This window comes from Anabrus simplex, chromosome 8 (assembly GCF_040414725.1).
Source record: "Anabrus simplex isolate iqAnaSimp1 chromosome 8, ASM4041472v1, whole genome shotgun sequence".
Lineage (NCBI taxonomy): Eukaryota > Metazoa > Arthropoda > Insecta > Orthoptera > Tettigoniidae > Anabrus > Anabrus simplex.
The window spans coordinates 154,644,068-154,788,246 of NC_090272.1; the positions used below are offsets into that span (position 1 = coordinate 154,644,068).

Here is a 144,179-nt window from a genome sequence, read left to right on the forward strand (position 1 = left end):
GTTTGCATTCCTCAAAGACCGCAGCACGACAGATGCTTTGAATATCTTATTAGTCGATATATTGTTAGCAAAATCCAGAAAACAACACGTTATGGCTGCCTTTTTAGATATTAAAGGTGCTTATGACAATGTTCATATTCCCATCCTACTCCAGAAACTAAGTACTATGGATTTTCCTTCCACGTTGCTTAATATCTTAGGACAATTATATACGTATCGACGTGTAAGTCTCCCTCAAATCGCTCATCAAAGCAATTGCCGCTCTGTATCCGTTGGGCTTCCACAAGGGGACATTTTAAGTCCGATTATGTATATGTTGTATACTGCGGATCTTGAAAAGGAAATTGTAAAAACGGCTCGGATACTGCAATATGCCGATGATATAGTAATCTACTGCACTCAAAATACCATAGAAGAATGTCGTCTTACTCTAGAGAAGACTTTAGAATTCCTGCAGACGTGGTTGATACAAAATGGTTTAGAGATAGCACCGGCAAAAAGTTCAATTCTCATATTTACCCACAAACGTGTATATGATAAGTCTCCCATTAGATGTGGTGAACAGGAAATCTCCGTCAAAGAAACCGTTAAGTATCTAGGGGTAACGATTGATAATAAACTATCGTGGAAAAATCATATTGCAGAGATCTGTCGCAAAACGGAACAAAAGCTCCATGTATTAAGATCCTTAACGAACAGAACCTGGGGAGCTGACCCAGCTACCCTTTTAACTGTATATAAAAACATTATCAGGTCTGTTTTTGACTATGGTAGTCAGTTTATAGATATGGCTTCGTTGGATCAAAAGCAGCGATTAGACAAAGTACAGTACAAAGCTGCTCGACTGATTACAGGTTCAATGAATTCGACTCCTACAAATGCTTTACTAGCTGAAATTACCGAACCACCGTTACATTTACGACGCAAACATGTAGCTACTAAATATATTCTCAAGAAAATGGCCCGATATCATCATCCGATTCTTCCCAAGCTGCAGTTATTATCTGAATATTTTGGAAATGGACCTGTAGTACAACACAAATATCCGGCACTCCTGTGGGCTTATGTTCAGTTTATATATTTACGACCTCACGTTGTTCAAACAAGAACGCACCCTAAGTACTCTATCATGTTTCCTGCGACTATACAGTCACCTAATATCATCCGTACAAAATTCGATGATTCCAGTATCTCCGAGAATTTGAACAGACTGATAGCAACTAAGTCATTCAAAATTATTATAGATCAATATAATCAATACATTCCATTTTATACTGATGGATCAAAACATCAAGACACATCCGACGTAGGAGCTGCTTTTTATTCCCCTCTGCTGCAATTATCTAAACAATTCATCTTACCCCAATACGCATCCATCTACACAGCTGAAATATTTGCAGTTCGTCAAGTGTTAATATATATTAAACATTCTACGATCCAAAAGGCCCTCATCTGTACAGATTCTCTCAGTGTTCTTCAAGCATTAGACAATCCTACAAAGGCGGACAATTGGTATATAGAAAATCTACGACAACTATTGTATGATCTAACTATACTAAATCGTTCCGTATTATTTACATGGGTGCCAGGACATTCTGGCATAACAGGCAATGTCATGGCCGATAAACTGGCCAATGAGGCAGCTGATGGACGAGGACTACGCTACCACATTGCACTCCCACACAATGATGTATGGACAATTTGTCAGAAATTTCTCCGAGAAAAGTGGAACGAACATTGGCGTCAATCTGCACAATTTAAAGGTACACATTTCTACAATATTCAAAATAACATTGCTATTAAACCATGGTTCGCGAAAGGCAAGTACACTCGACGTCATATCACTACTCTAGTCAGACTTCGCTTGAATCATGCCTGTACACCGGAACATCTGTATCGTTTAAAGATTAAGGAAAACAACTTGTGTAATTGTGGTCACTATGTCGGCACTATAAATCATATTTTGTTTCAATGTGAGAAATATCCCCGACAGCAACAACATCTCATTTCCACTTTACTATCACTCGGATTTCAACTTTCTCTCACTATTTCTTGTTTAGTATACCATCCGACGGTTCGCTTAGCTGAGTTACTGACTAACTTTTTTCACGCATGTAATATCCTGATTTAATCTGTACGATCCTGCCTCCCTTATTTGTGATCTGGTCATGTATGTCTATAGTAGTATATCGCCGTGATAGATCACACTGGCGTGAAGATGTAGAACCCTGTGTCCCCGTGCTAAATCCCTGCAACCTAACACATGTCAACTTGTTCTGTTGTACATATCTGTAGTATTAGACGCCTCGACTATTCCTCATGTCTCTTTCCTACACAACCTCTCCCAATACACTAGTGTGTACTTCCGTTTCCCACTACCCTCAAATCTATCCCTTTTTGTAACAGACACTTTGATTGGTGAAGTTTAAAACAACCCAGTGACTGGACGTAGTGCGCTGCGCAGAGTCCAAAAACAAACAAAGAAGAAGAAGAAGAAGAAGAAATCCTCAAGAAGAAGAAGAAGAAGAAGAAGAAGAATGGAAATCCTCTAACCATTGCCGCCATTCACGAAGTCCGCAGTCCTGTATTAGCATAAAGCCACATTCTTTGCATAAAACAAAACTATACAATTTAGAACAATGGAGTAATTAGAGCGACCAATACTCCATGTACTGTATAAGCAATGTTTGAGTTTCAATGTTTCAAAGGAGTACAACGCAAATACACGAAATGCCGGGTCTTTTACATTTCATTCGCAGCTGGTACCATTGAAAAAGTTTTTTTTTTTTTCAAAGTGATTAGCGCCAAGGACAACTTTCCTTGTCGCTTTCACGCTTGAATTGGGCCGACGCTTGGACTTGAAAAGTCGCTCGACATGAGTCCGTCAAAGACAAAGAAACCTAACGAAAGCAGAAAGGTAAACGTGAAATCACCCTCTAAGACGAAAACACCTGACAGGAAATCATCTAGTCGAAAACCTAAAATATACAGACTACCTGTGTACAAAGTGAAAAAAATCATGAAGAAGGCACTCGCTGCAACCCGATATAGTGATACTGATAGTTGTGTAGAAGCTATTGCTCAAGATGCTCTTCATTTAGCTATTAAAGCGACCGTAAGTGTTGAATAATATATTCTTTATTCTAAAGACTGTTAACAGCTGGACATTTGCAGTTTTGTGTTATCAATATAGGCCTAGATATTTTCTCAAGCCACATATACTGTCACTCGTACTTATACTGTATAAAAATATTATCAGTATAGGCCTAGATATTTTCTCAAGCCATATATACTGTCACTCGTACTTATACTGTATAAAAATACATCTATACTAATAACTACTGGATCTGCTTCACAAAACTTGCTTTGGACACCTGTGGTTTTATGAAGAGTGCAGACTGTTTTACTGTTCAACGTAAATACATTTTCATTTTCTTCAAGCCTCTGTGAATGATTTGTGTATGTCACAATCATTTGTTTGAACCTAGCGTGATCACCTCATATGTTTCACCATCTGCCCGCTTAAAAAATTGATCCAGTAATCGTAATAACCTATTTTTTATCCCATAATATTGCAATTTTTCCCTTGGTACTTACTGCATGATAAACACTTGCTACAAAAAGTATTCGCACACCCTATATTTCCTCAAAATATGTGTATACAGGAAACGTGAAAGAAAATAACATGTGTAGCCCTTAATATAATGTACAAACAAGCTACAATGCACTGCCATCACAACAGTAACTCAAAGGAAATATGTATTGATTGATTGTTACACAAGGACATCCACTTTAATACTGCAAAACAAGTATTGGCACAGTATACTACTAAACACTGTAGGTGTTTTGAGTACATTTCAGTATCGTGTATGCAAGCCATTAGCATGAATGACAACCTCCAGACGTTTCGGCATTGAATGCACCAACTTCCTCGTCGTTTCAGGTGCAATTGCCAACCATCCATCTTGTAGAACCCTCTTCAGTTCCTCTTTACCAGGCGGGCAGCGCTTGTCCTTTTCTTTCCAAGATGATCCCACAAATGTTCAGTGGGATTATACAGTAACCACTCTTGAGTTTTTAAAGCAGTGTGTTTGGGGTCATCCTGTTGGAAATGGAAGACAGCCGAGCATGTGTACACTGTTCGATAAATTATCCTGCAATACACCATTGTATTTGTGCTGATCCATATGTCCTTCAATAAAGGCCAGCTTTTCAACTCCCGAGGATGCCATGCACCCCCAAACCAAAACGTCCACCACCATGCTTTACTCTTGGCACTGTGTGTAGTTGGTGTAATTCGATGTTAGGTTTTCGCCGCACTTTCTTTCATCTGTCAGAACCAAACAGGTTGAACTTTGACTTGTCTGAAAACATGACAGTGTCCCAGAATTCCAGCGGTTTTCCACAATATTCCTTGGCAAATGCAAGGCGTTTCTTCCTATTTACCCCCGAGATATATGGTTTCTTTCGTGGGGATCTGCCATGTATATCGGTGCTATGCCAGACATTCCGTACTGTCTGTGCACTTACCGTCTTGTTAGATGTGGCGGTCCGCAGCTAACGAGGCAGCACTTCTTGTTGAATCTTTTGGACTCAACGTACGATGCACCTTCTCTCTTGTTGTGTGAGTATTCGTGGGCGACCTGATCTCTGTTTTCTGTAGATCCATGCTCCTAATAGTTGTGTATAATAGATCGCACAGTGGAGAAGCTGATAGTAAGCATTCTACTGATCTCTGTATAACTTCTGCCTTGTGAGTGCAGTAACACAATGTTCTTTCGAACAGCGGATGAATGTTCTCCTTTCTTTGGTCCCATGTTGACAGTACTGAGCACTTCCACATCTACTGTCAAACTGACTGGTAAACAAGCCTTGGTGACGATACAGACACATGATCTTATGTTCCATGCTGTTTACACCATCGAGGCCTACGAGGGCTCCACTGTGCCAATAATTATTTGGCGGTTCTAATACTGTATTTTCCTTTCAAAATTGCTTGTTGCTCATGTCCCTGCATAATATCGTACTTAATATTGTGTATCTACTGTATCTCTGTCTACGTATACAAGTATATCTTGCATGTTACATTGTCATTCATTGCTCCCAATAGTACAACAACATGGGGTGTGCCAATACTTTTTGTAGCAAGTGTATTTTCTCTAGATCCACAAATTTCACAGTTCATTCCTTTCATACCATTACTGAAGATCAGGGTCATAATCTATTGGGATCTCCACCAATTGCAAATCCTTCTCCAAAATTATAATCATACTTTTATCTCTCAGCCGTGATAGTCTCCTGGCTGGCTTGGGTGTATTTTCTAGCTCCAGATCATAGGTACTATTTTGTAGCTGTTCCTTCTGCACCTGTTCTCTTCCATGTGTGTTACCTGTACCAGGGGTTCTGTGGGTGTTTTATCCTGCAGTGTGTCAACTTTGGTTTGTAAAGATTCTACTGTGGAGATGTGAAAGGTAGGTTAGTTATCCGAGATGGTGTATTTTGAATGGCGTCACAATTCAGTATACCGGTCAGCCACTGTTGGTGTATTAATTTACAAAGCACAAACTTTGCACTGCAGTGAATTCTATGTTCAAGAGTGGACAGTAGTTGAATTACAATAGGGATGTAGGGAGAGAAAGTTCGCGCCAGATAGCGCTCGTGTACTACTGGGTAAGCGCAAGGCGATCGTCGTATGTTTCTCCCAGTCAGCTGCGAGAAATATACAGATTGTGACCGAGTTTCCTAAGCTAAAGCCTACTGTATATTCTCTAATTTTACTCCAAGACTATATTAATTATTTGTACAGGTATATCCCCTAGTATATTATGGACGATTTTCAGCGTTTAAGCTTTAAACAGCTGCAAAATGAGCTACGGACCAGAGGCGCTAAAACTAGCGGGAGGAAGGAAGAATTAGTACAGCGGTAATTACAAAATTCTAACACGCTTTATTATCTAAATAATAAATAGGAGTCATCATGCCTTTTCCTAAAGAATACAGTTACTTGATTATTGTACATTGAGAAATATATAAATATACCTCCACAGGACTTAAATCATAAGTAGAGATTTAAATACGCATTTACTCTACTTGCTTATAGTCTTCAATTCACGTATTTTTTTAGGTTGATGGCTTACATGAAACTGCAGATACAGCCTTGTCCACCACCAAAGGCATGTGAATTTCTTCAGTTTCCTAGTACCGGTTCCTTTGAAGAATTGACTATCAGCCATAAGGTGAAGATCACCATCACAAATGTGCATTTGATGGATTATTTTGTATTTTTTTTTTTTGCTATGGGCTTTACGTCGCACCAACACAGATAGGTCTTATGGCGACGATGGGATAGGAAAGGCCTGGGAGTTGGAAGGAAGCGGCCGTGGCCTTAATTAAGGTACAGCCCCAGCATTTGCCTGGTGTGAAAATGGTAAACCACGGAAAACCATTTTCAGGGCTGCCGATAGTGGGATTCGAACCTACTATCTCCCGGATGCAAGCTCACAGCCGCGCGCCTCTACGCGCACGGCCAACTCGCCCGGTTATTTTGTATTTAGAAAATCGGAAATAGATGGAGCACCTGTTTCCAACTACGAATCATTGTGTGATGCTGGATACAGACTTTTCAGTGAAAAGTTTGGTTTGTTTATAAAATGTTTTTTTCAATCGGATGAAATTCTAATATGCAGTGCTGTGAAATCCGAGTACACAAAACATAAGAGCTATAATGTGAAGCTTATTTTAGGAGTACCTGGTGACATAGGAGCGGAATGTGAATGTGTTGCTGGAGCAGGCCCCAAGGCATGTTGTAAGCATATTGCTGCTGTAAGCTATGCATTAGAGCATTTCTCCAAGACTGGTATTGTTCAGTGTTCAGAAACATGCACCCAAAATTTACAAACTTTTCACCATCCCCCTTCCAAACGGTTGAGGCCAGTTAGCCCTATGAAAGTGGAATGTTTGCCCTTGGAACAAGTTTTCCAGGAACCCTGCCATGATGTTAGGTCATTGTCAGGAGTTAATCAGCCTGGATATCAGAAATATGTTGAAGGTATTGTGAAAAGTTCCCAACATAAGCTTGCTTTTTCTTTTGCTCTAAAAAAAGAACAGGCCAGCTGCTTTGATGTCATTCATGACCACCATTATGGTGTGGATCCATGTGCGACACAAGCTGAAAATCTTGTAAGAGTCAATGATGAGGAAAGGAAGAAAATTGAGGAAAATACTAGACAACAATCCCAGCAAAGTCTATGGTTCAAAGAGAGGAAATATCGTTTGACAGCAAGTAATTTTGGGAAAATCTGTCACTCAAAAACACCTAAAGCCCTAGCAAAATCCTTATTCAAGGGAAGTTTGTTTTGCTCCAGTGATATGAAATGGGGACTTCAAATGGAAGACTCAGCAAGGGACAGATATTCTCAGCTAACAGGCCATGTAGTCCAAAAGTGTGGCCTCATTATTCATCCTATCAGACATTATCTGGCAGTATCTTGTGATGGATTAATTGGACAGGATAGAGTCTTGGAACTTAAAGGGTTGCCAAGTAATAAAAATGAAGTTATTTCAATCAAATGTGTTCCATACTTGGGTGAGAGCAGTGGTGCAGTGATACTCAAGAAAAATCACAAACATTACTTCCAAGTGCAAGGCCAGCTGTTTGTTACAGGCAGACATTATTGTAGCTTTGTTGTGTACACTGTTATTGACATGCTAGTGTTGGAAATAGAGAGAGATGACATTTTCATTCATGAAATGGTGGCAAAATTAGACAAGTTTTACCATGAATATTTTGTTCCAGTCATCCTAACCTGACATAATGGTTTTCCTGAAATTGCATAACATAAAACATACAAATATTATCCTCCCTGAAAGACAAATTTTACTGACATGCAATTTTGACTGCAGTATTTTGTATGTTTTAGCAAGTCCTATAGCCCGTTCTATGTGTATTCTTTTAGAGGCTATCCTCCTTGTTTCAATGTTTTCTGATGGAGTAAACTGCCTTTTGCCTTTCAGAAATGGTGGGATATTTAATGTTACACCTTTAGTGCATAACAGATCCTGAATGTTGAACCCCCTATCTGCCATAACTGAATCTCCTTCTTCCAAGAGATCCAACATTCCTGATCTGATAAATAACTGCCTATCTGATATTGCCCCACCATATGCATCAGATATGAAACTTATGAAACCAGATGGATTTATACCTATTAATACCTTTGTTCTGTTTGCATTTTTGTATGTAGAAAATGTAGCTTGCCGTGCTGTAGGGTTCTTAGGTTTTGCTATTGTAATCTCAGTTGCATCAATTATTACTCTAGTCGAGGGGTATTTCTGTCTAAAAGTAAGGGGGCTGTTTTCAAGGACAGTTTCTCTATCAGGCCGTATGTTCAACTCTTTAAATTGGCAGTACATGAAATTAATCCAAACATTAAATATTCTTCCAACAGTAGTTTTATGGATTCCAAAGTTAAGGCCTAGTTCCTGGTCAGATTTGTTGGTCCTTAGCTTCATAACTGTCAATAAGAAACACAGCCTGGGTTCAAGAGGGAATATTTGTAAATTGTATCTGTTTTCTCCCAAAACAGCAAACACCAAATTAAAATGTTGGAAGTCTGCAAACCCTGTATAAAGCAATACGGCATCAAGATTATTCATTATTTGCTCAACAACCAAATTACCTGTAGTATTTGTCTGAGTACTGACGTCTATGAAAAAGGGAGTCACAGATGTTACATTCACTTCTTCGGGTATATTCACGATTTCTTCCCGTACTTCAATGGGGATGATTTCTGCAGATTCCAATATTGTAAGCTTATCGTGGTAATCCGGCGATTTTCTGGTGTATGGCCTCTTTCTTCTTTTTGATGTATTCGTTATCCATGGAAAAAGCGATGGAACAGCGCCCGGTTTTAATCTTGCTTTCTCACCTTTAAATACAAACACATAAATTCTGTGGTTGTTATCGAAATGCCTAATCACTTTATAGGTAGAAAATACGAATTATTTCCGTTCGTAAGTCGCACTTACACAACAAAGTTTTCGTGAAGTCTCCGGGTTGAAAATGATGGGAACACACTTTAATATTTTCGGTCAGATTCTTCTCACTGAAATGTTTCCTTCTAATAGTATGTAACCATTTCTTCCTCATTTCTTTATTTTGTGGAAACTGATGAAACGAAAACGAGCTTCCCTGATTTTTACAAAGAGGAACACTGCAATAGCTCGGCATAGTCACGAAAATAACAATTTAAACAACTTAAATTCGTGGATATTAGCGGCATGAGTACACAGGAGACAAATGAAGAGCGCCTTGCACTTACCCAGTACAACAGCACTGCGCTCTATCGGTGCTAGTTCTATACATCCCTATTGCCTTGCATGGCAAGCAAAGGGCCAGGTTGGCTGCCATCACAAAGTGGCCTACAGGTCTCTAGTATGCCCAGTATCAGATCATTGATTTGCTTTGGTTAGGTCTGGGAAGTGACATGACCATTTGTGTGCATTGTTGCTAAAAAGTGACAGCAGATTGTGAGCAAAGCTTGCATTAATGAAGAGTTTGCCTTCATTCTTGCAAGGGATGGTAGGTGTTTGCTGCGAGTAGAAATTGGTGGATCCGTTCTTCGCAGGAGTGAAAGTATGCAAATAAATGTTCTGCCCAAGTAGCTAATGAAGAAAGTCTATGAATTTCACTTGAACACTATACTTCCGCTTCTATGAGTTTTGACTTGACAGTTAACTGGAAGTCAGACGTTGGTGCCAAATTGTTACGAGTACAAACAGCTGACTTTTGACACACAACATGAACGGAAATGTATATCGGCCTACTCAAATGTATAAGTCCAGAATCAATTATTCTTTTTAGCAACATGCATAACTCGCATAAGATTAACAATAACACATAACATAAGGCTATAAGGTAAAAATAGATCAATGCTCAAATTAACAATAACACATAACATAAGACTATAAGGTAAAAATAGATCAATGCTCAAACAGATAAAACTCAAGAAAATGAAATAAAATTTCTACTCGCCATCTAGAAGAGCTCGCGTTGCTAATCGATTCAGTTTCTCCTAATGAAGGAAAAAATCCTATGAAGGGAATACACCACTCATTTCTGAGTCGCTATCGGCATTGTCATCTGTTGAGGTAAAACTCAAGAAAATGAAATAAAATTTCAACTCACCAATTAGAAGAGCTCACATTGCTAATCGATTCAGTTTCTCCTAATGAAGCAAAAAAATCCTATGAAGAGAATATCACTCATTTCTGAGTCACTATCGGCATTGTTATCTGTTGAGGTTTCACTCTCGCTTGACCGTAACGAGATAATGTCTTCAACATAATCGTGTGTGATACTTTCCCCTCTCCCAAACTTCACTTATCTCGGATTGTGTCTCACAATCTTGCTCCAGTCTTCCGCACTTACACGGCCTACGACTTCCCAAAGAAGCCTTTCAACATTCTGTTATTCACAGTTACACATTTCTTCACTTGGGCTCAAATCAGTTCTATCGCATGAGAATGGTAATGATATGGTGGAATGCGAACAACTTTGTGCCCATGCCTCCTGGCTATTTCGTCCACCACGTAAACCGGGTACTAGGGCATGTTTTGTTTCACAAGATCCTCCCTTCCTCATGTCATCGCAAACTGAAATATTGTGCTCCCTCACCCACTTAATCAACTCATTATTTCTAGCTGCCCTTGTTGGTGCTTTGTCAAGAATGACCGAGTGAGCTGACAAAGACCATGAAAAGAACTGAGCACAGTACAACATACAGCTGTTAGCACATGGTTATAGTAAACAACAGATTGACAACACTGGTAACCGGAACTAGAGACTAACATGCTCTGTCAGAGCGATCAACTGCCTACGATTGGCTGTTTATTAATTCACTTACCCTCCGCCAAAAGGTAGCGCTCAAATGTAAGTCAAAACTCATAAGAACTGAACTGTAGTTACTGTAAGCACAAAACGTGTCAAGGATTGATTGGTCCCATCCTGCAAACGTCGTGACAGTTTCAAACTGGACACTTCCCTTTTTTGGTTGAGTGGGGGCAGCCATGTGACCAGTCACAATGCGAGATCTATTGGAGACATCACAGTCGGCTGATAGCAACACAGACAGTCATCGCTTTTCATACATTTACACGGTCTCTGTTTTAATTCTTCTAAGTTATATAATAAGTAAGAATACTTCTATAGTGGATGTCAAACCTCGATTTTTTTTCCATATGTCAACAGTATCCAAGTGCGACATTGTCAGAAGTTACGCAGCTAGTCACCTCACCACTTTTAAATTTCACATTCAAATATCATGCACGCTCAGACAAGATTTTCGTATTCGAAATTCTGCATCTGATTAGGATGAAATGCAATACTTTTACGTTTATGTAGAAAAAAAATCACATTTCTATTTAATGGCTTGTTAATAATAATTTTCTTCATGACCTTCCAGCTATTTCTTGTGGGGTGGGAATTTTTACGAACAAACAGACGGAGTAGCTATGGCTATGCCATGTGACTCCCTCTCAGATAGATTCTGATGGTTCCGTCAGCTTCCGCTTCGAACGCTAGCGCTGTACCGTGTCCGGTGAACCATCTGGTGACAAATTAATGTACCATTTCCACTTCAATTATAACGTTTAAATTCAAACCCCATACTTTGAAAAGGCTTTCTCGTGAACACCATTTACTGTTATTATTTCACTCACCAAGAGGGCGAGCAAATTTGTGAGCCATCAAATATCCAGGTGGAGATGGACACACTCAAAGTCACGTTCTAGGGTAATGGTTACAGTGATTTGCAGATTCATAGTTCCTTTCGTCTGTTGTGTTACAAAATAAAATCGACACTTCATATAATGTAACACAAGTTTAGGGATAATGTCCACAACATGGCCATTACAGCACGCTAATTCTTTCAAATTAATAGTGATACTGTGTAAACTGTCCAAACACTCGTAAAATATAGCGCCCCATACATTATGTTGACATGAGTTTTTATTCCATTTCACTTTCAACTTGCACGAACACATTATAGGCTGCTCTTGATAGGTGGCTGAGGAAAGTGCTGTTAATTCTGTATTTGTTTTTTTTTTTACTATAGTCCCTAATAAATGTGTGGACTGCAGCAAGTATTTCTTCTGTAGGTTTTTTCATGAAGCAGGCTGAAACATTTATGACGTTTTGTGACCTTGGATGAGTTGCTCTCAATTGTTACTCTTAAGGCCGGACTCCACTGATTAACATTTAACACCACCATGTTAAATTTAACATGTTGCAGTTGACATGTATATAGTGTTGATGTATGTTGTGATTATGTCTTCCAATTTACTTTGCATGTTAATTCAGAATGTTGAGGTTAACACTTTTAACATGTTGGCGTGTTTTCCGCTCCAAGTGGAAAACATGTCAAGTCAATTCATTGTTTGTGAGATGTTGGCACAGTTTCGGCAACTTCCATGCTGTTTCCATGCCAACAGATAGCCTAAACGACGCAAACGACGTGCTTCTCGTGAAGTAGGATTATAGTTGCAACACTCCGCAACACTTATTCTCTTTGTTATAACCTACAAATACAGTACGCACACGTGTGTCGTTCTCTCTGCACCATACTAAAATTTATAGTTAGAAATGGAGTGCAGCAAGGAGATTACTCTGGACTTAATGATATAATAGAAAGCCCTTGTTTGTGGGATGTCTCATCAAAGCAATACAGAGATAAAGCGAAGAAAGCCAACAGTATCCAGGAACTTGGAATTATCTATAATTGTTCCCGCGAGTGCATTGCAAAAAACTAGCATCCCTCTGCTCCCAGTACAGTAGAGAATTGCAAAAAAAGTTCAGAGAAGTCGGAAGTCGGCGGCGGGAGCGGACAAAATCTATACTTCAAAGTGGTTTGCTTTTGAAGCAATGAGCAGGATGAGAGGAAGAAATGTGCCTAATAAAACTGCATTTCTAAATCATAACAAGAAGCAATAGTGGCATTAACAAAGGCCAAATCCTCTTCATCTGAGTCCATTGTCCTTGTTTGAAAATACTAGACACCACCTAAATGTATTACCACAAATTGATATGAACTACCTGTATATAAAAAAAGGAAGTCAAGTTTAACATGTTTATTAAGTGTGGACACAGTGTTAAATGAAACTGTATTTAACATTTAACATGTTGATGGTATCACCAGTTAACATTTAACACACCAGGCGAATTGGCCGTGCGACTAGGGGTGGGCAGCTGTGAGCTTGCATCCGAGAGATATTGGGTTCGAGCCCCACTGTTGGCAGCCCTGAAGATAGTTTTCCGTGGTTTCCCATTTTCACACCAGGCAAATGCTGAGGCTGTGCCTTAATTAAGGCCACGGCCGCTTCCTTCCCACTCCTACCCTTCCCTATCCCATCATCGCCATAAGACCTATCTGTGTCGGTGTGACGTAAAACAAATTGTAACATTTAACACTTTTGGATTTAAAATATAATAAAGGAAATATAGGACAGTGAGGATTTGACCAGTTAAAATATATGGATCTTAACATTTAACATGTTAAGGTTTGATGCTCTATTGAATCTTTATAAAGAGCCCCTGCTGGTCGAGAAGTATTTAATACTCAAATATTTAATTTCCTAGTAAACATTTTTGTTGGTTCACTGTCTTCAAATCCCTCTTGAGTTTAACTGTCTGAAAAAAAGTTTAGGCCATTAGAATGGCTTGTGAACACACGTGAGTCGTCGTTGAGTTGCAGTTGTTTACATGTACATCTGGAGTTAAATAGGGAAACTTTATTGTCGTTGGGAATAAAATTTTGAAATATAACAGTACTTTAGAATGAAAACACTATCACAGTTTAAAAAAATAACAAGTCTAAGACGTGCCAGTTTCAGTATATAATTGGTGATTGTATTGCATGTAACATATTTTTTTTTTACATCTTGTGGTTAAGGCTGAAGATGACCCAAATAACAGGGTCGAAACTAGTCCCAACATTTAATAATGATAACTAGGCTTTATTTAACGGGTATGGAGTAGGTGGACCTTCCTTTCCGCTCTCTTTGTTAGTGATCATTCGTTAATACGGACCACAGTGAAATTTATTTCTTATGAATTAAAAGCCAACAGGCTGAAAAAAGGGGCTTATCTGTATTTAGAGGCGCGCGGATGTGAGCTTGCATCCGGGAGATAGTAGGTTCAAGTCCCACTATCGGCAGCCCTGAAAATGGTTTTCCGTGGTTTCCCATTTTCACACCAGGCAAATGCTGGGGCTGTACCTTAATTAAGGCCACGGCCGCTTCCTTCCAACTCCTAGGCCTTTCCTATCCCATCGTCACCATAAGACCTATCTGTGTCGGTGCGACGTAAAGCCCCTAGCAAAAAAAAAAATCTGTATTTAAGCCTAAAAACTAAAGATTGCCAAAATTGGATAAGATATGTTTTCATAAAAAATGCATAACCAGTAATGTAACACCTAATTTTCTCCAATTCACCCTGAAGAAACAAAGATCTACAAATCAGACCAATAATATCCAAATTAAAACCAATTAAATTTATCTCAATAATGAAATAAAGTTTTTGTATAAGAAGAAAACACACTTAAATGAGAAATAGTATGAGACTCACTTAGAGGTAGTCAAAAACTTCTCCAAACCCAATGGAATTTTTTTCCAGTTCATTGTTTATGAGACAGTAGAAGTCAGTTTACATCATAAGGAACAAGTTCTAGATAATAAATTAAATAGACTGAAGAATTCAACTCATAATTTTAGACAATGACCTCTAACTCACCACTCGAACATCAGCATTCTACCTGACATTCGCCCACCCATGATTAATTTAACTGATGTACCACGGAATGTGGAGCAAAACAAGATGTTGAGCAGGAATCTGAAACATAACTGGCCAAGCGCATTCCATCTTAATAGGATCATCACGTCAGTTACAAAGGCTAAATTAGCCATTAATAAACTTCCCATTGACCAAGAAGAAGAAGCAAGATTCGAAGTTCGGAAGAAACTAAATAATATTATTAAATTACATAAATCCAATGCCCAAACAGATCGTGTCAACATCTTCAATGCAATCTCTGACCTTAAAAAGAAAATCAAAGAAAATGATCTTATTGTAACTAAGGCTAATAAGGCAGTGTAACCTTTGTTATGAATAAGGAAGAATACCTTAACAAACAACTGCATGTCGCTTTTAGCAAGGGATGCCCTAAACTTTCCGAGGCACCATACCTGCTTTATCCATATACCGGTAGGCTATTGTTACGATGGTTTTGCCACACCCAAAGGCATTTTATACCTACTGCAGGTTCAAAATTAGGCACCCCCTAACATGGAGACAGACGCCTTCCGTAGCCGCTCCTCTGGAGTACAAATGCTACGGGTTTGCACCTTCCGCCATCTTCACCGTACCGAAGTTCATCTTCTCTGCTGTAGATGCCGTTGAGGACTTCACCCATAACCCAGGACAAGGGCCCTCCATATTTATGACCCCTGAAGAGAGGATGTCCCAGTATTTTAAAGCCCCAAGGAATTGGGCTACCTGTTGGTCCGCAGGTTGTATTGGGTATTTCAACCAGCCCTACATACTGAAGGGGACCCCAGTCCACCACCTGGGGATGCGCTCTGTAGGGGTCAGGTTCCACTTGTTACTTTTGGATATTAGCCTCACCCACAAGGGAAAGATTGAAAATCCCCATTAAGAAGAGAGAAAAGAATTAAAATATAGAAGTGGAAGGAAAAAAAGCATACAAGAAGAATTTCAAAGGGAAATAATACCCTTGGTACCCAGGACGGAGGTGGGGAATGTTGAAGATGAATGGAAAAGAATGAAGGAAGCCCTGGTCGGATGTGCAGAAAATGTATATGGTAGAACATCAGGAAATGTGAAAGACAAAGAGGACACATTGGTGGAATGATAGGGTAAATATTAATGTGAAGGAAAAGAAAATGGCATGGAAAATATCTAAGACTGAAGAAAGTAGAAGAAAATTGTGCAGGCAAAGAATTTGGCAAAGTAGTGGAGGAAGAAAAGCTGGGCCTTATTCACACAGAAATTGAAAGATGATATGCAGGGCAGCAAGAAATTGTTGTATGGTATCTTAAAAAACAAAAAGAGAGATAAAGTAAAATCCAGATTTGTGAAGGATGAAGGCAGCATAATATTAACAAAGCCAGAAGAAAAAAGAAATACCGTATAATCCCGAATACCACCCGCCACCGAATAAGACCCGCATACCAAACTTGAGACAGCAAAATACGGAAAAAAATCAAATAACTAGAATACCTATTTAATTTTCTTTAAATATACCACAAAAATAAATTCAAACAGCTTACAATTAATGGTTCATGGTGTGGGTTACTGTAGTCACGTTCTAGTTCGTGAACCGTGGTCAACGGCTGTGTGGCCTAGTAAGTGGTCCTGAAAGTCGGGATGTCAGTTGCTATGGAATGGAAGTGGGCATCTCTGGACACATTCTGAGTCATGGCCCTCCTTGTGCTCAGGCGGCTAGGAATATACAATCCACCGGTGGTCCGTAACCCGTTAGAGGAGAGATCCTCACTTGGACTATGTGTAAGTAGGGTAGCATCCTGCTTTATGAATTTACCGAGCTGAGAACATTTTAAGCAAGCCTCAGACCTATGGGAGTAACGGAGTCCCACTCCCATTTGACATGCGAGGGACTCCTTGGAAACAACTTGGCGAACAAAATGGAATTCTATGGGGAGCTATCAATATTAATGGGGCTTATGGAAGAAAAAAAGTATAACTGGCTGAGTGAGCAAAGAGGATGTATCTGGATGTGCTAGGAGTAAGTGTATTCGGGTAAGAGGAGATAATGAGGCAGAGATAGGAGATTATAAAGTGTACTTGACGGGTGTTAGAAAGGGAAGGGCAGAGTCTGGGGTAGGGCTCTTTATCAGGAATACCATTGCACGCAACATAGTTCCTGTTAGGCACGTAAATGAGCGAATGATGTGGGTAGATTTGTCAGTGGGAGGAATTAGGACAAGAATTGTGTCCGTGTATTCACCATGTGAGGGTGCAGATGAGGATGAAGTTGACAAGTTTTATGAAGCATTGAGTGACATCGTGGTCAGGGTCAACAGCAAGGATAGAATAGTGCTAATGGGCGATTTCAATGCGAGAGTTGGGAATAGAACTGAAGGATACGAAAGGGTGATTGGTAAATGTGGGGAAGATATGGAAGCTAATGGGAATGGGAAGCGTTTGCTGGACTTCTGTGCTAGTATGGGTTTAGCTGTTACGAATACATTCTTCAAGCATAAGGCTATTCACCGCTACACATGGGAGGCTAGGGGTACCAGATCCATAATAGACTATATCTTAACAGACTTTGAATTCAGGAAATCTGTTAGGAATGTACGAGTTTTTCGCGGATTTTCCGATGATACAGACCACTATCTGATCTGTAGTGAACTAAGTATATCTAGGCCTGGGGTAGAGAAAGTGAAATCTGTCTGCAAACGAATACGGGTAGAAAATCTCCAGGACGAGGAAATTAGACAGAAGTACATGGATATGATTAGTGAGAAGTTTCGAACAGTAGACAGTAAGCAGGTTCAGGATATAGAAAGTGAATGGGTGGCATACAGGGATGCTGTAGTAGAAACAGCAAGGGAATGCCTAGGAACAACTGTGTGTAAAGATGGGAAAAGGCGAACATCTTGGTGGAATGATGAAGTGAGAGCAGCCTGTAAACGTAAGAAGAAGGCTTATCAGAAATGGCTCCAAACAAGGGGCGAGGCAGACAGGGATTTGTACGTAGATGAAAGAAACAGAGCGAAACAAATAGTTGTTGAATCCAAAAAGAAGTCGTGGGAAGATTTTGGTAATAACCTGGAAAGGCTAGGTCAAGCAGCAGGGAAACCTTTCTGGACAGTAATAAAGAATCTTAGGAAGGGAGGGAAAAAGGAAATGAACAGTGTTTTGAGTAATTCAGGTGAACTCATAATAGATCCCAGGGAATCACTGGAGAGGTGGAGGGAATATTTTGAACATCATCTCAATGCAAAAGGAAATCTTCCTGGTGGTGTTGCAAACAGCCAAGCTCATGGGGAGGAGGAAAATGATGTTGGTGAAATTATGCTTGAGGAAGTGGAAAGTATAGTAAATAAACTCCATTGTCATAAGGCAGCAGGAATAGATTAAATTAGACCAGAAATGGTGAAGTATAGTGGGAAGGCAGGGATGAAATGGCTTCATAGAGTAGTAAAATTAGCATGGACTGTTGGTAAGGTACCTTCAGATTGACAAAAGCAGTAATTGCACCTATCTATAAGCAAGGGAACATGAAGGATTGCAACAACTATCGAGGTATCTCATTGATTAGTATACCAGGCAAAGTATTCACTGGCATCTTGGAAGGGAGGGTGCGATCAGTCGTTGAGAGGAAGTTAGATGAAAACCAGTGTGGTTTCAGACCACAGAGAGGCTGTCAGGATCAGATTTTCAGTATGCGCCAGGTAATTGAAAAATGCTACGAGAGGAATAGGCCGTTGTGTTTATGTTTCGTAGATCTAGAGAAAGCATATGACAGGGTACCGAGGGAAAAGATGTTCGCCATACTGGGGGACTATGGAATTAAAGGTAGATATTTATATTTTAGCGTATGGCTAACACATCACATTATAGATACAATAATAATAAATAATATTTACAATTTGAATTATTTACAGGTTCAAATTATTTACATATTCAACACACAAGGGTGAGAGCAGAAAAAAGTCTCTTGGGTTTCCCTGGTAGGCAGTGAGAGGACACTGCTCCACAATGTGCCGAACTGTTTGCTTCACAGCACCACAACTGCACGCTGCCGAATTAAGTATTCCCCATTTATGGAGGGAGTCGCCACATCTGCCATGGCCAGTGCGAATCCTGTTGATAGTTGTCCAGGTCTTCCGTGGAAGATCAAAACCCTCTGGTTTGTTTTTCAGCCATGGTAGATAGTGATATTCTGATGGAGCACTGGATATCCATACTTGCTTCCAGGCCTGAAGCAGATTAAAGTTAGCGTCTGCTAGGTTTCTGGCTGTTCTAACAGGTGGGCGTCTTGATTTTAGCCTGTTAATAAGAACATCATTCATGTCGCCATGGATTGGCAACTGACTGTTGTTAGTTATTTTCTTATAATCTCGTAGGAGAGCATTTTCTCGGCGGAGGTGAGGTGGTGGAATATGGGATAGAACAGGTAGCCAGAAAGTGGGAGTAGATCTAATTGTCCCTGATATCATACGCATAGTGTGATTCAGCTGAGTGTCAATTAATTTCGTGTGACTGCTGTTCAGCCATATTGATGAGCAGTATTCTGCTGCAGAGTATACAAGACCAAGAGCTGAAGACCGTAGGGTAGATGCTAATGATCCCCAGGTGGTTCCACACAGCTTCTGTAAGATGTTGTTTCTTGATCGTAACTTAGCAGCCGTATTCTGAAGATGTTTCTTGAAGGACAGAGTTCTGTCAAGAGTAATCCCTAGATATTGTGGATATCTGTTGTGGGCAAGACAAGTGTTCTCAAACTGAACCTTCAGTTCACTATTGGCCATTTTGTTGCTAAGGTGAAAACATGTAACTTCACTTTTATTTGGATTCAGTTGTAATCTCCATTTGCGAAAGTACTGTCCCAAGGTGGTAAGATCAGCCGTCAGTGTTTCTTCAGTGTTTTCCATGAATTTATCTTGTACTGCCAGAGCCCAATCATCAGCATATCCGAATTTCCTAGAGCTAGTTTCAGGTATATCAGCTATGTACAGGTTGAAAAGCAGAGGAGCTAATACAGAACCTTGGGGAAGGCCATTGTTTAGAGTTTTCTCACTGCTAGTGCCATTTCCCAGTATTACACGAAACTTCCTCTTGGTGAGCATGCTATCAATAAGTCGTGCAATCTTCTTACATGGCAAAACACGTAATAGTTTGCAGATAAGTCCTTGTTTCCACACAGTGTCATAAGCTGCAGTCAAATCAATAAATGCCACAGAGGTTTTCAGTTGTTTTTGAAAGCCTGCCTCAATAAATGTTGTTAGTGACAAAACCTGATCTGTACAGCTGCGGTTTGGTTGGAACCCTGCTTGTTCAACAGGCAAATTTTGAAAAATGACGGAACTAATTCTGTTATAGATTAGCCTTTCCAGAAGTTTGTATACTATGCTCAGAAGAGCAATTGGACGGTAATTTTTGGGTTGATCGTTAGATTTTCCTGGTTTTAAGATAGCAATGATCTTCGTCCGTTTCATAAGCCGAGGGATAGACCCTCTCTGCAGGATGTCAGAGCAGAATTTAGCAAGCCATATTCTAGCATATTTTCCACAGTGTAACAGAAATTCAGGGTGAATGCCATCAAACCCAGGGGCTTTGCCTGACTTCATACCTTGTAAGGCATTTGATATATCTTGTGGAGTGAATGGTTTGGAATAAGTACTCTCTTCTGGAATGGTTGCCCTCAATGTTTTCAGTTCACGTTTTATCCGTGTAGTATGATCCCGATCTTCTGGAGCTTGTGAATTGTTCACAATCTGTGCTGCAACCATATCCGGAGTTACTGGAGAACTAATTCGATCTATCCGACACCCCTCTCCTAGCTTTCTTAGAATGGAGCATGCTTTTCGACTTGAGCGTTTGAAGTCAAGGTTTACAACTGTTTCTGTCCATTTCTGCCTGCGGGCAGCATCCAGACTGTGGATTAATTCATCTGCTATGCACGGGTCACCAGTTGTAAGGAACTCTTGGTAGAGAATATCACTGTTTTCATTCCAACCAGGGATATATTCCTTTCGGTAGCCTCTAGGTATAAACTTCTTTGCTGTGCTTTTTATAGCACCAATAAATCTCTCATAGTTGTCTTTTACAGGTGGAATCCATCCTAGGCACTTATCAAGGTGTTCAGCATAGCCAATCCAATTTGCTCTCTGAAAGTTCCAGCGTGGATGAGGAATTGAGGATACTATTGGAACTTTAATTCCAATTTCCACTACAACTGGTCGATGTTGGCTATGGGGAAAATCAGGGAGAACTCTTCGCATGGTTGGTAGAGGAACAGTATTGCAGTCGGTAGACACATAGCATAAATCAGGATTATACTCTCTCCTCCAAGCAGCTGATCTGAAAGTACGCCGATCTTTAGAGTCATAAAGAAGATGGAAATTGTGCTCCTCAGCCCACGAAGTCAAAGCATCTCCATTGGAATCAGTCACAGAATATCCCCATTGCTCATGGTGACTGTTAAAGTCACCTAGATAGACAGTTGGGTGAGAGTATGGTTGAATGACATGTGCTGGCCAGATGGTAGCAGGAGGTTTATAGATATTGATGACTGTAATATCTCCTATCTTGATTACAATGGAATGGACATCATCTCTTGTGCTTGTAGAGATCAGGGAAGCATTCTCTACTGTATTTCGTATGTATGTTGCACTTCCATAAGCATGATGGAATGTTGCACCTAGAAGTTCATAACCTGGTATTTTACCTCTGGTACGCAATTGGTCTTCGTTTGCTACGTGAGTTTCCTGCAAAGCAATCACATCAATATTGTTTTCCAGAGATAATCTTGATAAAAACTGACACTTTGATCTGCTTAGCCCTTCTATGTTGATCTGCATTATTTGTTGACAATTGGGCTTCAGTGAGAATTGATGGTAGAATGAGTTGTTGGTTCAGGGTACTTACAGGAGTTAGACAAGGCTGTAATCTTTCGCCTTTGCTGTTCGTAGTTTACATGGATCATCTGCTGAAAGGTATAAAATGGCAGGGAGGGATTCAATTAGGTGGAAATGTAGTAAGCAGTTTGGCCTATGCTGACGACTTGGTTTTAATGGCAGACTGTGCCGAAAGACTGCAGTCTAATATCTTGGAACTTGAAAATAGGTGCAATGAGTATGGTATGAAAATTAGCCTCTCGAAGACTAAATTGATGTCAGTAGGTAAGAAATTCAACAGAATTGAATGTCAGATTGGTGATACAAAGCTAGAACAGGTCGATAATCTCAAGTATTTAGGTTGTGAGTTCTTCCAGGATGGTAATACAGTAAGTGAGATTGAATCAAGGTGTAGTAAAGCTAACGCAGTGAGCTCGCAGTTGCGATCAGCAGTATTCTGTAAGAAGGAAGTCAGCTCCCAGACGAAACTATCTTTACATCGGTCTGTTTTCAGACCAACTTTGCTTTACGGGAGCGAAAGCTGGGTGGACTCAGGATATCTTATTCATAAGTTAGAAGTAACAGACATGAAAGTAGCAAGAATGATTGTTGGTACGAACAGGTGGGAACAATGGCAGGAGGGTACTCGGAATGAGGAGATAAAGGCTAATTTAGGAATGAACTCGATGGATGAAGCTGTACGCATAAACCGGCTTCGGTGGTGGGGTCATGTGAGGCGAATGGAGGAGGATAGGTTACCTAGGAGAATAATGGACTCTATTATGGAGGGTAAGAGAAGTAGAGGGAGACCAAGACGACGATGGTTAGACTCGGTTTCTAACGATTTAAAGATAAGAGGTATAGAACTAAATGAGGCCACAACACTAGTTGCAAATCGAGGATTTTGGCGACGTTTAGTAAATTCTCAGAGGCTTGCAGACTGAACGCTGAAAGGCATAACAGTCTATAATGATAATGTATGTATGTATGTATGTTAGGAATATGCGAGTTTTCTGGGGATTTTTCGATGATACAGACCACTATCTGATCTGTAGTGATCTAATATTCTCTAGGCCTAGGGTAAAGAAAGTGAAATCTGTCTGCAAATGAATAAGGGTAGAAAATCTCCAGGACAAGGAAATTAGACAGAAGTACATGGATATAATTAGTGAGAAGTTTTGAACAGTAGACAATAAGCAGTTTCAGGATATAGAAAGAGAATGGATGGTATACATGGATGCTGTAGTAGAAACAGCAAGGGAATGCCTAGGAACAACTGTGTGTAAAGATGGAAAAAGGCGAACATCTTGGTGGAATGATGAAGTGAGAGCAGTTTGTAAACATAAAAGGAAGGCTTATCAGAAATGGCTCCAAACAAGGGCCGAGGCAGACAGAGATTTGTATGTAGATGAAAGAAACAGAGTGAAACAAATAGTTCTTGAATCCAAAAAGAAGTCGTGGGAAGATTTTGGTAATAACCTGGAAAGGCTAGGTCAAGCAGCAGGGAAACCTTTTTGGACAGTAATAAAGAATCTTAGGAAGGGAGGGAAAAAGGAAATGAACAGTGTTTTGAGTAATTCAGGTGAACTCATAATAGATCCCAGGGAATCACTGGAGAGGTGGAGGGAATATTTTGATCATCATCTCAATGCAAAAGGAAATCTTCCTGGTGGTGTTGCAAACAGCCAAGCTCATGGGGAGGAGGAAAATGATGCTAGTGAAATTACACTTGCGGAAGTGGAAAGGATGGTAAATAAACTCCATTGTCATAAAGCAGCAGGAATAGATGAAATTAGACCTGGAATGGTGAAGTATAGTGGGAAGGCTTCAAAGAGTAGTAAGATAAGCATGGAGTTTTAGTAAGGTAACTTCAGATTGACAAAAGCAGTAATTGCACCTATCTATAAGCAAGGGAACAGGAAGGATTGCAACAACTGTCGAGGTATCTCATTGATTAGTATACCAGGCAAAGTATTCACTGGCATCTTTGAAGGGAGGGTGCGATGAGTAGTTGAGAGGAAATTGGATGAAAACCAGTGTGGTCTCAGACCACAGAGGGGTTGTCAGGATTATATTTTCAGTATGCGCCAGGTAATTGAAAAATGCTATGAGAGGAATAGGCAGTTGTGTTTATGTTTCGTAGATCTAGACAAAGCATATGACAGGATACCGGGGGAAAAGATGTTCGCCATACTGGGGGACTATGAAATGAAAGGTAGATTATTAAAAATCAATCAAAGGCATTCATGTTGACAATTGGGCTTCAGTGAGAATTGATGGTAGAATGAGTTCTTGGTTCAGGGTACTTACAAGGCTGTAATCTTTCACCTTTGTTGTTCGTAGTTTACATGGGTCATCTGCTGAAAGGTATAAAACGGCAGAGAGGGATTCAGTTAGGTGGAAAATGTAGTAAGCAGTCTGGCCTTTGCTGACGATTTGGTCTTCATGGCAGATTGTGCCGAAAGCCTGCAGTCGAATATCTTGGAACATGAAAATAGGTGCAATGAGTATGGTATGAAAATTAGCCTTTCGAAATTGAAATTGATGTCAGTAGGTAAGAAATTGAACAGAACTGAATGTCAGATTGGTGATACAAAGCTACAACAGGTCGATTATTTCAAGTGATTAGGTTGTGTGTTCTCCCAGATGGTAATATAGTAAGTGAGATTGAATCAAGGTGTAGTAAGGCTAATGCAGTGAGCTCGCAGTTGCGATCAACAGTATTCTGTTAGAAGGAAGTCAGCTCCCAGACGAAACTATCTTTACATCGGTCTGTTTTCAGACCAACTTTGCTTTACGGGAGCGAAAGTTGGATGGACTCAGGATATCTTATTCATAAGTTAGAAGTAACAGACATGAAAGTAGCGAGAATGATTGCTGGTACAAGCAGGTGGGAACAATGGCAGGAGGGTACTTGGAATGAGGAGGTAAAGGCTAATTTAGGAGTGAACTTGATGGGTGAAGGTATACGCATAAACCAGCCTCGGTGGTGGGGTCTTGTGAGGCGAATGGAGGAGGATAGGTTATCTAGGAGAATAATGGACTCTGTTATGGAGGGTAAGAGAAATAGAGGGAGACCAAGACGACGGTTAGACTCAGTTTCTAACGATTTAAAGATAAGAGGTATAGAACTAAATGAGGCCACAGCACTAGTTGCAAATAGGGGATTATGGCGACGTTTAGTAAATTTACAGAGGCTTGCAGACTGAACGCTGGTACCCGGCTACAGCTGGATAATAGGAAATGATTATGATGACATTAAAAAAATCAATAATTTTTTTGGAAAATTCTTTCAATCCAATAGAACCTGAAACGTTTACTTAAAAGTCTTGTCTTTCTCACAAATGAACAATAAAAATGTTGAAGTTCAATCCTTTACAAGATATTAGAATCATTCCATATTGACTGTTTTCACTTTACAAAGCAAAGAATTAAATGTATCCTAATTCAGTACAAAACATATTCCATCATTAGATGGAGCAATAAAATTCAAAGATGTTTTGGCTCGTTTGAGCCATCTTCAGTGAAATAGCGGGGGGGTTAAAGTAATCTACATAATATAAGCTAAAGATGTGCTAAAAACATAATGAAAGAACAAATGAAAAACAAAAAAGACAGATGGAAATAAAAATAAAACCAATATACAATATTTACATCACTAGATGGAGCAATAAATAATTCACTGAGACAATTTCTGTGAACAAAGGGTTAATATAAATCATAATTGAAATCAGAAAATATGCTAAACCTAAGAAAATAAAATAAAATAAAAGATGACAGATAGAAATGAAGCAATCTGTGCTAACAGGAGGTTGCGAACCTCTTAGTCTGAAAATTTTATTTAGATAACACTTCAAAAACAGGACGAAATCACTGTGTTAAAAATTCAGGCTAACAGTCTGTCTTGGTAGAAACATCATTCCACGAATGGCTAGGAGGAGAGCGAAAAAACTTGAGAAACCAAGTATGAGAGGAGACAACATGCCAGGTGAAATGTATGTGATAAGTGATGGAAAAAGACACCGATGAATTAAAAATCTTTTAGAATAGCAGCATTCTCAATTTTTTCTCAATTTAGCGGTCCCTTTTCTTCAATATTATTTCCAAAGTTGGCTAGGTGTGTTTGGCTTATTTTAAATGGTCGGGCGGGCAGCGACGAAATTGAGAAGCTGTGTTAGAGGAGTAACAGGTGCATGGTAAACTGTAAGTGACCATAGTGGAAACCGTCAATGAATTTCCAATAATACTTGAAAGGTGGTTGTCCTCTCTCAGCTGAGCCAACAATAGACACTATCGTACGAACGAGACCGTTAACTTTGAGAACGCCAGGACAGTTCGAGAGGACAACTACCTTTTAAGTACCATTGGAACTTCTTTGACAGTTTCCACTATGGTCACTTACAGTTTACCATGCACCTGTTACTCCTCTAACACAGCTTCTCAATTTCGTCGCTTCCCTCCCGACCATTTAAAATAAAGCAAACACACCTAGCCAACTTTGGAAATAATCTTCAAGAAAAGGGACCAAGAAATTGAGAATGCTGCTATTCTAAAAGATTTAAAATTCATCAGTGTCTTTTCCCATCACTTATCACATACATTTCACCTGGCACGTTGCCTCCTCTCAAACTTGGTTTCTCAAGTTTTTTCGCTCTCCTCCTAGCCATTCGTGGGATGGTGTTTCTACAAGGACACTGTTAGCCTGAATTTTCAATACAGTGATTTCGTCCTGTTTTTGAAGTGTCAGATATCTAACTAAAATTTTCAGTCTAAGAGGTTCGCAACCTCACTATTAGCACTTATTGTTTCATTTCTGTCTGTCATCTTTAATTTTTTTCTTTTCTTAGGTTTAGTCCATTTTCTGGTTTCAATTATGTTTTATATTAAACTTTTGTTCACTGAATTTGTCTCAGCGAGTTATTTATTGCTCCATCTAGTGATGTAAATATTGTACGTTGGTTATGTTTTCATTTCCATCTGTCTTTTTTGTTTTCATTTGTTCTTTCATTATGTTTTTAGCACGTCTTTAGCATATATTATGTAGATTACTTTAACCCCCTCTTATTTCACTGAAGATGGCTCAAACAAACCGAAACCTGTTTGAATTTTATTGCTCCATCTAATGATGGAATATGTTTTGTATTGAATTAGGAGGATACATTTAACTTTTTGCTTTGTAAAAAGTTCAGTCCTATCACACCACAGCCATATATTATATATATGTATATATTATATATTATATATATGTATATATTATATATTTGTGATTTTATGGCTGATGATGACATTATATATGTCAAACCGGTCCCCAAGTTGAATAAAAGGTATTTGTAACACGGAAACATCAATAAGTTCATATCTTTAAATAAATCAAAAATAGACAATATACAATATACAATAACTTAAGGAAGTTTAGTAACTTATGCATACAAGAAATTCAAGAATTGATGTCTATTTTGGAACTAGTCCTAATCAATAACTATTTTTGTTTTAATAATACCATTTATCAGTAGAATGGCTTGGCGATGGGGGCGCCAGCCTCGGGAGATCTTGATGGAAAGCTATTTGGACCATTTAGAACATACTAGATTCTGAAAATAATCCCATATTTAATAAAATCTGTTTCTGGGCTTGTTATGTTGATGTACTGGCCATATTAAACCAAAACCTAGTAGATGCAGCATCTACTTTATCCAATTTAAATGCCATAGGCCCACATATTGTTTTTACATTAGAATCTGAATTTCAGCAGAGTATGAATTATCTGGATTTAAACATCACCAGACAACCCGATCGACTTATCTTATTGTATTTTTAGAAAACACACTCAAACAGCTACTACTATTCAAAGAGATTCCATCCATCCCAATCTCACACAAAAAAGGAAAAAAACGTACTACAGAATGGTTAATAGAGCTCGTACCATCCCCTTGTTTAAACAAGACCTTTGTCACGAATTAAGCATCATACGACCAGTAGCCAAGTTCAATTGGTAAAGTCCTCAATTCGTCAATAAAATAATACAACCAAAAGATGCCAGCTTTCCACCTTAGCCATAGAAACAATAGGCAATTAAACTTATTCTTCATTTACATTCAATAATCCAAATATATATCAAATTACTAAAAAAAAATTAATCAACGAATAGCCTTTAAAATGAATAACAATATCTTTTCCATTTTTTACAATATACACACACCATCAATCAAAATGACAAATTTTCTCAGTCATTGTTTATAAATGACAATGCCGAAACCGCAAAATTTGTAATGCAGGTTAAATAGGCCATAGTTTTCTAATAAGGCATATGGAACATGTTAATGTCATTAAGTTTAGTCGGCTTTCTGCAATAGCGCAATATATATCAGAATCTAAGCACAGCTTTACATCTATTAACAAAGATTTAAGTATTTTAAAAACTGAGAAGAAAGGTCTAATGCTCAACATCCTGGAAAACCTTTACATTCATATTGATCAATATATTAATCCTAATTTCAGTACTAACAAGATTATTGTGAAATCCGATATTCATTTTGATGTCATCATTCCTATTTATAAGAAACAAAAACTTAAAAGAAATACCTCAAACCCTTCAACTTACATATCTTCACACCTCCGTTCCCTACCTGCCCCTCCTCACTCACTTCTTCCCCATTCCCCATCACCTTAAGACATGCTATTGCTCCCTTTGAACGATCAGTTTTATTGTTGGTCTTTGCGTGTTCACAGACTAGCATAGAAGAACCAGGATGTGAGTCTCATACGATCAAATATTATTGTTTGTTATTTCCATTCTAATTTTCCCAATTCTCTCAACCTTTTACTTATCTTTTTTTTCCAGACATTAACTCTGTATGGAATTGACGGATCACTCTACCTCGAACGGAAGGCCATTTACTCATTATTCAGATTGTGAATGTCCCCTTTGAATATCACTGTAAATTGCTAATAGTATGCCTTAGCTACTAAACATAATTTGTTGATCAACACATCCACACTTATACCTCAAAACACCTAATATCAGCACTATTGCAAGGTTTATAAACATATCAAAAGACATTGTATTACCTACTTAATACTGGAAGACGCTTTTAATGTGTTATTTTAATTTTATTTTTTTAATTGTGATTGTGTTTTTATTCTAATGTGCTGTTTTACTTCAAGACTTTATTCCCAATGAGGATAAGTTACCCATTTAACTCCAGATGTATATGTAAATAACTACAACTCGACTACGGCTCACATGTGCTCATAAGCGTATTATATAAACAAGTCTAAGACATGCCAATTTCAGTGTATTATTGGCAATTGTTTTGCATGTAACATATTTTTTTTCTATCTTGTTATTAAGGCTGAAGATGATCCAAATAACAGGGTCGAAACTAGTCCCAACATTTAATAAAGATAATTGGACTTTATTTAACTGGTATTGAATAGGTGGGACCTTTCTTTTTCCCTCTTTGTTAGGTATCAGTCATTTCCAACCTGCTCATTGAGGTGTCCCATGACTATCACTTCCACATCAGGGATTACTTTCTCAAGTGTCTCCAAGAATTCCTCTATATTTTCCTCACTGTTTCCAGTTTGGGGTGCATACATTTGGATGAAGTCTTTCACTCATTCGTACTGTGATTATTCTGTTACTGACATAGTCTACCCTATCCACATTTTCATTCAGGGGTTTGTTAACAATCACTCCTGGTCCATTCTTTGCCTTACCTCCCCCACTCCCCGGGTATATCCTCTATTCATTTTCTTCACTCCCTTTCCCTTCCACTTGACTTCACTCAGTCCCATCATTGCAACATTCTCTTTCTCCATAATGTCAATCAATTCTTCTCACTTTCCTGTCAGGGTCATAACATTAATTTTTTTTTGCTAGGGGCTTTACGTCGTACCGACACAGATAGGGCTTATGGCGACGATGGGATAGGAATGGCCTAGGAGTTGGAAGGAAGCGGCCGTGGCTTAATTAAGGTACAGCCCCAGCATTTGCCTGGTGTGAAAATGGGAAACCACGGAAAACCATCTTCAGGGCTGCCGACAGTGGGATTCGAACCCCCTATCTCCCGGATGCAAGCTCACAACCGCGCGCCTCTACGCGCACGGCCAACTCGCCCAGTCATAACATTCATTATTCCTCCCTTCATAATATTGGTTGCTGGTCACCAACTTTTCACAGCTCCCCTAGCACAAAACCTGCATATCGCTTTTTGCAGGGTACGTCCTAATCTTTTCCGGGGCTGATATTTACCATCACTCTCAGTCCACAACAGGGTGAATTTGTGAGACTTTACTGTATATGACTAAAGTTGATTTGAAGAAATGCCAAATTGACATCGGCAGCTGGAAGAATGTAGCATCTAATCGGCCAATGTGATAACGTATTACCCATGGTATCCATAACATTTTAAATGTAATGGTTTGTGGCCTCCAGAGAGGCCGATCTTTCAGGTGAGAATGAGGCTTTACCTTGAATGAAATTGAGGCTGAAGATGGCACACGCACCCAGTCCCCACACCAAGAGGGATTAACCTATTAAAGTAAAAATCCCCAAACCAGCTGGGAATTCAACTCGGGACGCCGTGGGCCAAAGGCCAGTGTACTAACCAGTCACCCGTGGAGCCGGACCACAGTATTTTAAGCAACAGTGGTTAAGGCAGAAGTCTGACAAAAGATATTGTTGAAGAGAACTGAAAAATGGTCGTTTGGTTCTACAACAAGCAGCTTTGGCAGATTTGATGTGGAAAGATTGCAGCAGATTTTTTTGTTCTTAAATAAATCAATTTCTTCAGCCATCTATTACTCCAAGAATGAGTGATATTTTACTTAATATTTTTACTATTAGTATTTTTATTTTTGCATTTCTTTGAGTTGTATTGAAGTTAGTAATTATTTCGAATCTGTACTATGTAGGCAGTTCCTTTCTTTTTTGTGCACGTGTATATATTCGTATATTGTCTTAAACATTAGTGTTATTTGTAGTTCTTAGTGTGATAGGTTTGTCAGTTTCGTAGTAATTAATAAGTAATTATATGTGTGTGTTTAAGTGTAAGAAAGGGCCAGGAGCCCTAACTTTGCCACAGATAATAAAGGCTTTTATCTATCTATCTATCTATCTAAGAACCCATAATTAATAACATTCATCCAATCAGAAAACAGTGGTTCTACTCATCAGTGAGAGAATGAATACCTACAGTATGATATTATGATGATACAGAGCTTGCCTATAGAATAACCATGCTTCATATGTTAAAGAAGTTTTTTCTTATTGCAGAGACTAAATTGTACCAATTCATAACTGTTTTAAGCTGAAGAAGTTGTAGTTGTTTCTAATTCAGGAAATCTGTATTACTTCGTTTAATGTGTCAAGTACCATGTAGATAATAATATGCACTTCTTTTCTCCATAGTTATCAGTTGTTACTCATAAAACATTTTGACTTACTACATACTGGTATTACTATAAATTTATGATTATTTTATGCATGAATTGCAAATGATAGGGTTAGCAGGAGAAAATAATTAGATACATCTGTAGAAGTGGAACCAGTCCCAACACTTCATCTACAAACTTAGGATATGGAGTCTTATACATCTTACTTAATTGAACATATAGGAGAGAGAGAAAGAAGTGTTCATTACCAACTGCTTGGGACCCTTCTTCTTCTTCTTCTTCTTCTTCTTCTTCTTCTTCTTCTTCTTCTTCTTCTTCTTCTTCTTCTTCTTCTTCTTCTTCTTCTTCTTCTTCTTCTTCTTCTTTGTTTTGCCTCATGCCTGAGGCGTCGTGACTATCATAATTTTCAGCCCTCTAGCCGATGAACCATACTCTGCCATTCTTCCCTATCTAAAGCTTTCAATGTGGTTGCTCTGAGAGAACTCTGTAGGGGGCCGTTCACCATGTCAATCCATCGCGTTGGTACTCGTCCTCGTCTGGTTCCCTGGACTTTGCCCTCAACAATCGGCTTTTGAAGACTACCATCTCGGCGCATTATATGTCCAATGTAGTGTACAATCTGCTGAGAGACCTTACACGATAGACAAATGTTTATCTGAAGTTGGTTCAGGATTGATGTGTTTGTGCGATGAGCTGTCCAAAGAATCCTTAACATTTTCCTCCATCACCACATTTCAAAGCTTTCTATCCATTCACGATCACGTTTGAGGATGGTCCACGTCTCTGCTCCATACAAGGAGACCCATCCCTAAATAGTTACAGTACTTTATTTTTATAGTGAAAAAGATAAAAATAAAGTAAAACTACCACCATTTTGTAAAATAGGTGTACGAACGAATATTGCTATTGGCTGAATGACTTTTGTAGATGCGTGCCATTGCCAACCACACCGCAATAAAAACTCCTAAATGAATGGTGATAAGGATTGTTCTCCCAGGTTATACTATCAGTATATATGGTGCTTCAAGCCCTCACCTGGGGGTGGGGGTGGTACTTATGCCTCTAGACCCCCTTTCCTTGACATGAAAATGTGGTCTGTCCAGATCAATACTCTAACCAGTCCAAATCTGTTGTTCCAGAATATTAAATTGCAGACTTTTATTTAGATACTCATCAGCATAGGCCAAACTGCTTTACATTTCTACCTAACTGAATTCCTCCTTGACACTTTAAATATTCCTTTCAGTAAATGATCCATGTTAACTATGGACAACAAAACTGAAAGATTACAGCCTTGTCTAACCCCTGTAAGTTCATTGAACCAAGAACTCATTCTACCATCAATTATCACTGCAGCCCAGTTGTCAACATAACCTGGATGTCTTTTATTGCTTGTGATAATCTACCCTTACTCCCACAATCCCACAATATGGCTAACATTGTCTCCCTAAATTAATAAATATGTTTTTTTTCTGCTGTTCGCAGGAAGGATTCTTGGTGGAATTAATGAAACGGAGTTATGCACATGCCAATAATCCAAAGGAATTGACATATGACCATGTAGCAGAATTCATCAACTCTGAACCTACGTTGGCGTTTTCTAAAATGCGAGGTATTTCCTTACTTCTATTTTGGGTGAAACTAAATTTTACTATTTTCAACAGCCAATCAACCAATAGATTAGAATTTGATTTCATTAATCGATATTACAAAGTTAGATGGAATATATATATATATATCATTATATAAAATATTAGTCTTTGTCCCTGTTGATTGTGTGAAATTCTGTATGGGAATATAGGACATATTGCATTTTGGTTAGGTTAAGTAAATTCTTATGTTTGAATAATTTGGATGCTATCTGCACATACAGTTTTTAAGGAAAGAAGAAGAGATTTATCCTTCCTGATCAAATGACAGTCTATAATAATTTATATTATATTCCTTATCCCACACAGACTTACGATACTGGATCCATCTGATATATTTTCATCCTGGAAGGGCTAAACTGTCATCTTTCCTGATCTGGATAGCTCAAGATAATTATCAGAAACACCTATATTGGACATTTTGACTCCCATGCACAAGATCTTTGATACTGTCCTTCCTTCAATTTCCTTTTTTTTACAATTTGTTTTACGTCATACTAATGGAAATAGGTCTTATGGCGACGATGGGATAGAAAAATGGCTAGGAAGGGGAAGGAAACAACCGTGGCCTTAATTAAGGTACAGCCCTGATTTTTGTCTGGTGTGAAAATGGGAAACCACGCAAAACCCTCTTCAGGGCTGTTAACACTGGGGTTTGAACCGACTATCTCTCTAACACAAGCTCATTTAAGAGGCCTTTTATCTGAGTACCAATGTGGCTTTTGTGCTGCTCGCTCCACCACTGACCACCTGGTATGCCTGGAGAGTTCTGTCCACATGGCATCTTTTTATCCCTGCATTTGTGGAAATTCAGAGGTAACTTGCCAGTTGTTACTGCAAATGTTTTGTCTCCGTCTATTCTGTGTCTGAGAGCACATTCGCAATACCACGTTCAGGAAAATGGAGCCCCTTAATGATCAGTTCTCAGTGTCGCTCTGTTTGCGATTGCCATAAACAGTATTTTCACTACTGTGGGTTCAGCAGTAATACTGTCTCTATATGTGGATAATTTTGCTGTGTATTATATCTTGCAAAATATGGCAGTTGCAGAGCAACAATTACAGAAAGCTATTAGGAGAGTGAAACTATGGACCTTAGAAGAATATGGCTTTTGGTTTTCGATGGACAAGACCTCTGTTGTTCACTGCTGCCAGAAGTACACTCTTCATCCCCATCCTGAGCTTTACTTGGGGGCGGGGGTCGCTCTTCTTGTAGTACTAATTTCTTGGGCACCTTTTTGATAGTAAGATATTGTGGGAGACACACGTGCGTCACATAAAAGACGAATGCGCTAAGAAACTCAATATTTTTAAGGTTTCTTAGGGGCACTACATGGGGGACTGATCATAAGTTGCTCCTATGCTTTTGCAGTGCATGTATTTTATTCCAGATTAGACTACAGCAGTGCAGCATATGAATCAGCAAGGAAAAATGTTCTTGAAAAACTGAATAGCAACCACCACAGCAGATGGTGTGGTAGGCTTGTGATGGGAACTTTTTGTACTAGTCCCATTGCCAGCCTGCTCGCAGAACCTGGTGTGCCACCTTTACACCTGAGACACCAGCTAAAGATGTTTTCCTATGCTGTGAATTTACAGCAGACGCCAATTCACACAAGCTATCCCTGCATATTCCACAACAAAAACAGTCTGTTGTATGTGGCTTATCCACGAGCAACGCAGATACAGATTGTTTGATGTACCTTGTCTTGTTATATGACCAAGTAAGGTACCTGCGTGGTTAGTAAGACATCCTGAAATAATCCTGGATCTATTCACCAGTCCAAAAATGAACACGGACACTTCTATTTATCGGAGGCCCTTCATGTTCATTGTTGGCTGGTAGAGATGAGCGAAGTGACACTGCTGACTGTTTCAAAACATTTGATACGGCACGGTGAATTGCTTCGAAGCAATGTGTCGACGCATGGCATACTTCCGTCTCTGACTGCAAGAGAAGCAGTACCTGGACAGTGTCTCGCGATGGCACATTGAAGCAGTGTGTTGACACACGGCAACTTCTGTCATGGACTACAAGAGAAGCAGTGCTTCACGATGGTGTGGTGAAACATGAACCACGCTTCATAGCTAAATTCAGTTCACTGAATAAACTGTTCAATGTTCTTATAACGATAAAATATGAGGTTCATGAAATATTTAATGAGCAAATGTACAAAATACAGTATGATAAATAGATGAATTACAGTATAGTATTACATTACATAGTAATAAACTGCGTTTGCTTCTTCACTAAGTGCTTACAATGATACTAAAAGGGATCAATTTTACAGTTGAAAGCACACTAAAGCAGTAATTAATTTGAATAATTATAAAATGATTAATGAAATTTAAGAAGAGTTCAAACTAGGTATTCTATGTACAATAACAAACTTAACCTAATCCAGTTACAAAAGAATATTAAAATACTAGTCTAAGTAAATGAACTAACTTCAATAATTATAAAATGAGTAATGAAATGCAAGAAGCTGGGCTGAGTGGCTCGGACGGTTGAGGTGCTGGCCTTCTGACCCCAACTTTGCAGGTTCGATCATAGCTCAGTCCAGTGGTATTTGAAGGTGCTCAAATACGTCAGCCTCATACCAGTAGATTTACTGGCACGTAAAAGAACTCCTGCAGGACTAAAGTCCGGCACCTCGGCGTCTCCGGAACCGTAGAAGTAGTTAGTGGGACGTAAAGCAAATAACATTATTAACATTATTGAAATGCAAGAAGAGTCAGAAATTGGAATTTTATGTACATTAACAAACAACCTAAACTAGTATAACGAAAGCATAGTTAGTTAATAAAATAAATGAACTAATGTAAATGATTATAAAGTGAGAAGTGAAATCTAAGAAGAGTCGAAGTTTGGTATTATATGTAAAGTAACAACTTGACCTAAGCCAGTTTTGAAATTACTTCATATTGAAGTTAAAAACATAATTGTAGAAAATTTTGCTCTTGACAAACGGAGGCGTCTTTCTGTTATAGTATGACCCTGCTTTGAAAACAATGTCCCATTTCTGTGCAAAACTAAGACCTTACATTGCGGAGTACATTGTTCTTTCGGTAACCGGAATTGCGGTTCAGAATATGAAGCGTCGGCTCATCTTCAGGGCAATGTCACGCGGAATGTTTCTGTTGAGGCGAGAAGATAAAGCACCATCACTGTTTTGAAGCATCGATGTAGCATACATGTACGGAACAACTGTTGTTTCTGTTCACGTGACATGACACACGTAGCAGTCTCACTGCTTCGAAGCAGTGCAGCGTTGTTGTGTCGAGGCATCGAAGACAGCTTACTGCGCCGGCTCAGTGTTTCGAAGCATACACACACTAGCCAACTCTGTTAGCTTTCTTCGAGAGCAGAAGCGAAAGTAGGCTGCATATTCACCATTGATAATAAGAGGTTTCTTTTTCCTCTGCCTGAAACCTGTAGTGTGTACACAGCACAGCTCTATGCTATCCGTGAAGCTCTGTGGTTCACGCTGTCGAGTGACCTTGAGCACTTTACTGTGTATCGACTCCTTGAGCTCTTTACAGTCTCTCGATACATGTTTCCCGTGACACCATATGGTGTGGCAGATCCAGGACCTGCTGACTGGGTTTTGGATGGTTAACACTAGAATTACTTTTCTGTAGTTCCCAAGCCACTTGTGTGTAGCAGGAAACAATTTAACTGATAGGGGTGCCAGGTAAGCAGTCACATTACCCCCCTGCATCACCTTACAAGATTCCAACCAGTGATATTTGTTCTCATCTGAGACATTTGGTAATATCTTATTGGAAGTAGGAGTGGACAATAAGCTGAAAATGATTGAAGGAAGAACATAGGTATGGAAGACTTTCTTTTGGGTTTCTCTGAGAGAAGTGGTGGTGTTATGTCATCTTCGGATCGGCCATGGTACAGCAACACACACCTATGTACTGAAGGGAGAAGATCCCCATCCAGCATGTTCTTGTGGCGGCCATCTGACTGTAGTACACATCCTTACAGAATGTGCAGACCTGGCTAATCTGCGCCGTATACCATATACTTCCGAATACCATCTCCCTCATTCTGTGAGATAACAAGCAGTCTGGAGACCTTGTCATCTGTTTTATAAGGTATATTGGCCTGTTTTATTGTGTTTACAAGTGAGGTTTTTATATTATTCAATTTTTCTTTTTTCCATTTTTGTAACTATGCATTTATTCTATTGACTTCGTTTTTATCTGTCTTCATGAATTTTAAAATGTTTTTACTTTTTAAGTTTAATAAAATACATTATTTTACTTCTAAGTTAGTGCCTTATTAAATATTATTACATTTTACTATTTTTAACCATTTGATAGGAAAATAAGGCATTGTGAGTTAGATACATTGATTTTATTTTAAATTCATAATAATTGTTTCTCATCCTTATTATAAAAAGTGATAGTCAAAGGATACATATTAAATTTTAATCTATCATTTTATTTCTCTTCATCTCATACCAGGGGTGTGATTTTGTGTTTAATTTACCTCAATTTCAGTGCTTTTTTAATGATTTTAGTGCTTATTTCATGGAAATACCAGTTACGATACAACAAATTAAGTACATATCTATAGACACAGACAAAAAGAAACTATGGAGTACTTTTGAACATTATCTAATCTGTATGACACTGATTGAAAAGTCTTAAAACAGTTCCCACATTTGCACACAAGCTAACTCATCTATCAGATAAAATATCTTTATATACATACACTGAAAACCCTCTCTCACCTACAACGTTTGACACAGAAAACTACAGTGAACGTAGAGATTTAGAGACAAAACTGTTGTGATCCTCAAGCATGCCTATTAAAATACCGTTTACCAAATTGCATTCACTCTTTCCTCCTACATATTCTTTTGCTAGGCTTTGTAGAACCTGGTAATTCCGTAAGAAATCTGATTTTGAGACGCCATCTAGTGCAGCAGTGTTTTTCACTTTATCTAGAAGGGTGTTGTTGACACGGTTGCTGAGCAGAGTTCGGCAGCAGCTTTGACAACCTTTCCTGTAGGATCATTATATTAACTTATATTATTATATTGCAACTTGGCAACAGTTTTCTTTGCCACTTGCTTCATCCTACTGCTGGCTGTTTCTTTCCTCTGTTCACTTAGTGTAGCAAGGATGTTAGTAACTTCATCACTTAATATGGATTTTTTGATGAGTTGCCACTCACTCAGTAGTTTGTGATGTTTGGGATATAATTTGTGAGCAAATGGATAGGTTGGTCCCACCAAAGTTTTTTTTTTTGCTAGTTGCTTTACGTCGCACCGACACAGATAGGTCTTATGGCGACAATAGGGCAGGGAAGGGCTAGGAGTGGAAAGGAAGCGGCCGTGGTCTTAATTAAAGTACAGCCCCAGCATTTGCCTGGTGTGAAAATGGGAAACCACGGAAAACCATTTTCAGGGCTGCCGACAGTGGGGTTCGAACCTACTATCTCCCGAATACTGGATACTGGCCGCACTTAAGCGACTGCAGCTATCGAGCTCGGTGGTCCCACCAAAGTAGTGGTCAGCTTTATTACAGAACTGCAGTGTTCTTTCACAAACGTAGCTTCACACTTTATAGCCTTAACTTTTCCACGAGTAAAGACATTAAAATATGCAAATGCTGCTGAATCGGAATTGCTTTTCAACTCTTAGAAATAGCCGGTAATTTCTGTCAGATATTATTCTATGTAGAGGACAGACGTCATCCATCAACCGGGGAGGGAAACAACTTGGCTGATTTTTCATACATACATACATACATACATACATACATACATACATTATCATTATAGACTGTTATGCCTTTCAGCGTTCAGTCTGCAAGCCTCTGATTTTTCACCATCTAGATATTCAACACCACCATCCTTACATTTCCGTATATTCAGGAAAGCATTTTTTGTTTCAGCAATTCATTCATTTAGGTTTTAAAGTCCACTGGTATATATTTTCGTTAGTTCATCTAATTTATGTGCCTAGCATTGGACATGGATGAGCGTTTCTGATAGAAGATACTTGAGTGTACGAACACAACTCATTATGTACCTACGTAGCTCCATCCATTACTATCGCTACGATGTTCTTACACTCCACTACGAATGTTGTGAAAACTTCTACTAATGCCTGACAGTAAGCAACCACATTCACATTTTCCAGAATCTTGACTCCTGCAACAAGAAGTATTGAAGAGCTTCCACTCTCCTGAGAAACTCGGGAAATGATAATGAACACTGCCTCGCCCTTTCTGTTCATTGTCTTGTTACAGTGCACAATTATTTATTCATGTTTACTAGCTTTTCTTACACATTTTTCATAATCCTTATTCGCTTTGGGAACATAATTCTTGCGTAGTATGTTTGCGAGTGGTAGATCTCCAGCTCCTAGAATTAAAAAAAATAAAAATACAAATGATTACTTGGATTGAGATTGGAGAGTGGATATAACCTATATACCAGAAAGAATATATTTCCTTACCCTAAGTATGTGCTTATTCAAGCATGGTCAAGCTTATTGAGAGAAATATATGCTCCCAGGAAGGCTGACACCATACTACTGATGACTACTGATGAAGTCTCCTTTATCCATCTTTTTGGCATTCTTGAGACTATCTACAATTGACAACTGCTTTCTTTTGTTTACTTGAGAATGCTGTTTTTCTTATGGAAGTCATTGTTCAGGTTTTTGTTGCACAAATCCTTCCTTTCCCATGTGACTCGCATATTACATAATTTGCACATCAACACTTTTGCTTTGGAATCAAATACATAAAACTTTCTTGTGCATATTGAAATGCATGAGAGTGCACTGTGATGGCAGACGGCTTCCCTATGACTTGAAATACGCCAGAACAGATAACACAAGGTAAATGCAAAAAATATGCAATAACCAATACAAGAAGTCCATGTGGAACCAGAATTCAATCTAAAATGGAAGAAAAGTGGAATATTATGTTGGTAAAAGTGAAGAAATGACTAATTACAGTATAACGAGTATCGTAAGAAACATTTCAAAGCATTTTATTGATATTTAAAGATAGACCTATGGTAATCTTTGTCAGCACTGCTGTATTCGCCTGCAGAACTTGAAGCCTCATCGTTGGACTCCAAACTGCGTCATTTCACGCCCATCCATTGCATTTGAAATGCTGCTTTTCTTGAAGAATTTCATGAAGAAACTCTCAGGAATGCGATCCCATGCATCTGTAATCCAAAAACATAAAAATGCAAACTTCAGGCTCCTTATTTTGCCTGTAGGCATCATGTGATAAGTTCTTTTGAGGTTAGAGTTACTTGCTTTTGACTGCTAATGTACTTCTGCTAGTAAAGATAGTGCCGTTTCATTGTCACATACTGTACATAGGCAAATGGTGACTTTTTTTTTTAGTCCACACGAATATTGTTTTTACAAGTGTTTCGCGCCAGTGGCGTTATTATTATTTGGAAATTAAAAAAACCATGATTTCCTGACTTTCTTCACGAGATTAGTGTTTTCCACACTTAATTTTAAGTTCCCAAAAATTTCGCATTTATCGTTAATACCAAAATATCACACCCCTACCATATCATCAGGGGCCAATGACCTAGATGGTAGGTGCCTTTAACCAACAGCTCTCAGTTATCGTCATCATCAAAGACTCGTTTTTGTGAAGGTCTATTGGTATCATTCCCCGACTGTATTGGCTTTTGCGGCAAAAGTCACCATGCGCATTGCAACTGAGCTCAGGGTTACAAAAAAATCAAAGTTTCTAGAGTGTGATGATATGACGATTTTTTTTTTTTTTTCGAACTTGTGACTTGTGATCTGTTGTTACTTGGGTTGGTGTCAGTGTTCTTGCATTCAGTTTTGGCCACTATTCTAGTAATGGTGGACTGTGTGGAAAAGAGAATGTGTTTGTCACTTCAGTTAAATAAAGGAGAGAGGGGTTATTATTATTATTATTATTATTATTATTATTATTATTATTATTATTATTATTATTATTATTGTTGTTGTTGTTGTTGTTGTCTTTATTACGTGGCGAAGTTAGGGCTCTTGGCCCTCTCTTACACGTAACCACATACAATTTTATTTTTATTTTTACAGTATTAATCTAAAATATCATTGTAATGAATTACTGTTATTGAGATATGTAAGTCAGATAAGGAATTACAATAATACAATTAATTAAGGTTATTACTGATGAAAAATTATAGGATAAATAGAGAGAGGATAATAACAAAAGAAAATATCTACTTATAACCTAAAGAATATATCTACAACTAGCTTAAAGGAAAACTTGTTCAAATATAAGGCTAAAATAAATTAACTGAATATTAGTATGTTACAATCTGAGTATACTAAAATCGATGTTACTATGCAGTCTATTTCTACGAACAGTCTTAAATGAGAATCGTAAGAACGTAAATGGGATAGCCTAAGAACTTAAATCTAGTACATAATTTTTGGTTTCATTCACACGTCATTCACTCTTACATTCATTCGAGTCAACTGTATGTACTCTGGAGGAATTTACGGTAGGCTGTTTTAAATGTCCTAGAAGAGCAAGGCTTTTTAATATCTTCCAGGATCGTATTCCGTAACTTGAAGCAGAGACCAGGAATGAATGGCTGTAGGTATTTGTTCGATGCGATGCAATTTCAAGTAGTGATCCGGAACGAGTGTTAATTTCGTGGAACGAAGAAAGAAGCCTAAAATTGGACGATAGATAGGTGGGGCTGTTTGAAGAAAGCAACTGATAGACGAGGGTCATTTGGTGCATTTTTCTACGTTCATTTAAACGTAGCTATCCCAACTTTTTGTAGTATGGTGTTGTATGAGCTTCATGTCGGTGCTGGAAGGCATATCGAATGCAAGAGTTCTGTACATGTTGTTGCTAGTTCACAGGTTAGGTCAGTCAATAAACTGTCACAGTAGTCAGAGATTGGAAATAGAAGTGTTTGTATGAGTTTTAATTTAAGGTCCAGTGGGAGAACATTTTTATGATGCTTCAAAGGATAAATGGATGCATGTACTTTTGTGCACATATTAGTTATATGCTCATTCCAGGTCAGAGTCTCATTTAAGATGACCCTAAGGTTTGTAACAATCTTGGAGTATGGCACTTTGGTATCATCAATGGTAATTGGGGGAGGATTGTGATTACTATTTAGAGCACATAGTAATTTTTTGTGTCCAATTATTATGCTTTCGTGGGTTGATGAGTAAGGCATTGTTTCTGGCATACGTTGTGAGTCATTGTAGGTCTGTATTCATATGCTGAATCGCTTCGCATATACTATCTACACTGGTTTGGTAATATACCGTTAGGTCGTCAGCATACAGATGGTATTTACAGTGGACAAGTGGGGATGAAATATCATTGATATGCAGGCTGAATAATAAAGGTACCAGCACAGAGCCCATTTCGACGTAACATTGTTTACTGAGACACACTGATGACGATTTGTGAGGTAGGATATAAAGAAATTGAGTGCATTCCGGTCGACGCCAAGGGAGCGCAATTTTGAAAGGAGTAGTTGTATGTTGACTGTATCAAATGCACTGCTAAAATCAAGGAGCGTGAGCACCGTCACCTGTCGTTTATCCATAGCAAGCCTGATATCATCTGTTACCCGAAGGAGTGCTGTCGTCGTACTGTGGCCCTTCCTGAAGCCAGATTGCAATGGGTCTAGTGGTGAATGATTTGTGAGATATTCAGTTAGTTGCTCGTGAATTAGTCGTTCAAGGGCTTTCGCAAGTGGAGGGAGTATTGATATAGGGCGGTAGTCTGATGGATAATATGATGTGATGTTCTTTAATACTGGAATCACTAGAGCATCCTTCCAAATGTCTGGAAAAGTTCCTGTATTTATACAGTAATTGAAGATATGAGTAATATAATATAATATAATATAGTATAAACTTCAAATTGCAGGTTTTACATAAGGCAAAATGTACTAATGTACAGATTGCAGAAAAGTTTGGTGTTTCCAAGTGTAACACGTGATGTTCGGAGAAAGACAAAGAAAAGTTTAATAATGCTGGAGCATCAAGAAAAGCATTCACAGGATCAAAGACGGAAAGATTTAATAAAATTGTTAGATATTTTACTGAAATCATGTAGGAGAAATGAAGCCAAGGATTTCCAATTAGTCTCAAAGTTTAGAATGAATAGAATGAAGAATGTAGATAGCATGCAAGTTAAAAGTTCTGGTAAGGCTATGGATGGTTAGGCGTTTTTAAACGTAACATCTGTCCGTTGAGTAATGCAAGAAATATTGGTACCCACAGTGGTGTGAAATATGACTTAGCTGGACACTCTGGAAGTTATCACTAAATATTGAAGTACAGAGTTGACCTAATGGTCACAACACAAACGAATGGCATATTCCTTCTGGTTAAGGACGCAACTATTAGTCTAGTATGTTAAGTAACATAGTATACCAGTGACTGGGTCAGTCAGTGATTATTGGACGTACCTACCTACCACCTTCTCTGTTTTTTTCTGTTTAGTTTTGTCTAGCAATCAGTAATGAAAGAATTGCTTTTGATGTTATGTTTAATGCTGTCATGATTTTCAAAAAACCTTATTTCTTCAAAAATGACATTTACAATAAGATACAAAAGTTGAAAACTAGAAAAGCGGCTGGAATTGACGAGATTTCTGGGGATATACTAAAGACAATGAGTTGGGATATAGTACCATATCTGAAGTACTTATTTGAGTATTGTTTGGTCAGAGGAGCTATACCAGGTGAATGGAGAGTTGCTATAGTAGCCCCTGTGTATAAAGGAAAGGGTGATAGACATAAAGCTGAAAATTACAGGCCAGTAAGTTTGACATGCATTGTATGTAAGCTTTGGGCAGGCATTCTTTCTGATTATATTAGACATGTTTGTGAAATTAATAACTGTTTCGACAGAAGGCAGTTCGGTTTTAGGCAAGGTTATTCCACTGAAGCTCAACTTGTAGGATTCCAGCAAGATATAGCAGATATCTTGGATTCAGGAAGTCAAATGGACTGTATCGCAATTGACATGTCTAAAGCATTTGATAGGGTGGATCATGGGAGACTACTAGCAAAAATGAGTGCAATTGGACTAGACAAAAGAGTGACTGAATGGGTTGCTATATTTCTAGAAAATAGATCTCAGAGAATTAGAGTAGGTGAAGCTTTATCTGACCCTGTAAAAATTAAGAGGGGAATTCCTCAAGGCAGTATTATCGGACCTTTATGTTTTCTTATATATATATAAATGATATGAGTAAAGGAGTGGAATCAGAGGTAAGGCTTTTTGCGGATGATGTTATTCTCTATAGAGTAATAAATAAGTTACAGGACTGTGAGCAACTGCAACGTGACCTCGAAAATGTTGTGAGATGGACAGCAGGTGATGGTATGTTGATAAATGGGGTTAAAAGTCAGGTTGTGAGTTTCACAAATAGGAAGAGTCCTCTGAGTTTTAATTACTGCGTTGATGGGGTGAAAGTTCCTTTTGGGGATCATTGTAAGTATCTAGGGGTTAATATAAGGAAAGATCTTCATTGGGGTAATCACATAAATGGGATTGTAAATAAAGGGTACAGATCTCTGCACATGGTTATGAGGGTGTTTAGGGGTTGTAGTAAGGATGTAAAGAAGAGGGCATATAAGTCTCTGGTAAGACCCCAACTAGAGTATGGTTCCAGTGTATGGGACCCTCACCAGGATTACCTGATTCAAGAACTGGAAAAAATCCAAAGAAAAGCAGCTCGATTTGTTCTGGGTGATTTCCGATAAAAGAGTAGCATTACAAAAATGTTGCATAGTTTGGGCTGGGAAGAATTGAGAGAAAGAAGAAGAGCTGCTCGACTGAGTGGTATGTTGCAAGTGATAAAAATCATTGTTATCCGTATTGAAGATACTGATGTAGGATGCTAAAAGGTTATGAGTGGTATGTTCCGAGCTGTCAGCGGAGAGATTGCGTGGAATGACATTAGTAGACGAATAAGTTTGAGTGGCGTTTATAAAAGTAGGAAAGATCACAATATGAAGATAAAGTTGGAATTCAAGAGGACAAACTGGGGCAAATATTCATTTATAGAAAGGGGAGTTAGGGATTGGAATAACTTACCAAGGGAGATGTTCAATAAATTTCAAATTTCTTTGAAATAATTTAGGAAAAGGCTAGAATAACAACAGATAGGGAATCTGCCTCCTGGGCGACTGCCCTAAATGCAGATCAGTATTGATTGATTGTTATTCATTGATTGATTTGAATTAACAACGGTCTATAACAGAGGTGTTCAGCTGGGCGCCCGTTGAGGCTTGCCCAGTGCGGCCAGGCTGGCGTGATGTAGATGTGGGCAGCTTACGTAATAAGCATACGTCACAGTGAAGCGAAAGAGCAAACACACTTTGCAAGGAAGCGAGGGAGCATTGACGTTCGGTTGTGATTACGAAGCTCTCCTCCACTACTCTGATCGGGATAGATTATTTAAAATAAAACTCTATAATTGCAACAAAAACTGACCTTTTGAAGATATTCCAGTTTGATTTATACTGTATTGAACCCATAATTATACAAGTCAAGGGTTCAGTATTGCGTTCAATATAGTTTTAATTTTCTTATGTATTCATTCAAGGAAAACTGACGCGTTATAATATTTGTGTTACCATCTATAAAGGTACAGGGTTTAACCATACAAGCTACGATTTACAATTCCTTGCATGGGAATGACCGTATTTTCATTTTAAAAGGAAGTAAAATTCCTGTTACTCATTGAGCAAAAATTGATATAATTACATACTGCAACAATTATTTTGCACAGTGTTGTACTGTAGTGTGACTTTTCCTTTCACTGAATTTTTGAAAATAGTGTTTAAAATTTAACAGGCGTCCGATTATAATAGCGAGCCTATAAATGGCAAGAGGGAGTTACATCACGAATGAGGACATAGATATTTACTATCTAAGATTAAAGTACGGCAACAGCGTAAATATATCTACCCAGTAAATGTACTGTATGCCTTCAAATAAGTAACCTCATTGATGTTCTTCCCGGTAAATGTGATTGGATTGTTGGTGAGTTTATCAGATAATTTAAACCCAAACACCCACAAGCAACAGCTTATCCACCTTAACTCCGTATTATTTTGTGTACCACTTAAAATGTAATAGTGGAAATTGTAATTCATTACGTACATTATGAAAATATTTGAGGTTATAGGCCTAACTCTTTATTGTATCCTCGTAATTCATTACTTACATTATAAAAATATTTGAGGTTGTAGGCCTAACTCATTATTGTATCCTCCGATCAAAATACACAAACTGCAATGAACATAAATTACTTTTCTTCTTATAACGTAAATTGAAAATGTCGTGGATTTCTGTCCTTTTTCTTTCATTATTTTCTTCCTCCGTTTCAAACTCGGATATTGCAGCAGTGATAGAGAGTGACTGGGAGAACTTCACCCATCCTTCACGGCCCATGACATAGCCTCAACGTACTGTGGTTGTGTGATGTTGTGCCCCGAACTGTGTCCCCAGCACTTCATATCACTCTACCTTCTGCTGGTCCTGTTCTCCACTGACTGACCGACTGCCATTTTGAATGATCAGCTGACTCTCCCGCCCCCCTCTGACGTCGCTCTATGTCTCACAAATTCTAGAATATACTGTAGACCATATAATTACACGTCATCTGGCCCACTTGGGCAGGTTGAACGAGAGGCCGTTCCCTACTGGATGTGCGAGCACACAACACTGGACAGAGCTGATTCTCTAGTCCCTTTGACTGCTGCTGTTTTGTTTCAGATGAGACATAGAGATCAAGTCATGTTAAGCATCGTCACATTCATCTTTCTAAATAATGACGGAGATGGTAGGGTCACGCAATTACACGGCACTAAAATCCATTTGTGTTTTGGGCACTAATCTGTAAAGCAACCTTGGAGTTAGAACTCTTTTTCACGCTGGTCGTGTCTCTCAGTTCCCTCATTCTCGTCCCGTCTCCACCCCTCATCTTGTTTGAAATTTTGTATGATTGTGTGGTATAAGGACTGACTTGTAAAGAACTTAACTACCGTTTTGATCAATCTCACTGTTAATTCTTTTGAATTGGGTTACTTATTCAGTTAAATTTATGAGACTTGTTAACGTGTGGTATAAGTGTTTAGACATCTAAGGATTTGGATTAACTATATAAAGTATTTATACTAAACACACTTTATATCACTTTCAAAAATTTTCTCGGTTATCCATCGAATTATATTTGTTATGCTTTGTACCCGCTGGTCGGTTATGTATAGATATGTATTGTAATAAGTTGATGACTACTGATAAATAAAAATATATAAATAAAATTACTCAAAAACGTAATAAAATTAATAAGCATAATTAACCGAAATGTCCGTAGTATGGGCGCCAGAGTTCACCAGAATGGATCCCTCGAATTTAGATAAGAGCATGATAAACTTTATATCCCAGGGCGTGTACATAATGCTGCGTACTGGTACATCTGCTGCAGGCGTTACCTAACCTCCTGAAAACGACTAATTAGGTAGGAACTGCACCTAGGTTCATCAATAACACTGATTCTAAAATAGCTAACTATATTCTTAACAAATTCCGTGCATGAGCACCTCATCAACATACAACATTATACATATAATACACACATAAAATATTGCTGGAAGACTCCATATTTACAACAACAACAATAATGAAAATCGTGGGAAAACGAAAGCGAGAACTAAGCTACCATTTGTAGATGGTCCGATGAACAATGTACATGTATGAAGATAAACACCCTTCACTGTCTCTATATCAATTCGATTTACCGATTCTCATAATCGGCAGTTATCACATCACACAGATACTGTACCTTGTACTACTGTGTTCACATATTTTAACACTTGTTGTAAAGATATATACACACGTCTGTCGATCCTCAACATATAAATTTATGGAAAGTCTGAGATAGCTTTCACCAACATATAATGCTAGGCCGCCACAAGTGCTACAATACTTAATGCGCAAGCACTCTCCACAATCAGCCACTTTCCACAAACATAACACGACTACGCTCCACGAACGTTTTAAGTCCAGTTCATTGCTGCCGTGTCACTCCAGTACCGTGTATCAGCACCACTTCCTTCCCGTACAGTGCGTCAGTTGTAGTTGTAGTTATCTACCTTCTCGTTCCTTTACAATCACCCTTACAATGTCTCTCATACAATCTCTCTGGTTGCCGCCGTATGATCAACCTTTTATAGACATCAACATCCCCCTCCTCTCAGATGATACGTCTGGATTGGTGCTTGCCAGCCAATCATGAGTGAACCTCTTGTCAAGACATGCCCTGAACTTCTCCTTTCTCCCAAGAGATAAACAAACACTCTTGAGTTTTACATGAATCACCAAACTTTCCTAATACAACAACAAGCTCATCTCATCAGGCTGGGATATATACATGACAAATGGAATTTCCTGACACAAGTACATCAACAAACACTGGGGTAGCCAGATGACTCATTCAAATTACCAGAGTTATTAAAGCAAGGTTTTCCCACTCGTGCAAAACAAATTACTCATACCTACATATGTGGATATCTTCCAGCTTACCAATATAAATGGCAAAATGTATAAATGAAATACTAATAATAATAATAATAATACTGATAATAATAATAATAATAATAATAATAATAATAATAATAATAATAATAATAAATCGAATACTGACAATATCTCTAACTTCTACATATAATTCGGGGGTGTGATATATGTACTATCACATAACGCCCCCTTGGTGAATCGATGATATCATATATTATGATTCACCATAAAACAGAACTTCATACATAACCTTATAATGGCATAACAGAATACATAATTTACTGTAATAATGATATATACATTGCGTCTACTGCATTGCATTCGCACACACGAAATACAATTTGTCCAAACAATAACAATAATAATAATATGGCTATATACACACAACTCTGATTGTTTCATATAGCATGGAACACAATCCCTTCTTGCTACTGTACACATACATTAAAATTGATACTATATACATCCAAGGTGCAGATCCTATCTCTTATATCTGCGAAGGCTATAGATATTAAATGTTCCAAGAACCTTGTTGTCAGTGGTTAGGAGCCTATAAGCACACTTGCCTATTCTACTGTCCACAGTATACGGACCCTGATACAATTGAAAAAACTTATGCATAGTTTTCTGATCGGCATTCGACAAATGAGGAACTCTGAGAAGCACCTCGTCTCCCACCTCAAACTCGTCCTGTACTTTTCCCTTTTGCTGGCGAATTCTCCTATTACCTGCCTTAATTAAATTTTCCCTAGCCAGCTGGATACAGATATCCCTGGGTACCGCCTCTCCTGTAGCTAAACCTAGTATTCTAGCGAGTTCGTTGGTAGGCTTCCTACCTAATTGAACCTCAATCGGAGAATGTCCAGTACTGTCGTGCTTAGTGACGTTAAACCACCGCTCAATATCGTCCAGGCGATTAAACCATGAGCTGTGTTTCTCGCTCACATACGACCTGAACATCCTGCCGAGTTCTCTCATGACTCTTTCAGACATATTCCCTTGCGGATATCGTATCGACGAATAAATATGCTGGATCCCAATTTCCGCCAATTTGGTTCTCCAGATTTTTGAGGAAAATTGTGATCCATGGTCTGATAGTATCCTGAGTGGCTTACCAAACTCAGGCACATACTTGTCAATGATCTGATTGACACACCCTCTCCCTGTGGCTTTCCTCAGGGGATACAACTTGACGTATTTGCTGAAGGCATCTAATACGACAAATATAAACTGGTATCCATACCGAGAAGACACTAACGGTCCATACAGATCCACGCATACAAGCTCTCCAGGCGCCTGCGTCAAAACTACCTGTCTAGGACCCTCTAAATGCCTGTTGGGGTGCTTGCAGCGCTGACACAAGTCACAAGTCGCTAGAATTTTCCTAACGTCCCTTCCCATGTTCTTCCAAATGAAATTGTACTGAAGAGCACATAAAACCTTGTCTGGACCGAAATGGCCCAACTCCTTGTGATAAAACCAAACAATGTCTTCTGTCAAAGACTTGGGGACTATCACACACCACACATCGTTATAACACTTCTTAGCCAGTAAATCACCTTGTAGTCGGTACCACGTGTTACCTTTCTGAATCTGAGTATCAGGCTCACTAGCCTCCAATTCACAAATTATCTGAATGAGGTCAACATCCTTCCTCTGTTCCAGATTAATCTTACGCAAACGTAACTTCTCCTCCTTACGATCATAAAATTTAGCAGTACATACTAAAATTCCTCCTGACTGTTCGGCGACAATGTCTTCACGAGATACCTGAGGGTTTCTACTCAAGAAATCTGCTAAGACATTGTCTGCCCCTTTGACATGAGATATGTCAAAGTCGTACTCTTGTAAGGCCAGTATCCAACGGGACATACGATTAGATGTTAACTTACACGTCTGCATAAAAATCAGAGCATTGTGATCAGTCATAATCTTAAATTTAGTTCCTAACACGTACGTTCTAAATTTACCCAAGGAGTACACAATGGCAAGCAACTCTAATTCGGTAACAGTATACCTCTTCTCAGCTAAACTAAGTCCCCTACTAGCTAGAGACACAATCCCAAGGTTACCCTCATCATCCTCTTGAAATAACACCCCCGCAATCCCCTTATCGCTAGCATCAGTCATAACTAAGTATGCACGGTCTGATCTAGGATATTTTAGCATGACAGCTTCTCGAAAACCTAACTTAAGTTGTGTGAAAGCTGTATCATGCTCCGGACCCCAGTTCCACCTAGCATTACTCTTAAGGAGTTCCCTAAATGGCTCTACAAGAAATGAATATCTAATTACAAACCTCCTAAAATAATTGCAAACTCCCAAAAAGGACCGAAGTTGTTTGACGTTACGTGGTGTCCTGGTGTTGAAAATGTGTTCTAATTTCATCTGTTCTGGAGTTACACCCTGCTGCGTGATAGTGTGACCTAGAAATGTTATGTGTTGTGCACAAAATGTAGATTTATACAATTTCAAGGTGAAACCTCCATCCCTCAACTTACGAAAAACAATCTCTAAGTGTCTCATGTGTTCCTCGAATGTATGTGACGCAACGACCAGATCATCAACATAACTGGTGGTGAAATCCTCCGTTTCATGTCCCAACACAATGTCTAAAGCCCTGATAAGTGCGGCAGATGATGTTTTTGTGCCAAAAGGGACGCGTGTGAACTGAAATAACTTATTCTTATAAAGAAATGCGGTGAACTGCCGATCTTCCTTCCTTAAGGGAACTTGCCAGAAACTAGAGCTTAAATCAACCGCCGTGAGCCATTTCCTACCATCGAAACGTTGGATTAGGTCTTCGGTAGTCTCAGGTCGTTGTTGATCGGGTGCAATGCGTCTGTTCATCTGTCTGGCATCCAAGCACACACGAACACTCCCATCCTTCTTGGCCACAACCACTAAAGGGTTCACATATTGACTACTTGATGGTTCAATGATCCCATCCTCCAACATTTTCGATATAACCTCATCTACAGCTCTGGCATGAACATGTGGAATAGGGTACCGCGGTCCCACAAAACTCGAGCGATCAGTGATGTCAAACTTATGTTCATAAAGGTGAGTTTTTCCAGGCTTACCACTAAAAACGTCGCTATACTCTACTAACAAAGAAAATAAGCAATCCTTCTGCTCCTGTACTAAATTCGTTCTGTCCACAGCCTCGAGGAACTGGTCTTCCTGACCAGTCTCCACAGACATGTGACACAGATTTACCTGTGACTCTCTATCACAAACTTCATTTACTTCAACATCGTAAGCCACCTGGATACAACTCAACTCATGAACAAAAATTCCCTCATCGATCTTGTACTCCAATTTCATCAAATCACGAGAACTACCCCAAAAGAATCGAACCGTCGCACTATCATAATCCAACTTAACACCTTGACTACCCAACCAATCAGCCCCAAAAATCACCGGATATACTAAATTAGGCACTAATAAACATACCTGAAAAACAGTCTCATTGCCTATCTTAACTGGAATAGCCACTTGACTCTTAATTCTATGTGATTTGCTGCCTACCGCAGACAAGATGAAAGTGTTACTAACAGGAATTTCCTCTATGACATGTCCTTTCCTCTTAGCATCATCATAAAACTTAAGATTAATACAAGACTTCTCACTACCTGAATCTAATAAAGCCTTGACCTTATTCTCCCAAATCTCAACTTCAATCACAGGCGTAATCATAATAGCTTCAGATTCCTCCTGATCACAAAACACTTGGTCATTCAATAATTCCTCTTTCACGTCTAAATCATAACTTACCTGTTTCATCACGTGAATAGGAATTTCGGTATCGGACTGCCTATCTGACCCAACTAAGAAGTCCGATTCCGGTTTAAATTACTTGACGTGGACTGTTCACTATTATCATGTCTCTGCACTTGATCTGGAGGTCTTTGATCCGTACGCCCCCTACTTTCTGATTCCCCTTGATTAGGTCTTCTGCCATAATATTCATGGTGATTAACTCCCTGATTAGACTGTCTGTTTCCCCTTCCGGAATTACCACCCTGATTCCCTTGCCTAGAATGACTGAAATTCTGATTATTCCTATCTCCCGCTACCTGATTACCTTGTCTCCCATTATCCCCGTAATTTCTACCTTCACTTTGCCTAGTCCTCCCCTGCCCTTCCAAAGCATCAAACCTCTCTAAAAGCTGCTCTAATTCTTTAATCGTAACAATATTCTGCATACATGCAGCTAATCCGACCTTCTCCGGAAAATGCCTCAACATCTGGCGGACTGTATCTCTCTCCGATGCTAGACCTTCAATATTCTGGCTGATCAGAACATGCGCTAAGAAATACTCCGTCATAGATACACCTTCCTGAGGTCTATATTTGCCAAATAGCACGCGATCTCTTTCCCTTCCCTGAATAGCATCACTCCAAAATTTAGAAATAAATTTCTCCCTAAATTCCTCCAAACTCGAAATACCCTGTCTATAAACTTGAAACCAGGATCTCGCTTCTCCAACAAATGCAATATCCAACATCTCATCAACCATACTCCATTCGATCAAACCATCGTCAAGATTCTTGGAAAACCGTTTCTCCACCGTTTTCAAGAATTCCATCGGATTAAACTGCCGACCATTAAACTTGGGTAATTCAGAGTCCTTCGTACAAGATACGTACCTATTACATATGCTGCTACCTACTTGGATTTGACTGATCTCCTGCCTTAACTTTACATGACATGCTTTAATTCCTTCTTCAACTACCATTCTGGCATTTCCTTCTACTGACTTGAGGTCATCTTTTACCGACTTAAGGTCTTTCTCCAATTTCTCATTCTTTTCATCTATACGCTTCGCTAAAACGTTCTGATTGGATTTAATTCTATCTATTTCTTCTACTTTATCTTCCACTATTTTTATTCTCTTATCACATTCCTTGCTGTTTTCAACAAATTCTTTCCTAACTACATTAAATCGGCATTCAATTTTCTCAGTCAATTCCAAGCTTTGAGCTTCTACCTTATTACTGACTTCCTGAATTTCCCTGCTTTGATGGTCGAACTTCTGGTTCAATTCATCTATTCTACCATTCACAGCACTACTTAAACTATCAATTTTACTAGACAATTCAACACTCACTAAATTTAACTCCTTACTTTGATTCTCAATCTTACTAGACAATTCCGTACTAACTGAATTTAATTCACTATTAATACTGTATATTTCATTACTTAAAAAACTCAATTCACTCTTCAACTCTTTACTCTGACTATCAATCTTGCTAGACAATTCAACATTATTATTATCGATTTTACTGGACAATTCAATATTATTATTATCGATTTTACTGGACAATTCAACATTATTATTATCGATTTTACTGGACAATTCAACATTATTATTATCGATTTTACTGGTAACAGCATTTAATTCAACACTCACTGAATTTAACTCTTTACTCTGGCTATCAATCTTACTGGACAATTCACCCTTCAACTCATTAAGTAGCGATTTAATCATACAGAGCATTGAAGACTCGCCTTGATTCCCTACATTCTGAGTTTGAGACGGGGTACTAGATTCCTCACATATCGTTGCCGATTGATCTTTCCTACTATCAGCCATTTCGCTACTCTCACTTAAATTAGATAAACTCAATGTGGTGGAATTCTTTTGACTTCTCCTATCCTGATTCATGGTACCAGCAACTTTAACAACCTCTCTACTTCTCAATTTTATAATACTCGACCCGCTACAACATTTCTTCATACTCCAACATACATATCACGTACATATAAAACACTTCACTGACATAGTTTGTAGAATTCCATCCACACCTGACAAGTGCACCTACGCTTATCAGCCTAACAGATGTACCAATCATTCAGCCCCACGTTGGGCGCCAATTGTAATAAGTTGATGACTACTGATAAATAAAAATATATAAATAAAATTACTCAAAAACGTAATAAAATTAATAAGCATAATTAACCGAAATGTCCGTAGTATGGGCGCCAGAGTTCACCAGAATGGATCCCTCGAATTTAGATAAGAGCATGATAAACTTTATATCCCAGGGCGTGTACATAATGCTGCGTACTGGTACATCTGCTGCAGGCGTTACCTAACCTCCTGAAAACGACTAATTAGGTAGGAACTGCACCTAGGTTCATCAATAACACTGATTCTAAAATAGCTAACTATATTCTTAACAAATTCCGTGCATGAGCACCTCATCAACATACAACATTATACATATAATACACACATAAAATATTGCTGGAAGACTCCATATTTACAACAACAACAATAATGAAAATCGTGGGAAAACGAAAGCGAGAACTAAGCTACCATTTGTAGATGGTCCGATGAACAATGTACATGTATGAAGATAAACACCCTTCACTGTCTCTATATCAATTCGATTTACCGATTCTCATAATCGGCAGTTATCACATCACACAGATACTGTACCTTGTACTACTGTGTTCACATATTTTAACACTTGTTGTAAAGATATATACACACGTCTGTCGATCCTCAACATATAAATTTATGGAAAGTCTGAGATAGCTTTCACCAACATATAATGCTAGGCCGCCACAAGTGCTACAATACTTAATGCGCAAGCACTCTCCACAATCAGCCACTTTCCACAAACATAACACGACTACGCTCCACGAACGTTTTAAGTCCAGTTCATTGCTGCCGTGTCACTCCAGTACCGTGTATCAGCACCACTTCCTTCCCGTACAGTGCGTCAGTTGTAGTTGTAGTTATCTACCTTCTCGTTCCTTTACAATCACCCTTACAATGTCTCTCATACAATCTCTCTGGTTGCCGCCGTATGATCAACCTTTTATAGACATCAACATCCCCCTCCTCTCAGATGATACGTCTGGATTGGTGCTTGCCAGCCAATCATGAGTGAACCTCTTGTCAAGACATGCCCTGAACTTCTCCTTTCTCCCAAGAGATAAACAAACACTCTTGAGTTTTACATGAATCACCAAACTTTCCTAATACAACAACAAGCTCATCTCATCAGGCTGGGATATATACATGACAAATGGAATTTCCTGACACAAGTACATCAACAAACACTGGGGTAGCCAGATGACTCATTCAAATTACCAGAGTTATTAAAGCAAGGTTTTCCCACTCGTGCAAAACAAATTACTCATACCTACATATGTGGATATCTTCCAGCTTACCAATATAAATGGCAAAATGTATAAATGAAATACTAATAATAATAATAATAATACTGATAATAATAATAATAATAATAATAATAATAATAATAATAATAATAATAAATCGAATACTGACAATATCTCTAACTTCTACATATAATTCGGGGGTGTGATATATGTACTATCACAGTATATCCAGGTAAAAGGTTCTTGTTATCATTGTCAGAATGATCTTTTTGTTTCGTTGTACGTCTTGTTACCATCCTTTTCATCCCGGATCCCTCTGGGCTATATTCCACTGCGCACAAAAGTGTTTAATTATTATTGTCAGTAATTTCGATGTTAAACCAGTACTCTGTCAGTGAACTGTAAGCTTGGCCTAACATACTATCACCACATACTGGCAGAGTACTGTAATAACCTAGTAACAGTTGATAACAACATAATAACATTAGAACAACATGGTAGCAGAGATTAACTAAACCAAAACTCACCTCTTTGTTTCGCTGTAAGTTACGTTGTACTTAACCTCACTTTATCTTGTGAAATATTTTTAAATGAATCAATTTTCCAACGACTTTGTCAATCTCTTTGACATTTATAACACTCAACTCCGGCAACAGCCTCAAGTTCAGTTATTACCTAACCTCAAATTAATCAATCATAATTCCCCTATTCGTCATGAACTAAACACTTCAACTATGACTACTACTAATACCAATTTGCCCGAAAATCTAATACCAATATGCCCGAAAATCCTGTTCATAACATACAGGGGAATACCATTCCAAACAAAATACCACCTCTATTGCCAGGTTATCAAAATTATCTTGTATTTCAGGCAACCACTTCCTTTAATAAATCTGTTAATTTTCACATTATCAAACAAGCACTTAATCAAGTTCCTCATTTAACCACTACAGACCCTAAGAGTTTAGTATTATGGCTATTTTCAGCACAAAAGTTCTTGCTTATGTAAATTGCTCCATAGCTTAATCTTTTATACCCTAAGATTTCAACATTTTTGAGCAAATTTTGGTTGGAAAACGTGAATCATCTTCAGGAACGGGAACAATTTTGAAATGAATTACATCGTCATTTTTTGCCATATGAAATTCGGAATAACTTGAGTAATGAACTCATTAGGCATCGTCAGTATCCACATGAATCAACTTATGATTATTTAGACACAATAATTATCTTCAGCGATGTTTTAGCTATTGCTACTCACCCTGCTGAATTAGTGTCTATTGTACACTTTTTTGCCTCGCCTTTTTAAACAACTCATTAACCCCTTTGCTCCTCCCACTACTATTGCTCATCTTTATAATATAGCACAAGCATATACACTAAATTCATACAGTAATGCTTCTTATTACGCTACCGTTCCTCCTCCACCTTTGCCTAGTCAGCCATCGTTACCGACTCCATCTAATACCCCACTGCCAAGACCGTATAGACATCGAAGTGATTCAAGTCCTACCTTATCTTCCACCAATTCATCCTTTAAATGTTATCGGTGTAAAGGATTTGGACATATTGCAAAACAATGTCCTACTCCTCTATCGGGAAACCAGTACAGACCGCATCAATAGGCAGTTTGCGCGATAATGGTCAAAATCTGTCGCTTCTTAACGATATTGCTTTACATTAGTTAATTCCCCATACTTCTTCTGTCGTCGGCTGTAACTCGATCCGAGTATATATAACTTCTTCCTGCATACATTGACCAGTTCAACTCAGTTTATAGATGTGTTCACGATGACTAAACAAACCAATCCTGGCATCAAACATATGCCCACACAAATCACACTGAATGGATGGAGGAGGGCGGGGTTATAATTGACAGAGTTTTCTTGCTTGTCGCTTGGCCTCTTGATGTCTGCGGCATTCTCTTTCAAACAAGTTGACAGCGATGGATGTAGTGTTCCGCCACAGTGAGCGGTCCACAGCACATTCTTCCCATGTCTGTATATCTATACCAGTTGTCTTCATGATGTGTTTCAGCTGGTCCTTAAAACGCTTAAGAGGGGCTCGTATAACGATGAGCTATAGGACTTGCCTGGTGGGCTTCATCATTAAACGTAAGGAACTTCATCAAATCACAGTTCCAACCATTATATTTACGGCATAGAAACTACGTTTCTACACACCAACAAAGTTAATAAGACGGCGCAGTTTAATAATTTTATTGTACACAACGAGTTTTTATCCAACAAATGGCTAACAACGTATATATGAAATGAACATTTTCACATTAAAGGACTGCATTCAATTTTAATTCCTCAATTTTAAGATCGTATATGAACCCAACATTTACGAGTGTATAGAATAATAGCCATTACGGAATTTGAAGACAACTCATTACTCAGAGATGAGATTTTAGATTTTTGACTTACAAGGGTTTTCTTGTTATAAATTAGAGTTTTTAAACTTAGCATAATATAGATTTTAAGGAGTTAAGTATAGCAATATGTTATTGTTGTTCATTGTTTATATCGCCAAGTTTTTTTCATTTACTATACAGCTGATGATGGTGTCTAAATGAACACCGAAACTAGTTCTGTAATAAAATATATGTTGTAAAAACCATCCAACAACATTGTATTTTGTATTGAAAAAAGTGGAACCTGCTAGATTTTAATAATTGTGATCTCAGTTCAATACGGACAAATACTATGAATTTCCTTATGTTTAAGAAGGGCTCCACGAGGTCTACTACCAGAGCAAAGTTCACCATAAAGAATTTGGCGGGGAAGCCTGGTATCACCCATACAGTGAACATGGCCTAACCATTTCAGTTGATGAGCGATGATTGTTGCCTCAACGCTATTTAGCTGTGCTTTGTCGAGAACTGCCATGTTGGTCACATAGTCCTCCCACTTAATATTCAAGATGAATCTTATTTTCTGTTGGTGGAAGCGCTCAAGTGTTTTGATATCACGGTGATAGAGTGTCCAAGTTTCACAGCCATACAGCAGCGTGGAAATGACAACAGCTTTGTATACCATGAGTTTGGTATGCAGTTTTAGGTCGTTTTTCATGAAGACTCTGTGCATTAACCATCCGAATGCTGCGAGAGCAGCCCCAATTCTTTTATCAACGTCTTGTTCACAGGTACACCGTTTAGACAAGATGCTTCCAAGATATGAAAATGATCAACCTGTTCCAGTGTTGTGTCTAAGATGAAAATATTAAACTCAGGAAGTGTTAATCCTGGAGCAGGTTGTGCAAGTACTTTTCGTTTTTTTTGCATTAATGGCAAGACCAAAGCGATCACATGCAGTTTTAAAGCAATTGACTGGCTGTTGTAGTTCTGCAGGTGTAAGAGCAGGAGATGCGGTGTCATCGACATACTGCAGTTCTGTCACCCGGGTAACCAGAGTACATCTTTGTGAGCGAAGTCTTGCCAGATTGAAAAGGCCTCCATCAAAACTAAATTTAATTTCCATGCCTAAGATGTTTGCAGATGATTCATGCAGCATGGCAGCCATGTACAGTGCAAAGAGTGTAGGAGCAAGCACACAGCCTTGTTTCAATCCATGAGTGATTGGGAACGAATCTCATACTGAGTTACCATGAAGAACCTGTCCAGACATGCCATCATGAAGAGCTTGAACCAGTTCCACATAACTTTCAGACATCCAAAATGTCTCAATACTTTCCACATAGCAGATCTTAGTACTGAATCAAAGGCTTTTTCCAGATCATAGAAAACTAAATACAGAGGCTGCTGTTCTCTGCATTTTTCCTGGAGTTGTTTAGCACAAAAGATCATATCTGTCGTGCCTCTGGAGGTTCGGAAACCACTTTGAGACTCGGGCAAAATCCTCTCTGAGATAACTCGGAGCTGGTTTAATAGAATTCTTGAGAAAATTTTACCTGCAATTGACAAAAACAATATACCACGGTAGTTCCCACATACACTACGATTGCCTTTCTTGAAGATAGTGATTGATGATGGTAGCATTCTTCAAGTCGTCAGGTACTTCTCGAGTTTTCCAAATCAAAGAGAAAGAACTTCTTCTGTAATTGTTTTACTTAACAAGCTCCCTTCTGTAGCCATATTGGACACTGGGTCTACTCGATCATTAATGGATCACTCTCTTTTTCTTGAGTTACTTGATCTCGATCAAACACTTCAGATACTTCCTTTCACTATACAGTGTAATTCTGCTTCAAATCATTCCCCAAATATTCTGGGTACGGTATACCTTTCTTTGAAGATACAGAAATGTACTTGGTCCTCTCCATTCTATATTGTTAAAAATTTGCCCTTTCCTATTATTCTTGGATATGATTTTTTCTCTTCGACGTGGCTTATTTACCAAACTTTAAATTCTTGTATTTCATTTCATTTTGATCCTTCACTTCATATTCCCCTTATCAACCGTTTTGATTACCCTACTCAGTATTCTTGTTTTATTTCCCACTGTTCTGCTGAGACCCTCAGCAAAAACAGTAAATAATCTTATTGCCCAATTTTCAGATGTTATATCGCCCAACTTAGGTACTGTGCTTAATTATCAGGCACATATTGATTTAATCGATCAGATTCCTGTATGTTCACCTCCTTATCAGTTAAATCCACTCAGGATGCATAAAAATGAACACTCTTCTTCAGGAAATGCTTGATAATTCAATCATTGTTCCCTCTACTTTGCTTCCCCAGCCTTTCTTGTAGACAAACCAGGCGGTACTTCACGTTTAGTTGTGGACTATCGTAAGTTGAATAGGAAAATCATTTATGATGCTTTACCTAATTCCAAATTTCCAGAATGCTTTCCAGTACTTTAGTAATGCCAATATTTTTCTATATTGGATCTTAATTCTGCCTTTCTTCAGATCCCCCTGGACGCGGCTAATAGGTGATGCACAGCATTTATTACACCTATTGGTCTGTATGAATTCACAAAAGTCCCTTTTGGCCTTAATTTGGGTTCCCAAATTATGCAAAGGCTTATTGACTCTTTATTTTCTGACATTAAATTCCATTATATGTTACCGTATATAGATGACTTCTATTTAGTACTGACTTTGATTCTCATGTTGTTCATTTAACTGAAGTTCTGTCTAGATTACGTCAAGCGAACCCAACCGTCAGCCCTTCAAAAATTTTCTTGGCTCATATCTCTGTAAAATTTCTAGGCCATATTCTGTCATCAGAAGGCATTTCTGTCGATCCTCAAAGGACCACTGCTATCAATCAAATCCCACACCCTAAGAATCTTAAACAACTTTGTACCTATTTGGGAATGACTGGGTTTTATAGTAAATTTATTCCCCTTTACTCCCACATTTCTGAACCCCTTTACTCTCTTAAACGTAAGGATGTAAAATTTCAGTGGTCTAATGCCCAAACTCAAGCTTTCATTAATTTGAAATCTACTCGTTCAGGCTCCTAGTCTTCAGATACCAAATTTTTCTCTCCCATTTGAAATACACACTGATGCATCCAATATTGCCATAGGAGGGGCTCTACATCAGATTGTTGACCAACAAGCTTTCCCTATTGCTTGCTTTAGTCATCTTTTATCCCCCACTGAGCGTCAATACTCTACCTATGAAAGGGAAGCTTTAGCCCTTATATTAACTTTAGAACACTTTTCCAATTATATTGAGCATAAGGAATTCACCGTCCTTACAGATAATCAAGCATTAGCCTGGCTCTTGAGAAATAATGCTCCCAAGATTGGACGTACTGGTCACTGGTTAATGCGCTTATCTAGATTTAAGTTTTCATTAAAATTTGTACCAGGTCACCACAATATCGTAGCTGATGTTCCCTCCAGACTTTCTGATCCTTCTGGTGATTATAATTTGGATTCCCTTTCTAATGTTTCATCAGGCCATATCTGTGATGTCAATGCTGTAGTTTCTCTGGCTAATTTTCCTTTATCTTTTGAATCGTGCTATAGTTATCACCTTACTGATCCTTACTGCATGGAATTGCGCCAAAGTATTTCACAGGCAGATTACAAAGGACCCTTTTATATCCTTAACAGTTTATTAGTATATAAGGTCACACCAAAATCTACACCTAAAGTTGTACTCTCCAAAGCATTACAGCTGATGATTCTTTCCTATTATCATGGTTCCCCTGCGGGAGGCCATTTTGGTATCTCCAAAACCTCTCTCTTATTTCACCTATTTTTTATTGGCCCAAAATGTATCATGCTGTCCAGAGCTTTGTAAGGACTTGTGAATTTTGCCAGAAAGCTAAACCTTACTTACTCCGCTGCACTTCCCTTATATCCCACTGAAGATTTTTATATAGATCTTGTCGGCCCCCTAACACGATCATCCAAAGGAAATGTATATATGTTTACCTTACTAGATGACTTCTTCAAATGTTTAGTTATCCACCCAATTCGCAATGCCTCCACCACTACCATAATAAACCTCCTAGTTAATCAAATTTTTCCACTCAATGGAATCCCACAGAAATTAGTGTCTGATAATGCTGCTATTTTTACGGCGAAAGCATTTTATGATATGTGCTTCTCCCTAGGCATCAAAAAAAGATTTTTACCACACCCTAATACCCTCAAGCGAATATGTTCGAGAGATACCATCGAAATCTGAAAATAGTTCTTTCTATCTTTCATTCTGATAAACACAAAACCTGGGACACAGAGCTCCTTTCCCTAACTCTTGCCTTTAATTCTACTATCAATGAGGCCATTAAATGTACTCCTGCTAGTTTATTTTTGGGCCTGAGCTTCACTCTCCCCTTTCCTTAAACTGGAACCTCCCCACGCTGTTGTTTCAGCAGAACATTCGTTCTTCAAAACAAGCCTGGCAATCTACTTCGACAAATTTATACAAAGCACAGGAATTACACCGTAAGAAACATAATTCTAAACGTGTACCCTCCACATTTAAACTTGGGGATTCAGTTTTATTATTGAATCATCCTCAAAGTTCAGCTATCAACAGCCAATCTGCAAAACTTTTCCTAAAATGGGCTGGCCCATACGATACTGTATTCTTGCTTACACCTCCCCTATGAATGCCTTATTGCAAAATATTTCAGATTTGTCAGATGCTAAGCATACTCACTTATCTCAGTTAAAACCATTCATCTCTTAAGCGCCCCCCCCCCCCCACCTCCCCTCCACATTTCCCCCGAGAGAACGTCGATTTTTTGCTATTGTCACTGCTATTGTATGTTCTTTAGAACACATTTTACTTGTTTATTGTGCCCTCTACTTGTACGGCTCTCCCAACTCCAACCCCGTTGTATGTATTGAATGCTCATTTCCCTAATTTTCTCTCAGCATACAGTAGTTTATATTTGGAAGAGAGAAAGAAAAAAAAAATCTCTCACCTGATTCCTTTTTTTGTGTGCGCGCGCGCATGTGTGTGTGCATCCACTCATTCATTGCCTTCTTTACATTATCATTCCTCTCGTTCTTCCTCAAACATTTCATCCTGATGTCACAAAAAATATGTACAATGTTCTTCCTTCTATACTTAATTCTGATGTAACAAAAAAAAATATTATCTTCCTCCAAAATTTAATTCTCGTGTAAAACAAAAGAAAGTGTACTATGTTCTTCAAATTTAATCCTTATGCCAAAACAACAACAAAAAATGTTAAATACCAGTATGTTAAATTTTATTCCTCAAAGTTCTTGTTAAATTCTCATACAAAATGTAGCTAAAATGTTTTCATCATGTTCATTGTATCCCCCCCCCCCCCCACCTCCTTCACCCCCCCCCCCCCCCTTTGGAGCGCTCCACATTTCTTGTCCCCCCTTTTCTCCTTTCCCTCCGAGAACACTACAGACACTCTTGGACTCTTGCTGCGTAAATGATTTCTTCTTCCATTGTAAAATATTCTTTTCTCTACGGACCTGTACGTTGCTGTCTCCTGGTTGGCGCCACCATCGATTCTGCACCACATATTATAATCTATTAGTTTCATGTCCGTATTGATAGTTTAGTCTACACAATTATAAAGATGGGAATCTTCCACCTAATCAATACTTTATTGATATATAGCTTCTAAAACATATCTATATCACATTAGTTTCGACCCCTATTCAGGTCATCTTCAGCTGATCATAGAACCTAATAACAACATAATGTACAATTCAAAGCATCACTGAATTCAATAATGAGTATCACATAAAAAAATAATAATATTGTAGTGTTAAAATACGTTTTGGTGTTTTTCTCTTAGTCTAAAATGTTTGTCAATGTTCATATGACTTGCAATGTGCGTCTTTAAAACTCCACTTAATATATTCCTAAATGCCACATGATTCGTTAAAATAATGATGTGTAATGTTCTTATGACTTAAAATTGTTCTGTAGCATTCTTATAGCACACATTAAAACATTTTTATCTGTGTTGATAAAACATTTCATTAATTCCATAGGTAAGTTGTAGTTTGCAGAATATTCTAGTATGTTCACTGGTGTGTGCTGTTGATCTTGACTAGTACACAAGTTAAGTATTTGTTATTATTCTACTTAATTTACATTAAAACATCATAATATGTTATCTTATTTCCATTTTGTGGTGTTAGCCTCATTGTCTGATTTAATAAGTGCAAGTGCTCCCCTCTTCATAGTTGTGTTCCATTGGACATGTCAATTGATCTGTGTGAACAGGATAGAAAAGCAGAGTGTAAAAATTATTTCACTAATTAACATGTGGTTTGAAAGATGTCTGTTCTTTAATTATGTGTATCCCTTATTTTGCTCATGAAAATCTGTTGTCTGTAAATCTTTTCACTTTTCTCTGTAGGTATGGTGCCAAGGAAAGTAAAATGTGAAGATATTTTAAAAAATGCAAAGACCCAGAAAAAGGGAGATCCACCATTAATAGGTTGGATGGAGGTTGACAAGTTTAAATACAACGAAACCACTGAACAGAGAATCAAGAGACTTATCAGTGATAAATATTGTGGTGGTTATTATAAAATGGTTTTTACTGGAGATAAAAGTTACTTGCAGGATAAAAATTATTGGAAGTCAAGACTGAAGATTTGGGAACGCCAAAAGCGTATGTGTAAAAATAATAATTAGGTATTCGAAATTGTAAATAAAGGTTACATGAGTAAAAATCAAAGCTATCTAGATTGAAAAATAAAAACCCATTTCACCCTCTGGCTACTATACCAACAGATTTGGCCCTTCTCAAAGTATTTTTCCTCCTACTCATGGTGCCGGCAATAATGAACCTGAAAGATCTGTGTACCTGAAGTAACTGTTACTGCTCGTGGAAGAGCTGTCCTACTTGGAGGAGATCCAGTGTAACTTTGTAAGTTGACACAGCCTAGATAATCAATCAACACAGTTATTTTGCAGATTAGGTGAGAATTTTATTAGAGAGGCCATCAATATTTGAATGACAATCTCGGGTTAATGTAAATCAATGTATTTTTAAACCACCATATTATTATAATTTTGAAAAGATGTTTTCTTAATTTGCATAATATGGATATTATACCTAACTAGGCATTCTTTGTTGCATGATTACTTGTAATAATTATTTGTTGCTCTCTGCTGTGAGGATATCACATTAGTGATTGTCTTTACTCTTCCAAAATGACTCTTCAGTTTTCCAATCCAATAATGTAAATATAGCTTTTGTTAGTCTGAACAAGTTCTCTAAGTCATTCATGACCAGTAAGATTTTGAATCAAAACAGATTAATGTAAAGGTTATTAGAAAATTTGTTACAGACTTTATACCAGCTAGTTGTTCCCCCCCCCCCTTTTTTTTTTGCACCATTTTGTACAAATAGTAAATGTAAAGCGAGTGCAGTCTTTCATTGATGAGCAAATTTGCTTAGAAATCTGGAATGTTCTTTGATGATTTTAATGAAAATGTGCAAAGAAGGGTAAACATTCTCTTACTTATATTTTTGGAGGTAAATCTCTGTTCTTTTTCTTCATAGCACTCACATGAATAGAGAACATGTGAGTGGACTGACTATAACTGCAATAGATTTGCATTTTCTTCACTTAAAAATGTACAAATTTTTATTATTTTTTTGAAAAACTTAAATTTCAAAATTTGACCTAATTTTTACATTTATAGTGTATTTTTTCACATGGGGATGATACCTTTGTGAGAATATTAAGCTAATTTTGAATTAAAAACTAAAGTTTTATGCAGTTCTTGAAATTATGCACATGCGGGTTAAATATACAATAACTTATTCCTTACTTCGAACACTTGTCAGTCAATAAATTATTCTCTAATGAATCAATCAATGTTTAAAATACGTGATGTTTTATCATCTTTCATGTATTTATCCACCTTTGCACTATTGGAGGTAAATGAACAGCCATATAAACAAGCAAGTAACATGAAGTGGCAGAGTGCAGGGCTACCACGCACAAAACTTACAGTGGGTCGAAAGAAAGCTTTTATAAAATCTCACTCATGTCCATATCACATATAATAGATATTTCCAGAGCAAAAGCTTCCAGCGGTATTACCTATGCTGCAATTGAAGATAAAGGCGAAAGAAGAGCATGGCTGACAGATTGGCGCCTGGCATTTTTAGCAGCAGCTCGCATGGCCAATAGATCGGCCGCCTGGCACTATAAGAGTTAAGCTATGTCTTGAAATATATACCTTCAGATAGGCAGTATTAAAATATCCATACTGCATCTGAATATAAGATTTAATAGATACAAAAGTCTTAAGAAAAATTACTGTTAGCTGGAAACTGGCCAGAGTTAAAAATTTTTCTAGTTGCTTGCTATGAGCAACACCTCTGTGTCGAAATCTATAATAAAATTGTGATATCAGACATTTGGTGAAAAAAGTTTGAGAGAAATGATTTGTTAAAATCATGGAAATTTGTAATTTAATTATAATAATTTATGCTGTCTATTATTATTATTATTGTTATTATTAAAGTGTTTCAGGGTTCGTATACCAATATTAAAATAAACTTTAAAACTATAGTGGTATTCGTATTCACATGCTACTTCAGGCTGTGCCAGTTATTATGTGACTTATCTAATGCACGGTGTTGCAAAAGCACATTACTGGACATAAATGGATCAAGGAAACTGACCTCAGATATTGGTGAAGTACAAGACTATGAAATTCAGCATTGATGTATATATGAAGTTCAGCATTGATGTATATAAGCTCTTATCTTTGATTCAGTTCCAATATAATTATGATCTTTTAGTGTATATAGCCAAGGTATATTAATAAATGTCCATAATCTTAAATGTACTGTCATTTGTTAACCGATTCTTGAGAATTTACCTTCTAACTCAGTGATGTGTACGATATTTCAGCTGAAGGAAATATCTCCTGAGGCTTAAATCTGTATCTTGCTGCTAAGGAGAAAAAATACCTCAAATCAACAGAACTTCAGTCTGCAATATCTTCAGGGTTTATTTTTTTAAACCTTCTTGGTGCCATGCCTGTTTACATTGGCTATGCTAAGAATGCCACCCAGTTTACGGTTCTATTTGCAAGGCTGAAGGAGATGGACCATGATTCCCCCTACTATAAAGGTGGATTAAATGAAAACAGAACAGTGAATGTATTGGGTTATACACTGACTGACAGAGCAAATGCAACACCAAGAAGGAGTGGTCAGAACTTTATGCCAATTGCAGGGTAGACTGACGTCACTGAGGTATGCTCATGATGTGAAATGCGCCGCTGTGCTGCGCACGTAGCGAACGATAAATGGGACACGGCGTTGGCGAATGGCCCACTTCGTACCGTGATTTCTCAGCCGACAGTCATTGTAGAACGTGTTGTCGTGTGCCACAGGACACGTGTATAGCTAAGAATGCTAGGCCGCCGTCAACGGAGGCATTTCCAGCAGACAGACGACTTTACGAGGGGTATGGTGATCGGGCTGAGAAGGGCAGGTTGGTCGCTTCGTCAAATCGCAGCCGATACCCATAGGGATGTGTCCACGGTGCAGCGCCTGTGGCGAAGGTGGTTGGCGCAGGGACATGTGGCACGTGCGAGGGGTCCAGGCGCAGCCCGAGTGACGTCAGCACGCGAGGATCGGCGCATCCACCGCCAAGCGGTGGCAGCCCCGCACGCCACGTCAACCGCCATTCTTCAGCATGTGCAAGACACCCTGGCTGTTCCAATATCGACCAGAACAATTTCCCGTCGATTGGTTGAAGGAGGCCTGCACTCCCGGCGTCCGCTCAGAAGACTACCATTGACTCCACAGCATAGACGTGCACGCCTGGCATGGTGCCGGGCTAGAGCGACTTGGATGAGGGAATGGCGGAACGTCGTGTTCTCCGATGAGTCACGCTTCTGTTCTGTCAGTGATAGTCACCGCAGACGAGTGTGGCGTCGGCGTGGAGAAAGGTCAAATCCGGCAGTAACTGCGGAGCGCCCTACCGCTAGACAACGCGGCATCATGGTTTGGGGCGCTATTGCGTATGATTCCACGTCACCTCTAGTGCGTATTCAAGGCACGTTAAATGCCCACCGCTACGTGCAGCATGTGCTGCGGCCGGTGGCACTCCCGTACGTTCAGGGGCTGCCCAATGCTCTGTTTCAGCAGGATAATGCCCGCCCAGACAATGCTCGCATCTCCCAACAGGCTCTACGAGGTGTACAGATGCTTCCGTGGCCAGCGTACTCTCCGGATCTCTCACCAATCGAACACGTGTGGGATCTCATTGGACGCCGTTTGCAAACTCTGCCCCAGCCTCGTACGGACGACCAACTGTGGCAAATGGTTGACAGAGAATGGAGAACCATCCCTCAGGACACCATCCGCACTCTTATTGACTCTGTACCTCGACGTGTTTCTGCGTGCATCGCCGCTCGCGGTGGTCCTACATCCTACTGAGTCGATGCCGTGCGCATTGTGTAACCTGCATATCGGTTTGAAATAAACATCAATTATTCTTCCGTGCCGACTCTGTTTTTTCCCCAACTTTCATCCCTTTCGAACCACTCCTCCTTGGTGTTGCATTTGCTCTGTCAGTCAGTGTATTTTCAGACGTATCCTAATTACGATACCGGTACCGTATGTCACTACTAAGCACAAACAGAAAAGAAATTTGCAAGAACTACTGTACTCAAAGAATACCAACAAAGCTAAATACTTAGACAAATTATTATTAGTACTACCGGTACGCTCTAATAAATATACACGTAAGATAACACACGAATGTAGCAGGCAAGATACGGCACTATCTAAATGTACTGTATCTATACTACCGTACAGTGTATCTACACTACAATTTTCAGCTAAAGTGTGGTTATATGAACGTTTACCGCTGGTGGATTAGTATTATTTTCCCTACTACGCGGGACGGAGAATAAAAGTGTCCTTAAATGCTGAGAATAAGGGGTTGTCTACTATAATTTCTGTCAAAACCTCGCCGGCGGCTTGAAGTGCAATGTTATTGGGATATAGGAATTTGATTATTAACTTTTACTCGATGAATAAACGAAGGTGGAAAGTACAAAGTATGCAGGGAACTAAGACTACAAATTATCGGAATAATGAATCAGCTGACTTTGTATTTATTTACACTACTATCATGTGCATGTAGCGAAAATCGTCAACAATCCAAAAAAAACTGTTAAGTACCGTAATTATTAAGTGGAATTAGCGTGAATTCTCTTTAACTTCTCTTTAAATCGATGTTTACAGGCTTATCGTGTTATTTAATGTAATAAATTATTACCTTCGTGATAGTTTGAACGGATATCTGTACGAAATATCGGAAAAATAGCGGAGGAAATTACAATGAGTTATAACTCCTTATGATAATCTGCCTTTGTAAGTATAATACCAACGAACCTACAGATATTTAAAAATATTGTTTTAAAAGTTAATATTACCTAAAGTATTTCCTAAACCTAAATTCGAAACAAAGTACACCTAGCTAGCCTACTTAACCTAGAGAACGTAATCTACTGAACATCAAATGAATTACTTGTTATAAAATTCAAATAACACTACTCCCAATTTCTACCAACAAGCACTAAACACCAATATACAAATAGCACTAAATGGAACGCACACACACAAAATTTAAATAATTTCAATAGATTTTAACTACTCTTACAAGTGGTTTTTACGTCGCACCGACACAGTGTGACCGTTCACAACGTCACCTATGGTATGTCATGATATCCAGGAGATGTAATATGCCGTTTTCCGCGTCATTCTGGGATAAAAACTGCCCAAGTTAGAATTTTTCTGCCCGCTCCGGGACTCGATTTGCAGTATCCAGAGTCGCGCGACCGAGCTCTAGTTGCTGGTAATTAGCAGCGAGGCAGTGCAAGAGCGCTTGTACGTGAAGTTCTCTCACTCCAACCGCGAGCGAGATGAAAAGAGACGCGTTATCACATGACACAGAATTTAGGTCACTAGCTGATCCCATGTAGGATGTCCAACATGAGAACAAACATTAAACCCTATTTCCCTCATTCCGTCACCACTGCTAACTCATCGAATTCAACTGTTTTTCCCTGTTAATTTTTATAAATCGCAAAATACTCAATGGATAATTAAGCGCAAACATTCATTTGAATAAGGGAATTTTACGCATAATTATGAGACCGAGAAGTGCTCTACTTAACTGACAGAGCGGTAACTACGCTGTAAACAAGGGCGCGTCTTAATGACTAACAGATGTTGGACCCTAACCGTGCCAGCGAACACAAGGAACCCCTGTGCTCGTCATCATTTACTGACAGAAACAAAAGGACGCTTTTAAGATTGTTTGAGAATCTACGAAGCTATTTCGAAAACATTCACTCAGTGGAAATGGGAATGCAAGAGCTACAATTTGATATCCTGTTCGTCACTATACGTTGCGTATTAACGGACCAACGTGTTCGAAAGGGTTGCATTTTTCCCCCACTCTCAGCATCCGAGCATTCAGTACAACGCCAGTTCGGTAGTGGTTCGTCGTGATTAGTGCGTGAGAGTCGTCTGTGGAGAAATAATGTTTATAAAGTGAGCAGTGAAACGCAGTGGTTTATTAAAGCCTGTGAATGCATGTGGAAATAACCACAACATAATTAAGATGTTTGCGCGTACAGTGTGCCGCTAATTGATATGAGTAGTATAATAGAACAGTTCGGCCGCCACCACCTCCTCCGGGCTCCCAGGGGTCACTCCACCACCCGCGGGAAATTTGAATTTTGGCGCGAGATTTGAATTTGTAAACAAAGCCACGTGCTTTTTGACAGCTGTCATCGACAACAACACATCGCTACCCTCACTGCTGCCATCTCGACGGGCCTAAACCTCAGTGGTACCAACTTAACCTAACTAGCGCGAGGTAAACAAAGCCACGTGTTTTTTGACAGCCACGTGCTTTTTGAAGGACAACAACGCATCGCTAACCTCAGTACTGCCATCTTGATGGTCCTAAACCTCAGTAGTACCAACTTAACCTAACTAGCGCGAGGTAAAGAAATCCACGTGTTTTTTGACAGCCACGTGCTTTTTGACAGACAACAACGTATCGCTAACCTCAGTACTGCCATCTTGATGGACCTAAACCTTAGATGTACCAACTTAACCTCACTGGCGCGAGATAAACAAATCCACGTGTTTTTTGACAGCCACGTGCTTTTTGACAGCTGTCATCCGCCATCTTTAAACTACAGAGCACCGTGCTGCCCTCTTTATCGCAGTAGCTGCAAATTCGTCACCTGTCATCGGCAGTGCTGCCATCTTGGCGGCCGTAAACCTTAGTGCTTCCAACTTAACCTCACTAGCGTGTGATAAACAAATCCACGTGCAGCTGTCATCCGCCATCTTTATTCCATAGAGCACAGTGCTGCCCTCTTTAGCTACTTACCTTTGAAATGTGGTACGTCACAGCTGTCATCCGCCATCTTGCATCGCAAACCTCAGTGCTGCACTCTTTAGCTAGATACCTTTGAAATGTAGTGGCGGCAATTTGAAAAAATTTTTATGCTCTGGTTTGGAAACAAACCTATGCGCTTTTTTTGACAGCTATCATCCGCTATCTTTAATCCAGAGAGCACCGTGCTGCCCTCTTTAGCTACTTACCTTTGAAATGTGGTACGTAACAGCTGTCATCCGCCATCTTGCATCGCAAACCTCAGTGCTGCACTCTTTAGCTAGATACCTTTGAAAAGTAGTGGCGGCAATTTGAAAAATTCTTTATGCTCTTGTTTGGAAACAAACCTATGCGCTTTTTTGACAGCTATCATCCGCCATTTTTAATCCAGAGAGCACCGTGCTGCCCTCTATGTGGTAGTGGTAAATTCCACGCGCTCTTGTTTGGAAACACAACCATGTGCTTTTCTGACAGCTGTCAACCGCCATCTTTAATCCAGAGAGCACCGTGCTGCCCTCTTTGTGGCGGTGGCAAATTCCACATACTCTTGATTGGAAACAAACTCACGTGCTTTTTTCTGACAGTTGTCATCAGCCATCTTGCATCACAAACCTCAGTGCTGCACTCTTTAGCTAGATACCTTTGAAATGTGGTGGCGGCAATTTGAAAAATTCTATGTGCTCTTGTTTGGAAACAAAGCCACGTGCTTTTTTGACAGCTGTCATCCGCCATCTTTAATCAATAGAGCACTGTGCTGCTATCATGCGGGTAATTTCATCAGCTGTCATCCGTCATCTTTAATCTGCAGAGCACCGTGCTGCTCTCTGTAGTAGCGAGCAATTTGAAAAGTTCTGTTAGCTGTCATCCGCCATCTTTAATCAAGACAGCACCGTGCTGCCATCTTTAGCTAGATACCTTTGAAATGTGGTGGCGGCAAATTGAAAAATTCCACGTGCTCTTGTTTAGTAAACAAACTCACGCGCTTTTTGTCAGCTGTCATCCGCCATCTTACATCGCAAACCTCAGTGCTACACTCTTTAGTTGAAATATGGTGGCGGATAATTTAAAAAGAAAAATTCTACAGCAGCCATCTCTCGACGCTAATTGCACAAGATGGTGGCTATACATGACTCCTTAAAGGTGCTTATGCAAGATGGTCGCTATACATAGGTTCTTATGGGACTCCCTTGGGTTGCTTGCGCAAGATGGCGGTTATACAAGGCTCCTTATGAGACACCCTGGGGATGCTTGCGCAAGATGGTGGTTGCTCTTATGAGGTGGATTAAGGGTCCTTTCACAAGATGGCTAGAGACGCCCCTAAGGATGCTTGCGCAAGATTGCGGCTATACATAGCTCCTTATGAGACAGCCTAGGGGGTGCTCGCACAAGATGGCGGTTACTCTTATGAAGAAAGCTAGCTTAGAGGCTACTGCGCAAGATAACGGTTGCTGTTATGCATGCGGTGGAGAGCAAATTGAAATTCTATGTGCTTAATCAACAGAGCACCCTGCTGCCCTCTTTAGCTGAAATGTGGTGGTGGATAATTTGAAAAATTCTTTTGACAGGTGTCATCTTTAAATAATGGCGACTATACATAGGCTGTTAACACCTTATCATTCTCCTCCTCCTGCTTCTCTACCTCCTCCTCCGCCTCTTATGTCAAGGCATAGCTTTATATCGAACAAGTTTAAACCTGCATCGCGAAGGCAAGCGTGTGCAGCGATAACATTATTGTACATGTTTAGACTTGCGAAACATAAGAAGAGTAGAATCAAACGCTGTACTCGATACAACATGTGATCAGAACATTGATGTGTTCAGAACACAAAATAAGTGATCAAGACTAGAATCGAACACTGTACTCGATACAACATGTCGGAGGATACCCTTGTTCTAAGAAGATCAGATTGAAACATAACAAGACTAGAATCGAACACTGTACTCGATGTCGTTAACTTCAACATGTGATTAAAACATTGTTTGGTGTGTTCAGAACACTACATAAGTAGAATCGAACGTTGTACTTAATACAACATGTTAGGGGATACCTTTGTTCTAAGAAGATCAGATTGAAACATAACAAGACTAGAATTGAACACTGTACTCAATACAACACGTCTGGGGATAACTTTGTTCTAAGAAGATCAAATTGAAACATAACAAGACTAGAATCGAACACTGCACTCGATGTCGTTAACCTTAACATGTGATTCAGAACATTGATTGATGTGTTCAGATCACTAAACAACTAGAATCGAACACTGTTCTCGATGTTGTCAACTTCAACATGTGATTAGAACATTGTCTGATGTGTTCAGATCACTAAACAACTAGAATTGAACACTGTACTCAATACAACACGTCAGGGGATAACTTTGTTCTAAGAAGATCAAATTGAAACATAACAAGACTAGAATCGAACACTGCATTCGATACAACATGTGATCAGAACATTGATTGATGTGTTCAGATCACTAAACAAGTAGGACCGAACACTACTCGATACAACATGTCAGGGGATACCTTTGTTCTAAGAAAATTAGATTGAAACATAACAAGACTAGAATCGAACACTACACTCGATGTCGTTAACCTTAACATGTGATCCGATACATGTTAGGGGATACCTTTGTTCTGAGAACATTAGATTGAAACATAGCAAGACTAGAATCGAACACTGTACTCGGTACAACATGTGATTAGAACATTGTTTGATGTGTTCAGAGCAAAAGTACAACTTCAATGATTTACCTAGTGTAAAAATCAAAAATACACACTGTGCACATATCGCATAGCTATCTCGCCTATCACTTGCCTAGTACGAAAATCAAAAACACACTGTGCACATATCGCATAGCTAACTCGGCAACACTTCAAATGATTTGCTTAGTGCGAAAATAAAAAATCTATACCGCGTAGCTAACTCGTTCACCGCACTGCTAAGACGCTTAGTAATTGCAAATACACTGATATATGTCATACGAAAATCAAGAAAGCACACTGCGTAGCCAACTCGCTCGGTCACTCACTTAGTAATTGCAACACGACTAGAACACTGATACACGTTACTCTTTTTTTCTCGAAACACACACACACACGGATAAGAATTTTGCGAGATACTACATACTTACATGTTTTTTTAAAAAATAGGGGGTGAAAAATCATTAATTATATGTACACATGTTGTCTCCTCCAAGTTGTAAGACGAAATAGACGCAGTACTGCGAGTTTCTGCTATAGCTGGCGAACGGAAGTAGCATTATATCTCAGCAAAAAAAAATACGCGTAAGCTTGCATACACGCAAGTCAGACACAATGATGGATACCGCGATTCAAATCCTGGCAACTTATGCCGTCAGGAAGGGCATCCGGCTAGATCATGTAATTACACGTTATGATGATCGCGCAGGTCCCTCGCCTTGCTTTTGCTATTTTTTACGGCTTCCGACAGTAGGAGATCGAACCCGCTATCTCCCGAAGTAGCGAGAATGATTGCGGGTACAAGAGTGTTGAGGGTGATTCATTTGTCGGATGGAGGTGATAAGCCTTGTGCAGGCTTCTTCGGTAGGAGTAGGCTATGTGCCGGTACCGGGACATCTAGTTATAAAACCCGCTACAACAGATTTGTCGCGTATACTGCGATTTAAAATCCTAGTCCTTTAACGTCAGGAAGGGTAACCGGTCGTAAAACTATGGTGTATGATGATGGAGGCGGGGTGTGCAAAAAGCCAGCATTAAGTAAGGGCTGTTGATGGGGACGTTAAACCTCGTGCAGACTCCTTCGAAAATGATTGTGAGTACAAGATGTTGATGGTGATTCATCTGTCGGATGGAGGCGATAAGCTGTGTGCAGGCTACATCGGTTGGAGTAGGCTATGTGCCGGCACTGGGTTTTACCCTCTCCCTACAGTTGTATATTACATTCTTAGGTAGTTTCGAGTGCGTGGAAAAAGCTAGCATTAAGTAAGGGCTGTTGATGGGGACGTTGAACCTTGTACAGGCTCCTTCGAAAATGATTGTGAGTACAAGATGTTGAGGGTGATTCATCTGTCGGATGGAGGCGATAAGCCTTGTGCAGGCTTCATCGGTAGGAGTAGGCTATGTGCCGGCACCGAGTTTTACCCTCTCCCTACTGTAGTATATTACATTCTTAGGTAGTTCCGAGGGCGTGCAAAACAGCCAGCATTAAGTAAGGGCTGTTGATGGGGACGTTAAACCTTGTGCAGACTCCTTCGAAAATGATTGTGAGTATAAGATGTTGATGGTGATTCATCTGTCGGATGGAGGCGTTAAGCCTTGTGCAAGCTTCTTCGGTAGGAGTAGGCTATGTGCCGGCACCGGGTTTTACCCTCTCCCTACGGTAGTATATTACATTCTTAGGCAGTTTCGAGGGTGTGCAAAAAGCCAGCATTAAGTAAGGGCTGTTAATGGGGGGTGTTAAACCTTGTACAGGCTCCTTCAGCAGGAGTAGCCTATATGCTGGCGCCGTGCATGCTCTTTCGATAGGGGTAGGCTATGTGCTGGCACTGTGTTTTAACCTCTCCGTACAATCATAATATTTTATGTTAGGGACTTACACCAGCTAAATGCTACACAGCTAAGAAAACGTTCCGTCAGTTACAAGTGGCTTATCAGCACGCAGTGTCCTCGTTCACGGTTACTACAGCCGGAAGCCGAGTGTACAATTTCAGTCAACGCATGCATTCCGCACCTCGCTCTGACTGACTGCGCCGATACAACTTCAAAGATAGTGTTCTATGCGGTAGAACAAAAAAAATGTCACCCATAGCCTGTTCCTAAAGCTTAACACTGTAAATGTTTGGAGCTCCTTTTTTACAGCTAGATGTGGTTCCTAACGTGGCAGGGCCGGGTTTAAAAATATATTTTACAGCCGAGTGCCTCCTCCTGACGCAAGAGTTTAAATCGCAAGAATCTGTTTTACGGCCGGTTGCCCTTCCTGACGCGAGATTTTAAATCACAAGAATCTGTTTTACAACTGGATGTCCTTCTAGGATTTTAAAAAGCAGTATCTAGCCTCTTACATCATACACTATTGTTTCACGGTACGGCCGGTTGCCCTTCCTCACGCGAGATTTTAAATCACAAGAATCTGTTTTACAACTGGATGCCCTTCTAGGATTTTAAATAGCAGTTTCTAGCCTCTTACATCATACACTATTGTTTTACGGTTGGTTGCCCTTCCTGACGTCAAAGAACTGGGATTAAGAATCAGTTTTACAACTAGATACTCTTTTTAACACGAGAATCGGGGTTTTACAGCTAGATGCTCTTCTTAGATTTTAAAAGCAGTATCTAGCCTCTTACATCATACACTATTGTTTTACGGTACGGCCGGTTGCCCTTCCTGACGCGAGATTTTAAATCACAAGAATCTGTTTTACAACTGGATACCCTTCTAAGATTTTAAATAGCAGTATCTAGCCTCTTACATCATACACTATTGTTTTACGGTTGGTTGCCCTTCCTGACGTCAAAGAACTGGGATTAAGAATCAGTTTTACAACTAGATACTCTTTTTAACACGAGAATCGGGGTTTTACAGCTAGATGCTCTTCTTAGATTTTAAAAGCAGTATCTAGCCTCTTACGTCATACACTATTGTTTTACGGTACGGCCGGTTGCCCTTCCTGACGCGAGATTTTAAATCACAAGAATCTGTTTTACAACTGGATACCCTTCTAAGATTTTAAATAGCAGTTTCTAGCCTCTTACATCATACACTATTGTTTTACGGTTGGTTGCCCTTCCTGACGTCAAAGAACTGGGATTAAGTATCTGTTTTACAACTAGATACTCTTTTTAACACGAGAATCGGGGTTTTACAGCTAGATGCTCTTCTTGGTGCAGGAACTAAGATTTTAAATCGCAAGAATTTGTTTTAAAACTAGTTACCCTTCGAGATGCAAGAAATAAGATTTTAAATTACAGTATGTAGCCTCTTACATCATACACCATAGTTTTACGGCTATTTACTCTCCTTGACGCGCGGACTAAGATTTTAACTCGCGAGAATCTGTTTTACTGCTAGATACCCTTCTTAACGCGAGAACTAAGATTTTAAATCGCAAGAATTAATTTTACAGCCGGGTGTTATTTTTGATGAGAGAAACAAGATTTTAAATTGTGTTCCACACCACAAACTATTGTTTAATAGCTAGATGCCGTTCTTGACGCATAAACTATTAGTATCTAGCCTCTTACATCATACACCATAGTTTTACGACCGGTTACCCTTCCTGACTAGGATTTTAAATCGCAGTATACGCGACAAATCTGATGTACTAGCTTTTATAACTAGATGTCCCGGTACCGGCACATAGCCTACTCCTACCGAAGAAGCCTGCACACAGCTTATTGCCTCCATCCCACAGTTGAATCACCATCAACGTCTTGTACTCACAATCATTTTCGAAGGAGTCTGCACGAGGTTTAACGTCCCCATCAACAGCCCTTACTTAATGCTGGCTTTTTGCACACGCCGCCTCTTATATCATACACCATAGTTTTACGACCGGTTACCCTTCCTGACGTTAAAGGACTAGGATTTTAAATCGCAGTATACGCGACCAATCTGTTGTAGCGGGTTTTATAACTAGATGTCCCGGTACCGGCACATAGCCTACTCCTACCGAAGAAGCCTGCACAAGGCTTATCACCTCCATCCGACAAATGAATCACCCTCAACACTCTTGTACCCGCAATCATTCTCGCTACTTCGCGAGATAGCGGGTTCGAACTCCTACTGTCGGAAGCCGTAAAAATAGCAAATGCTAGGCGAGGGACCTGCGCGATCGTCATAACGTGTAATTCCATGATCTAGCCGGATGCCCTTCCTGACGGCATAAGTTGCCAGTATTTGAATCGCGGTATCCATCATTGTGTCTGACTTGCGTGTATGCAAGCTTACGCGTATTTTTTTTGCTGAGATATCATGCTACTTCCGTTCGCCAGCTATAGCAGAAACTCGCAGTACTGCGTCTATTTCGTCTTACAACTTGGAGGAGACAACATGTGTACATATAATTAATGATTTTTCACCCCCCTATTTTTTAAAAAAACATGTAAGTATGTAGTATCTCGCAACATTCTTATACGTGCGTGCGTGTGTGTGTGTGTGTGTGTGTGTGTTTCGAGAAAAAAGAGTAACGTGTATCAGTGTTCTAGTCGTGTTGCAATTACTAAGTGAGTGACCGAGCGAGTTGGCTACGCAGTGTGCTTTCTTGATTTTCGTATGACATATATCAGTGTATTTGCAATTACTAAGCGTCTTAGCAGTGCGGTGAACGAGTTAGCTACGCGGTATAGATTTTTTTATTTTCGAACTAAGCAAATCATTTGAAGTGTTGCCGAGTTAGCTATGCGATATATGCACAGTGTGTTTTTGATTTTCGTACTAGGCAAGTGATAGGCGAGATAGCTATGCGATATGTGCACAGTGTGTGTTTTTGATTTTTACACTAGATAAATCATTGAAGTTGTATTTTTGCTCTGAACACATCAAACAATGTTCTAATCACATGTTGTATCGAGTACAGTGTTCGATTCTAGTCTTGCTATGTTTCAATCTAATGTTCTCAGAACAAAGGTATCCCCTAACATGTATCGGATCACATGTTAAGGTTAACGACATCGAGTGTAGTGTTCGATTCTAGTCTTGTTATGTTTCAATCTAATTTTCTTAGAACAAAGGTATCCCCTGACATGTTGTATCGAGTACAGTGTTCGGTTCTACTTCTTTAGTGATCTGAACACATCAATCAGTGTTCTGATCACATGTTGTATCGAGTGCAGTGTTCGATTCTAGTCTTGTTATGTTTCAATTTGATCTTCTTAGAACAAAGTTATCCCCTGACGTGTTGTATTGAGTACAGTGTTCAATTCTAGTTGTTTAGTGATCTGAACACATCAGACAATGTTCTAATCACATGTTGAAGTTGACAATATCGAGAACAGTGTTCGATTCTAGTTGTTTAGTGATCTGAACACATCAATCAATGTTCTGAATCACATGTTAAGGTTAACGACATCGAGTGCAGTGTTCGATTCTAGTCTTGTTATGTTTCAATTTGATCTTCTTAGAACAAAGTTATCCCCAGACGTGTTGTATTGAGTACAGTGATCAATTCTAGTCTTGTTATGTTTCAATCTGATCTTCTTAGAACAAAGGTATCCCCTAATATGTTGTATTAAGTACAACGTTCGATTCTACTTATGTAGTGTTCTGAACACACCAAACAATGTTTTAATCACATGTTGAAGTTAACGACATCGAGTACAGTGTTCGATTCTAGTCTTGTTATGTTTCAATCTGATCTTCTTAGAACAAGGGTATCCTCTGACATGTATCGAGTACAGTGTTCGATTCTAGTCTTGATCACTTATTTTGTGTTCTGAACACATCAATGTTCTGATCACATGTTGTATCGAGTACAGCGTTTGATTCTACTCTTCTTATGTTTCGCAAGTCTAAACATGTACAATAATGTTATCGCTGCACACGCTTGCCTTCGCGATGCAGGTTTAAACTTGTTCGATATAAAGCTATGCCTTGACATAAGAGGCGGAGGAGGAGGAGGTAGAGAAGCAGGAGGAGGAGAATGATAAGGTCTTAACAGCCTATGTATAGTCGCCATTGTTTAAAGATGACACCTGTCAAAAGAATTTTTCAAATTATCCACCACCACATTTCAGCTAAAGAGGGCAGCAGGGTGCTCTGTTGATTAAGCACATAGAATTTCAATTTGCTCTCCACCGCATGCATAACAGCAACCGTTATCTTGCGCAGTAGCTTCTAAGCTAACTTTCTTCATAAGAGTAACCGCCATCTTGTGCGAGCACCCCCTAGGCTGTCTCATAAGGAGCTATGTATAGCCGCCATCTTGCGCAAGCATCCTTAGGAACGTCTCTAGCCATCTTGTGCAAGGACCCTTAAGCCGCCTCATAAGAGCAACCACCATCCTGCGCAAGCATCCCTAGGGTGTCTCATAAGGAGCCTTGTATAACCGCCATCTTGCGCAAGCATCCCAAGGGAGTCCCATAAGAACCTATGTATAGCGACCATCTTGCATAAGCACCTTTAAGGAGTCATGTATAGCCACCATCTTGTGCAATTAGTGTCGAGAGATGGCTGCTGTAGAATTTTTCTTTTTAAGTTATCCGCCACCATATTTCAACTAAAGAGTGTAGCACTGAGGTTTGCGATGTAAGATGGCGGATGACAGCTGACAAAAAGCGCGTGAGTTTGTTTACTAAACAAGAGCACGTGGAATTTTTCAATTTGCCGCCACCACATTTCAAAGGTATCTAGCTAAAGATGGCAGTACGGTGCTCTCTTGATTAAAGATGGCGGGTGACAGCTAACAGAACTTTTCAAATTGCTCGCTACTACAGAGAGCAGCACGGTGCTCTATAGATTAAAGATGGCGGATGACAGCTGATGAAATTACCCGCATGATAGCAGCACAGTGCTCTATTGATTAAAGATGGCGGATGACAACTGTCAAAAAAGCACGTGGCTTTGTTTCCAAACAAGAGCACATAGAATTTTTCAAATTGCCGCCACCACATTTCAAAGGTATCTAGCTAAAGAGTACAGCACTGAGGTTTGTGATGCAAGATGGCGGATGACAGCTGTCAAAAAGCACGTGAGTTTGTTTCCAAACAATAGCACGTGGAATTTGCCACCGGCACAAAGAGGGCAGCACGGTGCTCTCTGGATTAAAGATGGCGGATGATAGCTGTCAAGAAAAGCGCATAGGTTTGTTTCCAAACAAGAGCATAAAGAATTTTTCAAATTGCCGCCACTACTTTTCAAAGGTATCTAGCTAAAGAGTGCAGCACTGAGGTTTGCGATGCAAGATGGCGGATTACAGCTGTGACGTACCACATTTCAAAGGTAAGTAGCTAAAGAGGGCAGCACGGTGCTCTCTGGATTAAAGATGGCGGATGATAGCTCTCAAAAAAAGCGCATAGGTTTGTTTCCAAACAAGAGCATAAATTTTTTCAAATTGCCGCCACTACATTTCAAAAGTATCTAGCTAAAGAGTGCAGCACTGAGGTTTGCGATGCAAGATGGCGGATGACAGCTGTGACGTACCACATTTCAAAGGTAAGTAGCTAAAGAGGGCAGCACTGTGCTCTATGGAATAAAGATGGCGGATGACAGCTGCACGTGGATTTGTTTATCTCACGCTGGTGAGGTTAAGTTGGAAGCACTAAGGTTTAGGCCCGCCAGGATGGCAGCACTGCCGATGACAGGTGACGAATTTGCAGCTACTGCGATAAAGAGGGCAGCACGGTGTTCTGTAGTTTAAAGATGGCGGATGACAGCTGTCAAAAACACGTGGATTTGTTTACCTCGCGCTTGTGAGGTTAAGTTGGTGCCACTGAGGTTTAGGCCCGTCAAGATGGCAGTACTGAGGTTAGCGATGCGTTGTTGTCTGTCAAAAAGCACGTGGCTGTCAAAAAGCAGGTGGATTTGTTTACCTCGCGCTAGTTAGGTTAAGTTGGTACCACTGAGGTTTAGGCTCGTCAAGGTGGCAGCAGTGAGGTTAGCGATGCGTTGTTGTCGATGACACCTGTCAAAAAGCACGTGGCTTTGTTTACAAATTCTAATCTCGCGAAAAATTCAAATTTCCCGCGGGTGGTGGAGGGACCCCTGGGAGCCCGGAGGAGGTGGTGGCGGCCGAACTGTCCTATTATACTACTGATATGGTAGGAACGGTACGAAACCGTAATGACCGCTGTCCGCGTATAGAAGAGGTCGTGCATCGATTCCTATATAGAACCTATGCCTAAACTGAGACGGCTAAATTAACATAAATGGGCATGTATTTAACTAAGTGCGTGGAGTGTGTGTGCCCGTTATAAATGAGAAATATCAAGAAAGTGAGTGAACGGCTCATTGCTTGCATAATTAGGAGCAGTATCACGTCATATAAACCCATAGCGCAGTAGAGAGCCTGACCTACGCATGACTAGGGCCTAGAATAACTGTCTGCTGTTTATAAACAATAGGTAGGTGAGGGGGCAGTGTCGGGCTTCAGAGGCAATACCGGCATTGGGTTGAAATGTTCGTGTTATTGAGCAGATCCAACCATATATTCAAATTGTGATGTGTAATATAGGGCCCGGATTTGTATGCACTAAAAAACCTGAAAATATGCACTAAAAAGTTAGAATATATGCACGGAAAATAAGGAAATATGCTCTTAAAAACATGCAATTTTATTCACTTACCTATTTACAGGTATCATTTATTGCAAAAAAAGAAGCATCACAATAGATAACTAGTAGTCTTTCAATGTTTTCTGGAGACAAACTATGTCTGTTGTCCGTGAAAATTAGTTTATAGGCTGAAAATGATCGTTCTACATCAACTGACGTAATTGGACAGTACTTATACATGGGCACCAACGTTTCGGAGCATACATCTGGCAAGGATACCCTAGTTCCACTCAAGTATTGACTAATTAACTTAATCTTCTTCAGTCCTGGGTTCGAATTCAACACCTTTTCTAACTTGCATTTATTCTTCTCTCCAATTTCGCCTGGAGCGTAATTCAACGAAGATGCAGCTTTTTCAACGAGATCAAGTGATTCATGGAGGGGAGTACCAGAAGATTCTAAGCTCTCAATGGCTTTTGGAAGTCTAGAAAAATGTGCATGAATGAAATTCACATCTTGATAAACAGTAGCGGTTTCAAACACAACTTTTGCATCCCGGACACACGCAATATGTTCATCTTCAAGTTTTGTAACCACTTCTTTCACTTCATTAAAATGTTCCTGATAAAATGATACTGCAGATAACCATGTCCCACACCTAGTCAGGACAGATTCAGGTGGCAAAGGAATTTCAGGTAGACAGTCTTTGTAGAACTGGACACGAGCTGGTGCTTTCAGAAACAGTTTCTTCCCACATCCAATTAAATTGTTAACAGCTGGAATCTGTGCGCGTATTTCTTCTGCAATGCGGCGTAATCCGTGCGCTAAACAGGTTACGTGTATGAGTTTTGGATAAAATACTTGGAGGGCCTTTGCTGCTTTCAAGATATACGAAGCTGCATCTGTGAGCAGTACAAGCACTTTACAACAATTATTCTCAATTTCAGATGGCCACAATAGTCGCAGAGAATCGTTTACAAATCTTGCTATTGTGCTATGGTTGGTTTTCTCTAGTACTTTACAAGCAAGAGGATGTGGCTTACCGGGTTCGCCTGGATGTAATTTACCAACCACGAAATTTGCTATGTAACGGCCACACGAATCCGTTGTCTCATCCACCGATATCCAGACACAGTTCCTTCCGATATCAGAACGGATCAATTCCAGGGTAGATTCATATAGCTGAGGTAGGTAATTTTTCCTAAGAGTTAATTCATCTGGTATTTTTTGATTTACACAATATTTCTCGAGAAATGATCGCAGAACTGGATTGTTTAATTTATTCCATGGAATGTTGCTGCATACGAAAGCCCTGCAAAGATTAAATGAAAATGTATTAAGACTACAGGACTTGGGCTTTACCTGTATAAGAAGTAGTTGTGGTGTGCTGTTCTTCTCCTCCTTTGTTTTAATATGTGCAGTTGTTTTTGAATGCTGTTCAAGCTGAAATTTCTTTTCACATTTCACTTCCTTTGAGCAAACTTGACAGTACACGATGACACCATCTGTTGAATAGTCCCTATTACCCGACACCCACTGATTTAGTAAATCTCTTCTGCTAATCTTTTCCTTAGGCATTATTTTAAAAACTAACACTTTTAGAAATGAGATGCAGGGCATTAAAATGGAACGTAACTAGTTAACTGAAGATACTTCTGTCCTGCCCAAGTGCCCAGCCCACTGAGATTATTATCTGCTGTGGTAGAGAAAGGAATTCAGGGAAGTCCAGCCTGCCTGCCCACACCTAAGCTATCTGTTGCCATTGTCAGTTGTGAAAGTAAAGTGCCGTTACACAGACAGTCGAAAATACCAACTAGCGAGGGATGCACATAAAATAGGCAACTAGCATGGGATGTACAAAACAGATTTATTTTAGTAGTTCTTGTAACTGTCCTTAAATTCAGACATTATATACCGGAATATGCTGTTACGTCCAGAATATGCACTAACCCTCAAAATATGTCAAAATATGCAATTGCATATGCGCATATGCATTTTTTAAAAATCCGGGCCCTAGTAATAAACTAACGCATTCACATGAGATAACTTCCCCTCATTTACATGTCTATGAGAACGTCGACATCCAGCTGAATGCCAGAGTTTTGCCTGTGTACCGGAGGGAACGAGACATCTAGCTGTTTGCCGGAATTTCGCCTGGTAGCAGAGAACGTCTGGAACGTCGCTGTCATGTTCGTGACCAGCCAGGATGTCATCACAGGTCTTCGCATCGCTGATGACGTGATGGAAGTCGAGTAAACCATGGTTGCCTTCCTGTAAAGCTGTGTTCGCGGTATCCAGAAAGACTAAGTACACTTCCAAAATATTAAGTAGCTTTGAAAGTCGTTTTTCTATTGTAAATTTAAAAGTAAAGTTGCGTGCAGATATAATGCAGATCGCCAATATCCTACTTCAGATGGATAACAATAATCTCATTTCTTTTGGGTTTTTATTAAATACAGTCGTCATGGTTTGGGAATAACCATATTTTACTTCCATTTTTTGTATATAAGGGTTAGTAATGCATGACGTAATTATAAGGACCTTAGATTAATTAAGTGTGAAGCGCTGTCAAGTAGAGAGGGCTTAAATATTCTGTAAAAAAGTGACTCCAGTTATCATCTTTCCATAGTATATACGAGTCATCAAGATTTTTCAGTAATTCACTTTTTTGGTGCGCTTCACCTGGTAGAGATCCCTCCTAATTAGTAACTAAGGCACCTGGAACAAGGCATCGAGACAGTGGGTATATTACATCGTTAATTAATTAGTTCGCGAATGCGCAAGTTAATTTGGACCCTTGTGGCAGGAGATCATTAAATCTGCATCGTAGTCAATGTACCGAGAGGAGAAACGAGATGGTTGGACAGGCTGTAGCCATAATATATAGTGTGAAATGAAAATGTGAAGTTCCCTTGGAATCTGTTATTAAGATACGCGATATGGATATCGCGATATGAGTGTGCCGATTACGGCTGAATAGAAAGCCGAGATTTGTGGTGATGCCATTGTGGCCCGAGAGAAAAGAAGTGAGATAGATTATTTGCCGTGAAACCATTGTCCGAGAAGGCTTAGTGGACCGCTCTTTGAAAGTGTGTCACGGGAAGCTAACAGCTGGAGTTTCATGAGCCCCTTTAAACGGGGGAGTGAAGGCGTTTTCTTCAGTGAAATAGAACAGATACAAGTGGCGAGTTTCTTTCCTTTCGGCACAGAGATTACGTGTGTTAATTTAAATAGAACCAACGTCGCAGAGATTCCAAATGAGCATTAAAGGAAGGATCCCTCCAACTTCCTTTCTTAATTACTTATAGCGTGCAGGGAATTCCAGGTTAGATATACCCCGTCTCCGAAGACCCTGGGTTCATTCCAGGAGACAGTGAGAATTTACTGTCGCCAGCAGCAGATGAGTTAAGCCATCTATAACTCGTTGTGTGTGTGTGAAGTGTATTTCTTCTTGCCCATTTCTTACAGGTAGTGCTATAATGCTCTGTTTATAATGATTTGGTATTGAAGTCGCTAAGTGCTTGTCCATAGGTAGCAACGTTGTGTAAATACTGTCGTGTTATGTGTATTGATATAAATCCTAATGAAATGAGCGTGTTTATTATACTGCCTATTTGGCAACGTTTAACTTAAGGAAGTGTTGCAACGCGACTTTCAAAGGATTGGGAGTGTAAATTGCCTATTTCAGTTCATCCGATTCTAGCAGACTTATATCATAATTTGATGCAAATTGAATATATTAATTCTCGGCAGGTAAACAGATTTACAGCGGGGTGTGTCCATACTGATTGAATATGTGTGTGAGTAATGTAAGTGTAGAGTGAAATCATTCGAGAGGAAGTGCCCCTCTAAATCTGAGATAGTGTAAATAATCCAAGAGGGAACGCCTTCTTAAATTTGAATATTTGAACGTATAATGAAGTGTAAAAAAAGACTACCGAACATTTAAACGTCAAGATCACCCAAATTACTGTATGTAAGGTGTTTGTATGGCATATCCATGTAAATAATATGTGTTTCACTAGTATAAGTAAAAATTTGTTATACAAGATACTGTCTCTCCTCTCATTAGTAACGAAATAGTATTCCTCTCACAATTAACTTTTCCCCCTACTATAGAGACTATTACTAAAGAACTTACCGCCCCATCGGACGGTCTACAGACCCGAAAATGCGATACCGACTCGGCTAGCGAATTATTCTAGTGGGGGAGGGTGAGGCTTCGACAACCTGGCTGAGTTCGAGGCCCACCGATGGTGCTTCATTCTAACGTCATATTTGTGAACAATGGTAACTGGTTCATGTACTGATGCCTTGGACAGGTACAACAGATAGGTCCTATGGCAGCGATGGAATAGAAAAGTCCTAGGAGTTGGAAGGAAGCGGCCATGCCTTAATCCGCGGGAGTGTTACATGTCAGTTATAACAAATATTTCGGGTCAACTGTACGTCGCCACAACACCGAGCGAGAAGGGGAAGTCAGCGTTCTCGCTCCCACACCCCTGCTATCTCACTTGCACACTTCCCATCACTTCCCCAGCATTTGCCTGGTGTGAAAATGGGAAACCACGGAAAACCATCTTCAGGGTTGCCGACAGTGGGATTCGAACCCACTATCTCCCGGATGCAAGCTCACAGCCGCGCGCCTCTAACCGCATGGCCAACTCGCCCACTATCTTACTATTATTACTTTATTATTATCATTATCGACTTATTTTACATGACGTGGCTCACGTTATGAAGCCTGCTGTTATAGCAAACCATATTATACACTGTACATCTACAGCGTCGTAATTTTAATTTTACATCAAATTATAATTTAAAATAATGACTACGCAAATCGATACACGAAAACGATTTTGACAGCTACTACTATAATAAGAGGTTAAATTATGTTCTAACTCCTTTTATATGTCTATCATCTGTAACACATTTAAAATAAATTCATTTCGGCTTGGTATGTCTGTAATTTACAGCTGGAAGGGAATCTCACTAACTGAAAATCCGCGGGAGTGTTACATGTCAGTTATAACAAATATTTCGGGTCAACTGTACGTCGCCACAATACTGAGCTCCCACAGCACTGCTATCTCATTCGCACATTTCCCCTCACCGGCTGTCTTTCTAGCTGGTCCGACCTCTAGTAAGGAGATTTTTTTTTTTTAATATCACATGTCTACTGAATTCTTTAAAGGGAATTTATTATTAAAAATGTAATGTTTTTGTGAGAAAGTTGTCGATATATTTAGGTTTTATAAGTTGGGCTGTTTCTACAATTGATCCTTTTTATGTAATTTTGGTAATGCTCTGGCTGTGGGAGCAATGGGGTTCATAAGGATTAGATTTTGTTGTTGTTTATTGAGTAAAAATGTAGAATTTAACAGTGTTTTTAAATTTCGCTGGATTCTTATTGTGGGGTCTTTTATGACTACTGTGTATTTATCATTTGTAAAAATTATATGTTTTTAATATAATCTTATTTATTTAATGAAACCGTAGTTCCTCCTTTATCAGCTTTAGTTACTATTGTGTTGTCAATATTTATTTTGTTTTTTTATATCTTTAGTACATTTAGTGGTGTTGAAATCAGTATTTTTATTTAATCCTTCACTTAATGTTGGTAGTTTCTTTTTTTATGTCGTATCTAGTGTCGTTTTGTAATTCCAAAGGGAGTTTGGAAATAATGGTTTCAATCTCTGCTATGGTCGTGATGATATCACTTTCTTTTCGTATACTAGACCAGTTATGTTCTGATCCTTTGCTTAAGAGTTCCACTTCCTTTTTCTGAGAAAACTATTAGTTAACTATTGCTGGTGTGTTGCTGAGAGGAGTTGTTGTTTCAATGCATTTTTGGAGATACTGATTGATTTTCTTTTAAAAGGGCGAGGTTTTTTAAAATCTAAAGTTAATTGTTTCTTGCTTAGAATTACTGATGGGCAACGCTCTCTCTCGAGACTGACGTCGCAGATCTCGAGACTGATCCTCCTGTAGTGCAAGCTGTGTGCGACGTACCTGTACCAGTAACTACGACTGTAAACTTGATAGTATATCATTGGCAGTTATTGCGCGAAATAACGTTCTCATATGAAAACGTGTGAGCCAATACATTTTGTCAAAAGCCTGAATAAGTACTGCATGTTCAACTATGAACCCCCTTAATACCATTAACGAAAGTGAATACAGAATGCCAGTATCTTAAACTGTTCACGACTTATTTGGGATGGACATCTTACCTGAGTAATCCTGCATAATTTGTGAATAACTGTAGATAGGATGTACAGCTACTCTGGGTACTAGAGGCGTGCATTCTTCCAACTTGAGACGGGGAAGACGTGCTTTGCTACATATACAACCCCCATTACATATGAGTGGAACGTGTAATCTAAAATGCCCGACTATGCTCCAATCCTTTCAGCAGAGGTGATGGGGTACGCTCACGAGACCGATTCTCGTGTGCTGCGAGCTGTGCGACGTCTGAGTTACTACGAGTGTAAAGCTTGACAGTTATCATCACCAGTTATCATATAGAAACGTTTGTGACGATAAATTTTGTCAAAAGCCTAGGAAGGTACTGCATGTTGAACTATGAGCTTCTTAATAGCATTAACTAAAGTGAAGACAGAATGCCAGTATCTTAAACTGTTCACGAGTTATATATAATAAAAATCTTCCGGGCTGTTATGCCGTGGTCCACTCCTCTCGCTTCTCCCAGACGTTTCGACTACTGCTGCGGTAGTCATCTTCTGTGGCGTCGTGTAGATACGATCTCCTGTATCCCGCTGGCGACTGCGAAAGTTGTTTGGGAAGCAGCTGTATTTATATGTAAGTGTGTGGCCTCCAATTGGTTCGCGCTGTGCAATCCGACCTCCTATTGGGTCGCGCCGAGCAGCCTGACGTTAGGTTGGCTATCTGAGCACGGGCATGGATTCTGACTGGGTCGCTCCGAGAAGTCTGTCTTCTGATTGGATCTCGGAGTGCACGACCTCCGATTGGGTCGTGCTGAGCAATGGATCCTCTGGTTGGTTGACTGTAATGTCCCTGATCTTAGTAAACTTCGGCATCAACGAAATAGACCCGAATATCATTTCCGAGCTGACACTCCTTATCTTGAATGCAGCGAGGACAGACGTGTTGATGCTGGGCTCCCTTATCTCTCTGTGTGCATTGTTGTGAAATTTGCATTGTTGTGAGTGAGCGGGATCCTTCCATCCTGGTAGTGGGTTTTGCTATCCTTTCCCGGTGTGCGGCGATAGTGCCCTTAGTGTTGTTGTGATCGGTGCTGTTTAGTGCATGCTTGTTGTTTTTGTTGGTTTTTTTGTCTTGTGTCTGGGTGAAATCCTGTCTTAGTGCTTGTGCGTGATGGCAATGGCTTGCGCCCCGCCGGGAGGCGGGGACACCCCTGAATGCGCAATTGAAACCCCTCAGTGTTCTTCTGGGCCTTGTTCGAATGCTAGTTCTATTACTGTGCTGCCAAATATCAACGAAATAGACCCAAATTTAATTTCCGAGCTAGTTAACACTGGTAATGTTACCAAACTGGCTTCGATCCCGGCATGGAATACTCTAATTAGAAATAGAAGGAAAACTGCCCCTAGAATGCGCCTCCGAAAGGCGGCTAGAGTAGCGCTAAATCCGGTTACCACGGAAAACCGTTTTAGCGCACTAGCATCCCTCCCTTCTAGTGGCGAGTTTCCCCCCCTCCCTCCTCCATCTCAACCGCTGTTTATGCCAGCTACCCAGGTTGCTCAGTCGCAGTCTACAATCAGTAACACGACTGCGACTCAGTCCCAAGATGTGGCCCCACCTCCGTCCCCAGAGGCGCAACCTGGAACCAGCTCTGCGTCCCCTGGTGTTGCGGACGTCGAGATGGAGAGCGCCCCAAGAAAGAAAATTGCAATCCCCCCCATCGTGGTGGCTGATAAGAGCGATTATCAGCGCCATTATAAATTCCTAAAATCTAAGTGCACTGGCGACATCAGGGTAATCAACACGCGTGATGCCCTGAAATACCATGCTCAAAATGTAGAGGATTATAACCTCATAAAACAGTATTTTGAGGAGTCAAACGCCAGCTTTTACACCCACCAGCTCCCCGGCAATAGGCTCCTCAAAGTGATTATTAGAAATATTATTTCTACAGTAGGAGTAGACTGGGCTCGGGAGGAGCTCATGGGGATGGGGTACGAACCCCAAGACCTCCATCAGTACACCCGTCGTGACGCCACGACCAAAAAAGAAATCCCCCTCAATGTAATGAGCCTTACCCTTCCCAACACCGAGTACTCCAAGACCATCTACTCCGTGCAATACCTGTGCGGGTCGAAGGTCAAAATTGAGGCATTCAGGGGCCGTGAGGGCCCATCTCAGTGCTATAAATGCCAGAGGTGGGGCCACACGGCCAACTATTGCAAAATGATGCTGAGATGCGTCAAGTGCGGCGAAAACCACATGGCTGCGGCGTGTCCTCTTCAGGACAATGCCCCAGCCAGGTGCGTTAATTGTGGAGGAAGCCACCCAGCCTCCTTCAGAGGCTGTTCTGTTTATGTCTCCATTATGGAGCAAAAAGCGGCCAGGGAGGTCTCAAAAACCAAGAAAATCAGGACCCTCCCTCCCTCAAGAGTAGTTGACCCCAGCTTCTCTTTCGCTCAAGCGTCAGGAGGCGCCGCCCCCTCCCCCGCCCCCACCCCCGCCCCCGCCGCACTTGGCGCGCCGACAGCGAACCCTGCCCCTCAAGCGGCGGCATCCCTCACGTCCGACCTCTCCGGACTGAGGGATATCGTGGACATCTGTAGGCAGGTAAATTTCCCCAAGCTGATACCGATAATAAAAGACACTGCGACCAAAATAAGATCATGTCCGACAACAATGGACAAAATTATGGTACTGATAAATGCTGCTATGCAGTATTTCTCAGAGCCCTAATTTTAAGGCTCATTCTGTTCTGACATGGACTTAACAATCTGTGCTTGGAACTGTCAGAGTGTTGTTGGTGAGAAATATGAGCTTGAAGCTTTTATTTCTGACCACAATATTGATATAATGCTGTTAGGGGAGACTTGGCTAAAACCTAATATGCCCTTCAAAATTAAAAACTTTACTGTCTATCGTAAAGACAGACTTCACGATGAGCACGGGGGCGTGGCGGTGCTGGTTAAGTCTAAACTTACACACAACCTGTTAGACCCCCTTCCTCATGGTGCTATTGAGTCTCTCGGTATCGAGATTAGACATGGAAATTATCACTATCGTATTTTTGCGGCCTATTCTCCTCCCAAGACTCCGCTACATACAGCGGAACTAGATTTATTATTAAACAACCCGTCCAGAGTCTCCTCTTTCATCATTGGTGACTTAAATGCCAAGCATCCAGATTGGAACTCACGAGTGACTAATCCTAAGGGAAGAACGCTACATAAATATATGAGGGAAAATGACATCGGGGTTTTTGCCCCTACGGAACCTACTATTTATCCCAGCAATGGTTCGCGTCCTGATGTCATAGACGTGGCAGTGACAAAATTTTATAATCAACCAATAAATTTTACAGTACCTAGGGAATTAAATTCGGACCATGACCCCATTCTTTTTCATCTTTCTTGGGTTAGGTTATCTGAGCCATCTTTTCCATTGTTAAACTCATCTTTGGATTATAAGAAGTTCACTTGGCATGTTAATAAAAATCTTCAACCTTTTGAAATTACCAGCCGGGATGATATTGACAGGGCCGTGGAGCATCTTACTAATAAGATGCAAAACGCCCGTAAATACATCCTGAAAGCTGCTCGAAATTCAACTAATAGCGATAGGGGCAACAATGACAATCGTACGCCCACACAACATGGCGGGAATACGATACGTCATTCCTCCCATATTAATAATAATAATAATAACCTTAATATGGGAAGCCGCATAGCCTGCCAAGATGATTCCACTCCTGAAATTATTAAGGATTTAATCAAAATTAAAAATGCGTATCGTAAAAGATGGCAAAGATTTCGGGACCCAGCGGACAGAGCGGAATACCGCGAACTCGCTCAAGAAGTCCAAAAACGATTACTGGAAAGAAAGGTGGAAAGATGGGAGGAATTCTGCCGTACCCTCACCGAAAACGAATCAGATCACGAGTTCTGGCGGGTTACTCGTTCTCTGAATCGCCCCTCCCCCCCAAGGCGTGCAATTCATGGCCGCAACGGATTAGCGTTCTCCCCTTACGATAAAGCTGAGGCCTTCGCTGACACAATTGAAAGTCAAAGTGTACCTCACGATCTTTCTGACGATGACGACGACGAAAACGAACTACGGACCCGAGAGGTACACAGAAAGGTCTCATCTTTTTTACAACAATGGACGCCTGACAATGACATATCTGACGTAACGCCTGCAGAGGTCCGCAGGGTTATAAAAGACTTAAATGAGAAAAAGTCTCCCGGGGATGATAGGGTTAGCAATAAAGAAATTAAATCTCTGCCTTACAGAGCAGTAATCTTTTTGGCAACCATTTTTTCGGCATGTTTTAAACAGGGATACTTCCCTAAGGTTTGGAAGACGGGCCGAGTGGTCGTCCTTCCTAAACCGGGGAAGGACAGATTGTTCCCTCAAAATTACAGACCTATAACCCTATTATCCCACATCTCTAAGATACTAGAGAGACTTATTCTCAACCGCCTCAATGCGTGCCTGAACGCCCACAATATACTGCGACCGGAACAATTTGGATTCCGGTCGAAGCGCAGCGCCCCTCTAGCGGCGCTGCGCCTCGTGCAGTATATTTGTAGATCATTTAATATACGGCGTAGCGTGCCAGCGGTATTTTTCGACGTAGAGAAGGCTTTTGACACCGTCTGGCACGAAAATTTAATAGCCAAACTTTTGGACCTTCATGTTATTCCAAATTATATTATCAAAATTATTACTTCCTATTTAACACATAGGAAATTTTATGTCACTGTAGACGGAGAAAAATCCACCCCTCGGAGGCTACGAGCTGGAGTCCCTCAGGGTGGAAAAATCTCTCCCATACTCTACGCCCTATACGTGAATGATCTACCCCAGTGGCAGGGAGTAGAAATCCAGCAGTATGCGGATGATATAGCTGTTTACGCCTCTAAAAGGAGAAACAGAGATACCATCACCATATTGCAATCTTGGATCTCTCTGTTCGAGAAGTGGTGCCTTCGGAACAGAATTAAAATAAATGCTGGCAAGACGCAAGCAATTATTTTTTCTCGACGAAGGAATAGCTTTGGTCATCTTATTTTACACGATACCCCCCTGTCTTGGACTAATAAAATCAAGTATCTCGGCCTAACAATGGACAGAAGTCTTATCTGGAGAGGGAACATAGAACAGGCCCTGCAACGAGCATGGGCTCGTGTGGCAAACCTGGCGCCTCTGCTTTATAATAGATACATTTCTATATCCATAAAGAGAAAGCTCTATTTAGCATGTGTCAGGCCCATACTGCTCTATGGTTGCGAGGCCTGGGGCTATGTTCCCAAGACTCCTCTTTCTAAATTACAAGTTTTCCAAAATAAAATATTAAGAAAGATGACAAAAGCGCCCCTCCTGAGATCTAATAGGAAGATACGCACAGAAGTCCGTATTCCGACTATTAGAGCTCAGATTAACAAGCTAACTAGGATGACCAAGGCTAGAATTCTCCAAGCCCAGTCTACTGATCAGGGCATCACGTTATTAAAACAGGTCATCCGGACCAAGAAGCCGAATACTCGTTATAAGTATCGCGGCCCTTGGCTCCTGTATGACCGGTAAATAAACCATTTCGGCCTTTTCCAAATTCTAACATAACCACGCAATAACTACCTAGAAATTACACCCTGAAAAGCCCCGTTTCTTAAGAATGCTACTTCTTCTTCTCCGTTCACCCTACGATTTCTAATTAGCTGAAAACAATAATTTAGCGAAGAGGGGGTTTTCTCCTCTGACTTGCAGGCTTTGCCTGCAAGACAGATCGCTTTCTCCCCCGCCAGTGCATGATTGCGATTTTCCGACTCATCGGCTATTCCTAGGAAACAGATGAGTAAAAGGGCATAGTTTTCGCCCTGGGACTCTCCAGTTCGATGCCTCCAACACCAAAAAAAAAAAAAAAAAAAAAAAATTTCCGAGCTGGTCAATACTGCACTCCTTATCTTGAATGCAGCGAGGACAGACGTGTTGATGCTGGGCTCCCTTATCTCTCTGTGTGCATTGTTGTGAAATTTGCATTGTTGTGAGTGAGCGGGATCCTTCCATCCTGGTAGTGGGTTTTGCTATCCTTTCCCGGTGTGCGGCGATAGTGCCCTTAGTGTTGTTGTGATCGGTGCTGTTTAGTGCATGCTTGTTGTTTTTGTTGGTTTTTTCGTCTTGTGTCTGGTTAAATCCTGTTTTAGTGCTTGTGTGAGATGGCAATGGCTTGCGCCCCGCCGGGAGGCGGGGACACCCCTGAATGCGCAATTGTTACCCCTCAGTGTTCTTCTGGGCCATCTACGAACTCTAGTTCAATAACTGTGCTCCCTAATATAAATGAAATAGACCCGAGCTTAATTTCCGAGCTGGTCAATACTGGAAACGTTAGTAAACTGGCTGAAATTCCGGCATGGAATTCCCTTATCAGAACTAGAAGGAAAACCGCCCCTAGAATGCGCCTCCGAAAGGCGGCTAGAGTGGCACTAAATCCGGTAACCACGGAAAACCGTTTTAGTGCACTAGCGTCCCTCCCTTCTAGTGGCGATTTTCCCCCCCTCCCTCCTCCATCTCAACCGCTGTTTATGCCAGCTACCCAGGTTGCTCAGTCGCAGTCTGCAATCAGTAACACGACTGCGACTCAGTCCCAAGATGTGGCCCCACCTCCGTCCCCAGAGGCGCAACCTGGAACCAGCTCCGCGTCCCCTGGTGTTGCGGACGTCGAGATGGAGAGCGCCCCAAAAAAGAAGATCGCAATCCCCCCCATCGTAGTGGCTGATAAGAGCGATTATCAGCGCCATTACAAGTTCCTAAAATCCAAGTGCACTGGCGACATCAGGGTGATCAACACGCGTGATGCCCTGAAATATCATGCTCAAAATGTAGAGGATTATAACCTCATAAAACAGTATTTTGAGGAGTCAAACGCCAGTTATTACACCCACCAGCTCCCCGGCAATAGGCTCCTCAAAGTTATCATAAGAAATATTATTTCTACCGTAGGAGTAGACTGGGCTCGGGAGGAACTCATGGGGATGGGGTACGAACCCCAAGACCTCCATCAGTACACCCGTCGTGACGCCACGACCAAAAAAGAAATCCCCCTAAATGTAATGAGCCTTACCCTTCCCAACACCGAGTACTCCAAGACCATCTACTCCGTGCAATACCTGTGCGGGTCGAAGGTCAAAATTGAGGCATTCAGGGGCCGTGAGGGCCCATCTCAGTGCTATAAATGCCAGAGGTGGGGCCACACGGCCAACTATTGCAAAATGATGCTGAGATGCGTCAAGTGCGGCGAAAACCACATGGCTGCGGCGTGTCCTCTTCAGGACAATGCCCCAGCCAGGTGCGTTAATTGTGGAGGAAGCCACCCAGCCTCCTTCAGAGGCTGTTCTGTATATGTCTCCATTATGGAGCAAAAAGCGGCCAGGGAGGTCTCAAAAACCAAGAAAATCAAGACCCTCCCTCCCTCAAGAGTAGTTGACCCCAGCTTCTCTTTCGCTCAAGCGTCAGGAGGCGCCGCCCCCACCCCCGCCCCCCCCCGCACTTGGCGCGTCGACGGCGAACCCTGCCCCTCAAGCGGCGGCATCCCTCACGTCCGACCTCTCCGGACTGAGGGATATCGTAGACCTCTGTAGGCAGGTAAATTTCCCCAAGCTGATACCCATAATAAAAGACACAGCGACTAAAATAAGAACATGTCCGACAACAATGGACAAAATTATGGTACTGATAAATGCTGCTATGCAGTATTTCTCAGAGCCCTAATTTTAAGGCTCATTCTGTTCTGACATGGACTTAACAATCTGTGCTTGGAACTGTCAGAGTGTTGTTGGTGAGAAATATGAGCTTGAAGCTTTTATTTCTGACCACAATATTGATATAATGCTGTTAGGGGAGACTTGGCTAAAACCTAATATGCCCTTCAAAATTAAAAACTTTACTGTCTATCGTAAAGACAGACTTCACGATGAGCACGGGGGCGTGGCGGTGCTGGTTAAGTCTAAACTTACGCACAACCTGTTAGACCCCCTTCCTCATGGTGCTATTGAGTCTCTCGGTATCGAGATTAGACATGGAAATTATCACTATCGTATTTTTGCGGCCTATTCTCCTCCCAAGACTCCGCTACATACAGCGGAACTAGATTTATTATTAAACAACCCGTCCAGAGTCTCCTCTTTCATCATTGGTGACTTAAATGCCAAGCATCCAGATTGGAACTCACGAGTGACTAATCCTAAGGGAAGAACGCTACATAAATATATGAGGGAAAATGACATCGGGGTTTTTGCCCCTACGGAACCTACTATTTATCCCAGTAATGGTTCGCGTCCTGATGTCATAGACGTGGCAGTGACAAAATTTTATAATCAACCCATAAATTTTACAGTACCTAGGGAATTAAATTCAGACCATGACCCCATTCTTTTCCATCTTTCTTGGGTTAGGTTATCTGAGCCATCTTTTCCATTGTTAAACTCATCTTTGGATTATAATAAGTTCACTTGGCACGTTAATAAAAATCTTCAACCTTTCGAAATTAACAGCCGGGATGATATTGACCGGGCAGTGGAGCATCTTACTAATAAGATGCAAAACGCCCGTAAATACATCCTGAAAGATGCTCGAAATTCAATTAATAGCGATAGGGGCAACAATGACAATCGTACGCCCACACAACATGGCGGGAATACGATACGTCGTTCCTCCCATATTAATAATAATAATAACTTTAATATGGGAAGCCGCATAGCCTGCCAAGATGATTCCACTCCTGAAATTATTAAGGATTTAATTAAAATTAAAAATGCGTATCGTAAAAGATGGCAAAGATTTCGGGACCCAGCGGACAGAGCGGAATACCGCGAACTCGCTCAAGAAGTCCGAAAACGATTGCTGGAAAGAAAGGTAGAAAGATGGGAGGAATTCTGCCGTACCCTCACAGAAAACGAATCAGATCACGAGTTCTGGCGGGTTACTCGTTCTCTGAATCGCCCCTCCCCCCCCAGGCGTGCAATTCATGGCCGCAACGGATTAGCGTTCTCCCCTTACGATAAAGCTGAGGCCTTCGCTGACACAATTGAAAGTCAAAGTGTACCTCACGATCTTTCTGACGATGACGACGACGAAAACGAACTACGGACCCGAGAGGTACACAGAAAGGTCTCATCTTTTTTACAACAATGGACGCCTGACAATGACATATCTGACGTAACGCCTGCAGAGGTCCGCAGGGTTATAAAAGACTTAAATGAGAAAAAGTCTCCCGGGGATGATAGGGTTAGCAATAAAGAAATTAAATCTCTGCCTTATAGAGCAGTAATCTTTTTGGCAACCATTTTTTCGGCTTGTTTTAAACAGGGATACTTCCCTAAGGTTTGGAAGACGGGCCGAGTGGTCGTCCTTCCTAAACCGGGGAAGGACAGATTGTTCCCTCAAAATTACAGACCTATAACCCTATTATCCCACATCTCTAAGATACTCGAGAGACTTATTCTCAACCGCCTCAATGCGTGCCTGAACGCCCACAATATACTGCGACCGGAGCAATTTGGGTTCCGGTCGAAGCGCAGCGCCCCTCTAGCGGCGCTGCGCCTCGTGCAGTATATTTGTAGATCATTTAATATACGGCGTAGCGTGCCGGCGGTATTTTTCGACGTAGAGAAGGCTTTTGACACCGTCTGGCACGAAAATTTAATAGCCAAACTTTTGGACCTTCATGTTATTCCAAATTATATTATCAAAATTATTACTTCCTATTTAACACATAGGAAATTTTATGTCACTGTAGACGGAGAAAAATCCACCCCTCGGAGGCTACGAGCTGGAGTCCCTCAGGGTGGAAAAATCTCCCCCATACTCTACGCCCTATACGTAAATGATCTACCCCAGTGGCAGGGAGTAGAAATCCAGCAGTATGCGGATGATATAGCTGTTTACGCCTCTAAAAGGAGAAACAGAGATACCATCACCATATTGCAATCTTGGATCTCTCTGTTCGAGAAGTGGTGCCTTCGGAACAGAATTAAAATAAATGCTGGCAAGACGCAAGCAATTATTTTTTCTCGACGAAGGCCTAGCCTTGGTCATCTTATTTTACACGATACCCCCCTGTCCTGGACTAATAAAATCAAGTATCTCGGCCTAACAATGGACAAAAGTCTTATCTGGAGAGGGAACATAGAACAGGCCCTGCAACGAGCATGGGCTCGTGTGGCAAACCTGGCGCCTCTGCTTTATAATAGATACATCTCTATATCCATAAAGAGAAAGCTCTATTTAGCATGTGTCAGGCCCATACTGCTCTATGGTTGCGAGGCCTGGGGCTATGTTCCCAAGACTCCTCTTTCCAAATTACAAATTTTCCAAAATAAAATATTAAGAAAGATGACAAGAGCGCCCCTTCTGAGATCTAATAGGAAGATACGCACAGAAGTCCGTATTCCGACTATTAGAACTCAGATTAACAAGCTAACTAGGATGACCAAGGCTAGAATTCTCCAAGCCCAGTCTACTGACCAGGGCATCACGTTATTAAAACAGGTCATCCGGACCAAGAAGCCGAATACTCGTTATAAGTATCGCGGCCCTTGGCTCCTGTATGACAGGCCTTAAGTAACCATTTCGGCCTTTTCCAAATTGAACACAATCCTCTCAATAAATACCTAGAAATTACACCCTGAAAAGCCCCGTTTTTTAAGAATGCTACTTCTTCTTCTCAGTTTACCCTACAAATTTAATTAGCTGAAAACAATGACACAGCGAAGAGGGGGTTTTCTCCTCTGACTTGCAGGCTTAGCCTGCAAGACAGATCGCTTTCTCCCCCGCCAGTGCACGATTGCGATTTTCCGACTCATCGGCTATTCCTAGGAAACAGATGAGTAAAAGGGCATAGTTTTCGCCCTGGGACTCTCCAGTTCGATGCCCACAACAACAAAAAAAAAAAAAAAAAAAAGGTCAATACTGTCACACTCCTTATCTTGAATGCAAAGAGGACAGACGTATTTGTGCTGGGCTCCCTTATCGCTGTGTGCATTGTTGTGTAGTTTGCATTGTTGTGAGTGAGCGGGATCCTTCCATCCTGGTAGTGGGTTTTGCTATCCTTTCCCGGTTTGCGGCGCTTGTGCCCTTAGTGTTGTTGTGATCGGTGCTGTTTAGTGTATGTTTGTAGTTTTAGCTGGTTATTGTTGTCTTGTGTCTGGGTAAAATCCTGTTTAGTGCTTGTGTGAGATGACAATGGCTTGCGCCCCGCCGGGAGGCGGGGACACCCCTGAATGCGCAATTGTTACCCCTCAGTGTTCTTCTGGGCCATCTACGAACTCTAGCTCAATAACTGTGCTCCCTACTATCAATGAAATAGACCCGAATATCATTTCCGAGCTGGTCAATACTGGAAATGTTAGTAAACTGGCCGAAATTCCGGCATGGAATTCTCTTATCAGAACTAGAAGGAAAACCGCCCCTAGAATGCGCCTCCGAAAGGCGGCTAGAGTGGCACTAAATCCGGTAACCACGGAAAACCGTTTTAGTGCACTAGCGTCCCTCCCTTCTAGTGGCGATTTTCCCCCCCTCCCTCCTCCATCTCAACCGCTGTTTATGCCAGCTACCCAGGTTGCTCAGTCGCAGTCTGTAATCAGTAACACGACTGCGACTCAGTCCCAAGATGTGGCCCCACCTCCGTCCCCAGAGGCGCAACCTGGAACCAGCTCTGCGTCCCCTGGTGTTGCGGACGTCGAGATGGAGAGCGCCCCAAAAAAGAAGATCGCAATCCCCCCCATCGTAGTGGCTGATAAGAGCGATTATCAGCGCCATTACAAGTTCCTAAAATCCAAGTGCACTGGCGACATCAGGGTGATCAACACGCGTGATGCCCTGAAATATCATGCTCAAAATGTAGAGGATTATAACCTCATAAAACAGTATTTTGAGGAGTCAAACGCCAGTTTTTACACCCACCAGCTCCCCGGCAATAGGCTCCTCAAAGTCATTATCAGAAATATTATTTCCACTGTAGGAGTAGACTGGGCTCGGGAAGAGCTCATGGGGATGGGGTACGAACCCCAAGACCTCCATCAGTACACCCGTCGTGACGCCACGACTAAAAAAGAGATCCCCCTCAACGTAATGAGCCTTACCCTTCCCAACACCGAGTACTCCAAGACCATCTACTCCGTGCAATATCTGTGCGGGTCGAAGGTCAAAATTGAGGCATTCAGGGGCCGTGAGGGCCCATCTCAGTGCTATAAATGCCAGAGGTGGGGCCACACGGCCAACTATTGCAAAATGATGCTGAGATGCGTCAAGTGCGGCGAAAACCACATGGCTGCGGCGTGTCCTCTTCAGGACAATGCCCCAGCCAGGTGCGTTAATTGTGGAGGAAGCCACCCAGCCTCCTTCACAGGCTGTTCTGTTTATGTCTCCATTATGGAGCAAAAAGCGGCCAGGGAGGTCTCAAAAACCAAGAAAATTAAGACCCTCCCTCCCTCAAGAGTAGTTGACCCCAGCTTCTCTTTCGCTCAAGCGTCAGGAGGCGCCGCCCCCACCCCCGCCCCCGCCGCACTTGGCGTGCCGACAGCGAACCCTGCCCCTCAAGCGGCGGCATCCCTCACGTCCGACCTCTCCGGACTGAGGGATATCGTGGACCTCTGTAGGCAGGTAAATTTCCCCAAGCTGATACCTATAATAAAAGACACAGCGACCAAAATAAGAACATGTCCGACAACAATGGACAAAATTATGGTACTGATAAATGCTGCTATGCAGTATTTCTCAGAGCCCTACCTCTTAACTGGGTATTATAGATGTGCTGGGTATAACCTGCCCTGTGTATTTTTTCAGCAGATGGTTGTTACACGGTAGAATATTCAGAAAAGTTAGTAATATCACTAATATAATTCATCTGTGATACAAAAAGTAAAATAAAGGCGTTTTAATTAATTTTAATATTAGAGAAATGTTCAACCATTTTTACATTAACTGCAAGGTCATTTACCTGTTTGGAATTTCCGAGTTTGGCCCATGTTTTATAGCCGAAAGTTGAAACAAATAAAAGCAAGGGGTATTTATAAATATCATATTATGCATGTGACATTCTGAACCATTTTTTATTAACTGCAAGGTCATTTACCTGGTTGAAATTTGAGTGTTTTGTTCATATGTTATCACCTAAAATTGAAACAAATAAAAGAAAGGAATATTTACGAATTGCACATCATGCTAGTGACAAAGTCAAACATTTTACATTAACTTCACGGTACGTTACGTCATTTACCTCACTAGAACTGCAGTGATTTGTCTCAGAGGTAATTTTCGAAAAGTAAGGGGTTGCGATACTTTCCCGTTTTGAGAAGTACATACTGTTTTCTGGCTTATGAACTATCCCCTGCAGCATTAGAAGTCCGAGTAGAGTTTTTACCTCATTTGGATTTGTATCCACCGAATCTCTCGCTTGTTACCGTGGTTTCAAGTTCGGATGGGCTTCTAAAACCTGTTTAGCATACACATTGGCTGTTCGGCAATAAGTTGAAACATATCATCACCTATGAACCGTTCAAAATATTCTAACACTTTGGATTCATCGTCGAAATCCACATTTACACCACTAGCACCAGAAAATACGAATTTCTGACGTGAAACACTACGCGGCGGGAAAGGTTGAAACATGTCTAGCACTTCGCCCTCGTCCGTCCGATTCGTCATGTTGTTCTCCTTGTTCTTCATTCTCATTTTCTGAACCACTTTCACTATCAGACTCGCCTTCATTTGTATCAAACCACTCATCTTTGGATTTATGAGGAGATAAATTGTCACAATCATTCTCTAAATGTTGAATAATCTCGTTTTCTTTGAGCCTTTCGAACTTACGCTTTGAACTAGATGCTGCCATATTTGGCCTACTACGGACAAGTAGCACCGCACAGTTGTAAAATAAAAACAAATAAGCTTCAAGAAGCGTGACATGTGGTATTTGCTGTCATCGAGCTGGAAAAACATCAATTCAGACGACAATACACGACGCGGCAACGTAGCTATTCATAGCCAGGAGATATTCGCGGTAAAAGACGAGTACGTATATATTCGTCGTGCCCATTACCCTGCAACATACAACGTACGAATATATACGTCATGCCCAGTTAAGAGGTTAAGGCTCATTCTGTTCTGACATGGACTTAACAATCTGTGCTTGGAACTGTCAGAGTGTTGTTGGTGAGAAATATGAGCTTGAAGCTTTTATTTCTGACCACAATATTGATATAATGCTGTTAGGGGAGACTTGGCTAAAACCTAATATGCCCTTCAAAATTAAAAACTTTACTGTCTATCGCAAAGACAGACTTCACGATGAGCACGGGGGCGTGGCGGTGCTGGTTAAGTCTAAACTTACACACAACCTGTTAGACCCCCTTCCTCATGGTGCTATTGAGTCTCTCGGTATCGAGATTAGACATGGAAATTATCACTATCGTATTTTTGCGGCCTATTCTCCTCCCAAGACTCCGCTACATACAGCGGAACTAGATTTATTATTAAACAACCCGTCCAGAGTCTCCTCTTTCATCATTGGTGACTTAAATGCCAAGCATCCAGATTGGAACTCACGAGTGACTAATCCTAAGGGAAGAACGCTACATAAATATATGAGGGAAAATGACATCGGGGTTTTTGCCCCTACGGAACCTACTATTTATCCCAGCAATGGTTCGCGTCCTGATGTCATAGACGTGGCAGTGACAAAATTTTATAATCAACCAATAAATTTTACAGTACCTAGGGAATTAAATTCGGACCATGACCCCATTCTTTTTCATCTTTCTTGGGTTAGGTTATCTGAGCCATCTTTTCCATTGTTAAACTCATCTTTGGATTATAATAAGTTCACTTGGCATGTTAATAAAAATCTTCAACCTTTCGAAATTAACAGCCGGGATGATATTGACCGGGCCGTGGAGCATCTTACTAATAAGATGCAAAACGCCCGTAAATACATCCTGAAAGCTGCTCGAAATTCAACTAATAGCGATAGGGGCAACAATGACAATCGTACGCCCACACAACATGGCGGGAATACGATACGTCATTCCTCCCATATTAATAATAATAATAATAATAACCTTAATATGGGAAGCCGCATAGCCTGCCAAGATGATTCCACTCCTGAAATTATTAAGGATTTAATCAAAATTAAAAATGCGTATCGTAAAAGATGGCAAAGATTTCGGGACCCAGCGGACAGAGCGGAATACCGCGAACTCGCTCAAGAAGTCCGAAAACGATTACTGGAAAGAAAGGTGGAAAGATGGGAGGAATTCTGCCGTACCCTCACCGAAAACGAATCAGATCACGAGTTCTGGCGGGTTACTCGTTCTCTGAATCGCCCCTCCCCTCCAAGGCGTGCAATTCATGGCCGCAACGGATTAGCGTTCTCCCCTTACGATAAAGCTGAGGCCTTCGCTGACACAATTGAAAGTCAAAGTGTACCTCACGATCTTTCTGACGATGACGACGACGAAAACGAACTACGGACCCGAGAGGTACACAGAAAGGTCTCATCTTTTTTACAACAATGGACGCCTGACAATGACATATCTGACGTAACGCCTGCAGAGGTCCGCAGGGTTATAAAAGACTTAAATGAGAAAAAGTCTCCCGGGGATGATAGGGTTAGCAATAAAGAAATTAAATCTCTGCCTTACAGAGCAGTAATCTTTTTGGCAACCATTTTTTCGGCATGTTTTAAACAGGGATACTTCCCTAAGGTTTGGAAGACGGGCCGAGTGGTCGTCCTTCCTAAACCGGGGAAGGACAGATTGTTCCCTCAAAATTACAGACCTATAACCCTATTATCCCACATCTCTAAGATACTTGAGAGACTTATTCTCAACCGCCTCAATGCGTGCCTGAACGCCCACAATATACTGCGACCGGAGCAATTTGGGTTCCGGTCGAAGCGCAGCGCCCCTCTAGCGGCGCTACGCCTCGTGCAGTATATTTGTAGATCATTTAATATACGGCGTAGCGTGCCAGCGGTATTTTTCGACGTAGAGAAGGCTTTTGACACCGTCTGGCACGAAAATTTAATAGCCAAACTTTTGGACCTTCATGTTATTCCAAATTATATCATCAAAATTATAACGTCCTATTTAACACATAGGAAATTTTATGTCACTGTAGACGGAGAAAAATCCACCCCTCGGAGGCTACGAGCTGGAGTCCCTCAGGGTGGAAAAATCTCCCCCATACTCTACGCCCTATACGTAAATGATCTACCCCAGTGGCAGGGAATAGAAATCCAGCAGTATGCGGATGATATAGCTGTTTACGCCTCTAAAAGGAGAAACAGAGATACCATCACCATATTGCAATCTTGGATCTCTCTGTTCGAGAAGTGGTGCCTTCGGAACAGAATTAAAATAAATGCTGGCAAGACGCAAGCAATTATTTTTTCTCGACGAAGGCCTAGCCTTGGTCATCTTATTTTACACGATACCCCCCTGTCCTGGACTAATAAAATCAAGTATCTCGGCCTAACAATGGACAAAAGTCTTATCTGGAGAGGGAACATAGAACAGGCCCTGCAACGAGCATGGGCTCGTGTGGCAAACCTGGCGCCTCTGCTTTATAATAGATACATCTCTATATCCATAAAGAGAAAGCTCTATTTAGCATGTGTCAGGCCCATACTGCTCTATGGTTGCGAGGCCTGGGGCTATGTTCCCAAGACTCCTCTTTCCAAATTACAAGTTTTCCAAAATAAAATATTAAGAAAGATGACAAGAGCGCCCCTCCTGAGATCTAATAGGAAGATACGCACAGAAGTCCGTATTCCGACTATTAGATCTCAGATTAACAAGCTAACTAGGATGACCAAGGCTAGAATTCTCCAAGCCCAGTCTACTGATCAGGGCATCACGTTATTAAAACAGGTCATCCGGACCAAGAAGCCGAATACTCGTTATAAGTATCGCGGCCCTTGGCTCCTGTATGACCGGTAAATAAACCATTTCGGCCTTTTCCGAATTCTAACATAAACCACGCAATAACTACCTAGAAATTACACCCTGAAAAGCCCCGTTTCTTAAGAATGCTACCTCTTCTTCTCCGTTTACCCTACGATTTCTAATTAGCTGAAAACAAAAAATTAGCGAAGAGGGGGTTTTCTCCTCTGACTTGAAGGCTTGCCTGCAAGACAGATCGCTTTCTCCCCCGCCAGTGCATGATTGCGATTTTCCGACTCATCGGCTATTCCTAGGAAACAGATGAGTAAAAGGGCATAGTTTTCGCCCTGGGACTCTCCAGTTCGATGCCTCAAAAAAAAAAAAAAAAAAAAAAAAAAGGTCAATACTGGAAATGTTAGTAAACTGGCTGAAATTCCGGCATGGAATTCTCTTATCAGAACTAGAAGGAAAACCGCCCCTAGAATGCGCCTCCGAAAGGCGGCTAGAGTGGCACTAAATCCGGTAACCACGGAAAACCGTTTTAGTGCACTAGCGTCCCTCCCTTCTAGTGACGATTTTCCCCCCCTCCCTCCTCCATCTCAACCGCTGTTTATGCCAGCTACCAAGGTTGCTCAGTCGCAGTCTGTAATCAGTAACACGACTGCGACTCAGTCCCAAGATGTGGCCCCACCTCCGTCCCCAGAGGCGCAACCTGGAACCAGCTCTGCGTCCCCTGGTGTTGCGGACGTCGAGATGGAGAGCGCCCCAAAAAAGAAGATCGCAATCCCCCCCATCGTAGTGGCCGATAAGAGCGATTATCAGCGCCATTACAAGTTCCTAAAATCCAAGTGCACTGGCGACATCAGGGTGATCAACACGCGTGATGCCCTGAAATATCATGCTCAAAATGTAGAGGATTATAACCTCATAAAACAGTATTTTGAGGAGTCAAACGCCAGTTTTTACACCCACCAGCTCCCCGGCAATAGGCTCCTCAAAGTTATTATCAGAAATATTATTTCTACTGTAGGAGTAGACTGGGCTCGGGAAGAGCTTATGGGGATGGGGTACGAACCCCAAGACCTCCATCAGTACACACGTCGTGACGCCACGACTAAAAAAGAGATCCCCCTCAACGTAATGAGCCTTACCCTTCCCAACACCGAGTACTCCAAGACCATCTACTCCGTGCAATATCTGTGCGGGTCGAAGGTCAAAATTGAGGCATTCAGGGGCCGTGAGGGCCCATCTCAGTGCTATAAATGCCAGAGGTGGGGCCACACGGCCAACTATTGCAAAATGATGCTGAGATGCGTCAAGTGCGGCGAAAACCACATGGCTGCGGCGTGTCCTCTTCAGGACAATGCCCCAGCCAGGTGCGTTAATTGTGGAGGAAGCCACCCAGCCTCCTTCAGAGGCTGTTCTGTTTATGTCTCCATTATGGAGCAAAAAGCGGCCAGGGAGGTCTCAAAAACCAAGAAAATTAAGACCCTCCCTCCCTCAAGAGTAGTTGACCCCAGCTTCTCTTTCGCTCAAGCGTCAGGAGGCGCCGCCCCCACCCCCGCCCCCGCCGCACTTGGCGTGCCGACAGCGAACCCTGCCCCTCAAGCGGCGGCATCCCTCACGTCCGACCTCTCCGGACTGAGGGATATCGTGGACCTCTGTAGGCAGGTAAATTTCCCCAAGCTGATACCTATAATAAAAGACACAGCGACCAAAATAAGAACATGTCCGACAACAATGGACAAAATTATGGTACTGATAAATGCTGCTATGCAGTATTTCTCAGAGCCCTAATTTTAAGGCTCATTCTGTTCTGACATGGACTTAACAATCTGTGCTTGGAACTGTCAGAGTGTTGTTGGTGAGAAGTATGAGCTTGAAGCTTTTATTTCTGACCACAATATTGATATAATGCTGTTAGGGGAGACTTGGCTAAAACCTAATATGCCCTTCAAAATTAAAAACTTTACTGTCTATCGCAAAGACAGACTTCACGATGAGCACGGGGGCGTGGCGGTGCTGGTTAAGTCTAAACTTACACACAACCTGTTAGACCCCCTTCCTCATGGTGCTATTGAGTCTCTCGGTATCGAGATTAGACATGGAAATTATCACTATCGTATTTTTGCGGCCTATTCTCCTCCCAAGACTCCGCTACATACAGCGGAACTAGACTTATTATTAAACAACCCGTCCAGAGTCTCCTCTTTCATCATTGGTGACTTAAATGCCAAGCATCCAGATTGGAACTCACGAGTGACTAATCCTAAGGGAAGAACGCTACATAAATATATGAGGGAAAATGACATCGGGGTTTTTGCCCCTACGGAACCTACTATTTATCCCAGCAATGGTTCGCGTCCTGATGTCATAGACGTGGCAGTGACAAAATTTTATAATCAACCAATAAATTTTACAGTACCTAGGGAATTAAATTCAGACCATGACCCCATTCTTTTTCATCTTTCTTGGGTTAGGTTATCTGAGCCATCTTTTCCATTGTTAAACTCATCTTTGGATTATAATAAGTTCACTTGGCATGTTAATAAAAATCTTCAACCTTTCGAAATTAACAGCCGGGATGATATTGACCGGGCCGTGGAGCATCTTACTAATAAGATGCAAAACGCCCGTAAATACATCCTGAAAGCTGCTCGAAATTCAACTAATAGCGATAGGGGCAACAATGACAATCGTACGCCCACACAACATGGCGGGAATACGATACGTCATTCCTCCCATATTAATAATAATAATAATAATAACCTTAATATGGGAAGCCGCATAGCCTGCCAAGATGATTCCACTCCTGAAATTATTAAGGATTTAATCAAAATTAAAAATGCGTATCGTAAAAGATGGCAAAGATTTCGGGACCCAGCGGACAGAGCGGAATACCGCGAACTCGCTCAAGAAGTCCGAAAACGATTACTGGAAAGAAAGGTGGAAAGATGGGAGGAATTCTGCCGTACCCTCACCGAAAACGAATCAGATCACGAGTTCTGGCGGGTTACTCGTTCTCTGAATCGCCCCTCCCCCCCAAGGCGTGCAATTCATGGCCGCAACGGATTAGCGTTCTCCCCTTACGATAAAGCTGAGGCCTTCGCTGACACAATTGAAAGTCAAAGTGTACCTCACGATCTTTCTGACGATGACGACGACGAAAACGAACTACGGACCCGAGAGGTACACAGAAAGGTCTCATCTTTTTTACAACAATGGACGCCTGACAATGACATATCTGACGTAACGCCTGCAGAGGTCCGCAGGGTTATAAAAGACTTAAATGAGAAAAAGTCTCCCGGGGATGATAGGGTTAGCAATAAAGAAATTAAATCTCTGCCTTACAGAGCAGTAATCTTTTTGGCAACCATTTTTTCGGCATGTTTTAAACAGGGATACTTCCCTAAGGTTTGGAAGACGGGCCGAGTGGTCGTCCTTCCTAAACCGGGGAAGGACAGATTGTTCCCTCAAAATTACAGACCTATAACCCTATTATCCCACATCTCTAAGATACTTGAGAGACTTATTCTCAACCGCCTCAATGCGTGCCTGAACGCCCACAATATACTGCGACCGGAGCAATTTGGGTTCCGGTCGAAGCGCAGCGCCCCTCTAGCGGCGCTACGCCTCGTGCAGTATATTTGTAGATCATTTAATATACGGCGTAGCGTGCCAGCGGTATTTTTCGACGTAGAGAAGGCTTTTGACACCGTCTGGCACGAAAATTTAATAGCCAAACTTTTGGACCTTCATGTTATTCCAAATTATATCATCAAAATTATAACGTCCTATTTAACACATAGGAAATTTTATGTCACTGTAGACGGAGAAAAATCCACCCCTCGGAGGCTACGAGCTGGAGTCCCTCAGGGTGGAAAAATCTCCCCCATACTCTACGCCCTATACGTAAATGATCTACCCCAGTGGCAGGGAGTAGAAATCCAGCAGTATGCGGATGATATAGCTGTTTACGCCTCTAAAAGGAGAAACAGAGATACCATCACCATATTGCAATCTTGGATCTCTCTGTTCGAGAAGTGGTGCCTTCGGAACAGAATTAAAATAAATGCTGGCAAGACGCAAGCAATTATTTTTTCTCGACGAAGGCCTAGCCTTGGTCATCTTATTTTACACGATACCCCCCTGTCCTGGACTAATAAAATCAAGTATCTCGGCCTAACAATGGACAGAAGTCTTATCTGGAGAGGGAACATAGAACAGGCCCTGCAACGAGCATGGGCTCGTGTGGCAAACCTGGCGCCTCTGCTTTATAATAGATACATCTCTATATCCATAAAGAGAAAGCTCTATTTAGCATGTGTCAGGCCCATACTGCTCTATGGTTGCGAGGCCTGGGGCTATGTTCCCAAGACTCCTCTTTCCAAATTACAAGTTTTCCAAAATAAAATATTAAGAAAGATGACAAGAGCGCCCCTCCTGAGATCTAATAGGAAGATACGCACAGAAGTCCGTATTCCGACTATTAGAACTCAGATTAACAAGCTAACTAGGATGACCAAGGCTAGAATTCTCCAAGCCCAGTCTACTGATCAGGGCATCACGTTATTAAAACAGGTCATCCGGACCAAGAAGCCGAATACTCGTTATAAGTATCGCGGCCCTTGGCTCCTGTATGACCGGTAAATAAACCATTTCGGCCTTTTCCAAATTCTAACATAAACCACGCAATAACTACCTAGAAATTACACCCTGAAAAGCCCCGTTTCTTAAGAATGCTACTTCTTCTTCTCCGTTTACCCTACGATTTCTAATTAGCTGAAAACAAAAATTTAGCGAAGAGGGGGTTTTCTCCTCTGACTTGCAGGCTTTGCCTGCAAGACAGATCGCTTTCTCCCCCGCCAGTGCATGATTGCGATTTTCCGACTCATCGGCTATTCCTAGGAAACAGATGAGTAAAAGGGCATAGTTTTCGCCCTGGGACTCTCCAGTTCGATGCCTCCAGCACCAAAAAAAAAAAAAAAAAAAAAAGTAAACTTCGGCATTTTTCCCTTCCAAAGCCTCATACGTGACGGTTGTGTTTGGTAATCTCCGTGGTGTTTGGTGAAAGCGTGGGGACTGTAGTGCATTGTTGCTAGTGCATTGTTGTCTGACTGTGTTCTTCGCCTTGCTGTGTGCCTTTAACCTTTCCTTTCTGTGACTTTTTTTTTTTAATAATGGCGTTTGCCCCGCCGGGAGGCGGGGGAAATATTAGCTCCCTTCCGTCCAGCGCGTCGTCATCCTGTGCTTCCCTTAACCAGTGGCCGCCTCTTCCCGAGTCCAAGATCCACGTGCTTCCCAAGGTCGATCCCAGCCTGCTTCAAGCCGTCATCGACACGACCTGTAAGTCTCATAATCTATCCTCTTCCTCTCGTGATGCTCCTGCTTTCCAGATGTTTACTAAAGCTAAGCGCAAGGTCGCGGATATTGAACGCAAACGTTCTAAGCAGCTGAAAACCCGGAACATAGCTGCTCCCTTGCCCTTAGCTAATAGCTTTCAGGTACTTTCCAATCTTCCCACCAGTGGTAACACTGATAGTGCTTTTTTAACTCCTATTGTTCAGTCAAATCCCAGTAATGAAACTGAACAGAGCACTTCCTCGCAGTCCCAGCCTGACCCCTCTCAGACTGGGACCCAAGAGGGCTCGAACCCTGGTGATGTTGAAAGTGAGAATATGGAGGTAGTCCCCCCAAAGAAAATCACTGTTCCCCCGATAGTTGTGTTTGATAAGTCCAACTTTCAGCAACATTTTAACTACTTACGTAGTAAATGCACTGGGGAAATTAAAGTTGTCAACCAGAGAGATTCCATTAAGTATCATGTGGAAAATGAAGAAGACTACCACCTGATGAAACAATATTTCGAGGATGCTAACAGCCAATATTTTACTCATCAGTTGCCTAGTAATAGATTACTCAAAGTGATTATCCGAAATATTGTTCCAACAGTTGGGGTCGACTGGGTGAGAGAGGAGCTCATGGCGCTCAGCTACGAGCCCCGTGATATATACCAGTTCACGAGGAAAGACCCCAGCTCGAATAAGCAAATCCCTCTGAGCGTCATGAGCGTAACCCTCCCTAAAACGAAATTCTCAGAGACTATTTACTCCCTGAGATATCTGTGCGGTACGAGGGTTACCATAGAGGCCTACCAGGGAAGAGAAGGTCCCTCTCAATGCTTTAAGTGCCAGCGGTGGGGTCACACCGCCAATTATTGCCATATGCGTCTAAGATGCGTCAAATGTGGTGAAAACCATAACGCAGCTGCATGTCCTCTGAAACCTGAAGCCAAGGCTAAATGTGCGAACTGCTCTGGCGAACATCCAGCCTCCTGGAGAGGTTGTGCATTATTTAAGAATATCATGGAGGCTAAAATGCTTAGAGAGTACGAGAGAGCCCAGAAAAAACGTACTCTGTTAGCGAAGGAAATAGATCCGAACATTACCTTCGCTAACGCAGTAACTGGCGGTACCCCCCCCCCCCACCGCTGAACCCACCCCCTCTTCGTCCTCCTTGGGGTCTGACTTGTCAGGCCTTAAGGAAATATTAGATCTCTGCAGGCAAGTTAATTTCTCTAAATTAATGCCTATATTACGTGATACCACTGCGAAACTGAAACAGTGCCAGAACACATTTGATAAGATTACTGTTCTGATAGGTGCTGCATTGCAGTACTTCTCAGAACCTTAGACTTTTGAATTGTTCTGACAATGGACTTGACAGTCTGTGCTTGGAACTGTCAGAGTGTTGTCAATCAGAAATACGAACTCGAGTCGTTTATTTCTGATTACAATATTGACATCATGTTGTTAGGTGAAACGTGGCTCAAACCACCACATATTTTCAAAATTAAAAATTTTACAATGTACCGTAAAGACCGGCTTCACGCTGAGGCGGGGGGCGTGGCGGTGCTGATTAAGTCTAGCCTTACTCACCACCTCATCGACCCCCTCCCTCAGGGTGTAATTGAATCCCTAGGAATTGAACTACAACATGGTAACTTCCATTATCGTCTAATAGCCGCCTACTTATCACCTAACGCCCCCCTTCATACCCTGGAAATTGACAATATACTAAATAACAATGAGCACGTTCCATCTATCATCTGTGGTGACATCAATTCCAAGCACCCGGACTGGAATTCACGTGTGACCAATCCTAAGGGGAGAATACTGCAACGTTATGTAAGGGACAGTAATATAAAAGTTCATGGCCCGACGGAGCCCACTATTTATCCGGCCCGCGGTCGCCCTGATGTCATTGATATTGCTATTTCAAAATACTTCTCTCCATATATTACATTTACAGTACCTAATGTGCTAAATTCTGACCACAATCCCATTCTTTTCAATCTTGCATGGTCCCGCCTACAGGCGCCATCTCCCATTGTTAACCGCATTCCAATTGATTATACTAAGTTCAGGTGGCATGTTAATAAAAACCTACAACCCTTCGAACCACGTAGCAAGGAGGATATTGACCGGGCTATTCAACATCTTTATAATAAGATGGGGAATGCTCGTAAATATGCTTCGAATGCTACACAAAATTCCATTTCGGCCCAAACACGCAACAATGGCGTACACAACAATGCACCTCGCAACAATGGCATTCATACTCCCGCCCGACAAGGCGGGAATATGACTGGCCCTGATGATAATAGTACACCAGATATTATTAAAGACTTAATCTATATTAAAAACAGATATAGGAAAAGATGGCAACTGTACCGCGACCCTGCTGACCGGGCTGAATACTACGAACTGGCCCGGGAAGTCCGCAAAAGACTGCTGGAGCGCAAGATTGAAAAATGGGAAGAATTTTGTCGCTCCCTTACAGAACACGAATCAGACCGCAATTTCTGGAGAACCACCCGCTGTCTGACTCGAACCCGGGAACCTAGCCGAGCTATTCACGGCACTAGGGGCCTGGTATTCTCCCCTTATGATAAAGCTGAGGCCTTTGCCGATTCTATTGAGAATCAATGTGTGACACATGACAATATTAACGATGACGCTGACGAACTACGGACCCGTGCCGCACAAAGAAAGGTCTCAACTTTCATAAGACAATGGACTCCTGACAATGACATAGAGAGAGTAACTCCTGCAGAGGTCCGTAAAATCATCAAGGACCTAAATGAGAATAAGTCTCCTGGCGATGACAAGCTTTCTAACAAAGAAATTAAATCCCTGCCTTATAAAGCAGTACTCTTTTTAGCGTCCATCTTTTCGGCCTGCTTAACAACGGGATACTTTCCTAAGCTCTGGAAAACAGCTAAAATAGTTGTTCTTCCAAAGCCTGGAAAGGACAGATTGTTCCCGCAAAATTATCGCCATATAAGCTTGTTATCGCACGTATCTAAAATCTTTGAGAGACTTATTCTCAAAAGACTCAATGGACATCTTCGTCTGCAGGGCATAATGAGACCGGAGCAATTCGGATTCCGGTCGAGGCGGAGTGCCCCTCTTGCGGCGCTCCGCCTTACCCAATATGCCACTAGGTCGTTCAATTTACGCCGTACAGTACCCGCGGTATTTTTTGACATTGAAAAAGCCTTTGATACAGTGTGGCATGATAACTTAATATCTAAATTGCTAGATAAATATCACGTTCCCTCCTACCTAGTCAAAATTATTCACTCCTACCTCTATAATAGAAAATTCTACGTTTCATGTGACGGCGAAAAATCCACCCCTCGGTCTCTAAAAGCCGGAGTACCACAGGGTGGAACGCTATCCCCCACACTGTACGGCCTATATGTGAACGATCTACCGATAATTCCGGGAGTAGAGATACAGCAGTATGCTGATGACATAGCCGTCTACACTACGAAACGACGGAGATGTGATGCCATTCGGCTACTGCAGTCCTGGATAAATCGTTTTAGGGACTGGTGCAAAATTAATAAAGTCAAAATTAATGCTGATAAAACCCAGGCCATTCCTTTTACTTGGAGAATACCTAGACTTGACCATCTTAGAATTGGCAATACGGTCCTACCCTGGGCCCGTGTTGTCAAATATCTCGGCCTAACTCTTGATCGTAAATTTACATGGCGCAACAATGTGAACCAGGCCCTACAGCGAGCTTCAGCGAGGGTGGCCTGTCTCAAGCCACTGCTTCAAAATAAATATATCTCTCCCACCATAAAGAGAAATATTTATTTAGCATGTGTGAGACCCATCCTTCTGTACGGCTGTGCGGCCTGGGGCTACATTGCGAAAACTAATGTACGCAGACTGCAAACTTTTCAGAATAAAACACTTAGAAGAATGATAAAGCCTCCCTGGTACATTTCGAATAAAAAGATCAGGCAAGACTTGCGCATTCCCACAATCCGGTTCCAAATTAACAAAATTACTAGGATGGCCAAGTCTAGAATTCTCTCCACCCAGTCAAATGATCCAGGAATCTCTTTGTTGAAACAGGTTATAAAGACCAAGAAGGCGAACACCCGGTTTAAATTCAGAGGCCCTTGGCTCCTTTATAACCCGCAATAATTTCGGCCTTTTCCAAATTTTTCTAACCAACACTAATTACAAGAAAACTGCCCTGAAAACGCCCGTTTGTTAAGAAGGCATTGGTATCCCCTCCCATCTGGCATTGGTATCCCCTCCCATCTTGCGCATATTTTAAAACAATGTAAAGCGATGTTGGGGGTTTTCATTACTGATTTAGGGGCTTAAACTCCCCTAAAACAGATCGCTTTCCCCCCCCCCCCCAGTGCAAGTAACAGTGATTTTCCGTCTCATCGGTATCCCACGGAAACAGATGAGTAGAGGGGCAAAATTCGCCCCGGGGCTCCCACCTACTTGCTTACAAAAAAAAAAAAAAAAAAAAAAAAAAAAAAAAAAAAAAAAAAAAAAGTAAACTTCGGCCGACGATTTTCCGACTCATCACCCACTCCTTATCTTGAATGCAAAGAGGACAGACGTATTTGTGCTGGGCTCCCTTATCTCTGTGTGCATTGTTGTGTAGTTTGCATTGTTGTGAGGGAGCGGGATCCTTCCATCCTGGTAGTGGGTTTTGCTATCCTTTCCCGGTGTGCGGCGCTTGTGCCCTTAGTGTTGTTGTGATCGGTGCTGTTTAGTGTATGTTTGTTGTTTTTGCTGGTTATTGTTGTCTTGTGTCTGGGTAAAATCCTGTTTAGTGCTTGTGTGAGATGGCAATGGCTTGCGCCCCGCCGGGAGGCGGGGACACCCCTGAATGCGCAATTGTTACCCCTCAGTGTTCTTCTGGGCCATCTACGAACTCTAGCTCAATAACTGTGCTCCCTACTATCAACGAAATAGACCCGAATATCATTTCCGAGCTGGTCAATACTGGAAATGTTAGTAAACTGGCTGAAATTCCGGCATGGAATTCTCTTATCAGAACTAGAAGGAAAACCGCCCCTAGAATGCGCCTCCGAAAGGCGGCTAGAGTGGCACTAAATCCGGTAACCACGGAAAACCGTTTTAGTGCACTAGCGTCCCTCCCTTCTAGTGGCGATTTTCCCCCCCTCCCTCCTCCATCTCAACCGCTGTTTATGCCAGCTACCCAGGTTGCTCAGTCGCAGTCTGTAATCAGTAACACGACTGCGACTCAGTCCCAAGATGTGGCCCCACCTCCGTCCCCAGAGGCGCAACCTGGAACCAGCTCTGCGTCCCCTGGTGTTGCGGACGTCGAGATGGAGAGCGCCCCAAAAAAGAAGATCGCAATCCCCCCCATCGTAGTGGCCGATAAGAGCGATTATCAGCGCCATTACAAGTTCCTAAAATCCAAGTGCACTGGCGACATCAGGGTGATCAACACGCGTGATGCCCTGAAATATCATGCTCAAAATGTAGAGGATTATAACCTCATAAAACAGTATTTTGAGGAGTCAAACGCCAGTTTTTACACCCACCAGCTCCCCGGCAATAGGCTCCTCAAAGTTATTATCAGAAATATTATTTCTACTGTAGGAGTAGACTGGGCTCGGGAAGAGCTCATGGGGATGGGGTACGAACCCCAAGACCTCCATCAGTACACCCGTCGTGACGCCACGACTAAAAAAGAGATCCCCCTCAACGTAATGAGCCTTACCCTTCCCAACACCGAGTACTCCAAGACCATCTACTCCGTGCAATATCTGTGCGGGTCGAAGGTCAAAATTGAGGCATTCAGGGGCCGTGAGGGCCCATCTCAGTGCTATAAATGCCAGAGGTGGGGCCACACGGCCAACTATTGCAAAATGATGCTGAGATGCGTCAAGTGCGGCGAAAACCACATGGCTGCGGCGTGTCCTCTTCAGGACAATGCCCCAGCCAGGTGCGTTAATTGTGGAGGAAGCCACCCAGCCTCCTTCAGAGGCTGTTCTGTTTACGTCTCCATTATGGAGCAAAAAGCGGCCAGGGAGGTCTCAAAAACCAAGAAAATTAAGACCCTCCCTCCCTCAAGAGTAGTTGACCCCAGCTTCTCTTTCGCTCAAGCGTCAGGAGGCGCCGCCCCCACCCCCGCCCCCGCCGCACTTGGCGTGCCGACAGCGAACCCTGCCCCTCAAGCGGCGGCATCCCTCACGTCCGACCTCTCCGGACTGAGGGATATCGTGGACCTCTGTAGGCAGGTAAATTTCCCCAAGCTGATACCTATAATAAAAGACACAGCGACCAAAATAAGAACATGTCCGACAACAATGGACAAAATTATGGTACTGATAAATGCTGCTATGCAGTATTTCTCAGAGCCCTAATTTTAAGGCTCATTCTGTTCTGACATGGACTTAACAATCTGTGCTTGGAACTGTCAGTGTTGTTGGTGAGAAATATGAGCTTGAAGCTTTTATTTCTGACCACAATATTGATATAATGCTGTTAGGGGAGACTTGGCTTAAACCTAATATGCCCTTCAAAATTAAAAACTTTACTGTCTATCGCAAAGACAGACTTCACGATGAGCACGGGGGCGTGGCGGTGCTGGTTAAGTCTAAACTTACACACAACCTGTTAGACCCCCTTCCTCATGGTGCTATTGAGTCTCTCGGTATCGAGATTAGACATGGAAATTATCACTATCGTATTTTTGCGGCCTATTCTCCTCCCAAGACTCCGCTACATACAGCGGAACTAGATTTATTATTAAACAACCCGTCCAGAGTCTCCTCTTTCATCATTGGTGACTTAAATGCCAAGCATCCAGATTGGAACTCACGAGTGACTAATCCTAAGGGAAGAACGCTACATAAATATATGAGGGAAAATGACATCGGGGTTTTTGCCCCTACGGAACCTACTATTTATCCCAGCAATGGTTCGCGTCCTGATGTCATAGACGTGGCAGTGACAAAATTTTATAATCAACCAATAAATTTTACAGTACCTAGGGAATTAAATTCAGACCATGACCCCATTCTTTTTCATCTTTCTTGGGTTAGGTTATCTGAGCCATCTTTTCCATTGTTAAACTCATCTTTGGATTATAATAAGTTCACTTGGCATGTTAATAAAAATCTTCAACCTTTCGAAATTAACAGCCGGGATGATATTGACCGGGCCGTGGAGCATCTTACTAATAAGATGCAAAACGCCCGTAAATACATCCTGAAAGCTGCTCGAAATTCAACTAATAGCGATAGGGGCAACAATGACAATCGTACGCCCACACAACATGGCGGGAATACGATACGTCATTCCTCCCATATTAATAATAATAATAATAATAACCTTAATATGGGAAGCCGCATAGCCTGCCAAGATGATTCCACTCCTGAAATTATTAAGGATTTAATCAAAATTAAAAATGCGTATCGTAAAAGATGGCAAAGATTTCGGGACCCAGCGGACAGAGCGGAATACCGCGAACTCGCTCAAGAAGTCCGAAAACGATTACTGGAAAGAAAGGTGGAAAGATGGGAGGAATTCTGCCGTACCCTCACCGAAAACGAATCAGATCACGAGTTCTGGCGGGTTACTCGTTCTCTGAATCGCCCCTCCCCTCCAAGGCGTGCAATTCATGGCCGCAACGGATTAGCGTTCTCCCCTTACGATAAAGCTGAGGCCTTCGCTGACACAATTGAAAGTCAAAGTGTACCTCACGATCTTTCTGACGATGACGACGACGAAAACGAACTACGGACCCGAGAGGTACACAGAAAGGTCTCATCTTTTTTACAACAATGGACGCCTGACAATGACATATCTGACGTAACGCCTGCAGAGGTCCGCAGGGTTATAAAAGACTTAAATGAGAAAAAGTCTCCCGGGGATGATAGGGTTAGCAATAAAGAAATTAAATCTCTGCCTTACAGAGCAGTAATCTTTTTGGCAACCATTTTTTCGGCATGTTTTAAACAGGGATACTTCCCTAAGGTTTGGAAGACGGGCCGAGTGGTCGTCCTTCCTAAACCGGGGAAGGACAGATTGTTCCCTCAAAATTACAGACCTATAACCCTATTATCCCACATCTCTAAGATACTTGAGAGACTTATTCTCAACCGCCTCAATGCGTGCCTGAACGCCCACAATATACTGCGACCGGAGCAATTTGGGTTCCGGTCGAAGCGCAGCGCCCCTCTAGCGGCGCTACGCCTCGTGCAGTATATTTGTAGATCATTTAATATACGGCGTAGCGTGCCAGCGGTATTTTTCGACGTAGAGAAGGCTTTTGACACCGTCTGGCACGAAAATTTAATAGCCAAACTTTTGGACCTTCATGTTATTCCAAATTATATCATCAAAATTATAACGTCCTATTTAACACATAGGAAATTTTATGTCACTGTAGACGGAGAAAAATCCACCCCTCGGAGGCTACGAGCTGGAGTCCCTCAGGGTGGAAAAATCTCCCCCATACTCTACGCCCTATACGTAAATGATCTACCCCAGTGGCAGGGAGTAGAAATCCAGCAGTATGCGGATGATATAGCTGTTTACGCCTCTAAAAGGAGAAACAGAGATACCATCACCATATTGCAATCTTGGATCTCTCTGTTCGAGAAGTGGTGCCTTCGGAACAGAATTAAAATAAATGCTGGCAAGACGCAAACAATTATTTTTTCTCGACGAAGGCCTAGCCTTGGTCATCTTATTTTACACGATACCCCCCTGTCCTGGACTAATAAAATCAAGTATCTCGGCCTAACAATGGACAGAAGTCTTATCTGGAGAGGGAACATAGAACAGGCCCTGCAACGAGCATGGGCTCGTGTGGCAAACCTGGCGCCTCTGCTTTATAATAGATACATCTCTATATCCATAAAGAGAAAGCTCTATTTAGCATGTGTCAGGCCCATACTGCTCTATGGTTGCGAGGCCTGGGGCTATGTTCCCAAGACTCCTCTTTCCAAATTACAAGTTTTCCAAAATAAAATATTAAGAAAGATGACAAGAGCGCCCCTCCTGAGATCTAATAGGAAGATACGCACAGAAGTCCGTATTCCGACTATTAGAACTCAGATTAACAAGCTAACTAGGACGACCAAGGCTAGAATTCTCCAAGCCCAGTCTACTGATCAGGGCATCACGTTATTAAAACAGGTCATCCGGACCAAGAAGCCGAATACTCGTTATAAGTATCGCGGCCCTTGGCTCCTGTATGACCGGTAAATAAACCATTTCGGCCTTTTCCAAATTCTAACATAACCACGCAATAACTACCTAGAAATTACACCCTGAAAAGCCCCGTTTCTTAAGAATGCTACTTCTTCTTCTCCGTTTACCCTACGATTTCTAATTAGCTGAAAACAAAAATTTAGCGAAGAGGGGGTTTTCTCCTCTGACTTGCAGGCTTTGCCTGCAAGACAGATCGCTTTCTCCCCCGCCAGTGCATGATTGCGATTTTCCGACTCATCGGCTATTCCTAGGAAACAGATGAGTAAAAGGGCATAGTTTTCGCCCTGGGACTCTCCAGTTCGATGCCTCCAACACCAAAAAAAAAAAAAAATTCCGACTCATCGGCTATTCCTAGGAAACAGATGAGTAAAAGGGCATAGTTTTCGCCCTGGGACTCTCCAGTTCGATGACCACAACACAAAAAAAAAAAAAAAAAAAAAAAAAAAAAAAAAAAAAAAAAAATTGGTTTTGCACTCCTTATCTTGAATGCAAAGAGGACAGACGTATTTGTGCTGGGCTCCCTTATCTCTGTGTGCATTGTTGTGTGAATTTGCATTGTTGTATGTGAGCGGGATCCTTCCATCCTGGTAGTGGATTTTGCTATCCTTTCCCGGTGTGCGGCGATAGTGCCCCTAGTGTTGTTGTGATCGGTGTTGTTTAGTGTATGTTTGTTGTTTTTGCTGGTTATTTTTGTCTTGTGTCTGGATAAAACCCTGTTTAAGTGCTTTTGAGTAATGGCGGCCCCACCGGGAGGCGGGGACATCCCTGAATGCGCGAACGTTACCCCTCAGTGTTCTTCTGGGCCATCTACGAACTCTAGCTCTATCACTGTGCTTCCTAATATCAATGAAATAGACCCTAGCTTAATTTCCGAGCTGGTCAATACCGGCAATGTTAGCAAACTGGCTGAAATTCCGGCATGGAATTCTCTAATTAGAACTAGAAGGAAAACCGCCCCTAGAATGCGCCTCCGAAAGGCGGCTAGAGTAGCGCTGAATCCGGTTACCACGGAAAACCGTTTTAGCGCACTAGCGTCCCTCCCTTCTAGTGGCGATTTTCCCCCCCTCCCTCCTCCATCTCAACCTCTTTTTGTGCCAGCTACCCAGGTTGCCAATTCGCAGTCTGTAATAAGTAACACGGCTGCGAATCAGCCCCAAGACGTGGCCCCACCTCCATCCCCAGAGGCGCAACCTGGAACCAGCTCTGCGTCCCCTGGTGTGGCGGACGTCGAGATGGAGAGCGCCCCAAGAAAGAAAATCGCAATCCCCCCCATTGTAGTGGCTGATAAGAGCGATTACCAACGCCATTACAAGTTTCTAAAATCAAAGTCCACTGGCGACATCAGGGTGATCAACACACGCGATGCCCTGAAGTTTCACGCAGCAAACGTTGAGGATTACAACCTTATAAAGCAATATTTTGAGGAGTCAAATGCCAGTTTTTATACCCACCAGCTCCCCGGCAACAGGCTCCTCAAAGTTATTATCAGAAATATTATTTCTACTGTAGGAGTAGACTGGGCTCGGGAAGAGCTCATGGGGATGGGGTACGAACCCCAAGACCTTCATCAGTACACCCGTCGTGACGCCACGACTAAAAAAGGGATACCCCTCAATGTAATGAGCCTTACCCTTCCCAACACCGAGTACTCCAAGACCATCTACTCCGTGCAATATCTGTGCGGGTCGAAGGTCAAAATTGAGGCATTCAGGGGCCGTGAGGGCCCATCTCAGTGCTATAAATGCCAGAGGTGGGGCCACACGGCCAACTATTGCAAAATGATGCTGAGATGCGTCAAGTGCGGCGAAAACCACATGGCTGCAGCATGTCCTCTTCAGGACAATGCCCCAGCCAGGTGCGTTAATTGTGGAGGAAGCCACCCAGCCTCCTTCAGAGGCTGTTCTGTTTATGTCTCCATTATGGAGCAAAAAGCGGCCAGGGAGGTCTCAAAAACCAAGAAAATTAAGACCCTCCCTCCCTCAAGAGTAGTTGATCCCAGCTTCTCTTTCGCCCAAGCGTCAGGAGGCGCCGCCCCCACCCCCGCCCCCGCCGCACTTGGCGCGCCGACAGCGAACCCTGCCCCTCAAGCGGCGGCATCCCTCACGTCCGACCTCTCCGGACTGAGGGATATCGTAGACCTCTGTAGGCAGGTAAATTTCCCCAAGCTGATACCTATAATAAAAGACACAGCGACCAAAATAAGAACATGTCCGACAACAATGGACAAAATTATGGTACTGATAAATGCTGCTATGCAGTATTTCTCAGAGCCCTAATTTTAAGGCTCATTCTGTTCTGACATGGACTTAACAATCTGTGCTTGGAACTGTCAGAGTGTTGTTGGTGAGAAGTATGAGCTTGAAGCTTTTATTTCTGACCACAATATTGATATAATGCTGTTAGGGGAGACTTGGCTAAAACCTAATATGCCCTTCAAAATTAAAAATTTTACTGTCTATCGTAAAGACAGGCTTCACGATGAGCACGGGGGCGTGGCTGTGCTGGTTAAGTCTAAACTTACGCACAACCTGTTAGACCCTCTTCCTCATGGTGCTATCGAGTCTCTCGGTATCGAGATTAGACATGGAAATTATCACTATCGTATTTTTGCGGCCTATTCTCCTCCCAAGACTCCGCTACATACAGCGGAACTAGATTTATTATTAAACAACCCGTCCAGAGTCTCCTCTTTCATCATTGGTGACTTAAATGCCAAGCATCCAGATTGGAACTCACGAGTGACTAATCCTAAGGGAAGAACGCTACATAAATATATGAGGGAAAATGACATCGGGGTTTTTGCCCCTACGGAACCTACTATTTATCCCAGTAATGGTTCGCGTCCTGATGTCATAGACGTGGCAGTGACAAAATTTTATAATCAACCAATAAATTTTACAGTACCTAGGGAATTAAATTCAGACCATGACCCCATTCTTTTTCATCTTTCTTGGGTTAGGTTATCTGAGCCATCTTTTCCATTGTTAAACTCATCTTTGGACTATAATAAGTTCACTTGGCATGTTAATAAAAATCTTCAACCTTTCGAAATTAACAGCCGGGATGATATTGACCGGGCCGTGGAGCATCTTACTAATAAGATGCAAAACGCCCGTAAATACATCCTGAAAGATGCTCGAAATTCAATTAATAGCGATAGGGGCAACAATGACAATCGTACGCCCACACAACATGGCGGGAATACGATACGTCATTCCTCCCATATTAATAATAATAATAACTTTAATATGGGAAGCCGCATAGCCTGCCAAGATGATTCCACTCCTGAAATTATTAAGGATTTAATTAAAATTAAAAATGCGTATCGTAAAAGATGGCAAAGATTTCGGGACCCAGCGGACAGAGCGGAATACCGCGAACTCGCTCAAGAAGTCCGAAAACGATTACTGGAAAGAAAGGTAGAAAGATGGGAGGAATTCTGCCGTACCCTCACCGAAAACGAATCAGATCACGAGTTCTGGCGGGTTACTCGTTCTCTGAATCGCCCCTCCCCCCCCAGGCGTGCAATTCATGGCCGCAACGGATTAGCGTTCTCCCCTTACGATAAAGCTGAGGCCTTCGCTGACACAATTGAAAGTCAAAGTGTACCTCACGATCTTTCTGACGACGACGACGACGAAAACGAACTACGGACCCGAGAGGTACACAGAAAGGTCTCATCTTTCTTACAACAATGGACGCCTGACAATGACATACCTGACGTAACGCCTGCAGAGGTCCGCAGGGTTATAAAAGACTTAAATGAGAAAAAGTCTCCCGGGGATGATAGGGTTAGCAATAAAGGAATTAAATCTCTGCCTTACAGAGCAGTAATCTTTTTGGCAACCATTTTTTCGGCATGTTTTAAACAGGGATACTTCCCTAAGGTTTGGAAGACGGGCCGAGTGGTCGTCCTTCCTAAACCGGGGAAGGACAGATTGTTCCCTCAAAATTACAGACCTATAACCCTATTATCCCACATCTCTAAGATACTCGAGAGACTTATTCTCAACCGCCTCAATGCGTGCCTGAACGCCCACAATATACTGCGACCGGAGCAATTTGGGTTCCGGTCGAAGCGCAGCGCCCCTCTAGCGGCGCTGCGCCTCGTGCAGTATATTTGTAGATCATTTAATATACGGCGTAGTGTGCCAGCGGTATTTTTCGATGTAGAGAAGGCTTTTGACACCGTCTGGCACGAAAATTTAATAGCCAAACTTCTGGACCTTCATGTTATTCCAAATTATATCATCAAAATTATAACGTCCTATTTAACACATAGGAAATTTTATGTCACTGTAGACGGAGAAAAATCCACCCCTCGGAGGCTACGAGCTGGAGTCCCTCAGGGTGGAAAAATCTCCCCCATACTTTACGCCCTATACGTAAATGATCTACCCCAGTGGCAGGGAGTAGAAATCCAGCAGTATGCGGATGATATAGCTGTTTACGCCTCTAAAAGGAGAAACAGAGATACCATCACCATAATGCAATCTTGGATCTCTCTGTTCGAAAAGTGGTGCCTTCGGAACAGAATTAAAATAAATGCTGGCAAGACGCAAGCAATTATTTTTTCTCGACGAAGGCCTAGCCTTGGTCATCTTATTTTACACGATACCCCCCTGTCCTGGACTAATAAAATCAAGTATCTCGGCCTAACAATGGACAAAGGTCTTATCTGGAGAGGGAACATAGAACAGGCCCTGCAACGAGCATGGGCTCGTGTGGCAAACCTGGCGCCTCTGCTTTATAATAGATACATCTCGATATCCATAAAGAGAAAGCTCTATTTAGCATGTGTCAGGCCCATACTGCTCTATGGTTGCGAGGCCTGGGGCTATGTTCCCAAGACTCCTCTTTCCAAATTACAAGTTTTCCAAAATAAAATATTAAGAAAGATGACAAGAGCGCCCCTCCTGAGATCTAATAGGAAGATACGCACAGAAGTCCGTATTCCGACTATTAGAACTCAGATTAACAAGCTAACTAGGATGACCAGGGCTAGAATTCTCCAAGCCCAGTCTACTGATCAGGGCATCGCGTTATTAAAACAGGTCATCCGGACCAAGAAGCCGAATACTCGTTATAAGTATCGCCGCCCTTGGCTCCTGTATGACAGGTCTTAAGTAACCATTTCGGCCTTTTCCAAATTGAACACAATCCTCTCAATAAATACCTAGAAAATACACCCTGTAAAGCCCCGTTTTTTAAGAATGCTACTTCTTCTTCTCAATTTTTACCCTACAAATTTAATTAGTTGAAAACAATGACTCAGCGAAGAGGGGGTTTTCTCCTCTGACTTACAGGCTTAGCCTGCAAGACAGATCGCTTTCTCCCCCGCCAGTGCATGATTGCGATTTTCCGACTCATCGGCTATTCCTAGGAAACAGATGAGTAAAAGGGCATAGTTTTCGCCCTGGGACTCTCCAGTTCGATGACCACAACACCAAAAAAAAAAAAAAAAAAAAAAAAAAAAAAAGCTGAGTTTTGCCATTCGAGAACAATCTGGCGACTTGCACGGACGCTTTCTACTGTTTTCTCCCGCTGTGTGACTTGGTGTGAGCTCTTTCTCAGTGGTGCGAACTTTAATACTACACAGTATATATACAGTGAATAGCTAAAGTGGATTTAGTACCAATCCTTTTGGCAATTTCCCTGTTATATTACTGGTAAGTGCACATTGCCTGCTGACTTGCTTGTTGGTGTGCCTGTCTTAGTAGTTTTTGTAGTTGCATGATGGCCAACTCCCCGCCACCGGGAGGTGGTGGAGATGATTTTCCACCTCTTGCAGCCACGATAAAACGTGCTAGGTGCGATAATTTGACCTCGTCGGCATCTAGAGCCGGCTCTACTATTAATATTCTTTCCTCCCTCACAAGGGAGAAGTTTGAAGAATATACCAGAACTGGTGACTTCCCGGCTCACTTGGTTGCCGCCTTCCGTAGCAATCATTCCCTAGCCAAAAAGTTTAGAAACCAATACTATAGAGAGAAGCAGGCCAAAAGGGAACTACGTCCCAAGCCTGTTTCTACCTCCAATACTTTTAGTGTACTGGCTTCCTTGCCCACTGAGGGCAATATGACTGCGGCTGATCTAGTCCCCCTTCCCCCTGAAACCTCACCCACACCTCAACCCTCTACCAGCACGGCTCCCTCTCAGCCTCCTAGGCCTGATGGGGTTGCTAGTTCGACCCCTAGCATTATTGAGACTGGGCCGAGCTCATCGCAAGGAAGCCAGGGTGAGGCCATGGATGTCGTACCCCAGAAGAAAGTCTCTGTTCCCCCTATAGTGGTGCATGATAAGTCGGAGTATCAGCGCCACTATAACTACCTGAGAACACGCTGCACTGGCAATATCAGAGTTATCAACACCAGGGATGCTCTGAAATTTCATGCAGAGAACGAGCAGGATTACCAACTGTTGAAACAGTATTTCGAAGAGAACAATAAGAGCTTTTACACGCATCAGCTCGCGAGTAAAAGGCTCTTGAAAGTTATCATTCGAAATATTGTTTCTACAGTTGATGTGGACTGGGTTCGTGAGGAACTCGTAGCACTCGGATATCAACCTCAGGACGTGTACCAGTACACGCGACGTGATGCCACGTCCAAGAAAGTGATACCCTTGAGTGTTATGAGTGTCACACTCCCAAGGGATAAATTTTCTGAGACAATTTACTCCCTCAAATATTTGTGTGGGTGTGCGGTCAAAATTGAGGCCTTTAGGGGCCGTGAGGGCCCCTCTCAATGTTATCGATGCCAGCGGTGGGGGCACACCGCTAATTATTGCAAAATGCCTAGAAGATGTGTTAAGTGTGGTGAAAACCACTCAGCTGCTGCCTGCCCCTTAAATCCGGAGGCACCAACTAAGTGTGCAAATTGCCAGGGCGAACACCCCGCCTCCTGGAGGGGATGCCAGCTTTTCCGCAATATTATGGAACAGAAAATGGTTAGGGAGGTCTTGAAATCCGAGAAGCGAAAGGTCCTCCCCCCCCCCCCTCCCGTGCAGTAGATCCCAACTTCTCCTACGCAGCTGCTGCTGGAGGCGCCCAGGCGGCCCCCGCCCCTGCATCGAACCCTGCCCCCTCAGTGGAAGCGTCACCCATCTCCGACTTCTCGGGCATGAGTGACATTTTGAACCTTGTGAGGCAGATAAATTTTTCGAAATTACTACCAATTATTAAAGACACGATGACCAAACTAAGGTCATGTGAAACAATGATAGATAAGATTGGAGTCCTGTTAAGTGCTGTTTTTCAGTACTTTTCAGAACCTTAATGAGGCTGTCACTGTTCGACAATGGACCTTAGGGTTTGTGCATGGAATTGCAAGGGTGTTTCTGCTCAGAGATACGAACTCGAGTCGTTTATCTCTGAGCATAACATCGATATCCTCCTACTAGGGGAAACATGGCTGAAACCCCATATGCCCTTCAAAATTAAGAAATTTTCGGTATACCGCAAAGATAGAGCTGACAGGGAGGGCGGGGGCGTGGCTGTGCTGATTAAGTCTAAGCTTACTCATCACGTCATCGACCCTCTCCCTCTTGGAGCTATTGAGTCTCTCGGCATCGAGATTAGACATGATAACTATCATTATCGAATTTTTGCGGCCTATCTACCCCCCCAAAGCTCCGCTTCATACGGCGGAGCTAGATATTTTACTTAATAATCAAAGCCATACGCCCTCTATCATCGGAGGCGACTTGAATTCCAAGCACACCGACTGGAACTCCAGGACTATAAATCCTAGGGGGAGAAAACTCCAGCAACATACACTCGATACTGATATCAGTGTATACGCCCCCACGGAACCTACCTTTTATTCAGATGGGGGTGGCTTACCTGATGTCCTAGATGTCGCAGTCACCAAGTACTACAACAGGGCTATTGATTTCTTAGTCCCTGATGAACTAAATTCAGATCACAAGCCCATCATCTTCAATCTTACCTGGGTTAGGCTCGACGAGCCGTCTCTTCCTGTACCTAAATTAAATATTGACTACCACAAATTCACGTGGCATGTCAATAAAAATCTGAAAACCTTTCCGGTCACCAGCGAGAATGATGTTGACCGTGCGATTGCGCACCTAAATTATAAGGTCAGTAACGCACGGAAATACATCATTCGAGCAGCCAAAATTAATAATAATAATAATAATAATAATAATAATAATAATAATAATAATAATAATAATAATAACCGCTCTCAGAACTGCCCTGGTTCTGAGGACGATTCCACACCGGATCTCCTTAAGGATTTGATCCAAATTAAAAATAGATACAGGAAGAGATGGCAGCGATTCCGGGACCCAGCTGACCGGGCGGAATATCAGGAATTAGCCCGAGAAGTCCGCAATCGCTTGCTGGAGCGTAAGATTGAAAGATGGGAGGAGTTCTGTCGACATCTTTCAGAGAAAGAGTCAGAGCGCGACTTTTGGCGTGTCACTCGCGGACTGACTCGAACCCAGGAATCCTGGCGTGCCATCCACGGCCGGCACGGTCTGGTATTCTCTCCCTATGATATAGCTGAGGCTTTCGCGGACACTATTGAAAGCCAATGTGTAACTCACAACTTAGCTGACGATGACGATGACGATGACGAACGATGGACACGTGAGATACGCAGAAAAGCCTTGGCTTTCGAAAGACAATGGACACCAAACTTTAACGTACCTGACTTTCAGCCTCGCGAGGTTCGCAGGGTTATTAAAAATTTAAACGAGAAGAAGTCTCCCGGTGATGACAGGGTTTCGAACAAGGAAATCAAATCACTGCCATACAGGGCAGTAATATTCTTAGCTACCATTTTTTCGGCCTGTATAAAGCTGGGGTACTTCCCTGACGTCTGGAAGACTGGTAAAATGATAGTCTTCCCGAAGCCAGGGAAAGATAAATTATTCCCTCAAAATTATCGCCCGATAACCCTGTTATCACATATCTCTAAGATATTCGAGAGACTTCTTCTCTCTCGCCTCAATGGATACCTAAATACCCGTAACATACTGCGACCTGAGCAGTTTGGGTTCAGGTCCAGGCGCAGTGCCCCTTTGCGATGCTGCGCCTGACACAGTATGTCACAAGGTCGTTCAATATGCGCCGTAGCGTGCCAGCAGTATTTTTCGATGTAGAGAAAGCTTTCGACACTGTCTGGCACGATAATCTAATAGTGAAACTTCTGGAACTATATAAAGTTCCCAATTATCTTGTCAAAATTATACAGTCATATTTGACTAACAGGAAATTCTACGTTTCCTGTGAAGGGGAGCAATCCACCCCTCGGGTACTCAGAGCAGGAGTCCCACAGGGTGGAGTGCTGAGCCCCACACTCTACGGCCTATATGTGAACGATCTTCCCACACGTGATGGAGTAGAGATCCAGCAGTACGCGGATGACATAGCCATTTACATTGGCATGAAGCGAAATGACTATGCTGTCCGGCGATTACAGCAATGGATCGATTCCTTCTGGGAGTGGTGTCTCCGGAACAAGGTGAAAATAAATGCAGACTGTTGTAACCAAGGTTGAAGTTTACAAAACACAACTTTTATTGCTTCACTTTATAATATTTACACAAATAACTGAAATTTATTTTGAAGCAAAAAGGAATATTGAATCTTGAGAAAAGTCTGTCTTTATACAATATGTACAGGTTTGCAGTCTTTATATACACTTCTATCTTGAAAAGATAGTCTTTGTGAATTGACACGTTGATAGTCGAGAACTATCTGGCACACTAACATAAATGTTCATGAGAGTCCTTGTTTGTTGAAGTGCCTGAATTCCTAAAAAGCAAGTTCAATTGATTGAAGAAATTCCACCTAGCGAAACTAAGGGAGCTTGCATAACTTAGGGAATGAAAATGGCTTGTAAAAGAATTACGGAACATAGGCAGCGGAAACAGGTAATGGAGCGGTGACCAGAGGTGAAACCTCGTACTGCCAGAAATTCAGTCCACCTGGTCGAAGCACATTTTCAAGAGGAGTAGCCTCCGTGCTCGACGTAGGGTGTATTCTGGAGCTGGACACCGGGGCAAGTGGGCGATTGAGCAGGCAGGGAGCTCCTATTTATAGTACACTCGATGGTCAGGCACGCGCACTGAGGGCTGCGCGTCGAAGCTAGCAGAATGATACACAGGCGCGCGTGCAGCTGGCTTGCGGAGCGAGACGGGAGCGCCGGACATACAACACCCTCCCCTCCTAAATACGCCGGTACGGCGTGAAACGGCGGCGGCGCTGGCGGCGACTGCGATGCTGGGGCGGAGCTGCTGATGACTCTGTTGTATTGTCCGGAGCTGGAACTGGGCGGAGTGGCGCTGTCTCGTCCTGAAAGGAACCCATTGTTATTAAATGATCTAAAGCGCGTTCAGCAATAGATTTATCAGGTTTAGCAATAGCATCAATAGCTGGACAGGGGCGGTAGCGCAGACGTATCTGATCTTGATGGCGGCAGATACGTTTCTCCGTAGTCTGTATCTCGTATAGACGATGACCCAAAGATCTGCAGATGACTCCAGGTATCCAGAGTGGGTTGGATTTGAATGTCCTGGTGTAGACCTTGTCGTTGAGGGAGAACTTCGTTGGTGAGGTCTTATGCTGGGTCGGAAGAGGCTGTAACAGAGAAAGCAAAGTTCTGTGAGGTCGTCCATGGAGCTTCTGTGCAGGAGTGATATTATCAGCGCCGGGTAGAGTTCTGTAGTTGTTTAAGAGTTGGAGCAAGGCTTGGTCTTTAGTTAAGCCTGAAGAGACAGCTTTCTTCATACTTCTTTTAAATGTTTGTACGAAGCGTTCAGCTTCACCATTAGATTGAGGGTGAAAAGGTGGTGCTAGGATATGACGAATGCCATTATGTGTACAAAAGTTCTGAAAAGCAGTAGCTGTAAATTGAGGTCCGTTGTCTGAAATGAGTACTTGCGGTAAACCTTCTGTAGTAAAGATTTTCTGGAGAGCACGAATGGTAGCTTCGGTTGTAGTAGTCGAATGCATATCCACGACATATGGAAAGTTTGACAGTGAATCGATGACTATTAACCACATGGAATTGAGGAAAGGACCTGCGAAATCGATGTGAACTCGTTCCCATGGAGTAGTAGCAGGAGGCCATGAAGCAAGATCAGAAGACGGGGCGTTCTGATTCGTTTGACATTGCTCACAATGACGTATTAGCTTTTCGATGGCGGCATCAATACCGGGCCAGTAGCAGTGTTGACGGGCGAGTTGCTTTGTTCTGGAGATACCCCAATGGCTTTGGTGTAATAATCCGAGAACTTGTTTCTGTAGGCTAAGTGGGATAACCACTCGGAAGATGGTGCCTGCTTCTAGTAATACAACTCCGGCACGAGTCGTGAGACGATGCTGCATACGATGATAAGGTGCCAGGTGGGCAGGAAGTGTGCTCTGAAGAGGCCAACCGTTGCGGATGTACGTACGTACAGTAGCAAGTGTACTGTCCTTATCCGTAGCTTTAGCTATGCAGGTAGCATCAATAGGAAAACTGGATACAGTATCTTCAAGTTCTATGTCCAACTGAAGACATTCAGATTCTTGAGAATCGAAGGCAGTATCAGGACCAACGGGTAAGCGGGAGAGGGCATCAGCATTACAATGCTGGGATGTGGCTCGATATACAATCTGATAGGAATAATCAGAAAGGAACATGGAGCATCTTTGAAGCTTTCTGAGGGAATTCTCTGGGATCTTATTACCAGGATGGAATAAGTGCACGAGAGGCTTATGATCGGTAATGATCAGGAAATGGTTGCCATAGAGATATTCATTGAAACGGCGAATACCAAAGATGATGGCTAAAGCTTCTTTCTCTATCTGTGAGTATCGACGTTGATGGTCATTAAGTGTTTTCGAAGCGAAGGCGACGGGGCGTTCTTGTCCATGACGATCCTTCTGGGAGAGAACGGCACCGACACCGTAGTCTGAAGCGTCAGTAGCTAGCGTGATGATCTTGTCGGGCTGAAAATGGGTGAGTTGTATAGCTTGAATTAAGGCGGTGTTGATTGTTTTCCAGGCCTGTTGGCATTGCGGAGTCCACTGAAATTTAACACCTTTTTTACGTAGAGCGTTTAATGGAGCTGCCACTGTAGCGAAGCGTGGAATGAACTTATTATAATAGTTCGCTTTGCCTATGAAGGACTGAAGCTGCTTGAGGTTCTGAGGTGCTGGCATGTTTACTATCGCTGAGACATTCTGTGTACTAGGACGAATTCCATTCTTATCAAGTATATGTCCTAGGTAGTGAACTTGAGGCTGAAAGAAGGTACATTTAGCGAGATTCGCTCGTAAGCCATTGTCTTTCAATTTCTGGAGAAGGAGGCGTAGATTGGTTAGATGTTCCTGATGATCTTTTCCAGTAACAATAATATCATCCAGGTAGTTAGCACAACCGGGAATGGAGGCGGTGAGTTGAGCCAAATAGCGCTGGAAAATAGCCGCTGAGGATGAAACACCGAATGGGAGCCGCTGGAGCTGTAGCAGTCCGAGAGGAGTGTTGAGTGTGAGAAATTTCTTAGATTCTTCGTCTACAAGTAGCTGGAGATATGCTTCTTTAAGATCAACTCGAGAGAAGAATTGTCCACCAGAGAGACAACGGAATAAGTCTTCTGGACGTGGAATAGGAAAGATATCGGTTTCGAGTTGTGCGTTGACTGTAGATCGAAAATCGCCACAAAGTCGAACATTACCATCAGGTTTCTTGATTACCACGAGTGGAGTAGCCCATTGACTAGAAGTAACTGGTACGACAATTCCAGTTTGTATCCATCTTTCTAATTCTTTCGTGACCTGGTCTTGAAGTGCTAGGGGTACTGGACGAGCTTTGAGGAAGCGAGGCTTAGCTCCGGATTTCAGCTGTATGTGAGCTGTATAGTCTTTTGCTGTTCCGAGCTGAGAGTCGAAGACTTCAGGAAACTGCGCTAGGAGAGCGGTAACGTCAGAAGTAGGATGAATGTAGATACGACGTTAATGTTGTCATGTATCTGGAAACCAAATAAGTTAAATAGATCCATGCCCATAATGTTTGATGCAGTGTAGTTGTTAACTACGAGAAGAGGAATGGCTTTCTGAATTCCTTTATAACTAGCCGGAAGCTTGATTTGACCTTTGATGTCAATTTTCTTCTTGTTAAATGTCACGAGCTGGATGTCAGCTGGAGAGCATGAAGGTGAACCTAAGTCGTGGTAGGTAGTCAGGTTAATAATAGAGACAGGTGATCCTGTGTCTAATTGAAAATCGACAGATCGATCAGAGAATGAGAGAGGAATGATGATTTTGTGAGAATCCTTTGTGGGAAGAATAAGATTGATCTGATCAACTTCCATGTCTTGGCGGGGCTGTATATGCTTCCGGCGTGCTGCAGTAGTCTGAGCAGGGCGGAGCGAACTTTGACAGACAGTCTTAATGTGTCCAAGTTTATTACATCGTTCACAAGTAGCTTTGAAAAAACGACAGTCACGACGTTCATGATACTTGAAACAACCTCGGCAGGAAGGCAGGAGTTTCGAGGTGCTTTTAGAATTAGGCTTCCGTGTAGCATTGCGAGAGGGAACCTGGCGAGAATGCTTGGTGGAGAGCGCCTTATCCGTACGGTTCACTGTAGCAGAGGACTTGCGGGCCTGAGGCGAGACTTGTGCAACTTCGTGTGGAGAAGCTATGGCTGCGGCAGTCTTGGTAGTAAGCTCATAAACCGTAGCAATACGCTGGACGTCTTCTAAAGAAGGGTTACTCTGCTTGACAGCGTCAAAACGTATTTTGTCTTCAGGAGTATGTAAAATTATCATGTCCCGAATGAGAGAATCAGTGTAGGATGAACCACAACCGTCCTTGGAGCAGATGAACTGGCAGGGTTTAGCTAGACCACGCAATTCAGTTATCCATTCAGTATGTGTCTGATGGGGTTGCTTTCTGCTCTGAAAAAATTTATAGCGAGCAGCCACTATGTGAGGAGCTTTGGCATAGTGTTCCGTGAGACGGGCCAAGAGCTGTGTGAAGGGTACCTCAGATAAGTGTTCTTCCGGACTTAATTTACGTAGTAATTCACACGTAGCATTGCCAACCGAACTAAGAAATAGTGCGCGGCGGCGTTGATCATCTGTGACAGAATGGCAGATGAAATGCTGTCGTAAACGGGCTAAATAAACTGACCATTCTTCCTTAGCCGGATCAAAAGCAGAGAACGGAGGAATAGCTGATGGCTGTGTAGAGACAGAAATAGCTTGAATAGCCTGAAGTAATGCGGCCTGTTGTTGTTGCATAAACTGTTGTTGTTGCTGCTGTAAGGCTTGGAAGACCGTAGCGAGTTGTTCCGCAGTAGCCATTGCGAGATGCGTGCAAGAAATAGTAAGGTAAGCTGTGTGTCAGAACTGGTTGGAGTGTCGTTGTGTTTAGCACGTCGCCGTAGAGTTGACAACTGGGCCTGTTGAATTGTAGTGTCGTGTTTACCTCGTTGCTATAGAGTTGGCAATTGGGGCTGATGACGTGTAGTTTGTTGCTTTTTTTACTTCGTCGCCATAGAGTTGGCAACTGGGGTCGAAGAATTGTAGAGTTGCTGCTTTTTTACCTCGTCGCCATAGAGTTGTGTTGTAACCAAGGTTGAAGTTTACAAAACACAACTTTTATTGCTTCACTTTATAATATTTACACAAATAACTGAAATTTATTTTGAAGCAAAAAGGAATATTGAATCTTGAGAAAAGTCTGTCTTTATACAATATGTACAGGTTTGCAGTCTTTATATACACTTCTATCTTGAAAAGATAGTCTTTGTGAATTGACACGTTGATAGTCGAGAACTATCTGGCACACTAACATAAATGTTCATGAGAGTCCTTGTTTGTTGAAGTGCCTGAATTCCTAAAAAGCAAGTTCAATTGATTGAAGAAATTCCACCTAGCGAAACTAAGGGAGCTTGCATAACTTAGGGAATGAAAATGGCTTGTAAAAGAATTACGGAACATAGGCAGCGGAAACAGGTAATGGAGCGGTGACCAGAGGTGAAACCTCGTACTGCCAGAAATTCAGTCCACCTGGTCGAAGCACATTTTCAAGAGGAGTAGCCTCCGTGCTCGACGTAGGGTGTATTCTGGAGCTGGACACCGGGGCAAGTGGGCGATTGAGCAGGCAGGGAGCTCCTATTTATAGTACACTCGATGGTCAGGCACGCGCACTGAGGGCTGCGCGTCGAAGCTAGCAGAATGATACACAGGCGCGCGTGCAGCTGGCTTGCGGAGCGAGACGGGAGCGCCGGACATACAACACAGACAAAACTCAGGCAATTGTTTTCACCCGGCGCCGGCCTAGCCTTGATCGCCTCACTATTAACAGCGTCCCTGTGTCTTGGACGAACCAAATTAAATATCTCGGCCTAATAATGGACAGAACTTTGTCCTGGAGCTACAATATAGAACAGGCCCGTCAGCGTGCCACAGCACGGATGAAAGCACTGAGACCTCTGCTAGGCAATAAGTATATCTCTACCACCATCAAGAGAAATATTTACCTAGCATGTATCAGGCCCATCCTGCTGTATGGCTGCGAGGCCTGGGGCTATATTGCCAAGACTCCTCTTTCAAAATTACAAGCCTTCCAGAATAAGACACTTCGAATGATGACCAGAGCACCTTATCTGAAATCTAACAAGAGGATAGGAGCTGAACTTCGTATCCCCACACTTAGATCTCAGATAAATAAAATAGTGAGGATGACCAGGGCTAGGATCCTCTCGAACCATTCAGAGGACCCTGGTATTTTACTGCTAAAGCGGGTCATGAGGACCAAGAAGCCAAGTACTCGTCTGAAGTACCGTGGCCCTTGGATCCTCTATGACCTGTTTTAAAATCGAACCTGCCAACCCTTTCGGCCTTTTCCAAATTAAAACTTACGCCCACTAAATACCTCAAAATTCTTCCCCTGTTAGGGGCTTGTTAAGAAGGGCTTAATTTTTCAAATACATTACTTCGACTCCTTTTCTTTTGAGAACTAAATCAGTAGCGAAGAGGGGGTTTCTTTTCTGACGATAAGCCTTTGGCCAGTCTGACAGATCGTTTTTCCCCCGCCAGTGCAGTGAGAAAAGAGACTTCCTGCCTCATCGGCAACATCTAGGAAAGAGATGAGTAGGGGGGCATCATTTTCGCCCCGGGGCTCCCATCCACTGGCCAAAAAAAAAAAAAAAATTGCTGAGTTTCGAGAACAATCTTCTGGTGACAGCGGACGCATAGCTCTGTACTCTCTCACTTGTTGCTTTGGTGTGATCTTGTTCTGTGTTATAAGGTACCAAGTATTATACAAGTGAAGCGCTAAATTGGATCATAAACCAATCCTTTTGGCTACTTCTCTAGTATAATCTGGTAAGTGCTACATCGCTTGCTGTTTTTGCTTGTTGGTGTGCCTTGCTTTAGAGTACCTGTAGTTGCATGATGGCTAAATCCCCGCCACCGGGAGGTGGTGGAGACGATTTTCCTCCTCTCTCTGCGACGCTCAAGCGACCTGCATGCGATAACCAGGGCTTGTCGGCTTCTCAGGCTGCCTCTACTATTAAAGTCTTACCCCCATTAAAAGATGTGTTTGCGGAATTTTCCAGAACAGGGGAGATTCCGGCTCATATAGCCGCGGTTGTTCGCAGTGAACACCCAGTAGCAAAAAAGGCTCGAAAGCACTATTTTAAACATCAATTATCTAAGAAACTGCAACCTAAACCATCTGTTCCTACGTCCAATAGCTATAGTGTCCTGGCTTCGTTGCCCACTGATGGAAACTTAACACTAGCTGATTTTATTCCTAGGCCAGCTGACCCCCTCCCCTCAACCAGCACTGCCTCCTCTCAGCCTGCTAGGCGCTCTGAGGTCGCGAGTTCGGCCTCTACCACTAATGAGACTGGGCAGTGCTCATCTCAAGGAAGCCAGGGCGAGGCCATGGATGTCGCGCCCCCTAAAAAAGTCACTGTTCCCCCAATTGTAGTCGCTGATAAATCGGAGTATCAGCGCCACTATAATTATCTGCGAACACGCTGCACTGGGAATATCAGAGTGATAAATACCAGGGACGCTCTGAAATTCCATGCAAAAAACGAACATGATTACCTGCTCATAAAGCAGTACTTTGAAGAGAACAACAAGAGCTTCTATACTCACCAGCTGGCGAGTAAGAGGCTCTTGAAAGTAATTATTCGAAACATAGTTGCTACAGTCAGCGTGGACTGGGTTCGTGAGGAACTCATGGCAATTTGGTACCAGCCTCAGGACGTGTATCAGTACACCAGGCGTGATGCAACGACCAAAAAGCTGATACCTCTAAGTGTCATGAGTGTCACCCTCCCGAGGGAAAAAATTTCTGAGACCATCTTTTCCGTAAAACATCTGTGCGGGTGCGCCGTTAAAATAGAGGCCTTCAGAGGCCGCGAAGGCCCCTCTCAGTGTTACCGATGTCAGCGGTGGGGGCACACCGCTAACTATTGCAAAATGCCTTTGCGATGTGTTAAATGTGGTGAAAACCACTCAGCTGCTGCCTGCCCCCTACAACCGGAGGCAGCAGCTAAGTGTGCTAATTGCCAGGGCAACCACCCCGCCTCCTGGAGGGGCTGCCAACTGTTCCGTAATATTATGGGGCAGAAGGTAGTCAGGGAGCTCTCCAAAGCCGAGAAAAGGAGGACCCTCCCCCCTCCCGGGCAGTAGACCCCAATTTTTCTTATGCTGCTGCTGCCGGAGGCGCCCAGGCCGCCCCCATTCCTGCATCAACCCTGCACCCTCAGTGGAAGCGTCACCCATATCCGACTTTTCGGGCATGGGTGACATTTTGAACCTCGTGAGACAGATTAATTTTTCTAAATTACTGCCTATTATTAAGGACACCATGACTAAGCTGAGGACATGTGAAACCGTGATAGACAAAATTGGAGTCCTGTTAAGTGCTGCTATTCAGTACTTTTCAGAACCTTAATGAGGCTGTCACTGTTTGACAATGGACCTCAGAATTTGTGCGTGGAATTGCAAGGGTGTTTCTGCTCAGAGATACGAACTCGAGTCGTTCATCTCTGAGCATAACATCGATATCCTCCTACTAGGGGAAACATGGCTGAAACCTCATATGCCTTTCAAAATTAAGAACTTTGCGGTGTACCGCAAAGATAGAGTTGACAGAGAGGGCGGGGGCGTGGCTGTGCTGATTAAGTCTAAGCTTACTCATCACGTCATAGACCCCCTCCCTCTCGGAGCTATTGAGTCTCTCGGTATCGAGATTAGACATGCTAACTGTCATTATCGTATTTTTGCGGCCTATCTACCCCCCAGTGCTCCGCTTCATACGGCGGAGCTAGATATTTTGCTTAATAATCCTAGCCATACGCCCTCTATTATTGGAGGCGACTTGAATTCCAAGCACACCGACTGGAACTCCAGGACCATAAATCCTAGGGGGAGAATACTCCAGCAGCACATGGTAGATACTGACATCAGTGTATATGCCCCCACGGAGCCCACCTTCTATCCGGATAATGGTGGCCTACCTGATGTCCTAGATGTCGCAGTTACCAAGTATTACAGCAGGGCTATTGATTTTTTAGTCCCTGACGAGCTAAATTCCGACCACAAACCTATCATCTTTAATCTTACCTGGGTTAGGCTTGACGAGCCATCTCTTCCTACTTCTAAACTAAACCGTGACTACCACAAATTCACGTGGCATGTCAATAAAAATCTGAAAACCTTTTCGATCACCAGCGAGAATGATGTTGACCGCGCGATTGCGCACCTTAACAATAAGGTCTGCAACGCCCGGAAATACATCATTCGAGCAGCTAAATTCAATCATAATAATAATAATAATAATTGTTCTCAGAACCGCCCTGGTTCTGAGGATGACACTACACCGGATCTCCTTAAAGATTTGATCCAAATTAAAAATAGATATAGGAAGAGATGGCAACGATTCCGGGACCCAGCTGACCGGGCGGAATACCTGGAACTAGCCCGCGAAGTCCGCAATCGATTGCTGGAACGTAAGATTGAAAGATGGGAGGAATTCTGCCGACATCTTTCAAAGAGTCAGAGCGCGACTTTTGGCGTGTCACTCGCGGTCTGACTCGAACCCAGGAACCCCGGCGTGCCATTCACGGCCGGCACGGCCTGGTGTTCTCCCCCTATGATAAAGCTGAGGCTTTTGCGGATACCATTGAAAGCCAATGCGTAACTCACAACTTAGCGGATGATGACGATGACGATGACGAACGACGGACACGTGAGATACGCAGAAAAGCCTTGGCTTTCGAAAGACAATGGACACCAGACTTCGATGTACCTGACTTCCAGCCTCGCGAGGTTCGCAGGGTTATTAAAAATTTAAACGAGAAGAAGTCTCCCGGTGATGACAGGGTTTCGAACACGGAAATTAAGTCACTGCCATACAGGGCAGTAATTTTCTTAGCAACCATCTTTTCGGCCTGTATAAAGCTTTGATACTTCCCTGACGTCTGGAAGACTGGTAAAATGATAGTCTTCCCGAAGCCAGGGAAGGATAAATTATTCCCACAAAATTATCGCCCGATAACCCTGTTATCACATATCTCTAAGATATTCGAGAGACTTCTTCTCTCTCGCCTCAACGGATACCTGAACACCCGCAACATACTGCGACCTGAGCAGTTTGGGTTCAGGTCCAGGCGCAGTGCCCCCCTTGCGGTGCTGCGCCTGACACAGCATGTCACAAGGTCGTTCAATATGCGCCGTAGCGTGCCAGCAGTATTTTTCGATGTAGAAAAAGCCTTTGACACTGTCTGGCACGATAATTTAATCGTAAAACTTTTGGAATTATATAGAGTCCCTAATTACCTAGTCAAAATTATACAGTCATATTTGACTAACAGGAAATTCTATGTTTCCTGTGAAGGGGAGCAATCCACCCCTCGGGTACTCAGAGCAGGAGTCCCACAGGGTGGAGTGCTGAGCCCCACACTCTACGGCCTATATGTGAACGATCTTCCTGCACGGGAAGGTGTAGAGATCCAGCAGTACGCGGATGACATAGCCATTTACATCGGCATGAAGCGAAATGACTATGCTGTTCGGCGATTACAGCAATGGATCGATTCCTTCTGGGAGTGGTGTCTCCGGAACAAGGTGAAAATAAATGCGGATAAAACCCAGGCAATAGTTTTCACCCGGCGCCGGCCTAGCCTTGATCGCCTCACTATCAATAACGTCCCTGTGTCTTGGACGAACCAAATTAGATATCTTGGCCTTATAATGGACAGAACTTTGTCCTGGAGCTACAATATAGAACAGGCCCGACAGCGTGCCACGGCACGGATGAAAGCACTGAGACCTCTGCTAGGCAATAAGTATATCTCTACCTCCATCAAGAGAAATATTTACCTAGCATGTATCAGGCCCATCCTGCTGTATGGCTGTGAGGCCTGGGGCTATATTGCCAAGACTCCTCTTTCAAAATTACAAGCCTTCCAGAATAAGACACTTCGAATGATGACCAGAGCACCATATCTGAAATCTAACAAGAGGATACGGGCCGAGCTTCGTATCCCCACACTTTGATCTCAGATAAATAAAATAGTGAGGATGACCAGGGCTAGGATCCTCTCGAACCTATCAGAGGACCCTGGTATTTTATTGTTAAAGCGGGTCATGAGGACCAAGAAGCCAAGTACTCGCCTGAAGTACCGTGGCCCTTGGATCCTCTATGACCTGTTTTAAAATCGAACCGGCCAACCTTTTCGGTCTTTTCCAAATTGAAACCTCCATACCACTTAATATTCTCTAAATTATTCTCTTGTTAAGGGCCGTTTCTTAAGAAGCACACAGATACCTATACTGCTCCGATTTAATCTTTTTTGAGCACGAAATCAGAAGCAAAGAGGGGGTTTCTCTTCTGACTGTAGGCCTCCCAGCCTATCAGACAGATTGCTTTTTCCCCCGCCAGTGTAGCGAGAACAGTGACTTTTCGCCTCATCGGCAATTCCTCGGAAACAGATGAGTAGGGGGGCATATTTTTCGCCCCGGGGCTCCCATCCACTGGCAAAAAAAAAAAAAAAAAAAAAAAAAATTGCTGAGTTTCAGTCCTTCCTCCTTTCTATTAAAGTTATCCGGATGTTTATGTATTTCGATTGCTTCCCTGTAGAGACGGGCGTGAAAGTGGGATGTTGTGACCAGTATGTCAGTATCCTCGTAACGGATCTCATGCTTTCCGTCAAGCAGTGCATGCTCCGCTACTGCTGATTTGTCGTATTGCCCGAGGCGACAATTACGTTTGTGCTCCGTCAGGCGAGTATTGACACTTCTGCCAGTCGTGCCAATATAAACAGCTCCACAGCTGCAGGCTACAATTAATTTGCTACCCAGCATGCCGGAAGCGGTAGCCAATTATAATAAAACTGGGGAGATACACCCTAGTATGGCCTACCTTTTTCATCTTTCTGATAATGGCAATAGTAAACCTACTAGTGGCAGAAGTAAATTACACCGCACTGACCGTAGAGACCGTAAATCTCTTAAATCTGTAAAACAGGTTCCTATTCAACCTAAGCCTGTAACCACCCCCAACCCCTATAGCGTCCTAGCTTCCCTCCCCACTGAAGGTAACCTTACTCTAGCTGACTTCATCCCTAGGCCATCTACCTCTGCCACCAACCCCCTTCCCTCCACCAGCACTGCCCCCTCTCAGTCTGCTAGACCCGCTGAGGTCGCGAGTTCGACCCCAGTCAATAATACCGAGACAGGGCAGAGCTCATCTCAGGAAGGACAGGGGGAGGCCATGGATGTTGTGGCCCCTAAAAAAGTCGCTGTTCCACCTATTGTTGTCGCTGATAAATCGGAGTATCAGCGACACTACAACTACTTGAAATCTCGCTGCACTGGGAATATCAGAGTGATCAATACCCGGGACGCTCTGAAATTCCATGCTGAAAATGAAAACGATTATCACCTTATCAAACAATATTTCGAGGATAACAATAAGAGTTTCTTTACTCACCAGCTGGCGAGTAAGAGGCTCCTGAAAGTTATCATTCGTAATATTGTAGCCACTGTCAGCGTGGACTGGGTTCGAGAGGAACTCATGGCACTGGGGTACCAGCCTCAAGATGTATACCAATACACGAGGCGAGATGCCACAACTAAGAAATTGATCCCCCTCAGTGTCATGAGTGTCACCCTCCCTAAGGAGAAATTTTCAGAAACCATCTTCTCGGTTAGACACCTATGCGGGTGTGCCGTGAAAGTTGAGGCTTTCAGGGGCCGCGAGGGCCCTTCTCAGTGTTACCGATGCCAGCGGTGGGGGCACACCGCTAATTACTGCAAAATGCCATTGAGATGTGTGAAATGTGGTGAAAACCACTCAGCTGCTGCCTGCCCCCTACAGCCGGAGGCAGCAGCTAAGTGTGCCAACTGCCAGGGAAACCACCCCGCCTCCTGGAGGGGCTGCCAACTGTTTCGAAATATTATGGAACAGAAGGTAGTTAGGGAGCTCTCCAAAGCTGAGAAAAGGAGGACCCTCCCCCCCTCCCGGGCAGTAGACCCTAACTTTACTTATGCTGCTGCTGCCGGAGGCGCCCAGGCCGCCCCCACCCCTGCATCGAACCCTGCACCCTCAGCGGAAGCGTCTCCCATATCCGACTTTTCGGGCATGGGCGACATTTTGAATCTCGTGAGGCAGATTAATTTCTCAAAATTACTGCCTATTATAAAGGACACCATGACTAAACTGAGGACATGTGAAACCATGATTGACAAAATTGGAGTCCTGTTAAGTGCTGTTATGCAGTACTTTTCAGAACCCTAATGAGGCTGTCATGTTTTGACTATGGACCTCAGAATCTGTGCATGGAATTGCAGGGGTGTTTCTGCTCAGAGATACGAACTCGAGTCGTTCATCTCTGAGCATAACATCGATATCCTCCTACTAGGGGAAACATGGCTGAAACCTCATATGCCCTTCAAAATTAAGAACTTTGCGGTATACCGCAAAGACAGAGTTGACAGAGAGGGCGGGGGCGTGGCCGTGCTGATTAAGTCTAAGCTTACTCATCACGTCATAGACCCCCTCCCTCTCGGAGTTATTGAGTCTCTCGGTATCGAGATTAGACACAGTAATTATCACTATCGTATTTTTGCGGCCTATCTCCCTCCCAGTGCTCCGCTTCATACGGCGGAGCTAGATATTTTGCTTAATAATCCCAGCCATACGCCCTCTATCATTGGAGGCGACTTGAATTCCAAGCACACCGACTGGAACTCCAGGACTATAAATCCTAGGGGGAGAATACTCCAGCAACATATGACAGATACTGACATCAGTGTATATGCCCCCACGGAGCCCACCTTCTATCCGGATAATGGTGGCCTACCTGATGTCCTAGATGTCGCAGTCACCAAGTATTACAGCAGGGCTATTGATTTTCTAGTCCCTGATGAACTAAATTCCGACCACAAACCTATCATCTTCAATCTTACCTGGGTTAGGCTCGATGAACCGTCTCTTCCTATCTCTAAACTAAACCTTGACTACCACAAATTCACGTGGCATGTCAATAAAAATCTGAAAACCTTTTCGATCACCAGCGAGAATGATGTTGACCGCGCGATTGCGCACCTTAATAACAAGGTCTGCAATGCCCGGAAATACATCATTCGAGCAGCCAAAATTAATAATAATAGTAATAATAATAATCGTTCTCAGCACCGTCCTGGTTCTGAGGACGATACCACACCGGATCTCCTTAAGGATTTGATCCAAATTAAAAACAGATATAGGAAGAGATGGCAACGATTCCGGGACCCAGCTGACCGGGCGGAATACCTGGAACTAGCCCGTGAAGTCCGCAATCGCTTGCTGGAACGTAAGATTGAAAGATGGGAGGAATTCTGCCGACATCTTTCAGAACATGAGTCAGAACGCGACTTTTGGCGTGTCACTCGCGGTCTGACTCGAACCCAGGAACCCCGGCGTGCCATTCACGGCCGGCACGGCCTGGTGTTCTCCCCCTATGATAAAGCTGAGGCTTTCGCGGACACTATT

At 41.9% G+C, this 144,179-nt stretch overlaps 1 protein-coding gene across 1 annotated transcript; it reads left to right on the plus strand.

Moving 5' to 3' along the window:
- The first annotated feature begins 2,708 nt into the window (after window positions 1-2,708).
- On the plus strand, window positions 2,709-64,926 carry LOC136879225 (uncharacterized). The gene is made up of 3 exons (XM_067153028.2): window positions 2,709-3,115; window positions 32,542-32,668; window positions 64,224-64,926. Exons 1-3 carry the CDS (start codon window positions 2,876-2,878, stop codon window positions 64,502-64,504), a joined length of 648 nt encoding a protein of 215 aa, XP_067009129.2. The 5' UTR covers window positions 2,709-2,875; the 3' UTR covers window positions 64,505-64,926.
- Window positions 64,927-144,179: the final 79,253 nt, after the last annotated feature.

What these genes read in the sequence shown, in the direction of transcription:
- LOC136879225 (XM_067153028.2), top strand. Translation starts at nt 2,876, where the DNA reads ATGAGTCCGTCAAAGACAAAGAAACCTAACGAAAGCAGAAAGGTAAAC. An exon ending in ATTTAGCTATTAAAGCGACC is followed by an intron (nt 3,116 to 32,541) that starts GTAAGTGTTGAA and finishes TGCTGTTCGCAG; the next exon opens with GAAGGATTCTTGGTGGAATT. An exon ending in GGCGTTTTCTAAAATGCGAG is followed by an intron (nt 32,669 to 64,223) that starts GTATTTCCTTAC and finishes TTTTCTCTGTAG; the next exon opens with GTATGGTGCCAAGGAAAGTA.